This window comes from Cricetulus griseus (genome assembly GCF_003668045.3).
Source record: "Cricetulus griseus strain 17A/GY chromosome 1 unlocalized genomic scaffold, alternate assembly CriGri-PICRH-1.0 chr1_1, whole genome shotgun sequence".
NCBI classification, from domain to species: domain Eukaryota; kingdom Metazoa; phylum Chordata; class Mammalia; order Rodentia; family Cricetidae; genus Cricetulus; species Cricetulus griseus.
The window spans coordinates 136431690-136575868 of NW_023276807.1; the positions used below are offsets into that span (position 1 = coordinate 136431690).

General features: G+C 36.9%; 3 protein-coding genes and 1 pseudogene across 8 annotated transcripts; 1 reads left to right on the forward strand and 3 right to left on the reverse strand.

Annotated features, from left to right (window-relative positions):
* Positions 1–18866: 18866 nt before the first annotated feature.
* Positions 18867–55674, reverse strand: LOC100752198 (protein YIPF7). The gene is made up of 6 exons (XM_035453039.1): positions 55547–55674; positions 32355–32370; positions 32075–32243; positions 25178–25323; positions 21331–21512; positions 18867–19341 (listed from the first exon to the last, which is right to left on the reverse strand). Exons 1-6 carry the CDS (start codon positions 55672–55674, stop codon positions 19179–19181), a joined length of 804 nt encoding a protein of 267 aa, XP_035308930.1. The 3' UTR covers positions 18867–19178.
* Positions 46454–46522, reverse strand: LOC113831870 (annotated as a pseudogene).
* On the forward strand, positions 55590–71575 carry Guf1 (GUF1 homolog, GTPase). 3 transcript variants are annotated; one of them, XM_027390829.2, is made up of 17 exons: positions 55590–55807; positions 56727–56838; positions 57005–57153; positions 57414–57494; positions 58511–58588; positions 59324–59407; positions 60882–60946; positions 61547–61750; positions 63309–63448; positions 64505–64628; positions 65285–65417; positions 66245–66388; positions 66907–67040; positions 68297–68398; positions 69212–69331; positions 70807–70843; positions 71422–71575. In XM_027390829.2, exons 1-17 carry the CDS (start codon positions 55673–55675, stop codon positions 71557–71559), a joined length of 1980 nt encoding a protein of 659 aa, XP_027246630.1. In that variant the 5' UTR covers positions 55590–55672; the 3' UTR covers positions 71560–71575. The 3 variants fall into 3 exon arrangements, with proteins under 3 accessions (XP_027246630.1, XP_035308738.1, XP_027246631.1); XM_035452847.1 differs by lacking the exon at positions 58511–58588; XM_027390830.2 differs by lacking the exons at positions 55590–55807; positions 56727–56838; positions 57005–57153; positions 57414–57494; positions 58511–58588 and adding an exon at positions 58848–58924.
* Positions 71576–76781: 5206 nt separating this feature from the next.
* On the reverse strand, positions 76782–96433 carry Gnpda2 (glucosamine-6-phosphate deaminase 2). Of its 4 annotated transcripts, none has more exons than XM_027390833.2 (7): positions 96299–96433; positions 93617–93753; positions 90759–90860; positions 89228–89410; positions 84178–84362; positions 82144–82318; positions 76782–77649 (listed from the first exon to the last, which is right to left on the reverse strand). In XM_027390833.2, the coding sequence occupies exons 2-7, from the start codon at positions 93687–93689 to the stop codon at positions 77588–77590; spliced, it is 780 nt and encodes a 259-aa protein (XP_027246634.1). In that variant the 5' UTR covers positions 93690–93753; positions 96299–96433; the 3' UTR covers positions 76782–77587. The 4 variants fall into 4 exon arrangements, with proteins under 4 accessions (XP_027246634.1, XP_027246633.1, XP_027246632.1 ...); XM_027390832.2 differs by having other exon boundaries at positions 84178–84356; positions 93591–93753; XM_027390831.2 differs by having other exon boundaries at positions 93591–93753.
* Between the last annotated feature and the right edge of the window lie 47746 nt (positions 96434–144179).

Genomic DNA, 144179 nt, shown 5'->3' on the forward strand with positions numbered 1-144179 from the left:
ATGCTTTGGTTCTAAGTTTATCCATCAACTTTCATTTTGCATTAATTGTCATGTGAGACATTATTTTATATTCCATAACATCCAGGATGTCTTTTACCTGCTGAAAATAATAAAATCACTATTTCACTAAAAAGACAAGAACCCCTTTCAGAGAAAGGCACTGAAGAACATGATGATATCGAGCCTTCTCCTTGCTTCTTTGGAATGTGAGAAGAGAATTTCACGCAGCAGCAGCAGCCTTGGAGAATATTGAAAAGGTGGGAACCAACTGTGTATTTCATAATCAGTATGCTAAGAGCCTGTCAATCGATCTTAAATAAGAAAAAAAAAAACACTGAGAAGAAAGAGAATATAAGATTTCTAATAATTAGGTTCAGACATTGCAGAATTGGCCTCAATGTCATCCCCTTCATCGAGGACTGAAACTATGATGAATGCACTGTCCCCTATTAATGGTCTTCTGAGGACCAGGGAAACTTTTCATAGAGAAGAATGATTGACACTGATTCCAAGCTGAGAAACTCCAAATTGAGCACACCAAATCCAAACGTTGTTATTGTCCATAAGGAGGCCTATGTCATTAAAATGTGTTTACCAACTATGGGAGGAGTTCCCATGTATGCATTCTTCATAATTTGCAGGTAGAGATATCTTGCCAGCTCACAAGAATTAGATCTCTAAAAAGTAGACTTAGCAATGAAGATTCTTCGGTGTTCATTAAGGCATCAGAAAGTTCCATAACATTCAAGGTATAAACTTGAGCACATAGACAGAGCTTCTGAGGGCAGAGGTAATTCACATGACACCAACATAGCCTAAAAGTGTGAGAATGACATTGAAAGAAAGAGGCCAGGAACTGCTCTCTTTTCAGAGATGTAAGTAAGGTGTCTTCCACTGTGGTGTGATATAAAGTGTGTATGAGTTGGAGATGATGTTCAGTGGTAGAACTCATGCCCATGGACGTAGGAAATTCTAGGCTGTAGACCACTCCTTGTTCTTTTCACAATGACCAGAAGGGAGAGGGAGAGAAAAAAAGAGGATGGATCACTTGATTGTCAACTAAATAGGATCTGAAATCAACTGAGAGACAGGACTTTGGGTGCGTCTTTGAGGGCATTCCTGGAAAGAGTACCTTAGGGAAGAGGAATCTTCCCCAGAATGCCCCCTTCTGCTGGACTACACAGATACAAAGAGACACAAGGAAAAATCAGTGTCTTCATACTTTCTGCCTCCTCTTCTTGCTGGTTAGTGTGTCTATCCACTTTCCAAATTTGTTATTTTACTTATTTTTTGCTGCAACTGCTACTTCCATAGTTTTAGTCTCAGCATACAACTTCTTGTAATTCTGAAATGGATTAAAGGCTGGTGACTCTGATGCTATTCCAAGCCTTCAGCACTGGTTTGAGACTTGCTGTTAAATCCAGCTTCGTGAACTATGTAGCTATGGAATTCTCACAGCCTCTCCAACGTGAAAATGCTCATTGTTGGACTATTGATCCCATATTGATTGTAAGCCAGTCTAGTAAATCCAATTGGTTTGATTTTCTATAGAGAGATTGTGGGAAGAATAGAGAAATTTAAGGAAGAAGAGAAAGGGGGGAATGTTTGTTGTCTGTTCCATAAAAGTACATCATGCCTATTGCACAGGGTCTCCTCAACTCTTATGATCTCATTAAATTTGCTTCCATCTTAAATATTCTATCTCCAAATGCAGACATGTTGAAAATGAATTTGGAAGCAACACAGTTAAGGACATAATAAAGTATTAACTTAAAACTCATGAGGTCAGTAATGGTGCGTCTGACATCCTACATGTCTAAATCTGACCTTTCCTTCTTTTTTTTTTTGTTTTGTAATGATGTCTTCATTGTGTATATGTTGTGAGGGTTTGTTTACACAGGCATATATACTATGGTTGTGTTTAATATCAACTTGTCACAAATTAAAATTTGAGTGGGGAGCCTCAGCTAACATACTGTCCCAGTTGCCTTGACTGACATTGAAAATCAACCCCACTTCTGGGCAGCACCTCCGGCTATATATGGTAAGTCATAAGAAAGGTGTTATCTTTTGCTCACCTGGTTTATTCTCTTGCTGAGAAGTTGTTTTTCTCTGTTGCTTCTACTACTGCAATTCCATCACTGATAGCAGAGAAACAGCAGCTCCAAGCTTTCAGCTACTCTACAGGAAACTTCCAGGCCTCTGTTGTCTGATTGGGACTACTGAAGCACCCAGCCTTATGGACTGAATAACTACCAGTTGTTGATTCCCAGTGAATGATAGATATTCTGGACTTGCTCCCACTGTTGAGGCACCCAGTTTTAAGGACTAAGTACCTTGCTGGTTCTCTGATTCTCAGGTGTAATTTAGCTGTTGTTACTATTTGAAAGCTGATTATATATATATATATATATATATATATTATATATATATATATATTATATATATATTCCTTATTCTTCTCACATGTTCTTCACACTGTGACAAGGAGGAAGGGGAGAGAGAAAAAGAGGATGGTTCAATTCCATTGTGAACTGGACAGGATTTGAAATCCACTGAGAGGTAGGACTCTGGGTGAGTATTTGAGTGAATTCCTAGGAAAGATTGCCTGAAGGAAGAGGATATGCATATGAAGTATTATCTTCTGTTGACAGACTTTTCTTTGGGCTGTCATCTCACACAAAAAAATGACATGGAGACTTGCTATTTATTATAAAAGCTCAGCTGACAGCTTAGGCTTGTTTCTAACAGACTCTTACAACTTAGATTAACCTATTTATTTTTGTGTATGTATTGCCACATAACTCATGGCTTTTACCTCTCCTCCTTCAGGTCTGTTCCCTCTGCATCAACTGGCAACTCCACCTTCTCCTTCCCAGAGTTTTCTCTCTGCCTTGAAATCTCATCTATACCTCTTCCTGCCTAGGTATTGGCCATTCTTGTCTTTATTAAACCAATCAAGTGACACATCTCCACACACTGTAAAGAAATATTTAATAACAATCTTCCCTCAGGAAATTCTTATTCATATATAATATTTTCATTCATTAATATATAAAGTATTATATAATTCATGTTTTTGACAGGAAGTCACCAAATTATCTCCAAGAATTCATGGACTATATTTCAGAAAGCTGTTAACTGGGATGAATGTCTTCAAATAGTTAAGGAATTTTTTATTTTTTTTAACAGACTCTCTACAGGAAAACGAAACAAAACCAAACAACAACAACAAATACACTGCAAATTATCTTTAAGACCAAGCCCAAAGTCCTTTTTTCTCCTCCTGGCTACTGCCATATTCTAAGTATATTCTCTCCCCATGCCATCTTCTACAAGCAAACCACATGCACCTGACCACTATTACACACACACACACACACACACACACACACACACACACACACACACACACAATCTTCCTTTTCTTTTCTTTGTATGAAGCTCCCCATGTTCTCCTGGCAGTATTGCCTAAGTCCACCCTCCCTTTCTATTTCTCTCTGCTCTGCATTCTCCAGCTTCTAGCAAGCAAGCTTTCTCTTCCATTCAGCCTTCAACAATTCTTCCTTATTGTCTTATTTCTGAGCCAAGATTACCACTTTCTGTTTGAATCTGAAAGCCCTTCTTCCCATAGCTCATGTTGGCAGCTGCTTGTTTTGACACACATAACCTCCAGGACCTGGGACTTGGCTAGCAGGGGTGGGTCAATGAAGGCCAAACTTTGAAGGTTATAGCTGTCCCTGTCTTAGATACAGTCTCCTTCTGGTCTGTTATGATCTGACATGCTCTTGGCACACATCCCTTTGCCATGGACTGAACAGCTTCGCATGGCATACCTTTTATGCCATGATGGAACAAAGTCTTTCTAGAACTAAAACAAGCTATACTTCTCATTCCTTAAATTGTTCTATTAAATGGTTTGACAACTGCAATGAAAACTAGCACTACATATGCCTGGAAAATACTGGACTCTAGACTGGATGTAGTGAATTTCTCTACTTCCTCATAACTTCATGAGCTTACTCCAGACTTAAAACACTTACAATTATCTCCCCATTTCTGTCTTCCAACTAAAACATTAATTCCTAGAAGATGAAACCAAGTGTTATTATCTTATGTTTTCTTTAATAACATGATGTCAGTGGTGATGTGGTTCCAGGTGTGTCAACAATATGCTTAAAGGAACAAAACATTTGGTAAATGAATGAAAGAATGATTAATCTTGATCAAAAAATAATACATTTCCTTAATAAATTAGAAGACAATGAAAAAATAAGAATGTTGGTCAGTAAAGCCATAATAGAAAAGTTATGCATCTCTAGATACTTGCAGTTGAGAGAACGTAATCCCTGGGTATAGGTTCTAGGGGAGCCAAGGTCATTGGTGCAGCAATTAGGCAATGAGATGAATCATTAGAGAAACTCAAATTAGATATGACAACTCAAGGTTTTATTGTCTGCACTAGAGGAAACAATAGAGAAAAGGGCTATGCAGGGCAGGAGAATGCAACATGTGTGGCAAAGACCCAGTTACTGCCTAGTTAGTGTAAAGATTTTGCCTTGTGTATCTGTAAACTGAAAGGGTGGCTGGGAACAGTACTGCATCAAAACAGAGAAGAGTGCCTTAGGCATGACTTCTAGTTAAAGTTTCTGAGGAGCTTTGGGTTGTGCTGGAGAACCTCACAGTCAAATAAAGAAGGTCCCATAGGAATGTGGGTCCCATGAGAGTGTGGGTGTAAGTCAGTCTAATAAGTTTTAATTCTTTCCAGAAAATCATATTGCGTAGGCTATTCCACAAGGCTAATCTAGGGAGGGTAGCTGCCCTCTAGAAAGCCTTCTCTACCTTTACAACTGACTGTGGTCCACTCAGAAAGATCACATGGAGAGTTCAGAAGTGGAGTGGAATTCCTCACAAAGAACCTTGCCCCATTCAAGACACCAAATATTGCACTATTCATCTAAAAATCTACTAGTGACAGTCTCAGCTTCTGTCAAGTCATTTGATTTAGCTACTTGTACTCAGAAAGAAAGTATATCAACTTCTGCTTCTTTTTAACCTGATGCATCTTGCATGACACAATTACTGGAATCTTAATTAAAAATCATTAGTGGAGTTTTAGTAAATATTATTTCCAGAGTAACAGTCTTTCCCTCATCTTCCCTCTGCTCCTTCCCACCCCTGAACACACCATTTTTGTTCACATGAAGACATTTGTCTGCTGTCATAACTGCTGTATGTGCTAAGCAGTGTGCCCAGAACAGGATAAAGCAGTTTCTATTCTTGTTATTAGTGTAGTTTCTCCACTTTTCTCAAAGTCTACCTGCTAAATTTCAGCAAGAAACTTTAAGCTATTACTGTTCTGTCTTTAGGAATTTATTCTTCACAAAGAGTGACACTTGTTATCAGCAACACTATAAACACACATCACTAAGGGAAAGTTAGACATAAATCAGATGCATCTGAAAGCAGACATGATATAGAATAGTTAAAATGAGACATCAGAGAGAAATCCTTAACCAATTGTGTTTTATAATATTGAGGGTGTTTTGTGAAGTAATGTGTCCATTACTTCTATATCTACAGAAACACAATTAGAAGAACAAGGCTCCAAATGGCAATACATTTTTCTACATAATGGTATTACTAGGCACATTTCCTCACTCCATTTTACTTCCATTTAAATTTTTATGTATTTATTTTTATTTTTTACAAATCTCTGTGATCGGTAGACTCTATTTTCATAAAAAATTGGGTGATAAATTTTCTGTTCTGGTTTATAGATTTAAAATAAAACTTCTCTATGTTGTTAAATGATTCTCTAGCTTTCTAACAGATTTCATCAAACCAAGCCAGGAGAAATGAAACCAGGTACAGATATTCATCTCAATTTGTGTGCAGCTTAGTAGAACAAGAGGACAACAGGCTTAGGGTGATGAGAGTGTAAGACACCTTTACACATGACCTGCAGAGGAACAAAAGTTACATGTGTTGGAGTGGGAGAAGAATGCACAATTAAAAGGAAGAAACTGAGGAGCTAAGAATGCTAAATGTCAGGATCCTGATTTCATTCCAAGATGGGAAAATATGAAAAAGAACAAAGTCCAGAGTGTACCTATGGTGGTTAGGTGTTAAATGGAAGACAATAGAATTCTATGCAACAAATCTGAGTGGATGAGGTACAGAAATGCTGCCCACAGGCACATACAGATACTTTCTGATGGTTTATACATTTGAAAGAGGGGCAGGGCAGGACACAGTTCAGGTTACAAGTCTGCCATGAATGCAGAGAACTGATCCAGAGTTGGGAGCAGCAAGAAAAAAAATCTAACAGCAAGGCCTAGGGAACATTTGAAGAGTCACAAAGGGAAGAGAATTGCTGGGAGTTATCCAAACTGGAATTCTTAGGTTGCTTCAGTTTTGAACAACAACACTCACCTTTGATTTCAAACATTTTTCATTATCATCATTTCTTAAAAACACATGTACATATATAATGAATTTTCTGCAGTGTCTTTATGATTACTTAGCTTCTGGAGGCAAACAGTGTATAGTGTCAGTTAATTTGCTTCCCAACTATCTTTACAATGATTAATGACTGGCCATACAGAAAAATCTGCTTTTAATTTTTTTGCTCATTAAAATCACACAAGAAATGTTGACAGTACCAATTGCACCTTAACAAGTTTTTTGGTTCAAGAATATTTAAGAACCATTTTACATATGCTTGCTCCAGTGAATATATTCTAAACTGTATGAAATAGAATTCACAGTAAAAGTATAAGTTTACTAAAAGTTCATTAATTTATTAAATTACTAGAGGCATGGGATTTCCTCTCGACTGAACCAGGACATCCTGAAGAAGAACAGAAGACAAGGGTACTATGTGGCCTATTATGTATTCTGAGATACTGAAAAACTATTCTGTTGGGTTATGATGGTATATCTTCAGGTGATAAAATGCCTGGAGGGGATTCACTATTGCCCAATAATCACAGAAGTTGTTGTGATGTCAAGGGGGAAGGAACAAGGGATAGATGTCTCTTGTAGTTAGAGTACCCAACAATGCTCAAGGTAGAAATCATGTGGTCAAAATAGCTTTGTCTACTCCCTAAAATAATCATATGCCAACACAAACCCTAGTATACCGGCACCAGAAACCTCATATCCAATGATTAGTCAAAGTATCCAAGTGACCCCCCAAAAATTATAGACTATTGTTTTAGTCCTTGGTTTTAACTCAAAGGGGGAAGGTATGTCTCTACTGTTGAAAGAGTTTCACACTTGGGACACAAGACAAGGACCATTCAAACTGGAGCTAACTTGAAAGTCTCCTTCCTATAACCTGGCTTCCACCAGAAAATACTGTGAAAACTGCCAAGGGAATGAAGCAGTTAATAGCCCTGCTCATTTGTGACACCTATGAAGCACAACAGGGATCAGTATGGAAAGATATCTCTAAAAGTGCAATAAGGTGTACTCACATGTTTGTTGTAACCAATTTTTGTCTAATTGGACATAAGGCTCACTCAGCAAGAAAGACATCATGCCTGGTACTAAAAACCTAGCCAACATCCTGGAGCCACTCATGGATCTTAGATGAGAATCCACATTTTTAGGCCAGTATAATTTCTAACTGTATTTTTTCATCTTATCCTCTGTCCACATATAAGTGTAAATATCACATTCATCAAAGGATTTTCTCTTTGTAGCAAATGGAGACCATCAGAGAACCACAATTGGACACAGTATACAGATCAATCAATGGATCATCAGGAGCCCAGCCACAAAGACTACCTACATCACAACTTCCGCATCTTTAGCTCAGTAAAAAATCATTGATGAAGGGTCAGAAAGATTTAAGAGTCTAAGGAACAGGAAGTCTGTTGTTAAACAGTTTGTCCTAGAAATAGCTGCATAAAAAAACCAGTACAATAATATTATCAATAGACATGCTAATGTAGGAGCATGGATATCTCATGTAGACCCATCCATAGACAAAGAACTACAGAACACTAATGACTATTAGGGAGAATTAGGCTCTCTCAATGATAAAACACCTAATTAGTTATCCTACAAAATGGTCAGTTTATGAAACATATAGTAAAATATAAAATGAACTCAGTGGGTTATAATTATGTATATGTGCAAGCATATATATGTGTATATATATGTAACAATAAAAAGGTACTATTAAATTGAAAGAGGGCATAGAAGTAGTTGGAGGAGGGGGTATTTCAGAGGGGCTGAAGGGAGGAAATAGAAGGGGCAAGTGACATAAATTTTAATTAAAATATTATAAAAGCCAGAGGAAAATGTTTTGCTATAAGACTGTGTCTTCTGGAAATGTCAGAAGCTATGCCCATGAAGTCTTACCAGCATGACTTTCAGAACATGATCTGAGCAAGAACCACACGAACAGACATGCTAACATAGAAGAGGAAAATTAAGGAGGCCTCAGCCCTAGACAAAGAGCTACACACAACTAAGGAATAGTGAGTGCAGGTGAACTATTCTTCTCCAGGAAAGAGCATGCTAGTTAATTATCCAAAATCAAATGGTCAGCCCTGAAAAGATATACATACAAGTAACAAGTGTGGAGAGAGAGAGAGAGAGAGAGAGAGAGAGAGAGAGAGAGAGAGAGAGAGAGAGAATATTGGTTTGAATAATAATGCTCCCCATAGGCTCATACATTCGGATGCTTGGTCACTTGAGAATGGTACTGATTAGAAGGATTAGGAGGTGTGGCCTTCTTGGGAGAAGTATGTCACTGGGAGTTGCCTTTGAGGTTTCAGAAGCCCAAGCCAGGCCCAGTGGCTCTCTGTTTTCCTGCTATCTACAGATGAAGAAGTCTCAGCTACTTCTCCAGAACGATGCCATGATCATAATAGACTAAATCTCTCAAATGGTAAGCAAGTCCCAATTAAATGTTTTATTTAATAAAGTTGCCAAGGCCATGGGATCTCTTCACAGCAATAGAACAGTGACTAAGACAGTGAGAATATATTCATGTATGTAACAAAAATTAAGAAAAAGGAAGCCACAAATTAGAAGTAGAGAAAGGGACAGTACATGGAGGAGGGCTGGATGCAAGAAAGGGAAATGATGTAATTATATTATAATCACAAAAAATAAAAAATACTTAAACCATATATAAATATAACAACATATACATGGTGACACAATTTTATAGTTTTGCCTTTCTCAGTAATATTTGTAGTAACTCAGGGCTCTCTGTATGTTATCTTATTCTAGTCCATAGTTTTGAACTTCCCCAGCAGTTCAATGTTTCAGAAGCCATGAAGAAGAAACAGCCAGCTCTTTAAGGCTTAATCTTATTATCTATAGAGTATCACTCTGCTGATCTATAGGGCAAACCAGTGAAGACTATTCCAGCTTATAGAAGGGTAACTGCACTTATGTACAACGAGAAAAAGAACTGGTAGATATGTCAAACTTTCCTGTTAGAGTCCCTGGAGATTTTCTCAACATGGTATTACATTAAACCTATTTAAAAGTATTAGAAATTTACTTGGGTAATAAGTGATAGCTAAGCATAATTTATGGCACCAGCCTTCTCTCTTTGAATTATAGTCAACATATTCCAGACATAGACAATGTTATAGGCTGGATTGCATACTTTCCCTTCTTGAAGTTTGTATGTTGAAACCCTAAGTCCCCATAACTCAGAAGGTAATGATAGAAAGTGAGTTCATATGGTGTCCTTGATCCATGGGACTGCTGACAAGCAAAGGAATACAACATGCAGATACCTAGGCTGAGGAAAGAACATAAGATGGCACAGCAATAAGATGACGCAATTCACACTCTGAAATATGGGCCCAGGGAAGAAACTGCAGTGGACCAGTGGAATCTCCATAAAGATTCTATCCATATGCAAACACCAGCAGGTAATGGAGGCAAACATGCCCACAAACAGTCCTGCCTTGTACAGAGAAAGAAAACAGTTTCTGGTCTTAAAATGTTGTGTTTGTTCACTTACGTGCTTGGCAGCCTATGAACAAAATTCATTGTCTGAAATACTCAAAAACATATTTTTTAAAAGGAACACACACACACACACACACACACACACACACACACACACACACACTTGCATACATAAATGTGGCAAATTCCTAACACAAAGCTGGGCTGTGGTGGTGCACGCCTTTAATCCCAGCACTCGGGAGGCAGAGGCAGGTGGGTCTCTATGAGTCTGAGACCAGCCTGGTCTACAAGAGCTAGTTCCAGGACATCCCCCAAAGCCACAGAGAAACCCTGTCTCAAAAAAATTCCTAACACAAATTCTTAACAGCGTTGGGTTCAGTAGTGCTTACATTTGCTCCATTAATGTCAACTTTAGAGTTGATCTTGGTGGCCCATGGCTGTAATTCCAGGTACCCCAACAGCAGAAGGAATAAATGCTCAAGGAAAGTTTATGCTACAGAGTGAGTTCATGGGCATTCTACACAACTTGGTGAGGTCTGTTTTCAAAGAGGAAAAAGAGGACTAGGGATATAGCTCAGGAATATTGACTTGCCTAGCATGCATGAAGCTGTGGGTTCAGTCCTAGCACTTCAAACAAACAAACAAATAAATAAATAAGCAATATCTGCCAAAAAAGAAGGAAGGGGGGATGACATCTTTGGCCATGTGGGAGAACAAACTTGAAGATTCCTTAAGCATGAACTTTCAACCTTAATATCTATGAGTACATTTCTACTAATTAGACCTCCCAGTCTATAGACTTTTCCAGGAAGCCCTAGGTAATTCGTATGGTTAATATTCTCCAGACACTTAAGCCACATTGAAGGTGTAGCCAAATTAATAGGCATAATAACAACTGCAACAGGGTAAGACACAGGATGCTAACGAAATATATAAAAATAGTATGATATTTTCTTGGCTTAGACTTCTCCTATAATATTGCTTCCTTTCTGATGGAGAAATGAGACTATAAAAAACACTATCCTGTGTAAACACAAGTTAGTCATTCAGTTTCTTCATATGTCTTCAATGCGCACACAGTGTTTATCTGTCCTCTTTTTACCCATTGATGCAACTGAAAGTAGAAGCTCATATAGAAGAGTGTGAAAAATAATGCTGAGAAAAATCTAGCACAACTAGGGATGAAGAGGAGGCCTGGTGTCAGCAGCACTCAGTCACTTAATGTCTCACAACCAAATGTCTGGCAATTCTGAAATGCTGAGACCATATGTGAGCAATTAAGTGTGGGTCAGATGAGCATTTAAAAATATTCTAGTGAGTTCATTCGCTCAAATGAAGAGGAATTTCCTCAAGATTGGCCCAACCTATGATTGAAAGAAAATATTAGTAAATAGGATTTCTTATTATGCTTAACATAACTATCTGTGAAAATGTATGGTTTAAGCAAATATTAATGGCTACATAAAGGGTCTATTTCATCTAAATTTATAAATGGCAAGAGGCTTATTGAAACAAATTTATGCCAAAGGGAATTTGACTTGGGAAATCTTGCTGGAATTGGATCCTAACAAGATAGACTTGGCATTAATGGGTACCATTCATCAAGCACAAGTTATTCATGTTTCTGAATTACTGATTTCCTTAAGGAGTGTTTCTTAACAGTAGCCAGGACCTATTACAGATAGAGTACAGCTTCTCTGAAGACTGATTCCTTAGAGAGATAGGTCTAGGGTCATATACAATATAGATGAAATTAATACTTTTTAATCATTAGGAATCAGAATTTTTGCTCACTCTGTATGATTTTCTAGAACTTGCTCGATCAAACTCCCTATGCTAATGAGGAAGATCAAATTTGAGGTCCTCTACAAATAACTACATTCCAAAAAAATATGCCAGTAATAAAAAAGATTTTGTGTATCTTTTTCCCTACAAGCTCCCAGCCCAGGAACAACCTTGCTTATCATTGTTGTATTAGCTTTTCTCACCCCTGTCTGCTCAATAAACAACCCAAGCAAGAGAAAATCAGCCTGGTTGTTTATCTACAAGGTGCACACTTTTTATTAAATAAGCAGGAGTCCCTGGTTTGCACACTTTTAATGAAATTGAGATTTCGGTGCCTTCGAATGATGATCTTGCTGTATCCTGGGTGACAGGTGATGACTGAAGTCTGCATACTTTTTGCTCTTAGTTGGAGGACCCTCAGACACTTGTGGCTTTCACAAATGTTCTTTACTGCGCCTTCTCTTGACCTTGATTATCCTCTATGAAATATTTAACATTCTCTTTTTTTGCACTCCTCCTTTCTTCTATTTTGTATTACTCATCTCTGTGTACACAATAGACAATATTTAAAATCTCCAAAGAACTGCTTTGGGGACAGATAATACCCAGATTCATAATCTATCTACAGAGTCTGGGAATCGACTGTAGTTACCTGAAATCTCTCCCTTAATTGAATTCAGTTTCCAGTACCAATTTTCTGCACTGCCTTTGTGATAACAATTCTTCTACAGTGACAGTTCCAGGTCTAAATGCTCTGTTTATGAATGCTACATAATATGAGATATTGGTATTCTCTCAGACAATGCAAAGGACATTACTTCAACATGGTATGCCTATCTTGATATTCTGATTTGTAGTACAAATTGCTACCAAAACTATTGGATGTTCAATATTTTACCAGTAGCATAAGAGTTCTTACAAACACACAGAAATAATTGGCCACAGTTAATATAAAAAGAAATACTATTTTAAAATATTGCATTGGTAGGGATGGTAATTTTTAGAAAAGGTCTGGAAGACAACACACAATAGGAATGGTGAGACAGAGAATCAACTTTCAGGTTAGATGATAGATATATAGGTATATAGTTTACCAATAGATAAATTGATAGATAGATAGATACATGATAGATATGTAGATAGAGGTAAGATGATAGAAACATGACACATAATGATAGAGATAAATGACAGATAAGTAGATAGATTGATTAACTGATAATAGATAAATCTAGCCTGATTTTGTCTCTTTGCTTTTATATACATTTCTATTCTTTTGCTTGTTTTATTTTATCATTTATTTTGCAGTGCTGAAATATATCTTTTGGAATATTTGAATTCATCAGTCTCTACCTCTAGATAACAAAAAGAGCCACCTCCTTTAGGGCATATGGAAAAGCTTCACTATAGGAAGGATGTTCAGATATTTTTTGACAAGGAATAAAATGTCAATAAAACCATTTCTTTCAAACTCATAAGCTAAAAGAAGTTAGTTTGGCCTTGACATAATCTCACTCAGCAATTGTACATAATGTCAAAATAATTTAATTTCAGGAAATATGTGTATCATAATAATATAGGGGAGATGGCCTTTACTAAAATCTCATCCCAAAGAATTTCTCAAAAGTGTGGCAGATTTCCATTTCCTAAGAAATTACTATGTGCTGAACTCTGAGTTAGGTCATTCACAAGCAATGTCTTACTCAGTCCTCAACAAAGCCTTGCAAATTTTGAATCATTCATTTAGTTTTCTGTGTAATGAAAACAAGATTAATATATACATAATATATACATATATATATATTACACGTAATATATAAATAGTACGTATATGTGTCTCAGAGAACCAAACTGTTTCCATTTTATTGCAGTCAAAATATACCTGCTACTATTCCTTCTTTCGTTCCTCTTCTTTACTTCTTTCTCTCCCCTTCAAGTCTACATCTGTGACTACTAATTCACTATTTCTAACATTGCATGTTCTCCTTTGCATTGTAGCAACGTAAAAGCTCATGAATCTTACCTACATGAAAAAAACTGGTTTACACTCATTCTTACAAGCACATGCAAACATTCACCACCATTGTCCATTGTCTATACTTTGTGGCAGCCTACTTATTCAATTCCAGAGTACCATTCAAGAATGGAAACTAATGTAGCAAGCTGCAGACATGACTGAATAGAAGCAGAGTGGAGCCTGCCGCCTGCTCACAAAAAGAGAAGCAGTGTGCTGTTAAAGGGCCTTTGGTGTTGGCATTACTCACCCAGAGAGAGAGAAAGTAGCAGCACATCTGCCATCAGCCATTTCAAAGGCCACTGCCCTAGTTAAGCTGTGTGAACTGGGGCACTTGAGTCTGAGTAATTCAGGGCTCTTATTTTCAGCACATGTCCCCAATCATTCTTGTCAAAATGGAGGCCATCTCTTGACTCTGAATGTGTCATTTATCTTTTGGAAAATAATCTGTAACTTTCATCCAGCCAGTAAAACAGAAAGTCAAAGGGAAGGAGAACAAGTTACATTTCCAGATTTAAAAAGACTGAACACATTTGATGAAAAGAGAAAGGAAAAAAACACTCCTGGGAGGCATTTCTATTCTGTGCCCAAGTGAGCTTCCACTCACTGCATCATTTGTGACTTCATACATACTACCAGCCACAAATAAATTCCAGATGTTACGAGTTAGTAAAGAGAATACCTACATTCTATGATTCTATGTAATGAACACTTTTCTTGGAGTAGGGTACAGAACTAAACTTTGTGAAGATGTTGTATTCAAATGCCAGCTAGATCTGAATTGGCATCATTGATTCCAGCTAGAGTTCAACAGTAGGCCCTGGAGTCTTTCAAGCACCATTTTACTCCTGCCAGGTATCCTGCTACTCCTACTTTCTTCCTATAACTCAGTTACTGTCTTCAGCAGCTCATGCCAATGGTCCCTTTGTAGCATGCACCAAGTAGAGGAGAGGCTGTGGCCAGACTACCCAAGTGACAATCTCCATATCCCAGTGCCAAGGCCAGCCCGTATGAGCATGCATATGGGGCAGTCACTTCCTCCCTCAGTCAAGCTGCCAAACGCAGAAGCTGCTGATAGACACCTGATTGGGAGACACCAATAAGATGGGGACTGCACAGCAGAGTCACCCGCTTGAATTAATAGGACCTTGGGAGGGAGTATAAAGGAGGGTCTAACTACTTAAAAAAAATGAGTGTGCAGTATGCTCTGCTACTCACTGACTCCCAGGGCCTGAGTTGTTGGTGATGCATCTTCTCATCCTCTCCCCCCAAGGGGTGTTCAAGCAGGGTAACCAGCAACAACCAGAGTCAAGAGTAAAGCCTAATCTAAATAGAGCAAATGGAAGACGTGTCATTGCCTGAGCACAGGAATTGCTATGCTGTGATTATGGGTTGTGAAATCAAGCTTCTGTTTCCATATTCTTGTCACTGGTGGAGGAGACTTGGGCAAGTGATTGAGCCCTCTGTCACAGGCACCTTCAGTTGTCAGATCGAGGCAATGACAACAGCACTTCGTCGTTACTGCAATAATCAAATGTGCTAATACATCTGCAATAATCAAATGTGCTAGTACATGTATGAAACATTTAGGCCAGCCAATAGTAAGTCTTTATTAAATAGCAGCATTCGGAAACTGAGCTTGTGAGGGCAAAGTGCTCCTGCATTCAGAAAGTTGAAGCAGGTGTATTGAAATTTTTCAGCCACTTGAATGACATGGTAAATTCAAGACCAGCCAGGACTACATAGTAGGATGCTACCTAAGGGGAAAAATGCACAAAAAGTAAAAACTTACTTGCATGCATTGTTTCATGCAATTATTCTCAAAAAACATTTCAATTTACTTAGCATTCAGTCATGGAAGTGAACTATTTATTTAAAATAAATTTACAGACTGTTTGCTTGACGCTTTTGACACATATATCAACTTTAGAATCACCTTGTTAATGTCCAAATTCTTGGAATTTTTTTAGTAAAATTTTATTAAGCATACATATTTATCCAGGGGAATTTTTAATGAATTCAATTTTATCATCTATATATATAGTTTATCTGTCTACATAACTAAGTTTCCTTGAAATATGCCTTTAATATTTTATAAATTTTATATTCATATAGAGAATGTTTCCTATTATACTAATTTAATTCTTAGCTATTTCACAATTCTGTCCTTTATTATTAAATAAAATGCAATCTTATTTTCTACTAAATGAAAATCCTTAGCATTTGTTTTTTCACAGAGATGTCAAAAATTTCAGAGTAAATATAAAACATTTCCTGCATGCTTAGTTTTATAGAAAAATTCAAGCCACATTGTGAATTTAAAGAAAATTTATCTATAAATATTCTAAGCAAAAGTCTTTTTCAAAGGATACAATTTTTAGTCTGGAATATATCTCTATGCAACAGGATATTTTTGTAGAAAAAAGTATACAGTGGATGGTGTATTTGCTTCACCTGCTTTATATAAAGCATAAAAGTAGAACCATCACATTCCAAACAGAAAGGTTAAGAACTTAAGAGAACTCTACACTTAATTAATGTTTATTAATGTAATATTAAACCACAGAATTCAAACACCTGCTGCACACCTGACTTCTTTTCTACATGCATGCACATTAGCAGTCTCATACTTTAATAATTATCTCACTTGATTACTGTTATTGGCTTTTGGTCTATTTTTGCCCCACACTCATGGGTCAGAGCTTAAATTGTGCTACTCATCACAGGTATTAATATCCAATTCACCCCATAAGTAGGAATAGAAAATTTCAAATAGCAAATATAAACATTCTTTCTTTTCTTTCTTTTGTTTTTTTTTTTTTTTTTTATTTTTGGTTTTTTTCGAGGCAGGATTTCTCTGTAGCTTTTGGAGGCTGTCCTGGAACTAGTTCTTGTAGACCAGGCTGGTCTCAAACTCACAGAGATTCTCCTGCCTCTGCCTCCTGAGTGGTGGGATTAAAGGCATGTGCCACCAATACCTGGCTGCAAATATAAACATTCTCAAATATAGAAACAAAAATAATTTCAAGAATGCTGTTTCAAGAAAAGAATTTGAGTCACAGTGTTTATCTTCTGAATGAAGAGAAAGAAAAAATAAAGAAATTAAAGTATAGTAAGATGAAATACACATAGATAATTAGCCTAGTATATAACAGGAGAATGAACAGGGTGGAAGGTATACTGTTAGAAAAGTAACTACAAAAAGAGGCCTCAGCCTCTGGTAGTAGATCAGTATTTTTCCCTGGTGTAAGAAGGGACTTTGAGAGCCCATCCCACATGAAGGGATGCTCTCTAGGCCTGGACACATGGGGGAGGGCCTAGGTTGGCCCAGGATGATGTTGTGGAATTTGGGGAGTCCCTGTGGAGGGCCCTACCCTCTATGGGGAGCAGAGGGGGGAGGGGAGGAGACTGGTGGGGAGTTGGCGGGGGAGAGAGAGAAGGGATTGACATGTGAAATTATAATTTTGTAAAAATAAAAAAAGGAGGCCTCAGATGAGGAGGGGGCATGAACACAGAGCCGAATCATATGAAAGTTCTGAAGGAAGAATTAGGCAGGTAAACAAAATAAATAGTAAGATTCAGAAGGGATAAACTTTGCATTGTGGAAGCAACAGTAAGGTTAGTTAGTGAGCAGGGTGAAGAAATTGGGGTATGAAGTTAGGAAAGTAAGGCATGACACATGGCCACATCATTCAGGCAAGCACTTTAAAAATTTATTGTGCTTCTAATTCATCTGGGGTCTGGTTAAAATGCAAACTGCAGTTCAGAAGTTCTGGGGCTGGGCCAGGGTTTTACAGCTCTTTTGAGGGTTCCAGAGAATGCTATCTGTTATTCCAAGGGCCAGCCTTTGACTAGAAAGCTTCTGAGCTGTGCAAAGGAGGCTGAGGTTTCTTGTACATATGAATGAAAACCATAAAAGGGTCTTGAGTGGGTATGACCATAAATAAATATGCGCATGCATAGGCTTTCACCTACTGTGTCTATAAATAACCTGGTTGCAGAGAGTGCATGGGAGCAAGTCAGTGAGTAGACTACTTTCTTTAGCCAGCAGTTAAAGGGACCTGTGTGATGTTGGCTGGGAAGGAGTTGTTTAACTGAATGAGCACAGATAATAGCTTAATATTAGATTTGTGATTGAAAGGTAGAAGAAAGGCCAGTCAAGGGGACAGAGCTAAGATAGTTGCCTATTGCAAATCCTTGTGAAGAACTCAATAATTCAATACAGGAGCCAAACCAGAGACTGACAAGAAGTCCAAGCCAATACTACTGAGAAAATCTGAAAATTCATAGATGGATGCAAAAGGATATGGTATCACCAATTTGACAAATGTGGTCATATTAACAGGACAAAGACTTCTTGAGTTGATGGCCAGGAAGAGCAACGAGGAAATTATAAGGTAGATGCAGAGATAAGACAACCCTTTCAAGACTTTTTTTTCTATAAAGAAATGTTTATATGTTTATTGGAATGAAAGCTGAGAGAAAATACTAGTGAAGGAGGGAAGAGTGCTGTGAAGAGAAGAAAGCAGTAAAAGGGAAGCAGAATAGACATAAGTAGAATCTCATGTTATTGGATAGATGTGTAGGAAGATGAAATAATTATCTAGGCACTCACAGCTTTAAATAAAATAGGATCAAATAACTAGTGAGGAAGAAAGATTAGAGAGTTGAGCAGTAAAATACTGGTGTTATTTGGTCATCTTAGTATGAAAACAAATTTCAAACAAAAATGTAGTACAGGATTATAGAACAGTGCTGAGCAACCATTTAGGAAACTTCAATAGCATTGCTACAAATAGGTGGACTTTTCTGTAGCAGCATTTATCTACTTAGAGAGATTATGGTATGATTATGTGGGTATATGCAAGGAAAAGCTGTAGTGATAGCCTATAGCATTTAGAGCAGATGAGAGAGAAGAGAGAACCTGAAAATGTGGTGAGTCAATACATTATCCAAATGAGACCAAATAACAGTTGGTAAGTAAGTGAAGGTGTTTCTTTGACTCTGGGTAGATAAAACCCCTGAATGATCCAAAGGTGCTGAACTGTGTAATTTTTAACCACACATACAGAGCCATGGAAGTTTTTGAAAAACATTTATTATAGAGTTAATAGGATGGCATTTTACTTTCAGTTTCTCAGAAACATGTCTATTGAGATGAGAAAAAGCAGCATCTATCAGCACAGAGACTGTATCTCTTAATATTTCAAAATATTTTAAGTGTTTTAATGCTCCAAGCTGAAAACTCAAAACATCATCCCCACCAAACAGGCTATTAGAGCACTATCCTTGAGTGCTGTTTTGTCTCTCTGCTTAATATTCACTCAACAGCAATAAAACAGAAGTTATCGTGCTGAATTTGAGTGCTAATGCACTTCCAGAAAAATCTGAATAGCAAGCAAGTGGGATGTAGCAAAGCCACATCAGACAGTCTTCAGAAAACTGTCAAAAGGGCAAACAGTCCGTAAAATAAGGCACAGGGGTAAGCAACAAGAAGCTGTTGTCCTTCCATGGCCAAGGCTGAAATGAAGATCTTAGAAGCTGAGAGACTGCACCAGGTGATGATGAGCAGGGCTGTCACAGTTCCAAGGGTGCCCCTGTAGCAGAGACAAAGATGACAGCTGCCTTATGCCCTGAAGAGAGGGGGGAGACTGAGTCAGACCTGCCTCTGAAATACCAGCGGTGCCTCTATTCAGAGCATCGGCCTCCATTTGCAAAGATGAATGAATACCTGGATGAGCTCACCAGACCTCAGCCAGTCAGAAAATAAAAAATTAAAATCTACTGCTTAGGACTGATATTTTTTTATATTTTTAGTAAATCTAGAACAAGCAGAAGCAGAAACCACTGTTATAATCAGTCTCATTCATCAACATCCCATTTTATTCCCATTTCATGTAATGTGATTCTAAATTGTCTGTTCTGGTTTGGATTTGTAACAAAGTTTATTTGCTAAACATTTGGTTGCTAGCTACAGCTGGAAGTGGGAGAGCTAACTTTGGGGTAGAATCTAGTAGGAGGAAGTTTGGTCAACCAACACCTGCTTCTCATTCTCTTTTCTCCAGGGAACTAAGATGAGCATCTCTGTCCCACCAGTTTCCTCATCATCATTTCTGCCTCTCCACAGAAGAAAGATAACAACCATGTACTGACACCAAGAGCCATAGGAAATCTCTGCTCTTCATAAGATTATTTTCTCAGGTATTTCATCACAGTCATGAGAGTCTAACACATACATTATCCCTTAGAATTTCAGGGCAAAAACGTCAAATTCTGGTAATTTCCAAATCTAAATTTTATGAATAGTTTTCTCTATGTCTTTTAGCATCCAGTCAATTAAGATGTTCTAAATAAATACATAAATAAATCACTGAAAATATCCTTTGACACTTGGAATTTTAAAATGGCACATCATAGTATTATTTTGCAAAAACATCAAGGTTGTAGAACCAAACTACAAGGATCTGTCAAAGTTCTGTACAATACAGCCCTGTAAACAGAACAATGTGCTAGAGGCAGCAGTTACACAACAGTGGTATGTTTCTGTGGATAAAACACAAGTATAACTTGTTCTACTTATACATTCATAGTGCCCATTTCCTGCCAAATTCTTTTGGTAACTGGAGTACTCATTGATAAAACAATATTTGGCTCCAGGAATTCTCAAGAATGTTACAATAAAAAAGACCATATCTGAAGAAAATGAGCAACCAGTCTCAGTAATTTCATAATAATAACTATTTGTGATGACAAAAATATCTTAAGCTTTTGCTTCTTAAACCTGACTATCCTCATAATGATAAACTCTCTATATGATAACATCCCTTCCAATGTAGCATTAATAACCTAAGACCTACATTATCCAAGAAGAAAATGCAAGTCATATCTCCTTTGGACATAAAAGAATGAGCAAAAGGTTGTTTATTTCCAAGTGTTTTGTACACATGACAGGCAGCTATAGAGATGTTTGCTTGTTGTCACTGAGTGCTAGTGTTGTGCATGAGACTTGGGAAGGTGCTGTGGGAAGCACATCTACGGTATCCTTATGAATAGTTTAGAATTGCAAATGCCAGATGTCTAAGTGAAGAAAGAAAAAGGGAAAAATTGTATTGAGTGAGCATGTATGCCATAAGTTCTCCAGAATTAATGTCCTCATCAGGGTTTCTGGAAATTCTCGACAGTGAGGAGTCCAGCTGAGAAATAACAGTTGATTCTTTTTAGAAGGAGGATGCCTGGGCACTGAAGTAACTTGTCAGAATTCAGCAGGTATTTACTCTTCCAAAATCAAATAAGTGAATTTTCTGCAGTTACTATATTACCCATGCCAATCATTTAGAATGAAGAATGAGACAACTTAAAAGTACCAGTTTTAAATATTACATGGCTGGATTTCTTTTTAAACCAGTTTAAAAAGAGCAGCACCACAGCCAAACTGACTTTTCCTTGCTGAATCTATGTGTAGCTTTTTAATAAGCATGATTTTTCTCAATTATATTGAAAAATGTGAAGAAACCATCATGACTGCCCTGGTCTAGCAGGCCTGGGCAAAGATCATGCATGTGTGGTCAATTAGCACAGACACTTACTGCAATGAAAAGAAGATGGCACAGCTGGACAAGATGACCATGGGCAGCAAACAATATCCCAGCACACTGGCCACACAGCCATATGACACCCCTGCAGAACTCATCAAGTTTAGTAAGGTGTGAATCACAAGACAGCCAATGGCACTCATGCCATATACATAACCAAACTGGGCTTTTCCTGCCTGAAACAAAAAAAATAGAAAACAATTAGAAATCACAATAGACGTGAGGAGAAATCAAAATAACAACAATACAGAGAGTACTCAAGAGTCTACTCAATGCTGCTAAATATTATGGTAGGTACTATCTATCTATCACCAGGTACTGAAGATTCTGGTTAAAATGAAAAAAAAAAAAAAACACTACCTGTGTCATGAACTCCAAACAAGCAACCTGAATGTATACATTTATGTATGTATATATGATATTTTGGATGGGCTAGGCATGCTACAGAAAAGACAAAATATTGCCAGCATGATTTTTTATTATACATTTTTGATAGAGAGTACAAGGAGTGAAATATGTATATTTCTGCCCTATGCATACTGAATAGCTGAGTGATTAAGCAAAAGAATAAAACATCTAATGTGGTCTAGACATTTATAAGTAGTATCAGAAATACCGTTAGATTTTATTTCAAATTTTAACAAAATGTTTAATATTGAAATAGAAAATAAATTATCTGGGTTTTTACATCAAATGTCTAGGATCGTCCCTAGAAAATTTACCCGCATTATCACATCTTAATCTAAAACACTTAATGTTCTATCAAATACTTAATTTTTTTTTTCTTGCCAGGAGGTTGTAGAGCACACTTTTATTCCCAGCTCTCAGGAGGCAGAGGCAGTTGGATCTCTGTGAGTTCAAGGGCAGCCTGGTCTATAGAGTAAGTTCCAGGATAGGTTCCAAAGCTACACAGAGAAACACTCTCTAAGAAAAACAAAAGCTCCAAGCCTTGTAGATTTTGGACAAGTGCTCTACCATTGAGCTACATCACCAGCCTGGTTTTATGAGATAGGATGTATGTATGTATGTATGTATGTATGTATGTATGTATGTATGCATGCATGTATGTCTTGTACCTCCATCTCCTGAATTCTGGAATGACACACATGTAGCACAATACCCAGCCCTAATTGTAATTTTGTATTGCTTAAGAACATTGATTTTCAGACCATACTGTTAGCCCTACAGGAACAGAATGTGAGAATGTCTTTAAATTGTATGTTGATGTTGGGGAATGAAAAACATTGGTGTTGCTGTGGTTTGTGTGTTTCCTTAATGTCTATGTATTAAGGACTTGGATGTCTGTAGTGCTTTGGGAAGTTGTGGATCCTCTAAAAATTGGCTCTAGTAGGAAGAAGTGATGTCACTAGGGGCATATATCTGTGGAGGATAATGGGACCTCAGGTCCTTCTTATCTCTATCTCTTACTTCTTGGCTGCAAGAGGTAAGCACACTCCTATAGATGATTATGAGTCTTACATGTCCGGAAGCACTTCATGAACTTAAATATTTTTTTCTGAATTTAGCTTTACTTTTACTAATGTAATGGATGTAATGGTCTATGAAATGAACATTTAATTATAGAGGCAGAGTAGAGAAGTGTTAACTTGGCAGCAAATAAATTCATACTGAAGTCTGAGTTCAGGTAATATCTAGTTGAAGTGTTTGGAATGTTATTGTTGGTCCATATCTATCAACATTAATTCTAAAGTTATAAGTATTAATGAAAATAATCTAAGGGCTAATGCTTATACAAAATCTAAATGACAAGCATGGTATGTACTCACTCATATATGGATATTAGACATAGAGCAAAGGACTACCAGCCTACAATCCACAGCACCAGAGAAACTAGGAAACAAGAAGGACCCTAAAAGAGACATACATGGTCCCCCAAAGAAGGGGAAAGGGACAAGAACTCCTGAGCCAATTGGGAGCATGAGGGAGAGGGAAGGGAGGTAGGAAAGAGAGAAGGGGAGAATAGGAGGGAGGAGAACAAGAGAGATAAAGAAGACTGAGACGGGGAAGAATAGAGGAGAGCAAGAAAAGAGATACCTTAACAGATGGAGTCAGTATAGGTTTAAAGAGAAATCTGGCACTAAGGAAATGTTCAGAGATCCACAAAGATGACCCAAACTAAGAATCTAGGCAATAGTGCAGAGGCCACCTTTGATGCCTGTCTTCTATAATGAAACTGATGACTATCTTAATTGCCACCCTAGAGCCTTCATCCAGTAACTTATGGAAGCAGAAGCAGACACCCACAGCTAAGCACTGAGCCACACTCCTGGAATCCAGTTGTAGAAAGGGAGGAGGGATGAGCAAAAGAGTCAAGACTGTGCTGGAGAAACCTACATAACTAGCTGACCTGACCTAGTGAGAGCACAGGTACACCATTTGTAAAGCTGGGGAACCAGCATTGGACTGAACCAAACCCACTGAATGTGGGTGCCAGTTAGGAGGCTGGGGCAGTCTATGGGACCTCTAACAGTGGAACCAGTACTTATTCCTAGTGCACAAATGGACTGCGGGAGCCCATTCCCTATGGAGGGATATTATTTCAGCCCAGATACACGGAGTAGGGCCTAGGACCTCCCCAAAATGATGTGACAGACTTTGATGATTTCCCCCCATGGAAGGCCTCACTGTCCTTGAGGAGAAGGTGGGGGTGGGATGGGAGGGTTGGTACTGGGCATGGGAGGCTGGGAGGGAGAGGGAATGGGGGGGCTTGATATGTAAAATGATTGTTTTAAAATAAAAAAGAAAAAGATATTAATGATATCTATTTTCACATATTCCATATAATTGTAGAACTACCAGAAACCTTAATTTCTTGTAAACTTGGAAAAGAAAGTAAACCCTTTTGTCTTGAAGTGAAGAAATGGAGTCATAAAAATCTGCAGACAACATATTAAGATCATAGTTGTTGGGAGTTATAGGTTGAATTCATTTTATCACCTCCAGTTAAGATTAACTTATTTATAATGCTTTGTATCTAAACACAAGAGAAAATATTTAAATAATTTGTATTAGCATTATGTATCCAAGAGTGATCTTGATGATGGAATTAACACTGTCTTTTAAGAGATGATAATCATAATACATTCTCCAGAAAAACAAACAGCTGTTATATTACAAATGACTTGCGAGGGAAAGATGAATTAATAAATTGATTGTTTCTGACTATTTGATTAATTGGCATGGCCTTGCATAGCAGTTTAATCCAAGCTTACCACTTTACTGTGAAAAGGAGAAGAAGGGAGCCATAAGAATAAGTGGGAACTCTCGCTGACTATGTTTGAGTCACAGAGTATTCACATTTTAGAAGCTGCAAGGAAGGAGGTTATTGTGACTGTGTTGTTGCACTGGATGAAAAGGATTTGATCATTGACCTCACAGAAACCAGATTTCATTCAGTATCTTGGATGGCTTGTATTATAAATTCAGTAAAGGAGAAGATAGCATGTATGTAGTCACACATACTTTTAAGAACATGTTTGATAGTTATAGCTGCATTAAAAGAAACTGTTTTTGTATGTATGTGTGTAAGGGGTGCTGCATATGTTCATGTATGTGTATTCATGTGTGTGCAGGCCACCTTTTTTCTGAGACAGAGTGCCTCACTGAGCCTGTGGCTCACACACCTGCTAGACTACTGACACATGAGCATCATGGTCCCCAGTGCTAAGGTTATTATCATGCATCTCTAAACCCAGTTTTTATACACTGGGATCCAAGTTCATTTCCTAATGCTTGTTAGAAAGAAATTTTCTTCTTTTCTAAAAGAAATCACTTCAAAATTAGCACTGGTGAAGACAAAGCCTGAAATGTTGGAAGCTACCATAAGCATCGTGGCTCCCAGGGCCACACAGAAAAGAATGGGTCCTGTGAGATCTGTTTCGTTCATGATGCTGCCATCTGCTGGCTTCATCGGGTTTAGCACTGTCAACGTTTTCTGCCATATATGATCAAAATTAATTCCAAGTTCTGCAAAAAGAAAATAAACAGTCCAAGGTAAATACAGGAAACAGAAGAGCTCTATTATTTCATGTTAGTATATCTATTCTTTTGCATGGTATCTTAAGATGAGTTCTCTATTTTGTTCTCATAATCCAAATCTAAAATTTGAGGTAGTATACTTTGAGCAAACACACCCAATGAAATGGTTTACAAAACAAAAAACAACAACAACAAAAACAAAACAAAACAAAAAACTCTGTTGAGGAAGTTTTTATCTGGTTCATGAAACAAAACCTTAATACTATTTAAAAATAACATAGGAATTGACAGATAGTAAAAATCTACCATTGAAGTTAAGAGACTAAATGTATCTCAATTACTCCTTCAGATATTTCCTCCACCTCCATTTCTGACTTCTAGTACTTCTGGAATCATGCCATACCACCCATGGCATAACTGGTTAATGGCACTCAGTTTAGGTCTAGAGTTTTCCTTCAGTCTGCCTAATAAGAACATTGACCAAGGGGGAGGGGAGGCAGCATGAGAACAAGAGATAATGAGATGGCAGAGGTGGGGAGGGATGCAGTGGAAGAGCAATGAAACAGACATCTTAACAGACAGAGCCACTATGGGCTTATGGAGAAACCTGGTGCTAGAATAACTCCCAAGAATACACAATAGCACTGGTGGAGAGGATGTCCTAACGGGCCTTCTCCTGTAGTCAGACTGGTGAAAAACCCAATTATCATCAGAGAGCCTTCATCCAGTAATTGATGGAACCAGATGCAGAGAAGAACCAAGCTGAATTTCGGGAATCTAGTGAAAAGAGGGATGGTGGAATATATGAGCAAGGGAGGTCAAGATCATGATGGAGAAATCTACAGAGACAGCTGAACCAAGCTTGTGAAAACTCATGAACTCAAGACCTACAACTGTGGAGACCCCAGGGAACTGAACTAGGTCCTCTGTCTGTGGGAAACAGCCCCTGGCAGTAGGACCACAACAAAAACCTGGTACATGAGTTAGCTTGTTGGAACCCACTCTATATGATGGGATGCCATGCTCGGCCTTAATGCATGGGAGAGGGGCCTGGCCCTGCCCCAACTTATTGTGACAGACTCTGTTGACACCTCATGGGAGCTCGTACTCATGATGAGTAGTGGACTGGTGTAAGGGGGCTGAGGAGGAGGTGAGGGGTGTGGGAGGATGCGAGGGGTTGTGAGGAGGTGTGGGAGGGAGAATTATGGTTGAAATGTAAAATGAAATTAAAAATAAAAATGGCAATAAAAGAACAATAACCTTGCTCTAAAATGATAAAATTCCACAAAGAGAGAGAAGGACTCTTTGTGCAGAGAGCAGTGCCCATGATATACATGCAGATGTTCATAAATCAATTGTAAGATTGAATCAATATACTCAAAGATTAAATACTAAGGACAAGTTAATCTTTTTTCTTTTAATGAGTGAGGGTATTAGAATAAAGTTATCTCACTAAAGTAAGCTCTGATTGATTGCTCAGGATTTACTGGCCTCTCAAAATCTACAATCATTGGTCTCACATACATATGATAATGGTAGTGTCAATTCATTCCTATTTTATGCATCAGATGTCTTGGATTTTGAGAGGTTAAGTAACTTTCAGAGTCTAAAAGCATGTAATAGAAAATCTAGTTTCCACATTGGCCAATCTCCTGTAAAGCATTGAGAAGTCAGGTCCACATGCAGCTAAAATATCTATCTGCCTGTCATCTATCTATCTATCTATCTATCTATCTATCTATCTATCTATCTATCTAACATCTATTTATCTAATTTATTACATCTTTCCTATAAGGCTACCTTCCTAAACTCAATTGTACATCTATCTATCTATCATCCATTCTATCTATCTATCTATCTATCTATCTATCTATCATCTATCTATCTATCATCTATCTACTTATCTATTATCTATCATTGTCATCTACCTATCTGTCACCTGTCTGATTTATTCCATCTTTCCTATGAGAAAGGCTACCCTTCCTAAATTCAGCCGTACTTCCAAGCATGTACAAATATCTCTGGTCAGATGATCAGAACACTTCAGCTATTTATTTTTGTAGAGATACTAAGTACTAGGCAAACTATCTCCCACTGAGATACATCTCCATCCTCAGATTTTTTTAATGGTGGCAAGTACCACTTAAATATTTTCCAAAGTTCACACTTTGCACAAGATGGATTTTTAATAATCCTCATGTCATGGAGGGGCCTTTCAACAATTGAGAAACTGTCAGAGAGTCAGAGAGCACCTGGATAAGCTAGCATGGGGAGGTGAACATTTTACACATACAATCACCTGGTTGAAATTTGTCATCCTAAACATGCAGCAGGGAACTACCTAATCTACTAGGGACATAGGTTAGAGTTAAAGCAGTTGCTTCACATGTGTGAAGGCCTATATTTTCCCACCAGCAGAAGGTTAGGAAAGAAAGATAAAAAAGATTGAGAAAAATAAACATTACTAAATAGTGAGCAAATAAAAGCATACATTCAGGTAACATTATACACACTGAACAATTTGTATTTAGGATTATCTGAAATTAATGACAAAGGAGGCCATGAATTTGAAAGAGATCAAAGCGAGGTACATTAGAGGGTTTGGAGAACGGAAAGGGGGAAATAATATAACTATACTATATTCTCAAACAATAAAAAGAAATAACTTGAAAAGAGTGAGTATCTTGAGTACATTTCTGTCTTCACATTTTTATTCACTTAGAGTGTATTGTATCTTATGATCATGCACACTTAGAGGAAACAGGTGATTCAGCAAGCTTAAAGTGGGTCAAGATTTTACAGGAATTTTTCCTCTCATTTATTACATTCTAACGCACTTTCCTCTCCCACATTGCAATAAGACTGCACACTACCACTCCTATTAAGGCTTGATGAGGCAGCCCACTAGGAGCAAAAGGGTTCCAAAAGCAGGTTAGAGAGTCAGAGACAGCTCCAGCTTCCACTGTTAGGAGTCCCACAAGAAGACCAAGCTGTACAACCATAGCATATATGCAAAGTATCTAAGTCAGATCCTTGCAGGCTCACTGATTGTCTGTGCAGTCTCTGTGATCCCCTACAAGCCTAGGTTAATTGATTCTATGAATTTTCTTTGGGGTCCTTGACCCTTTCGTTCCTATAATTCTTCCTCTCCTTCTTTGGCAGGATTCCCCAAGCTCTGGCAAATGTTTGACTGTGGGTCTCCACATTTATTTCCATCAGTTGCTGGATGAAGCCTCTCTGGTGATGATGGTGCTAGGCTCCGGTCTATGAGTGTAGCAGAGCATCATCAGAGATCATTTCATTGATTCTTTCTTTGGTCCTGTTTGGTTCTGTCCTGGGTCTCTGGGCTATCCAGCCTCTGGGCCCTGACCCTCTAGGTAGTGTCATGGATGGGCTCACCCTAGAGGCATGGGTCTCAGCCTGGACCAGTATTGGTAGGCCACTCCCATAATTTCTGTGCCACCTTTAACCCCAGTGCATCTTGTAGGAAGCACAAACTGTTGGTCAAACCTTTGTGACTGGGTTGGTGAAGGCTTTCCTGGTTACAGGAGATGGCCAGCTCAGGATCTGTAATCCCCACTGCTAGGACACTTATCTGAGGTCACCCTATTAGATTCCTAGGAGTTTCTATTGCACTAGGTTTTTCAAATAGCAGAAGACCATAAAAATTGAGAAATATCACAGGTTAAATTAATTTCATGCCAGGCGCATATTACTTTCAAATTTCATTTTCAGTGTTTAGCACAATTAAGTGCCTTGGGTACAAAATGCTCCCTTTTTTCCTTAAAAGTAAAGTACTGGTTATTTCTTAAAGAAAATTCAGAGAAAAGATGATTTATGCAATATCATTACAGATTTCTACCTTTTATTTTTGTGGCATAATTAAGGTCTGCACAAATTTCAATACTGAATCATTAAGTTGTGAATGGATGAAGGGTGTTCTAAATATTTTCATGAGAAAAAAATATGTTTGCCACTGAATATATATGTCCAAAATAATTTCTTTTCAAATATATTACAACACATTTATTGTAGGGGCCCCAACATAGCATCTTATTGTGTAAAACAGAAGATATAGCCACTATAAAACTTGAATGTAAAATTTATTATTTTGCTGTCATCTAGTGGTAGTAAAGTATATGACATGAAGTGTAAAAGTGAATTAAGATCTTTATTTTTACATAAATGATGACACTGACCTTTCAGATGTAAGTATCAGCCTGTGTTACAAGGAGAAAACAACAAATACCTGTATCTTTTCTAGTTTGACACACTTAAGGTTGACCATTATTCTAAAATGTTTACTTCATATTATATGTATCATTTATGAAAATGTGAAACAAAAATATTACTGTAGTGATATCTTATTTATACTCTAACAAATAAAGCTTGCCTGAAGATCACGGGTAGAACTAGCCACTTGTTAACCTAGAGGTCTGGAGGTGTACACCAACAGATAGAAAGTGATACAGGAGGTGTACACGAACAGACAGAAAGTGATACAGTTGGGTGGAGAGAGGAAGTGATGAAGTAAAGAATACAGGAACTCAGTCTCTTTGGCTGGAAAGTTGGTGAGGTAAGGTGTAGCTGTGGCTCGCTCCTTCATCACTCTGATCTTTCAGCATTTTCCCCTGTGTCTGACTGCAGGCTTTCATTATTAAAACCTATATTGTGCGAGACATATTACTTTAAACTTGTGCTATATATTACTTTAAAATCTTAGTTTCTTGAGGAAATTGATATAAATGCTGTGTTGATCTAGGGAAACTGATTCTAAACAAAATTGAAATTGGAAAAAAGTCTCCAAGCAATGTCATTCTTAATTTTAATATATAAACACTAAAATTTCCATGTGTTCCCAATGACTGATGAGGAAATTAGATTGGAAATAAGTAAGAAATTTTTTTCAAATGAATATTCTAGAGTGTTATTAATATATTGCTATCTAAACATATCTTAAACTAAGGAAAGGAAAATAATTTAAGGTGACAAAAAGCACAAAGAATGGGAAAAAGTAAACACAATCAATAGACATGAAAACCTCTCAGACTTCTAGTAATACTATCTAACTGACAGAGATAGTGCATATTTGACTATAATGACACAATAGAAAATTCACTTTGTCAGGGTGGCATGTTCCAAGTGCCTTCTGACCAAATTTTCCCACTGTTAGAGACACATCTCAAAGAATGCACAGGCCAAAAGATTTTAACTCTGAGGTGCATCAAAATATTACTATTGTAGGCTTCAACCTTTAAGGTATATTTAAATTGTGGCACTTGAGTTTTAGAAGACCATTATATATCATGTTTTCCAACATTTACTGACTTTAAAAGAACTCATACATAGAAATGATCATGTTACAATTACTGAAAATAAGACAATATATGAATGTATGAGGCAACTGTAAAATACACAAAACAAGTACTTTCATTGAAAAAATAGTATTTACTTTGGGAATAACTAGATGTGTACACATGTAATATGTGCATGCATAAAAAATAGGATAATAGCTGGAATGAAACATTCAAATGTTTCATGGTAGTTAATCTTAGAGACAAGATTTTAACTATTTCTTATAGTAATTCATATATTTCCATGTTTTCCTATATGTATAGAATGCACTTAGGCAATTGGTGGTTCTTTTAAGGCAAATATGCTGGAAAAGTCAAAAACGCATAGTGAAAATAGTGTATAAGCTTCAGTTGTTTAGTAATTGCAAAGGAGAAATAGAATAAGCTGATTAGACATAACTGATCACAAAACTTGGTAGCTTCTAATGTACTAACACTATCACCTAATTTCTGTATTATTATTATTCTGTATTATTCTCTAGTTTACATTTTTAGACAAAGAAGGAAGACTGTGTTAACTCTGGGCAGTTATTGAATGCAAATGAGGTAAACAGTATGGAATATTTTATGGAAAATTTGGTAATTATAATCTTTATTTTCACCTCATTCCACTTAGAGACTGTGTGGGTACAAAGGACTTGGGGGAATTTATGACTGAACATTTATGCTTCATTCTCTAATGTAAATCCAGTAGAATTTTAAGTTCTTTCTTTGGGTTGTTGCTTCCAGCATTAACTCTTAACGGAGATTTAGAATACCTTGGTATGAATAGAAACTTCCTGAAATCTATATGGACTTTCAACTCCAAGAGTCCTGAGTATCCTTCCTAAGAATATTGTTGTCATCTGGAATGTATTCTCCTTCACCTAGCTTTGCCAAAATGAGGAGAGAGAGAAAGAGCTCATAAGAGTCAAAGAAGTAAGAGTTTGGCTTGCCTCCATGTCAACCATAAAGAAACATAATTAATTTGAGAAACTGTCTCCTTTGCTCCCTGTCAAACAGCAAAGAATAAAATAATGCTGTTTTGATGTGCATACTTAGATGGTTGAGAAGTAATGTTACTTTGATATAAATATCTTTCCATAACATGTCTTTCCTGTTTATGCAAGGCCAGAGTCCAAATCTAAGAGACACTGAAGGAACATTCAGTAATAGCAACAATCTCACAGCAATAGAACAAGCATACTTAGAAACTTCACCTAATAATGCAACAAATTTGCAGTGGTTTAGCTGTATGTGTCATGGTTTGACAGACTCTTGCTAACTGTGTAGTGATTACACACAAAGCTCTGTATGCAGCATTGTGGTAGAACCTGGTAAGCCTTGATTATTGCTGTAGTTCTCTGAGTGGTGCACACCTTAAGAACAACACTTCCTCAACTTGCCTTCTAGCAAAGGAGGCTCTTCATCAAAACTGTCATCTGAAGAAGAGTGTAGATAATAGCCAGAGTTAGATGCTGGCTGGAAGAGCTGTCCTGCATAACTTGCTGGCAGGAACGTGTCTGGAGGAACAGAAGAGGAAGGATGCTGCTGCTCGGTGGCTTGTGTTCTAGAAAATTAAAAATGCCTATATTTTATATAAAAGAAAGGAATATCCTGACAAATCAAGGAAGAGAAACACAATTTTCCTCTTAGGAAATTCATCTAATTTTAAAAGTTACGTACCCACAAAATGATGAACCTGTTTAAAAGTTAAATTTAACTTAAAAAATTGAAGTATGGAGTCGTGAAAAAGCTTCTCTGATAATGATCTACAGGATGTCAGTTCATGTTTGTCTTTCTGGCTCCAGTAACTGATGGAAGCAGATGCAGTGACCCACAGCTGAACAATGGGATGAGCTCCTGGAATTCAGTTGAAGAGTGGGAGGAGATATCATTTGAATACAGTGGGTCAAGACCATGATGGAGGAACCACAAAGATAGCTCACCAGAGCCAGTGGAAGCTCGTGGACTATGGACTGAGAGCTGGGAACCTGCATGGGACCAAACTAACCCCTCTGAATGTGGTTGACAGTTATGTGACTTATCTGTTTGTGGGGGCTCTGGCAGTGGCATCAGGACCTAACCCAGGGGTATGAACTTGCTTTTTGGACCCCATTCCCTATGACGGGATACCTTGTTTAGCCTTGACACAGAGGGTGGGGGTGCTCCTACCTCAACTTTTTATGCCAGACTTTGTTGACTCCCTAAGGAAGGCCTTACTCCCTATGAGGAGTAGATGGAGGAGGTAGGAAGGGGGGCATTAGGGAGGTTGGTGGGAGAAGGGGAGGGAAAGGAACTGGAGTTAGTAAAATGAAAAAATTATTTAAATAAAAAAATAATGACATACAGTAACAATATTAATCAAACATATGCAATGTGCTGGGCACTGTCCCCTCTTTCTCACTTAAAACTCTGTATTGTCAAAACTGCACATTAACTACCATTTTACAGAAGAATAAATAGTGTTTCAAAATTAAATGCTGCACATAGCCTCATCCTTGGGTTCTGGACAGAAGTTTTATGAGTAGGGCTTTGCCTCCTCTTTAGGAAGTCTTCATCTCTGTTCTTCATGAGGGAATTATCAATATTAAAGTTTCTAGAAGTCTTCAGAAGTAACTAATAAAAATCATAACTTAATAGTATCATCAACTATAATCAAAACCTATAAAATCCTCTGTTCACAGAGAAATCTACACTCCACTATTGACTGACTATTCCCAGAAAAATCACTGTTCATCAAATTATCCATGAATGCCTACAGCACCATGAGAAGTATGTGAGTTGCTAACTTCTGAAACTCTTTTTACAATGAGCAATGTGCTTTTTGCCAAGGCAAAAGCATATCCATGAATGTGTATTTGTTTATCACATGCATGAGAAACTTGGAAATAATGGATCCTTGTAAATGACTCTTGGAGCTAAAGGTCCAGATACATTCCAGGAACCTTCTATTCATTTATTTCTATTCTTACCCAGGCATTCTATGACTGCATTAAGAGTTTTTTCTGGGAGAAATAAAAGAAGGGAATCTATTAAATTAGTTCATTTTTCATAGTTTAGTTGCTGTAATGGAAAGAAAAGTCAATAACTGTCTATCACATATACTTTTTTATCTTTTGTTTTACTTTGTTTTAAACAAAGACCCATAGACTAGGATAAATATCAAGTTGAAGATACTGAAATTCAGAATTCTTGAGACCTCTTTATACTAAAATATTGTAAAAATATTAATCCCAGCACTCGGGAGGCTGAGGCAGGCGGATCTCAGTGAGTTTGAGGCCAGCCTGGTATCCAGAGTGAGTACCAGGATAGGCTCCAAAGCTACACAGAGAAACCCTGTCTCGAAAAAAAAAAACAAAAAAACAAAAAATTTCTTTTATGATTAATCTTAATATAAATTAGAGATATATAGATATATAACGTATTATAAAAAAATATAAAAATTATAATCTTAATATAAATTAAAAATATAAAATAAATTAATATAAAAATACCAAATTTTTACGTATTTGTCTTTGACCAAAAAATGATCTATCTTGGCAAGTGAAACAATTGAGGTAGAGGTAAAAGTCATTAACCCAATACCGGCTCATTAAAGGTAGAGATGTGATTTAATACCTTGGAATCCCTACAGCACTCTATTGACTACTATAGCTATCCCAGTCAAATGAAATGTTTCTCATTTTTTCAATGTGGGCTGGAACCAGGGCTTATAATTGGGCCAAGTTCAGCCATACCGATTCAGTGTAATCATGAACTTTTCTCATTCAGTTGAATTTACATATATAGCACTTTGTCATTTTGATTTCTGAGAAATGTTGATATGAATAATCAAATGGGGAAAGAATGTTCAGTTGGGTGGAATGGAAGAGCTTAAGAATAATGCTTTAGCTTCATCCTACAGAACTTTATTTTAGTCAAGAACATAGGTAATACACAATTAGAAAAGCCATTTGGAAAAGAGAATGGATAAAAAGAATAGTGATTTCAAGGCAATGTGCTTCTTTCTATGAACCAGGGCATCTGAGATGAAAAGCCTATCACAATTTCTCATTGTGCATTGTTACACTAACCATTCTGAAATAGCATCATACTCAATATACTTACTCATTCTCAAGCACTCCTCCGCTGCTGCTTCATCTCTCAAAGTATAAATGATAAATGGTGTAATGGGATAAGTATCATATACACAGCATTTGAGAGAGTAGAAACATTATACAACAGTACCTTTCCTTTCAGTTAGAGCACTGTTCAGTAATGAGTGCAGCATCTACTCCTCATGTGTGTAGGATGATCAGTAAGAATATGGTTCACATTTCCCTAGACAGAGACAAACTGAACACCTTCCATTCACCCTCACATAGAACAATCAACCTTAGACCAAGCCTTAAGCCTGTTTCTTATTTGCTAACTGTGATGGTTAACATTTACTGTCAGTAAAGTTGGATTCAGAATCAGCTAAGAGACAAACATCTGAGCATATGTGTAAGGGAGGGAGATCCTAGGTTGAATTCATGGAGATGGAAATACACACCCTAACTTAGGGCTGCAGTTCTCTGTGGGCTATGGTACCATGTCTGAACAAAAGGATACAGTGATATGAACACCAGCATTCGTCTATACTTTTGTTTCCTGACTGTGACACAATGTGACCTGTAATCTCAAACTACTGCCTCTATGAGTTCCCTCCTCCTCCATGAAGGACTACAGCCTCAAGTCATGAGTGAAAGAAAAACAAACATACAAAAAAACCAAAATAAAGCCTTCTGTCCTTCTGTTGCTAATGTGATATTTTTGTCAGAGCAACAATAAAAACAACTGATTAATAGCCTTTAAAAATTATCAACTTATCTTTGCCACTGGCTTCTCAAAAGTAGTATTTATCTCATAGGGTTGCTCAGGGTTCCAGTAACATCCTTAATAAAGCTCAAGGAAGTTCATAACATACAAAGAAACAAGGAAGTCACTCTGTATACTGAGCTGGCCTCAAACTCACAGAGATCCACCTACCTCTACCTCCCAAGTTCTGGAATTAAATGTGTGTACCACCACCACCTTGCCAAACCATTATTTTTTAAAGAATAACTAAAATATTAACTTGGCATAAGCACCAAGTGAAAAAGTATTCACAGAGAATCAGGGTAATTTATTTGTCCTTCCTTGTCATTTAATGGGGGATACGTCATTGACAACTGCTCAGTAACTTCGTCTTCCCTCAATAGAAACTATGTATCAGAAATTGACTGACTGAAGACTGACATTTCTAAAAACAGCAGTATGTTTACTCACTGTAAAATACTCACTCTCTTGATCCATAAAGATTTCCATAAGCATTAGAGTCATTACAGCTCTGCTCCTGATTATCAATGATATAATTAGATTGGTAAAAGTCCATGTCATACTCTCTGAGGTTTGACATCCTGAAAAAATAAGAGTTTGTTCTTTGCTTAGCTCACTAGCCAACTAAACTTTTTGAACTATATACAAAGATTAACTGATGGTGTGGTTATAGTTATCTTCCTATCAAATGAGATATTATTTGGAATAATAAATTAACTATTAGGGGAAAAGCAGGGCATATATGCTGGAAAGTCACTTACAGAACCTGTCATCTTCAGCTACTTTATTAAGTTTTCACATTTTGCATTGTGACTGCAAGTTGACTGCAATTTTTTTTCTAAAAGAAACCATCAACATTCTTCTCCCATGTACCTCATTCTTAGCAGTTTAGAGGAATGTTTTAAACTTGCTGTGGTACATATTTACAAAATTATCCTAAGCAATGCAAGTTTCTCACTTAAGTAATGATGCACAAATACACAGACATGTACACACATACTATATATACACACACACACACACACACACACACACACACACACACACACACACATCACAAAGAAGGCAAAAAGTAACGGCTGATACTACTAATATTTTTTTTTAATTTTCCCAGAGACATAAATTTTACTAAACATCTTCTTAACTCATCTAAACAAAAAATAAACCTTTACAAAATGTTTCATAATTCTACTTGAGAATTCCTATTAACAATCTGGAACATTTTCTTCCTTTTGCCCAGGATGTTACCCATGGTTTCTGGATGAGTCAGAGAGGAAAAGACTCTGTATTACTAGGCTAAGGACACAGTCCTTTCACTACTTAGTTTCTAGTCACTTTTGGTAATTCAGAGTACATGACCTTGACTCGTACTAAAGCCAGAAACACCAGATGGAAAAACAACAAAATGAGATAAAGAGATGACAGAAGAAGATATTAGAAAGGCAAGATCACTATTTGGATAAAAATTCCAAAAGAGAGCAGAAAATTTTGGATTTTTAATCTTGTGTTTTTGACAGCCATTTTTATTTTAAAAGAGTGAATTTAGAAACTATGGGGAGTAATCCATATAATTACAGTCATCTGTGGAATACTGCCAACAATGAATTTTAAATTTTAAATTCATAAAAATCAGCCTTAACTCTGAAAGCTCCATTAATCAGAAATATTCAACTCACAATTGCTAAATACATCAATTCAATAAAATATAAAGAGCTTTGCTAAAGGTGGATGTAGCAATTCAAAAAGCTACTTTTATAAATAAGGACGTTTCACTAGAGATGTGCATAAAGTAGCTATGAGTTATAAAAACTAAAATCAAGACTTAGTAATGAGTCTTTTAACAAACTATAATATAAATTAAATATAAAATAAATACTAAAACTTAATATTGTAAGTTTCTCGGCCCCCCCAAAATACATTACTATGAAATATAGAGAGGGATTTCTCTTGAGAATACACTAAGTTTCAGTAACATGCCAAGCTTTCTTTATGCAACAGCTATTTGTGTTCTTACATAATCCCCTTTCACATTTTATTTAAATACTAAGTGTTTAAAAAGGATTAGATAGGCCAGACACATACCTGCCTTTATGTATTCTATGAGGAAAGATCCTCCAACAAATGTAGCTGTACTTGGGAAGTGTAAACAAATCAGTGGGTGAAGATGACACACTGACTATGCATAAAAGTTTCTAAATTTGTACTCTGACACAGTGGACAGTGACACAGCCAAGAAAGCAAGGCTGCCAACAACCAAATGCAGTATCTTATAACACTTTTTATGGTTTGAAAACACAACAGACATAAATCTGATAATGTGGAGAAATAAACCCAGTATCCTTGTGTGCATGTCTACTAAAGTTTGCAACAAGAATATATATTGGAAGTAAGGTGGGAAAAGCAAGGGCTTTGATTTATCTTCTTCTACTCTGCTTTTCAGCCTACTAGGATTTACTGATAATCTGTGATAAAAATAAATATATAGTACTTGATCTTAACAAGATCTCAGCACACAAATAAAATGAGATGAGTTCAGTTTACCTGAATTTGAGCATTTTTAGGGAGACAATTATGACCTGACCTTGACTTTACCTGCTATTAAGTTTTACAGGTGATTAAGATATTTTAGTCCAATCTAGTTTTTGTATGTTTGTTTTGGCATGTGTGTTGTGTGTATGTGTGGAATGTCATATGTGGCCAGCAGTTGACCCCAGGTGTCTTCTTTCATCATTCTCCATGATTTTTTATGAGTCAGAATTTACTGAACCTGGCTAGCTGATTGTCTAGGCTGGCAGGCCAACAAGCCCCCAGGATCCTGCTGTGTCTCCTTGTTTTAGTTCTGGGATTAGAGGTGTGCCATCAAGCTGGGCTTTTTACATAGGTACCACGTATCCAAACTTAGGTCCCTGTGCTGATGCAGCAAGCACTTTTTAGCCATGTGCTACCTTCTCACCCTGATTCAGGGTTTTCATATGCAGAGTGCATTCTGTCCCATTTTAAGCCAATCCCAGACACTGATGGCTTTTTAACTCATCTTTGCACTTGGAAGGCATACAGTTGGCTCTCTGTGTTGTATCATTGAGTCACTACCAAGAAACTTTACTGTAGCTCTGGCCCAGGTAAGCCATTTTAGATAGTAGTCTCCATTCTTCCTGCACCAGATGATTTGGGGGCCATTTACCCTATGGCATACTTTCTTCTGAGTCTTTTTTCTGGGATTCCTTACATATTCATATATATGGTAATGGATACTGGTGGGGGAGCTGGTAGACAGAAGGAGAAAGAAACAGGGAACAAATTGGTGATTATTGTAGCTATTTTCAGAAACTTAGGAAGTAAAAGCTGAGGGCAAAACTGGTGTTCTTACAAATTATTGGAACTGTAATAAAGACAGCACAGAATATCCAGGGCCACTTGCCTGAACAAAAATAGGTAGTCACAATTGCTTCATAGTGCCAACTCCACACATTTATCCCAGGTCCACAAACCCATCTGGAGCAAGGCTTACAGCAATCCAGGATAATGTTAGAAATTAAGTATGTAAAATGAAGAGTAGTGAAGGAAGAGGATCTTGATGATCTGTGAAAAGCGTCAACTGAACACAAATTGTTTAATGGGAAATTGGGCCCTCAGGAGGCTGTATGAAGTGCATTATGAGAAAAGGCTATACGTTGTCAAGGAGCTTGGCAATTTTGGCTTTAAACATAAAGCCAATCTGAGTAGTAACTTTGAACTAGGGGGAGGTTTCAGGAGAGAATCCTGAGATGTAGACCAGATCACAAAAGAGTTGTAGGTCATGGCAAGTGATCCATCTATTGTTGTAATTAAAATGAGGCATTATTTGGGGTTTTAAGAAATAAAAAGATGTGATCAGCTTTATGCAGAAATTGGAAAGAGACACTAGCTAAGTGGAGGCCATTGCAGTGACACAGTATGAGATGCAAATGACTTAAAAGGGTAAAGCAGCAGGGGCACAGCTGCCACCAAGGTAATGACAGCTAAAGGATGAATTGAAGGCTCATGGCTAGAGCAGGAGTGTCACTAAAGGTTCAGATGAGGAAAATGATGAGGGACACCCATGAAAATAGAGAGGAGTGAACAAGTACATTGTACAAAATAATAACTTTCATGATGGAAGTTTTATAAACATGAATTATTTATTTTGGTCAAACAATAGGTTTAGTTTGTATTAGACAAGAACAGACTTTGAAGATGATTTCTAGAATTGGGAGAATTTTTTTTGTGTTCATAGTATAGCTATGAGAAAAGGTCAAATTTATGCATAGGAGCCACAATGAGGTCATCATTTCTCATCCCCATTCAATATTCTTTTATTCTATTATCTTATTTTTAATAACATTTTAGCTTTATTCATTAATGGGGTCCAGTCTGGTAAACACACACATATAATTTGCACTGATCAAGTCAGGGTAACTAGCACTCAAGTTTCTTCTGAAAGAATGTAGGTCTTTCCTTAACAGCAGGAAATAGGAAACAAAGGAACATTTTTTTTCTGACGTGTAAATTAACTGGAAAATTTACCAAAGATATTTTAAATTTTATGCCACTTAGATAAATGTAAAACTTTTGTGACTATATATTTTAAAACACATTTTCCTTCATGAAAGCCTTGTTTGATTAAATGAATTACAAAAATACATCAACCAAAAACAGTATATAAAAATGAAATTAATCGAAGCCTCAAGTGTACTGTAAGCCATGAAACATTGAAGACCAAATGACTTCAATTTCCTGAGAAGTGCATTAACGGATCATTAATACAGATGCTAGAGTACTTTAAAGCTACTCTTATAAATGTAATGCTTTACATGTACAAAATGAATTTAAATGTTTTTCCCCATTAACAAATCATCTGATTGCTTTAGTGTGTCTTAAAGGACAGAGTTTAGATCAATCACAAATATAGTCACAGAGTCATCATCACTGATGATTCTAGTTTATCTATTTAAATAACCATTTCTTCATTCTAATGACCAAAAATGAATCTGAACAAAATTCTCATCTGATGAGAACATGATCTTTTTTCAACCCCTTCCTTTCCCCCTTTTCACAACCCATTTCCTTTACTATTTTCTTTCACTAGTTTTTTTCCTTTGTTTGATCTTACTCTCATGGCTGTGTAAAATATATATTTATATACATGGGCCTTTCTTCTCAGTTCCAGATAATCTACCTGATACATATTTCACACACAAGTTAATCCAAAATTATTTCTTTTTGGCCTCTCATTATCTTAAGAAATGATCCCATATTAAGAAATGTTACCAAACTGTAATCATTGACACAAATGTTAAAAATAATCTAATTTTCAGGAAGCTCTGTTAACTCTGATTCTAAGCTCTTATCTCTCATTAATTCCATTTGTTTCTACTACTATCTGACTGATTGAAGCCATTACCTTCTCTTATTATTCTATTTGTGATTATTCAACACTATGAAACAGAGACAATAAGCTGTACAATGGTGGGAAGTAATGAAGCCCAACACAGGCAAACTAAAATACAACCTGTGCTGCTACACTTACTAAAACCAGAAATGGCCTCTCTCTGGTTGCTAGCTTCAGTGTAAATCAACACTAAGAATTTCTATCTATAATTTATATTTATCTGATTTCATTTTTATTACAGATGACTAAAAAACAAACCCTCAGCCTTTAAGATTAAGAACATAGTTCCCCTTGTATTTTTTTTTAATGATGCCACTTTTTCAAATGGCATTTTCATGTGTTTTAATAGTCTTTGCTAATTTCATATATGTACACAAAGCATATAGACAATGTCTACTTTGTCCTTTTGGAAAGGAAAGTCAGTTTTCTTCATAAATGTCATCCAAGATATGTTGCCCCTACTCCAGTGGATTGCCCTACACCCATGTGAATACTGGGTGTACTAATCAGACACAATGTGGAGGAGGAGGAGGAGGAGGAGGAGGAGGAGGAGGAGGAGGAAGAGGAGGGGGAGAGGGAGGAAAGAAAAAGAGGAGGAGGAGGAAAATGAGTTGTAAGAGGATGTGGTGGGGGCATCTGTAATATCTTTGCATCTTTTATGTGAACTATCAAGTACTGAAGAGACACTAAGCTGTGAAACATCTGTAACTGCAACAAAGCACTCTTTGTACCTCACAGTTATGGACAGTTATGCAGACATATCATATTCAATTAAATGACTGATAATTAAAGGGATTCTGCACACTCAGAACAAATATGTAAATTGATGAAACTTCGTGTTAATTGATAATTTTAATTTAATTTAATATCAATTTTAATTGATATTATTACAAACCATTTAAAATATAGTAGTTAAATATCAGAGAAGCTTGCTCCTGCAGTAGATGGAAACAAATAAAGAGACCCACAGACAGGCACTAAGGAGAGACAGATAGACAGACAGACAGACAGACAGACAGACAGACAGACAGACAGACAGAGAATGAGGATGAAGGGAGAGAGAAAGAGACAGATGGAGGGAGGGAGAGAGAGAGAGAGAGAGAGAGAGAGAGAGAGAGAGAGAGAGAGAGAGAGAAAGAGAGAGAGCGCTTGGAACTTAGGTCCAAATGGCACGTCCCCATCAAATCCCTCCCCTCAGATATCAGAACCCTGCAGAAGAGAAGGCAGAATTTAAGAGCCATAGATTATGAGGATACCAGGCAAACAAACGCTCTCTAGATCAACTGATCAGAACTTATATGAACTCATAGGGACTGAAGCAGCAAGAATAGGGCCTGCACAGGTCTGCACTAGGCCCTCTGTGTATACATCAGGGCTTTCAGGTGAGTGTTTTTATGGGACTCCCCTGCCCCCTTGAGTGAACTAGTGGGTCTCTGAATCTTGTGCCTGCTCTTGGGTTCCTTTCCTTCGGTTGGTTTGTGATATGCAACTTCAATGTGATTGTGTTTGTTTTATCATATTATATTTTGTTTTGTTACCTTTTAGAAGCCTGTTCTTTTCTATTGAAAGACAGTAAGGGAGTCTAGATGGGAGGAGAGGTGGGGAGGAACTGAGAGGAGTAGGGGGAGGGGAATCTATAATCATGACATACTGTATGAGAAAAAAAACCTATTTTCAAAAAGGGGGGATATTGTTCTGTTCCCTGATGGCTATGGCCTCAACAGAGATAAATAAATAATAGAATAAATAAATAATAAATAATAATAATAAATAAATAATAGAATATTATTTTCAGGTGTGTGACTTTTGTTTATGCTGCATTTGTTTAACTCTATGAAGCTGTGTTACTGTGCCGTCTAAAACACTTAGTGGTCCTAATAAAGAGCTGAGCAGCCAATTATTGCGTGGGAATCAAGATTCACTAGACTCAGTACAGGTTAAGTGAAGTTTAATTTGGGGAAAATGCACTTACACAAGACGCGGGTGACTGCTGCAGATTCCAGCTCCAAGGATCCACCTAGGCTGTTCTCTATATTCTGACCAGAAGCCAGAAGGCTCTCAGGTCTGGGAACCCAGATCTAGTCCTCTCCTCCATCACATCCTCACCTGTAACCATGCCCAAATGTGTGTGGTCAGTGCTACAGTTGTGGGTGGGGTGGCTGTCTCACTACAATTCTCCCCTTAGATTAAAGAAAAAATATTTAGGCTTGATAAGAAACTATATACAAAGATAGCAACTATCAAGTATGCTATTGGAGAAGGAAAAATAAGAACAAACACACTTAGGACCTATTGCCAGTGACACAACTAGAGAAAGTGGCAAGAACTACATATTCAGTACTAAGGTAAAGCCATAACAGAGATTGCTATAGAGTTATCCTAACCTGGAAAGTTTGTCTTGTATCTAATATTTCTACCTAGGAAAAGAGAACAATAATTTTGACAGTCTAATCTTCACCTCATCAAAGACCTGAGAAGGAGGATAACAATAGTAGGGTAGGCAGAAAGTGCAGGCAAGCAACTTTCAAAAGGTGCAGCAAAGACAGAAACAGCAGGCTATCTGGACAGTCACCCAAAGTCTCAACAGCATCATAGGGACAACCAGCTTTGGCTAAGGTGTAGAGTAACTGACTGACCAACACAGAAGGAGAAAGATAAGAAAGGCTGTCTTACTCTGACTTGGCAAGGTTCAGCAATCTTCTAAGTTTATCTCCTGCAAACACAGAAGGACAGAATGTCCAAAGTCATCAGTCAAGATAGGGGGAAGTTCTTTGCCCAAGAGGTCATTAGCTGAGGAGAGAATGGACTCCAGAAGGAGTGTCAACAATGCCCAACATTTTATCAGGAAAGCTCGGTGCTGTCAGGAGCAACTGTGTCTCATGTCAATGGAGTACTAATATTAAAATATTTAAATACCATATTCTGCAGGTCTATGAAGTATTTGAAGATCAAATATCTATGTCTGACTAATCTCATAGATAAGAAACATTGGTGATAATAGTCTGTAATTCTCAGAAACATAGTTGTACAATGGCTGAAGCTTCCCAAAATAATTTAACCAGGACAATGATTTCAAAATACGTAACTATGTACATATATATAATTCTCAATAACAAAGATAGAACTGAAATGTGTTAACTAGAGGAAGAACTGTAAAGGGCAATATGATAAAATATCCTAAGTTGTATCAGTATACAAAATGTATATACATCAAGATAGTTTTATATTTGTGTGCAAAACATCATAAACAGAAAGAAGACCCTAAACAGTCAACATACAATAATCTAAGAATTTATCTATAGCTAACAGTTACTAAAGCTAGTTCACTAGAAAATATGTTAATCTACCTGTATCCCATCCTAACCATACCTTTCCCATCCATACCCTTAAAATTATCTGGAAGAGATACCTGAGTCTGAGCACCACCTTCCATACTCAACCCTAAACAACTAAAGTCAACCCTATGGTAGTGAATACTGTTCCTTAAAGCCAACAGTAGTGGAAGGGGTATTGCTTTCTTTGGATTACTTCCTGCTGAAATGGGACAATGAACTCCATGGGATCCTGTAGGAAAAAAAAATAGCTGGAGGACTAGCTGTAATATTTGTAGCTCGTCTCTGTGTAGCAGGAAATGCTTGACTGAAGTTCTTATCTGAAACTCTGGCCAGAGTGTAATAAGAAGGTGTACTGTTTCAGCTAGTTAGTCTGGAGTTGTTTCAAGCCTTATAGTCCCAAACTGGTTTTAGGGTGGTGTTTGTTAGTTCAGAGGCATCAAGTTGAATCAAGTGGAATCGATGAAGTGGGGCCCCATCTTCTTTCTGGAGAGTTCAAAGATTGCTGTTAGAAAATTTTTGTTTGCTGTGGAGGACTTAAGCATTAATAACAGCACAGAAAGTTTAACTTCCATAAGTAAACATACAGGGAAAGGTAACAATAAGGATGGAATTAAGAATGAGGAAAATTAGGATTTGAGAGAATACAGAGTTAAGACAATAGTCCTACATTTTGTTTTCTTCTGTCTTACACCAACAGCCTTTTGATATGAGACAGAAACTCTGAATTTTATTTAAACAACATTTTGAATTTGGAGAAGGAGGACCAAGTCCAACTTCAAAGCCAGGTTTGATTTTTACATGAATAGGGACTATGATAGTGTTGAGAAACAGGGAAACAAAAGACAAAAGTTTAGTATAAACATTTTACCATACATCAGATTTTTCTTTGTATGATGGTTCTTTGTGGATAGCTATTCTCTCTTCTTTAGACATCTACATGTTTGACATTTTTTTGCTTTTTGGCAATGGTTTTTCCTGTAAAGACAAGAACAAAACATTCCCCCTACCTTTGTGAGGACTCCATACAACTCGTGGGATATATCTTGGTGGATGACCTACCATTTATCCCCATCAAGAGGTTTCTCCTGTTGGTACTGGATCTTAATCCATTTTGATTGTATCCAAAGCTTTTCTTCTCTTGTAGAAACAAAGGTGAAACCCCTACCTCAACATAACACATATCCTGGTTTCCATACTGAGGTCAATTCATCCTTGAAGTGCACTGGCTGGTTTAGTTCAGAAGATGTTTTCTATTGTCTAGTGTCTTTCTGAGGCTGTTTTCCTTTCTTATTAGCATTAAGAACAGTTTTATGTTAGTAAAGCATCATGTAATCTGTGTTTGGGGGGTCTTTGTTTGCCCTGCCTGTTTATAGAGCATTTCCATTAAAGTGCAATTAGATCTCTCAACCACTGCTTGTACTGTAGGATTGTTTGTGTGGTATATCAGTTATATGCTTTATGTTATAATATTTAAAAAAACGTTTTCAGTTTGGTGGTGACATATGCTGGGGCATAGTCAGTTTTTATTTGTGCAGCTATACGCATTATAGCCATTATCTCTAATAGGTGTGTAAAAACAGAATCAGCGTTTTCAGAGCTCAGAGGAGTGGCCCATTGAAACCCTGAAAGTGTGTCTATTGTATTGTACACATATTTTAATTTTCCAAATTCTGCAAAGTGAAACACATCCATTTGCCAGATTTCATTTCTATGTATACCTTTAGGGTTACTACCTGCTGGTAAAGGAGTTTGGTTATAGAAGGAACAAGTAGGATATATTTTTACTATTTTTTTGTTGCCAAGTGATGGAAAAATCCTTTTTAAACCTTTGATTTTCACATGTTTTTTTTTAATGAAATTCTGGTGGCTCCAGCACACTTCCTATTAATAAAAGATCAATTTCATCATTGCCTTGTGCTAGAGGATCTGGCAGACCTGTATGGTATCTGATGAGTGTTACATATATAGGATGAGTCATATTCCTTGTTGTTTCTTATAATTGTATAAACAATGAAGTTAATTCTGTATTATCAGGAATAAACTCAGCAGTTTCTATGTGTAAGATGGCTCTCTCTGAATACTGAGATTTGGCGACTGTATTGAGAGGTTCTGTAAAATCCTTAAGTACAATGAGAAGGGTATACAATTCTGCCTTTTGTACAGAGTTATAAGGACTTTGAAGTATTTTATTTATATTTCTTAAAAATATGGAACGCTTCACGAATTTGTGTGCCATCCTTGCACAGGGACCATGCTAATCTTCTCTGCAAGGACAGGCAGGGCTAGTAGGCAGAGAGTATAAATACAAGGAGAAAGGAAGATTAAAGAGCAGCAAGAAAACAGAGAGTAGGTCTTCAGGGGCCAGCCCCAGCCACCCAGACATCCAGCCCACAGCAATCCACAAAATAAGAGTAAGATTTACAATAGTAAGACAACAGGAAAAGCCCAGAGGCAAAAGACAGACAGGATAATTTACGTTAACAAAAACTGGCTAGAAACAAGCCAAGTTAAGGCCAGGCATTAATAAGCTTCCAGTTGTGTGTTTATTTTGGGTGCTGGGTGGTAGGCCCCACAAAAAACGACAACACTCGAGACTTAAACAACCATGGCATATCTTTGTCTTTTTGCTGTCTCCACTGGGGACCCTCTACATAGGCTCTTCCATCATCACAAGCTCAATATTGGAAGTCTTATTAAATGGGAGTTACTTTTCCAATCAAGTGCTCCAAGTAACCCAAGCAAACATTAAATGATTTATTAGTGTGCATTAAAAGCATGACTGCCATTATGGGTTTAGGAAGAAATCCAGTGCTAGGGAAATTCCCAGGAATTCCACAAGGATGACCCCAGCTAAGACTCCTGGCAATATTTGAGAGGGTACCTGTGTTTAGTAGTTACCTGTAGTTAGATTAGTACCTACTCTAATTGTCATCATCGAACGTCCATCAAGTGATGGAAACAGATGCAGAGATCCACAGTGAAGCACTGGGCCAAGCTCCTGGAATCCAGTTGAAGGGAGGGAGGAGGGATTATATGAGCAAGGGCGGGTGATCAAGATCATGATAGGGAAACCCCACAGAGACCCCTGACCTGAGTTAGTGGGAGCTCATGGACCCTGGACTGTCAGTTGGGGAACCTGCATGGGAGCGAACTAGGCCCTATGAATGTGGGCGACAGTTGTATGCCTTGGTCTGTTTGTAGGACACCTGGTAATGGGACCAGGATTTATCGCTGTTGCATGAATTAGCCTTTTACAGGCCATTCCCTACGGTGAGATAACTTACTCAGCCTTGATGCAGGGGGGGGGGGGGGGGGGGGGATGGACTTGGTCCTGCCTCAACTGCATGTGCCAGGTTTAGTTGACTCCCCATGGGAGGCCTTAACCTCTCTGAGGAGTAAATATGAGGTGCAGGGGAGTTGTAAGGAAAAGGAGGAGGGGAGAGAGGGGGAACTGTGGTTGGTATGTAAAATAATTAAAAAATTAAAATAAAAACTTGGCTGCATTACTTCCACTGCACTTAATTATTAGGCAAGTAGCTAAGGACAGTACAGATTCAATGGAAGGTATCATAATCCACAGGTTGGAAGATTGTTGAAGCAAATGACAATATTTAATCCACCTCCAATTGGATAGTGCTTATCTGTAGATTTGTAGTCTAAGATTCAGGTCCCAATTTCCATTCATTACTCCATATCTCTAAAAATACCACCTACATTTGTGCTACATTCTGGCTATGTGAAGGTACCTTTTTGAAAATTCTACGTGATATCCATTTATATACCAGTAGACTATTTCTTAGCTGCCATTGAACCAAAGAGGGGAAAGTAATCTTTTTTAATTCCCAGTAGACAAATGGGTGGGATACCTCCCTCGGAATTGTTGGCCCCAAAGGCCCTCAAAATAATGTGCATGGACAGGGAACTCAGAAATCTCTGTCTTTTCCTAACACAGAGAAACATATAATTAACAAGTGTGTGTCACAAAGAAATGCAATAAGTAATATAATAATCCTCTCAGGAATTTAATCATTTAAATATTATATAAGTCTATCAACTGATTTAATTTTAATAGTTAATTGTGCAAAAACATCCTTAAAAGTATCATGTTAAAATTATATAACTCCCAGTTTCTGGAAAAGCCTTAGAGTTTACTTGGCAAGCCAAACCAATAACCACTATGCCCTTTTCTTTGATGTATGATGATCATATGTTTTCTCTCAAAATCCTCTGTTCTCAGAAGAAAGAAGGGAGAGATTCCATTTATTCCCCTATTCATGTTTTCTCTCCAAATCATCAGTTCTCAGAACAGGGATGGGAGAGATTCCATGCATTGCCCTATTCATTACTTATGTAATACAGAGGTTCCCTTGGCTTTCCTCTTCCTCAAGTTCTCAATGCTGACAAACAATGTTTTGTCCCAGAGGTTCCCAAATCATTGATTTCTAGAAACATGCAAGATGACATTTTCCTTCTGCCATGAGCTCTCCTCACTGTTCCTGTGTGACCTTAGGAAATTAACTTATCCCCTTGGTGCTATATTTCCCCCCATCAAAACAATGATAAATTTGAACTATAGGACCTTAAAACACACCTTCTATAACTACTGAAATACTGTAAACAATGAGATCTAAAAATCACTGCATTGCTAATATGGCCACAGCAGAAATTATAAAAGAGACCTATAATGGAAGGCTATTTGAGGACTATCTCAATATACCAAATACAATAAATTAAAAAATATGCTAACACCTTTTCGTGAAAACTTAAATTTTCTCTTATCTGAAGAGTCCCTTTGCAAGAAATTTTCAATGCATTTTTGACAGTTGTTTTCCTCATGTACCTAGAACAGCTTTAAAATTCAGTGTTTATTTCTCATGTTCTTTACTCAAGATGTGGCAATTCCCTTCCTTAGGAGCAAAAATAAATAAAAGTTTTACATCTGTCACAGAGAAATAAACACACTGGGAAAAGACTGTCCTGAGGTTACTTGCTTTTAAATAAATGAATACTGATGTGAGGTGTTTAATGACAAATCAGAGGAATCAGGGAAGGAAAATTAACCAGAATTATATAAATAATTATGTACTTGAAAGAATAAAATAAGTGAAAGAATTAAAAAGCAAAGTAAGAAGTAAGAACTAAAGGTTATTTTCTTTCTTTGAGTTTTACTTCGAATGGGTCATCAATCTTAGGGCCTCCTGTATGTTACTCAAGTGCTCCACAACTGAGGCACAATTCCAACATTTACAGTAACTTTTTAAAGGTAAATAAAATTGCATAAAATCACTTCTCTTAAGAGCCTTCACCTTTACATTCTATTCTCTCTGGCATGAGCCGGTACTCTGGAGGCTACGAAAAGAGAAATCTGGACAACAACCCTGCCACAAAACCATCCACTACCTACAATCTGTCCTGCCTGCAAGATGCTCTGGGGCAATAGGGACACAGAACTTGTGGGAGTGGCCAACCAATGTTTTGTTAAATTTGAGGTCCACACCACAAAAGAGAGCCCATAGTGACAACTCTGCTTGGATGGCCAGGAACCAGAAACTGGATAGTCAAAAGATCTAGGATAGAACCAAACATGACTGCCCCCCCAAAAAATCAATGAAATGATTCTTAATGACATTCTGCTATACTCATAGATTGGTTTCTTATCCAGTCATCATCAGAAAGTCTTCCTGCAGCAGATGGGAGTGGGTACAGAGACCCACATTCAAACATCATTTGTTCATAGATAAGAGTCTAAATTGTAGATCTCCATTGGGTCCCTCTCCTTCGAGATCAGGTAGCCCCGTGGAAGTGGGGGAGGAAAGACAGTAGGACTAAGAGGGTGGAGGATACCAGGAGTACATAGTCCACCAAATCACCCATATAAGCAGGCTCACATGGGCTCACAGGGACTGAAGCAGCAAGCATTGGGGCTGAAGGGCTCTGCCCCAGTTCTCTGTGTATATGTTATCACTGTTAACTTAGTCTTCTTATGGGACACCTAACATGGGGAGTGGGTATATCTCAGACTTTTATTGGATTGACTTGTCCAGTCTCAATATAAGGGCTTTTGTCTTGTCTTGTTAGCTTTTGCCCTGTTTGGCTGTTGTCTCTTGAGGGTCTGCACTTTTCAGAAGAAGAACTGGATCTGAGGAAGAGGGCAGGTAGGGGGAGTGGAAGGGGATGAGAGGAAGGAAACTTGTTGGGATGTATTGTATGAGAGAAGAATCTATTTTCATCAAAAAAGGTGTAATTCTTGTATGAAACACAGTTGTTTTCTGGCATTGCTTCATGAGATCATAACTTAAGTGCTTGTGTTTATGAAAAGAGTTACCCTCAAGCTAAGCATGTTAGCTCACAGCTTTAATCTCAGCAGTTCTGAGGCTGAGGAGAGAATTGCCAAGTCTTTGAAGCCAGAAGGGTTACTGTGTGACACACACCTCAAAAACCATCAATTACAATAGCAACAAAAGAAGTGTATTTCTCAACAAATGAGCAACAAAAGAATAGAGTTACTGCTCTCTGGGCACTGCCTTGGCCGTGTTGAGCATTTCTGATCCACAGGGCAAAGAAAAAGCACATGGGTGTCACTTCATTTTTACACGTCAAAGACTTTAATCTGGGATGCCAGACAGAAAAAAGTCAATCCACTCATAAATAAGGATCTGAAAAGTAGCTCAGAAAGTAAAGCACTTGTTTTGCAATCACAATGTCCCTAGATTGAGACCCCAAACCCATATATAAAAGCCAGGTGTGGAGGTGTCCACATGTAATCCATGCACTGGGATGGTAGAGACAAGCAGCCCTTGGTAATCACTGGCCAATCAATCTGAGCCAATTGATGATCTCTAGGTCAGTGAGAGATTCTTCCTCAAAATAAGTGGGTATCTCCTGAAGATGATATCTGAGATGTCACAAGACATGGAGCAAGTGTTTAAAACCCAAACATTGTCTCCACAAGCACATGAATATTGTATGCACATGCATAAAATTAATTTAATAAAAATGGTTAGTATTCTTCCTTTCAGTTGCTTCTGCATGGGATAATGGTGAAATACTAACTAGTAAGCCTATTTTCAAAGCCATTCATGGACTGGCTCTGTCTATTCTTTCCACATATATCTCATGCCAGTTTTCTGTTCCTCTTTCCAAAGCACTGTCTCTTTATGGCATAAAAGTACTTTAGAGCCCTCAATTTATGTTAAAATTTTGAAAAAATGTTTTAAAGTATTATTAGAAGAATTTTAAAATAGTAAATTTTAGGCTGTAGTTTGCAATGTAGATACAAGAGGGCAACATTTTAGCTTCATAACAGCAATGCTACATTCTTTCAACATTGCATGGGTGTTCTATAAAATTGCATAAATGTTTGTAAATGACAATTGCAAACATGATTTCATGGCATTACTAGAGCTAAAAATGTTCCACAATGTCAATAATCTTGATACAGAATTTAGACTTTGTGAAGTATTATGATGTCCTCATCATTCAGTCCAGGCTGAACTGTGTTTCTCATTCTAAGATTCATAAGTTGAAACCTGAATGTTCAGTACCTAAGAATGTGACTCTATCTAAAGATGCAGTGTGTGTGTGTGTATGTGTGTGTGAGAGAGAATATTTATTGTCAAGTTGACTGGGTTTGGAATCCACTAGAAAACACATACCTGAACATGTCTGTGAGGATGTTTACAAAATTTGAATGACAAAGGAAGACAAACCCTGAATCCCCTGGAATAGGATCACAGGATAAAATAAAAGGCATAGAAAGATGAAGAGATCTGAGTATCAGGATTCATCTTTTATTTCCTGGCTTTGGACAAAATGTGACCAAAGGTCCTCTGTCCACAGCAATAAAGGTAACTAATGGGAAAAATGGTCCCAAAAACTGTGTTCCTGCTGTCATAAAGCTGACCACATGACTCTTAAACCATTTAAAACTGGTTTGTAAGAGGAATGCAGAAAAGTTTTATGCCAAAAGCAAGAAAGATCCTGGAATGTTGTAATCATCTCCTAATGGGTCATTCTGATGTTGGTGAGGAAAGCTAGAAGTCTGACATAAAGATAATGAAGATTATGTTCACAAAGTTTCAGAAGGAAATAAGGACCCCATGCACAAGTGGGCTAGAGGCTGAATCTAAATGTAATGGATTAAGTTGTTTGGCAGAAGAAACATCAAGGCAGCACAATGCCCAACTGTGGCATCGTGTCCTAGTTATGGTTACTATTGATATGATGAAACACTATGAACAAAAGCAAATTGGAGAGGAATGAGTTTATTTAGTTACACTTCCATATTGTAGTCCATTATCTAGGGAAGTCATGGCAGGAACGCAACAGGGCAGTAACCTGGAGGCAGGGGTTTGTTCAGAGGCCATGGAGTAGTGCTCTTTATCTGCATGTTATCAGTCTGTTTTCTCTCAGAACCAAAGACCGAAAGCCCAGGAGTTGGCATCACCCACATTGTGCTGGGCCTTTTCCCTTCAATCACTAATTAAGAAAATTCCCTACAGGCTTACCTACAACCTAATTGTTGTGGATTAATTTTTTGCACAGTGTGAATATGTGTCTTTGCCAAGGCATCTGGTTGGTTTAATAAAGAGCAGATGGCCAATAGCTAGGCAGGGGTTATAGGTAACACTTCTAGGCATAGAGAAGACTCTGGGAAGAAGAAAGTCAGGCAAGCCATCCAAATGCAGAACAAGAAGGACACACAAAATAAAATAGAGGTAAAAGCCACTTGGTAGAACATAGATTATTAAACAAGCCTAAGCTATAGGTCAAACTTTCCTAGTTAATATAGGTCTCTGTGTCATTATTTGTGAGCTGGCTGGTGGAATAGAAAAACACTCATCACACCATATTTTATGGGGCATTTCCTCAAGTGTGGTTCCATCTTCAGATCCTACAAGCTATTTTGCATCAAGTTGACATAAGTCTATACAGTACAAATGGTTAGTCTGATTTATGATGAGAAACTAGAGAAAATGGCATAAGTGAGTTCATGTGGAGAAAGTAGCTATACTTTTTTAAGAGTGAAAAGTTTCTGTACCCCAATAAGCCTCTCTGCTGATGAAGCAATCCAAATCAAACCAAATCAATCCAAATTAGAAAAAGCCCACATTTAAAGGATACAGAGTTCCCGGAATGCTTTCAAGCTCCCCAGAAAGGAGATAGAAAAGAAAGACTAGAAAACCACGAGTCTATTTTAAGAGGCAGTTTAAATAACCTGTAGGAGTGGTCTTGAGCATCTCTGGGGGAGGGGTCATCATTTGGCTGGCTTTCTGAGATACAGCAGGGTTTGGAGAGACAGGGGAAGGAACTTGGGTGGAACTTCTACCATAACATTCTAGACTCTTTGGGTATATGAATGCCAGGGGCTGTGGTGAAGCTTCCACCATAACAAAGAGATTAATAGCATCAATGTGAAACTTCTCTCTCTCCAGTGGGACAAAGGAAAGGTAGCCTGAGGGCAACATTTATACTCACCAGCACCTCCAACTCATGAAAATGAAAATTCTTTGGACAGAGAGAACCTAAAGTATTAATCCCCCTGAAGGGATTCTGGTATGGGCAATTAGCTTTTATTGTCAACTTAACAAAGGCTAGGGTCATCTGAGGAGGAAGTCTTAGTGAAGGGATAATCCAAGTCAGATTGGCCTGTGGTACCTCTGTGTATTTTGTGTTGATTGATAATTGATGTAGGAGGAGCCAGCTTCACTGTGGGCTATACTATTCTCTGGGCAAGTGGTTCCAGGCTGTGGAAAGTCCTTAGTGGATGTGTATTGTTAACATGAGCATGGTCAGGCCACTGCTGTCAATGCCTCAGACCTCTGGGAATGACAAGACCTTCCTCTCTGTCAGACAATGGATGTGGACAGTGTGTGCAGAAAGTATCAAACACAGCTTCTTCCTCCTGGATGACTACAGCAGAGAGTGTCACACTACAGAGACACCCTACCAAGATCAGCTAACCTGCCTCCTTCTTCAACCATATATAAGCCTTCTTAGTTTCCAGGCTTCTGGTATGTTATCAGAACACACAGCACACCCAGACCTAACTTTTCTGTGCATGTGACTTTGTTTCTTCATTCTCCAGTACACCAGTCAGGTCAATCCTAAAGCTGTGGAGGTCAGAGAACATGGCACCTAAACAGGGTTCTTGACTACCAAGCACTTGAATTGGTTAGGCAAGGGAATAACTACTCCTGTGAGAGGCCTACAATAAAGTCAGGTGTAAGACGGGATAAGCAGAATGGAGATATAGGCAGTTGTTAGTACCTTGAAGGAGATTTTTGAGGAACTCTAGAAGTAAGGTAAAAACATCAATTTTTAGACTATGCTTAGGAGACCTGCATTGCATAAGATGGGATAGTAAATTTGACTACTTGGAAAACACCTGGTAGAAAAACTAAGGGAATCACAGTTGGAGGACAAGAAGGTATTCACCCTGTGGCTAGCAGATAAAGGGGACCTACCATCTTGACACAGATTAAAGCCAACTAAATCTATTCACTAAGTCTAGTTCTACCAATCACAGACGCTAAGAATGCTCTCAGATAGCATCTGAGGTTTACGGTCATGATTTCTAAGCTGTGCTGCAACAATGTTTTATTGACGTATTTGAAAAATACTTTAAAATTAAGGCTCTCTTTGTTCTGCCACTATAAAAAGTTCATAAGATCACTATTTCATTGGAACATAGAATTATGGCTTATCTTACACCTGTGTTGGTGTGTCTGTGAGGGACATGTCTGTTTGGCTCCAGAATAAATTCTCTTACCAATTTTGAGGTAAGAATTACTTTTGCATAGGCACAGAGATGCTCACATTCTTGCCTTCCGATGTGCTTGTTTGTTCCCTGTTTGTTTTTTATTTGTATTAATAATTCTATGCTTCATACTGTCTAAGTCTGAAATAATTACCTTCGTAGAAGCCATGAACTCCAGTTTTTCCAATGAGTATCTCAAAAGAACCATCAACCGTGGCTGTGTCCAGAGTGGAAGGGGGTGGGGTCAATCTGTATCCTCAAGCAGCAGTCTACAGATACTGCACTCCATATGGAGATCTGTGGACTCCCTGACCCTGTGGGAACCCGCTGGGAGTAGGCCTAGGGTGTGTCTCTGCAACAGTACTCGCCTGAGCAAGTGCGGGCACTGATGGCACATAGGGTGCATTGCCTACACATAAGCTGCTGCAGGGCGAGCACCACAGAGCATGAACTATGGTGACTGAGGTAACCCAAGGTCTCCCCACACCTTCCAACCGCTGACCTTTCCACCCCTACGGAAACGCGCTTACGTCACAAGCGGCGCGACAAGCACGCAGCGCGCCTTATTTGCGTCAGGCCTGGCTCACGCTGGCGCTTGTGGCCGGAACCTCGGCCCTGGGATGGGGTGGCCTCTCCGGCCTTGGTGCTGAGCCGCCCGGACATGTGGACACTCGCCGGGCGGGCATTGGCGCCATGGGCTGCCGGGGCCGCGCGCTTGCTGCCTCCCTGCTCCCGGCACGTGGCTGCCTTGGAACCCGGGGCCACCCGCAGGCCCTTCAGCACTGCGGAGCTCAAGGTGACAGGCTCACCCCGAGGAAGGCGCTGGGCTTCCGCGTGTGCACCGAGGGCGAGCGAGCCCTTGGACCCTGGCTGCTCGCTAGCCTGGCTTAGGGATAGGGTTGATCATGTGCATGTGTTATTTATGTTTTCTTGGGCAACTTGCTTGATTTGTATCCGATTCTGCAGCTTCATTATTGAGTGGGATAATAATCAAACTTGGAGGTTTGTGGGACGCAAAAGCACGGAACTTTTTAGCCCCGTGCAAGGATGTGGCTCCAGCAGATAGCCTTTTTGTGGTTAGAAAAATGGATTTGTGTTCGTCGCAACGCAACTCAGGGTTTTTGAAAGTGATGCGCTTCTGCAGAACTTTGACCTGAATGCGATGGGGGAAAAAAAAAAAAAAAGACTACAGTGCTGTTACAGTTTTGTTTAAAGAATTCCTCTATACCTTTATCTGCCTATATTGAGTAACTAGAAGAAGCTGAAGTAAGTGTTACAGTCATTACAATTTCATCTTGTTTCCTGATGATGAAATATCAGCTGCGGCAAAATGCCTAACAAGAACACACACTCCCCTGTTTCTCTTGACTACCGATTTCCAGCAGATTGTGGTGTGTCTCACTATGTTAAAGATTTTCTAAGAGTTTTCTGTGCTTCTCATACTCTTGAAGAGTTCTGTCTCGCATTAATGAAAATAAATTTGCTGTTGGCTAAATACGTGATGGAAGTTTGTTTATGCAATCGATATATTTGGTGAGTCTCTTGTAATTTGTTCTTTGTGTAGGCTTAGTCATACATCTTTATTGTAGGAAAAATGAGGTAAAGTAAGTGCAACAAGTGAAATTGTCCAAAGATTAAAAGAATTTTCTTTAAATTTACAATTTGTTTCATGCAAACTTTATACCCCTAAATGTGATATCCCCTTCCCATTTTAGGAGAAACCTGACATGTCTAGATTTCCTGCTGAAGATATTAGAAATTTCAGTATCATTGCACATGTGGATCATGGCAAAAGCACTTTAGCTGACAGGCTTCTCGAACTAACAGGTATTTTCATTTTATATCATATGCTTGTGATTACCTCGAGTAATTGGGGATTTAGTTTTACCATGATGGCTTACATTTTGGTATTATATCTTTAATGTTTTCTGTTAATTATGTTTAATTTTTTTTGAATCCCAGAAAAATCAATAAAAGCTTCTTGTATTTCTAGGAACAATTGATAAGACAAAGAAAAATCAGCAGGTTCTTGATAAATTACAAGTGGAACGAGAAAGAGGCATCACCGTGAAAGCACAAACAGCAACTTTGTTTTATAGTTTTAAAGGAAAGCAGTACCTTTTAAACCTCATTGACACACCAGTAAGTTTCATATTGACCTCTCAAAGATTGCTAAGTTAGTTTTATTGATATTACAAACAAAATTCTGTCCTTTGGGGGCTGAATTTTGTAGTCTACCATTGATGTTTGTTTTCTAATTTTTGATAGTATAACTGGTTTCAAATGTTTTCACAAATCCCCCACATTTTCCAAATTTTTGTCATATCAGTAGATTAGCCATGATATCTGTTCCTTTAAAAAATATAATTGATATTTAAAGGTACTATTATTTTGCTTTTTAGGGCCATGTTGATTTTAGTTATGAAGTGTCCAGGTCACTATCTGCTTGCCAAGGTGTTTTACTGGTGGTCGATGCAAATGAGGTAAGATCTTTCACTATACATAATGTGACATGACTAATTGTTTGTTTTTAAAGTTCTCCTTGAAATGCATTTTGGAAATAGAACTTTTGCATTGGAATAACAGGTTTGTTATATTACTCATTCTAAACCATGTACTTTAATATTGTTAAGTAGAGGTGCTGATTCACCCTGCTTTGTTTGGCTCTTTCTTTACCAGTGGTAATCTTGGTTTTGAACCCTGAAACATAAATGGTACATTTTTGTAGGAGGTGATGAGTTTCAGATTTCTGTCACTATATTAAAATGTGAGAAATTACTGTAAAGGCAAGTTTATTTTGGCTAACAGTTTTGAAAGTTGTAGTCCGTGATCCATGTGACCTCATTGCTTTTGGCTTGTAGCAAGGCCGGGTGTGTGGGGGGGGGGCAAGCTGCTCACTATTCAGGAAGCATAAGTGAGATCTTAGGTCTTAGGGCATGGCTCTGGCTGGCTGATGGTGTCGATATTTGTCCACCTTGCAGGTAAGTCATGACCTGGGACTGAAACGAATGGGGCAACCAGAGCTAAGGCTACTGACTAAATTTATTCAGGAGAACTAGCTCCTCTTATAACAGGTTACAGGAAGAAAGGTTACAGGAGGGCAAGGAACACCTGTTCCTGAAAATATGCCACAGAAATCAGCAAAACAGAGTCATTAAAAACACTTAACAATGCCCCATTTGTGCTCCAACAAGAATAAACATGTCTTATAAAGTGAATGCAAATGTTTAATATAGGAAATATGAAATCACATCCAAGAACAATCCAGGGAACAAAATGCACTTAGTGGTAAAGGCCCTCTGATCATTTCCTGCAGCCTCTCTCACAGTTCCCCAAGGCATTGTTCACCATGTGACATTGTTTTGGCCACATTCCAACAGATGGCATATTATATCATTTTTTTAGCATGATCTAAAGGTCTCAATTTGATGATGATATATGGAATGGTATGGATTTACTCATTTTGTGGTACATTTAGTCTCTCTTGTCTTGCTTCCAGGGTATTCAAGCTCAGACTGTAGCAAATTTCTTTCTTGCCTTTGAAGCACAATTGTCAGTAATTCCAGTTATAAACAAGGTAATTGAAATGAGACACCAAAGCCATTAATTATTGTACCTAGGGTTTAATGGTGACTTTTTTTTTTTTTTTTTTTTTTTTTTTGTAAGGGATCTGTAGTTACTATTCGTTTACATTATGGGTGGAATTTACTCTCCCCCCTCCACCCAATTTCTAGTGATAGAATTGCAGGTCAAAGATTCCTTTTGGAGAATTGAAAAGGATCATCTGAATTGCATGTGCTGAGAAAAGGCCTTTTTTATAGGAAAGGAGTGCAAGTCAGACAAGACAAAGCTGCCAGCTCCATGGCCGTGGAGAGAGGCTTAGAGCTAAGAATCAGTGCACTTCATGAAACAGGTCAATGCTAACTCCATCCATATGAATCTGTCCAGTGCTATAGAGTTAAGAATCCTAGTTTAAAAATTCAGACTGCATTAAGTTATTTCTCTGTATTGGTGCTAAATGTAAAATAGGGTTGCCCATAAGTAAAAGAACTTGAATCTGACTTCATTTTAAATGTATGTTCTCATGCTGTTAATTATATACTCCATCCTGCTTACATTTTTTGTCTGTTTTGTTGCTTGAATTTTGTTTTCAGTAGTCATGCTTGTTAAAATCACGTTGATAATGTATAGATTATTTTAAATATTCTTTTGTAAAATTCATAGAGAGGTCAGTTAGGTTAACTCACAGTGGGTTTTATTGCTCTCCAAATATTATTATTATGGACTAATTTTATTTTTGCAATGCTTATAGATTGATCTGAAGAATGCTGATCCTGAAAGGGTTGAAAAACAGATTGAAAAAGTATTTGATATCCCTAGTGATGAATGTATTAAGGTAAATGCCTTCTTAAAAAAGGTGATTGTCTTAGTTATTCTATTGCCCTGATGGAACACCATGACCAATGTGGAGGAAAATGTTTATTTACCTTACACTTATACATTGTGGGCCATAATTGAAGGAAGTCAGGTCAGAAACTTGAAGGCAAGAGCTGTTGCAGAGGCCATGGAGGGGTGCTGCTTACTGGCTTCCTTTCCCTGGCTCACTCAGCCTGCTTTCTTATAGAATCCAGGACCACTAGTCGAGAGATGGCACCACCTACAATGTGTTGAACCCCTCCCATCCATCACTAATTAAGAAAATACCATCTAGGCTGGCCTATAGCCTGATCTTATGGAGTATTTTCTCAGTTGATATTCCCAACTCTCAAATGACCATGGTCTGTGTCAAGTTGACATAAAACTAATCAACACAACTATTTATTATTCTTAGAAAAATCTCATGTGATTGAACTAACTGAAATGTCATGGTGTTTGATTACCTCACACTTTTGTAGTTTTAGAGTGTTTTTAATTATTATTCCATTAGATCCAGGTGAGAAAATTCCCTCTATATTGTGAGAATATACTGATTGTTGCTACATTATTTTTGAGTGAACTAAGGCTCAAAGATTTTATCACTTTCCCAAGATCACAGATTTAGTATGTCAGGACTAAAACAGCCTTTTGGAGCCAGGCGTTGGTGGCACACACCTTCAATCCCAGCACTCGGGAGGCAGAGGCAGGTGAATTTCTGTGAGTTTGAGGCCAGCCTGGTCTACAGAGTGAGTGCCAGGACAGGTTCCAAAGCTACACAGAGAAACCCTGTCTCAAAACAAAACAAACAAAAATCAAACAAACAAACAAAAAAGCCTTTTGAAGCCCAGCGTAGCATTAATCCTTTTTTTTGTTTTTTAAAGAATGCATTTACTTAATTTCAGTTATGTGTACATGTGTGTGAAAACACAAGACTGTGCACCATGTACAGGAGCCCAAGGAGGCCAGAAGTGGGAGCTGGATCCCCTGTAAATTGAGGTACAGGAGTTGTGAGCCCCCTGCTGTTGGTGCTGGAAAGTAACTGGTGTATTCTATGAAGCAGCAAGTGTTCTCAAATCTCTCATGCCCTTAGCATTACTTCTGGTAAGTTATTTTGTCTGTATAGTTATTTTGTTTTTGAAGAGCAGGTAGTTTTGGACTTGATAGGTATTGGTTAAAGTGATGTACCTCATTAAAAGACAGTTTTTAATCATCAAAATTTTTGTTTTAATTCTCATTCCATTGCTTTATGAATATACTAAGAATGTTCTTATAGTTTAGTCCTGAAACCGTAGGGTCAGTAACACCAAATAATGGTTAGAAATCTGTATCCTTTTCCTTTTTCTGTATTCAAACAAATGAATAAGAGAATTCTTCCTCCCTATCATAAATGACAACGCCCCAGGAAGATGATTGCAGCCTTAAATCTCACTGCTTTTGTTTCTATGTGGTTTCAGATTTCTGCAAAACTTGGGACAAATGTTGACAGTGTTCTTCAGGCAGTCATTGAAAGAATACCTCCGTAAGCAGTTTGTTATTATGCTATTCACACATGCCTACTAGTTTAAATTTAGAGTTTAATAATTTATAGGCATTTATAATTTAATAGTTTAAATTAATCGACCACCAACTTGTTCTGTTATTTTAAGCTAGTGAATATGTCAAGTGATCTTGTAGGAGGGTAGAATAAATTTTTTGCTTTTAGTTATGTAAAGAAAGTAAGGATAATGGCAGTCTCTAGTAATTGTAGTATAGGGACTTCAGTACATTGGTAATTGGTCTTTGCTATATAATGAGCATATGTCTATAATATTTTCAAATATATATTTTTAAATGTATACCAAAAAGTAATATTTCAGATATATATTATTTTGAAATAATAATTTCAAAATTTAAAGCTGATGGTTGAATTAAATCTAACATTTTATAGAAAGGCCTTTTTGCTTTGGTCATTGAATCTTTGAAAAACTAAAATGAACATGCTTCCTAAGTTGAAAATAGGTATTCTTCCTTTCTTTTTTCCTTCCTTCCTTCCTTTCTTTCTTTCCTTCTTTCTTTCTTTCTTTCTTTTTTTTTTTTTTGGCATTTTCTTATATATACTTAAATTTATCTTTTATAACAGTCCAAAAGTACATCGTGAAAACCCACTGAGAGCATTGGTATTTGATTCCACCTTTGACCAGTATAGAGGTGTGATAGCCAACATAGCACTGTTTGATGGAGTGGTTTCTAAAGGAGATAAAATTGTATCTGCACACACTAAGAAGACATATGAAGTTAATGAAGTAGGCATTTTGAATCCTAATGAGCAGCCAACTCATAAATTGTAAGTAACCTGTTTTTGCATCAGTTTATATATGCGTTTCTCCCAGTGTGCTTCAGAATGGTTATAATGGAGCATTAAACAGATGATGATGGAGTGCAAATATACTTCTAGACACTCCGTAAAAGGATTTCATGTGTTTGTAGTAGGCAGTTCTATGGGTATAAAAATGATTAGGTTTTATTAATTAGTAGAAATAATTTAGTGATCTAGTGTAGGTTTGGTTCCTATGTTACTGTATTTGAGGCTTCAACTCATTCCTTTTACATTTAGCCTCATGACAACTATATTTTGCAATATAAGGTGCTACAGAAACAAAGCACACCTTTCTTCACTGTGGAATTCAGGGTTAAGCCTAGATTAATTAAAATTTATAGGGGAGTGGGATTAAAAATTTTGTATGCAGTGAAAAATAAGATCTGAGTTAGCTGTGGAACAGCTGCTGAGTGGCTACTCTGATAATGAGAAGCCATGACATCAGGTACATAGTTTTGCTTCTCAGTTTGTCTCAGAAAATTAAAGTGTCAAATGTGTGAGTTCATGGATCATTGCAGTTTCATGCTGTATCTGAAAAACCTTATGTGAATCATGACACTTTTCAAATCAGTCCATTTTAATTTTAATGACGTATTTCTGAAGTAAGGTCATGTGTTCTAATATGTGTATTGTAGAATATGTATATATGTAATATATGTATTGACCATTACTGCCTCTTCATTGGAGGCTCCTGTGCTGCAACCTACATGTAAATGAGTTTGTTATTATGTATTTTTTTTTTTGTTTTTAAGCCTAAAACTGAACTCTTGGAATCTGCTCTTTTCATGTGAAAGTCAGATATGTAATAGACTGTTACGTGTTTACTTTTTTCTGTTTGCTTAAAATTTCATTGTGGACAGAAGCTTCTGTCCCTCCCAGCCGTTTAATCCCAAGAAACATACAGAGGCTTATATTAATTATAACCTGCTTGGCCTATGGCTCAGGCGTCTTATTGGCTAGCTCTCAATTATTAACCCATTTCTATTCAATCTGTATATCTCCACATGGTCTTGGCTTACCGGAGAATGCCCAGGCATCCTATCTCAATACTTTGTGGCTACATGGCATCTCCCTGACTCAGCCTACTACCTGATTTCCTGCCTGGCTAAATCTTGCCTGTCCATTGGCGAAAATAGCTTTATTCATCAACAAATAAGAGAAACATATTCACAGCTTACAGAAAGATATCCCCTGACAATTCATCTTTTCCCCTTGTTAATGAACCTTTATAACATAATAATAGACATGATAGTCTCCTGAATTTTTCTACAGTGATATTAGAATTACAATAGATGTTAGAACCTGGTATTTAATTTGTGAAAGGTGGGCAGAATTACAAAGTAGTTTTCACTATGTGTAGAAATTTAGGGCAATGGATAAGACACAGTATTGTTTTTCTGATGAGCTTCAGAGGTGGAAAATTGGTGTGTGCCACTTGTTTGGAAGGTATGTGACAGAAGGTACTTGTGAGTATGCACCTACAACAGAAAAGCAGTAAATATTTGCATATGCTAATTTCATTTAGATATGCAGGACAGGTGGGCTTTCTGATTGCTGGGATGAAAGATGTCACTGAAGCACAAATAGGAGATACATTATATTTACATAATCATCCAGTGGAGCCCTTGCCTGGGTTTAAATCAGCGAAACCAATGGTATTTGCAGGTGAGGAGCTCACAAATTCAACACCAAAGGCCAAAATATTTTTTAATTAAAAATCTGTTACTGTGGTGGAAAAAAAAATGTACTAGAAGACAGTAAACATTCTTATAGATGTTTGTAATTTATATATGATGACATTTCATTTGTCTATGTGTATATATATGTTCTATCTCTGTATCACTTTATAGCTTCATTTACTTGGTGACATTTTATATGAGAGATCATTTTGGATTTCTTAAGAAATAAGTAAATATGTAGGAGATCTTGGGTGAATTTTCTTGTTATTCTGAGAAGTTAGTTGATTATATTTGGATTTATTAGGGTATTTTAATTACAATTCTCAGTAGAATTAATTAATCCCTCCTCTTAGTGGAATTCTCTTTAATTAGATTGTGCTCCATGGATGCAGTGGACAGCAGTGTTTCTTCAAGTGTGTGACATCAGAACACGTATTACTGTGAACATTGCAGCCATTTAGATAATGAAGACCCAATTGAGGGTCATTTGGATATTCTAATCTGGGTGCTTAGTGCTTGGTCTCTCCTCATATTCCCCTCTCTTCAGAGATCATGAAGTTTGTTACTGCTGTGCTTAGGTAGAGGCAGTCATTTGGATTTCAGAGGATTTGTAAAGTGAAGTCATCATAGGCATGAGATGAAGAGAATCCTAGGAATCAGCAATAGCTTTCATAGTTTAAGCAGTAAGTTTTTTAAAGCCAAATTTATGTCTTAATGACCTGTCTAGGAACGAAATCTTGTGTCCCACCTACTAATATTTTCCCTCACAGTGGTTTACCATCTTATGCTTTTAATTTTTGAAAAGAATATAATTTGCCTAATTGTGAGTAGGTTTAACTCCCTGGGTTGTTCACATTTTTCCCCCCTTTTTGTATTTCTCCAAAAGCATAAAACCACTGTTTGGCATGTTAACACAATTGTATGTTTATCAAAGCTAATGGATTCCAAGATAACTTGCAAATAATTTAATAAATAAAAGTAATTTAATTGCCAAATGGTGAATTTGAATTTGCAGCACTTCATATTATGTTTATGTCCCCAGGAGTGTACCCTGTAGACCAATCTGAATATAATAACCTGAAGAGTGCTATAGAGAAACTGACCTTAAATGACTCCAGTGTGACAGTGCATCGGGATAGTAGTCTGGCCCTGGGTGCTGGCTGGAGGTAAGGAGGTTTCACACCATAGATTCACATTTTTATGGGAAAATAAGTTCTAATGGATGGGTTGCTTATAAACATTTCTGAGGATCAGTTTACATTATTTTTTTCTAGTCTTCATGTGTATGTGTGCACATGTACATGCAGTGTGCATAACCAGATGTTCATGCTCAAGGGTCTGAGATCAACCTGAGTCTCCACTTTATTTTGAGACACTGTCTATCCCTGATCCTGGAGGTCACTCTGGCACTTTGCTGTCTGCTTCCAGCACTGGGGTCACAGGTGCATTCTGCAGCTCCTGCCTTTCTCATGTGCATATTGGGGATCCAAATTTGGGTCCTTATGTTTGCACAATGAGCACAGTACCACTCAGCCATCTTCCCAGGCCCTGAGGATCAGATATATGAGTAAAATATCTAAAATTCTCAATGTCTGTTCATTTCTCAAGTGGTTTCCTGTTTTGTGGATAATTTTTATAGTAATTTAAAAATTGTAGAAAATTTGGGTCTCGTTTTATAAAATTATATATAATAGATGCAAATTTCTGGAATGAGTTGATTTCCGCCCTTTCCTACAAAGTAGCAGTGTGTTCAACAACAGAAAACAGGCCAGTGGGAAATGGACATTTGGAGGGTTTTTGGTGTTTGCCTCCTTTTCTCCAGGTTGGGATTTCTGGGACTTTTGCACATGGAAGTTTTCAACCAGCGGCTAGAGCAGGAGTATAATGCTTCTGTTATTTTGACGACCCCCACTGTTCCATACAAAGCTGTTCTATCATCTGCAAAATTGATAAAGGTACCACATTTACTTCTAGTTTGTATAAGCCTGAAAGGGAAAATTTCACAAAGAAGTGTACATCTATATACTAAATGCAGGAGAAAAGTTTTAGTTATTGGTAAGTGAATCTCTATTAAAAGTAATTTATTATTGGTTAGTAATAATAAAATTTTATTACCTTATTACCTTTTAAAAACTAATTCATGCATTATTTTTCTTAGCTTGATTCCTTCATTATCAAAATTAGTTTGGTACTAACAGTAAAAAGAACTAGTAATGAGAGGACTTTTGTAAATTCAGCACAGAATATGAAAGATAATTTTGGTTATAAATAATTGCTGTTATAAAAACTAAAACCTTCATTCTTGCGGGACATTTTTAAGTTTTAAGTTAATGATAGAAGCAGTACTGTAGTCCATTTAAGTGGCAATTTATTTATTGAAACCACTGCTACCTTGAGCACAAATAAATCAGTTTTATACACTAATTATAGTAGCTGAAACTGTCGAGTTAAAATGTAGCTTTTTGTCACATTTTTTTCTAGATGGTTCATGAAGTGTGTTTTGTAAATTTTAATAACCAGAATACATTAATATATTTAGATGGATATTACTAACAAAGTTAAAAGGTGGTAATTGGAAGGGTTTTATGCTACCTAAAAGAAAAGTTGTATTATGTAATAGTCTAATCTTTAGTGGTTTTATTTGTTGTTTTTATTGCTGCTGCTTTGTTGATTACAGTAAGTTCAATAACTGTGTTCTAAAATATACTGTATGATAAGAGCAAACCTTTAAGAAATACATTAGTGTTTGTTTTTAAATACTATTCCCTTTTCTCATTTTTAGGAATATAAAGAAAAAGAAATCACAATCATCAACCCTGCACAGTTCCCTGATAAGTCAAAAGTAACAGAATATTTGGAACCAGTTGTTTTGGGCACTGTTGTCACACCAACTGAATACACTGGAAAAATAATGGCACTTTGCCAGGTAGAAACACCAAGTGGGTTTCAGGCCTTCGGAGCAGTGCCTACCTAAGCTTATATTTTACAGGACTCCTGCTGAGAAATTGGCTTCAATAACTAAATAACGATTTCTTGTTTCACAGTCCTATATCCACAAACAGTACTGATCCACTGGCTTGATTTCACATACTAGTTTTTAGTCTGATTGTCGGTATTAGCCTAATATTTTAGTCAGAGGAATGAAAAAGCTACATACTTATCCCACAGGGACTTCCAGTGTGATTTAGTCTAATTGTTTACTTGAAAGTGAATATAGTATGATTTTGAAAATAAAACTGTTATGACATAGATTAAAAGCTTTGGTTTAAAAGTAATTTTGTTCCTCTATTAAAACTCTTGCTTGTAAATTTTTGGTAGACCATTAAATAATATTTCTTCATTCTGTTTAATTTTGTTTATAGAAATCCTAGTTTCAAAATTAAAAACTTATCTGTTTGCATCAGTATTTGTGTGGATTATCTTTGAACTTTTTTCTTTCTTTAGGCAAGAAGAGCAACTCAGGAAAATATGATTTTCATTGATGAAAATAGAGTTATGCTTAAATATCTCTTCCCTTTGAATGAAATTGTGGTAGATTTTTATGACTCTTTGAAGTCTCTGTCTTCTGGATATGCAAGGTGAGAAAATAATGGTGAGAAAATAATGGCAATCACAGACATCCCAAGGGAGCTTTTGAAAATGCTGATAAGACTTTACTCTTCTATCCTTAGTCATTGCCAATGTCTTGAAGGCAGTTGAGAATCATATGGTTAGGAAGCTTGACATTACAGATATTATAGAGTACTTGACATTTACTTATAGGAGGAAAAATTCTTTTGATTACTCTTAATCTCTGAAAAAGTAAGCAGCCTCTTAAGAGTTTTATATCCCCTTGTCTTAAGAGTTGGACATAATTTCAAACATCTGTGTCTGTGACACTTAAAATATATGTGTATGTTTTTTGTTCCCTGGAGCATCTACTTATATTTGGAATATGGAGGTAAACATTAAGTATGAAAACTGCTAAATATGCACTGTACTTACCAATGATGTAGTCAAGAACTAGGTGTTCCCAGGAATGTGTTGTCTATCTAATAAAAAAAGTCCATATATTTTTTTAAGGGAGTGCTTGAAACCCAGCCAAAATAAAAGTACAAGGGTTGACTGTTAAATAAGCAAGAAAGCTTTTATATTGCTTTCTGGCAGTTTGTTTTATTGCAAAAGCTTTGTGAATTAAACTTTTTGACTGGTACTGTTAACTTTGACCATATTGATGAAAATAGTAGACAACGAGTGCTTGTTTGTGACTAGCTGAGCTTTGTTGTAACTACTTGGTATATATTAGGTCCACTTGTACTCTTATATGTATTAGCTTGTTCAGGCCTGACAGAGTCTTTGAATGTTGAAACTACATATCTATATAGGAAATCCAAATGTCCTTTCTTAATGGCATTTCATTAGTGCATTATCTATGTACTGTCTAAACTGCCTAAATAATTGTTTTATTTTTGTTCCTATTTGTTTGTTTTTATTGTCAATATTGTTATTGGTAGTAGTGACCCTTTAAAATTATGTTAGCCCAAGACCACCAGATGGTGGCAGCATTAGAAAGGAGCTGACATTGGTTTTTAGTGGTTGATTTTCTTAGTTTGCACTAACCAGGTCCTTTTCCTTCTCTCTAGGGATTTATAGTTCCTATACTTAGGGCCTTGATTTCATAAATGAAGGTTGATATATTTGGTTCTTTACTATGGACATATACATCATTAAATGAAACTTTATGTCTGGTAGCAATTTGAGTTTTCATAAGGTGAAGGCAGGTAATGAATGTTTTAGGAAAAAGGAATTTGTTGAGTGTCAACATATTTATCATTGTTCTTTTTGTCCTCATTAGTTTTGATTATGAAGATGCAGGTTACCAGACTGCAGAACTTATAAAAATGGATATTTTACTGAATGGAAACATCGTGGAAGAGCTAGTGACTGTGGTACATAAGTAAGTAGACTAGAAAAAGATCACCAACTGTGAACACGATCACTTTGGGTGTTTTTCCTATAGTTGATGGTTCTTCATTCTTAATGGAGCAGATACATTTTCTTTTTCTTTTTCTTTTTCTTTTTTTGTTTTTCAAGACAGGGTTTCTCTGTGTAGCTTTGGAGCCTATCCTTGGAGACCAGGCTGGCCTCGAACTCACAGAGATCCACCTGCCTCTGCCTCTGCCTCCCGAGTGCTAGGATTAAAGGCATGCGCCACCAACACCGGCGCAAGCAGATACATTTCTTAAAACTTTAAAAGATAATTAAAATGATTTTAGACTACTAAATTTTCCTACTGTCTTTACATTGTACTTTTCCTACTACTAAATCTAGACATTAAAATTATCATAACCAAAGTAGTAGTACCATGGAAATAATTTTTCCCTTACTGTGGTAATGTACAAGAACATGTTTTTTAACTGTATAATGATGGTTTTAGGATTGAGAACAAAAAGATCTTCATATTTGTAAAAGTCATTCATGATAATCAAAAGCCAAGTATACATGTTCACAAACTGATAGACTGTTAGTTTCTATGCCATTTCAATGCAATTTTTTTATCTTTTGTTTTATTTTATCAATGTAATTATAAGTCACAATATAGATTATCACCAAGTTACCAAAAAATGCCTATTAAGTAAAAAGTGTTGAGTTCTATTTGACTCTCTTAAATCTTAATTAACTTTTATTACTGTTAATTACTGCACATGGACTATAAAGATAATTTAAATATTTATATTTAGAATAGCTGTATTTTTTTTTTCTTTCTCAGAGAGAAAGCATACACTGTTGGCAAAACCATATGTGAGCGTCTAAAGGATTCTCTTCCCAGACAGCTGTTTGAGATAGTAATCCAAGCTGCTGTTGGAAGCAAAGTAATTGCAAGAGAAACGTGAGTTGAAATTCATTTTGTTCGAGGCTGGCTTTAGAAACAGTATATGCAGAAAACAGGATGAAACTTTAACTTGGCCTCCACGTCATTCTTGTGGAGCATGAGATGATGGAGTGCTCTGGCCTTCCATTGATGTCAGTTACTTTGCATTACTTACACTGAGTGATGCTGCTTACAATTGATACAGTTAATAAAGGTTCAAAGAATTTCTGCGTATTTCTATTGAATTTTTGGGTTAAGCGATTTCTGTGAGGTTTCATTCAATGGCTTATAATCTGTTCAGGTAGATTGTAAGTGATAGGAACAGAACTTAAGGCAATGATAAAATGTTTTATCTGCAGCACTACATCAAGAAAGATTATAAATAACATGTTGGGTTTTGTTTTCTAGATCATGGAAAATTGGTTCCTTTCTGTAGGACTCTGGCTTTGGGGGTGAAGTCAGACTCTGTGGCAGCAAGTCAAGTCTCTGGCAGCACTTGCCCTTGCCAAGCCGTTAGGGATCTTAATACCCTGGCAGTTAGAAATACCTCTTCAGTTATGACAAATTGGGAATTGCTGTTTAATTTTAGTTTAACCTAAACCTAATGCATCAGTACTGGTGAAATAAAGCCATCAATTTTCTATAGGTTATAAAAATGTATGCCCATTATGGGAAGAATTTCAGTTTGAACACTGTTTTGTTTCACTTACTCAGTATTCAATAAAATCCAGAAATGAGGCAGAGTTCCAGGCAGCATCCTTAAAAAAAATATTAAAAATAAAAAAATAGAGGAGTTAGCACATGATTATTTTCACATAAATTATATTGAAAATATAAATGTTCATCTGTCGTAGTAATACTGTTATATAATTGATGGTTGGCTTTATTAACAGGAGCTTGTTTTGAGAATGGTTGTGTAAAATCTACATTTACTAATAAACCCATTACTATTCACTCTATCCACTTGCAGTCAGGTCAAGCAGTTTGATGATTTAATTTATTTAAAAGGTGCTATTCAGAGTATTTCCAGGCTGAGCTTGGAATAATGTAATTCTTTTATTAAAATCACAAATGCTCATATCTCTAGTCATAACTACCACAAACCTGGACCTTTCTTAACAATGGATATGATGACATTAAAGTGGATGTTTTGCATCTTAAAATTAGTATATGAAAATAAATACAAGAACATTTGAGCTAATTACATAAAGCAATTTTGTCTAAAGAACACTTCATGAAAGTATTTTATTAAAAATACATGGGGGGCTATATATACCTTTAATAGCAACACTGAGGAGGCAGAGGTAGACAGTTTGAGGCTAGATGGGATCTACAAAGCAAGTTCCAGGACAGCCAGAGACACACAAAGGAACCCTATGTCTTGAAAAAAAACAAACAAAAAAAATAACCAAAATGGAGAGTTGTGTATAGAAATCAAATACTTTTCGACTGTTTAATAAATTTTTAACCTAAACAAAATTCTTCTTTTACAGTGTGAAAGCCTACAGGAAAAATGTTTTGGCAAAATGTGTATGTATCTAGCTATTTTTTTCTACTTTGTTATATTTAATGAGTTTAAAATCAATGGGGTCATAAATTTGTTTCTATTTTAATTTTTATGTACCATGTATGTCATTTCCAAGTTTTATTTTAAATAGTAAATTTCTTCTTAACCATGTTAGCATCATTTTACATTTAGAAATGCTTGTCTTCTCATGTAATACCATATAAAAGAATTTTATGTTACTACCATCATTTTATACATAATGAAGGATTCAAAGTGACTCTTCCTTACATTTGGAAGAGAGTGGGAATTAAAATCGAACTTTCTACACTGATTTTTGAATTGCTTTTATTTTTAGTAAAAATCTCCATTCTTGTGAAAACAAATGCTGCCTCTTCTAAATGCCTGGTAAAGTTTCTGGCCTAGGTCTGCCTTTGAGAGCCTCTCTATTAGGCTGTTGCTATATAATATGTTGATCCTAAATAAACAAAAACATCGATTTGTGGCGAGGGGTCAAATAAAGTCACAATGGTATGGTTATGGTGTTCCTTGGTGTAATTATATAATCATTTCCTTTGAACCAATTTAGATTCTTATTTTTCAGTATGGTGGTGACATTACCCGAAAAATGAAACTTCTGAAGAGACAAGCAGAAGGGAAAAAAAAGCTGAGGAAGATTGGCAACATTGAAATTCCAAAAGATACTTTTATAAAAGTTCTGAAAACGCAGCCTAATAAATGATTCATGGAAAGCTGGAGTTTTATCTTTTTCATCTAATTTATAATGACAACAAAATGAAAACTGTGAAATGCTGATTACTCTTAGGGTTTTTAACTCTGACCTCCTAGTAGAAAAAAAGGTAGACTGTGTTGCTTAGACTCTTCTGTTGCACTACTCACTAGTACTCTTCATCTTTAATATAAAATTGAGGTTATGTTATTACTACCTCCACAAGTAGCTGGGAAAAATCATGGTGAATTTTAAACTTTTTTCATGCCTTTTTTTTTCCTTAGATTTTGTTATTGCCTTTTTTTTTTTTTTTAAAGTTTTTAGTTTTTAGTGTTTTGAGACATGATCTTGCTATGTAGACCTGGCTAGCCCAGGATTCATTATGTAGGCCAGGTTGACCTCCAAATTGTGACAGGCATGTGCTACTTGTCCAGCTTATGCATTTTTTTAACAGATACTAAAAGGATCCCTAATTCTATGTAGTTCAGTTAAAAGATTTCCAAAATCATCATTGTATCACAATTTTTAGCTCAAACACCATCTGCTATATATGAAAACCAGTTATTAAGAAAGAACCTGTTAGCAGCCATTTGTTCTAGCATTTCATGTTTATATATTTAATCAAGCATTTCTGAAACTAAATGGTTTGTTATACATCTAAGTTAAGCTTAGGGTAGAGCCCTGTCTTGTTTCTGACATTCAAAACACATTCATGCCAATCAATGGACATTGGGTATTAGCACTAGCTGTTAGTAAGTTATGGCCTAAATGTTATCCTTAAAATGAGACAGCTAGTAAATCGGTTAATTTCATGTTCAGGCACACCAAGCCAACATTACACTATTACTACAAGAATCTTCATGTTGAATTTTATTTTCTTCTGTCTTGAGCTTGGCACATATCTTGTAGTAAAAAGGTTATTAATGAATCCTAGCATTTTGATTGAAGTTTAAAGTGAGTATTTATTAGTTAGGTAGTCTTAGCTTATTAGATAAATCATCTCATACATATCCCATCTAGATTTGGTAAGTATAAAATACCAAATTCCTACAGCAGTATTTTTTAAATAAATTTTTATTTAAATTAAGAACAATCTTGTTTTACCAATCCCAGTTCTCTCTCCCTCTTGTCCTCCCATGCCCCCCACCCACTCCCCATCCCACCCCCTCCATCCACTCGCCAAGGAGGGTGAGGTTTCCATGGGGATCATCAAAGTCTGTCACATTATTTGGAGCAGGTTCTAGGCCCTCCTATGTTTCTAGGCTGAGAGTATCCTTCCATAGGGAATGGACTCCCAAAGTCTATTCATGCACTAGGGATAAAATACAGATTCCGCTGCCAGAGGCCCCACAGACTGGCCAGGCCTCCCAACTGGCATCCACGTTCAGGGGGCCTGGTTTAGTACTATGCTGATTTCCCCAGCTGTCAGACTGGGGTCCTTGAACTTCCACTTGCTCAGGTCAGCTGTTTCTGTGGGTTTCCCCAGCGTGGTCTTGACCCCTTTGCTCATTCCTTCCTCTGTACAAGTGGATTCCAGGAGTTTGGCTCAGTGCTTAGCTGTGGATCTCTACTTCTGCTTCCATCAGCTACAGAATTAAGGCTCTAGGATGTCATTTAAGGCAGTCAATCAGTCTCATCGGGAAGGGCATTTAAGGTAACCTCTCCACTATTGCTTAGATTCTTAGCTGGGGTCATCCTTGTGGATCCCTGGAAATTTCCCTAGTGCCAGATTTCTCTTTAAATCTATTGGCTCACTCTATTAAAGTATATCTTTTCTTGTTCTATCAAAAACTCAAAAAGTCCAGCTACTGAAGTTTTTGCTCATGGTTCAAAAACAAAGGAACTACAAATAAGGGAACTAAAATCTGAGAGAAGGGTTGACTCACACAATTGCTCCTCTGGATGCTCTTTATTCTTTTTTTCTTTTTTTTTCTTTCTTTTTTTTTCCTCTTTCCTGTTCTGTTTCTCTGTTTCTGTCTCACCATTTCCTGTCTCTCCAATTCTCTGTTTCTTTTTCTCTCTAACTTTCTTGTGTTTCTTTGCCTCTCTATATCTCACTAGTACTTGGGGGTACAGGTATACATTTGCAACAGTAATTCTATTTAGAATACAATGTGAGGCTTGAGTTTCTCAGGGTCAGCAGGGATGATAAGATTTACACATAGAGCAATAAACTAAAAACTGCCAGGAGAAAGTTTTAGCATCAATTACTTAAGTTGGGAGGTCAAAGAGAAGGTACAAGAAGCAAAAACAGGGTGTCTTCCAGTGCTCTAGCCTCAGTGGCAGCACAGGCCTTCAAGAATGATTACTTTCCCTGAGGAAGAGCAAATGAGCTGATTACCTCTGTCTTTATCTTCTCAGGGGAAATGGGAGAAAGCAGTAAATCTCCGATCTAAAATCTTGAATTAATACAAGAAGTTTGAGAAACTTTTAGTGCAGGTTTAGTTTAGATTATTGCTTCTCTATCTGCCAGTGAGGTAAAACCAGGGCATGCTTATTTTTTCTATCCATTTAGGTAACTAGAATCAACAACTTTGGACATGTAGTAATTCTGTGTCCTTGGCTATTTGGGAATGTCTTAGATGAGATGCTTTTGTGTGGGCCTTTTCACTGACCAGATAAATGTCTGTCAATAAAGGTAATTGCAGGAAGGCAGATCTTCGAAATTAACAATGTAAAGGGGAACAAAGACCCGATAGTGGGAAACAGGTCTCATATATAGCTAAGGAATATATCAGTAAATTAGGACCTGTTAATGGAGAACAGGTATTTAGACATAGCTAGAAAGTGTAATCAGTAAAACTATAAATACATGGAAGAAATTTGTCCCCAGAAAATGATCTGATGGTACTGAACTGTGGGAAGTAAATCCCAAGTTTGTTACAGAAAGGAATAAGCTACAGGAAGAATCTACAGTAAGACACAGCCAATTCACTCACTAGATTATAACACCAGGTACAGCTTTGTACTGGTTTAATCCATCAGAAGAATCCTTAATTCTTCTGAGTTACCTTGTGATATGAAGGCCATATAATTACTGTGAGGTTTTGTGGCTTGTAGCACTTTCCTTCTCCATTCTTCCCTCAACGCAATTCTCCTGATCCCTCATGTTCTCCTCTCTCCCCTTCTTCCCTCCTCTTTCTTCTACCTCCTTCCCCACATGCTCCCAATTTGCTCAGGGGATCTTGTCACTTTCTCCTTCTCTGGGAGACCATGTCTGTCTCTCTTAGGGTCCTTGTTTCCTAGCTTCTCTGGTGTTATGCTGGTAATCCTTTGCTCTATGTCTAATATCCACTTATGAGTGCATACCATGTTGGTTTTTCTGTGTCTGGGTTACCTCACTCAGGATGATTTCTTCTAGTTTCATCCATTTGCCTTCAAATTTCAAGATTTCATCCCCCGCCCCCACTCTTGAGTAGTACTCCATTGTGTAAATGTACCACATTTCCTTTACCCATTATTCCATTGAGAGGCATCTAAGTTGCCTCCAGGTTCTGGCTATTACAAATAATGCTGTTATGAACATAGTTGAACAGATGTCCTTGCGGTATGAAAGTACATCCATTGGGTATCTGCCTTAGAGTAATACTGCAATAGCAGTATTTTTACTACTGCCAGTGTATTTGAAACTAACGTGATACAGTTGTGAAAACGTTCTGTTCCAACATTGCTAAAGGAAAGTCAAGTGTCCTAATATACAATATCTGCCATGTAACACTGGAGCTTTTTTGATTTGGTCTGTTTATTCCCCTTTAACTCATAACTTCTTAGCAATTAGCCTTATTTGTAACATGTAGAAAATGTGTTCTAGACTATTTTTTTGCATAAGGTTAACTGTTCTCCCAACACTATTTCCCAATGTTAATTTTGAGTCATATGCCTTGAATATATTTCCCTGGGTCCTAGTATCACAAAAAAATGTGTGTAGTTGTATGACTAAATATTGTCACATTAAGTTTGGTATGGGTTGGCCACTGTGCTGAGTTCTATATATTTTTGTAGTCAATGCAATCGTAGAGGGTAGGGTATTGCCATTTATATGCCCAGGTGACAGAATTCAAGTAATGAATGTTTGCTTTGAAGATTTTTGCTTTATATGAAATGTTAATAGTACCTTTAATAGTATCACACATTGAGTTAGGAAGCTACAGTGGCTGGAGAAGTGCTGAGGGGCTTGAGGTCATGGCTGTACTAAACAACACCAGTCCTATAATGTTTAAGATTCTTTTTAGGTCTTTGGAGCATGGAAGTACTGAATAATATATTGAAAGAGACCTTCATATTTTCACAGTGATGCTATGCAGCCAGAGGTAGTCCTGAGTTATTGCCAGAATCATTAGTATCAATGCTACTGATTGACTAACTAAAGTATGTTAAGGACATATTGAGCATGTTTCTACCAGGTATTTTGTACAAGCACTGAGAAGGTAACAGTGCACTGACTAAAAAATATATGATAGAAGGAATGGGGCAGGAGAGTGATACTGGAGAAAGAACACTATTAAGACTAACGTCTACATGGTGGAGCACCAGTCTGAATGATGCTGTAAGCAGATGTAACAGCCTAAGGGATTTAGAACTCAGCTTGATTTTTAGTGTAGTCTGTAATACTCTTTTGTGTTCTTCAGAAGGCTATTTAAAACATGAATTTGAAGGTCAGAAGACAGATCATAATGCTAAGAATCTGAAGAGGTTCCAGAATATTTAAGTGCTCTGGAATCACGAGAAACAACGTTGTATAGGGCTTCCTAGCTTTCAGCAATTTGTGTAACACCTTTGTATTCCCATGACTCAGTGTCTCCCAGATATGTATTTTTCTTTAGATTGACTTACTTTTGTATGTAACAACATAGCTGTTAATACACCATGGGGAACTAAAGCGCCATTGTTTTGTGAGTGTCTTCATGTTTTGAGTCAATGTATTTCTGTGCCATTTCTGTGCCTGGTGCCCTGAGGGGCTACAGGATGGCATTAGAGATCCCTTGGAACTTGAACTACAGTGGGTTTCTATGCCTCCAAGTGGGTGCTGGGAACTGAACCCTGGTCCTATGCAAGAGCAGCAACTGTTCTCCATTGCTTGAGCCATCTCTCCAGCCCCGATTTTCCTAACTACACAATGGCAAATTAGAAGCAAATGCAGTGTCATAAGTACCGTTAACTGATTAAATCTCCCAGTGAATGCTATTTCACTTTTGGAAACAAAATTAGATACTTGCTTTATTGTAAACTTTGAGTTAAAGATAGAAAACAATATATTTATTTGCAACTTAATTATACAAGTTTTTGCAATTTAAACATTTACAGTAATCCCTTTAAACATATATAAGGATGATTTATAAAATTTAATAATCAGAAAATGTTCTTCAAAAGGATTTTCTTTAATTTACAGCTAAGTATAAAGCTTATCATTGCCAATATACTTCTTTATTAAGGGCCCTGACCCAGGTCATTAAATAAAAATAAGCATATCTGTAAAAAAAGTACTACATAAGAAGGTGCATAGAAGCGTGCACTTACAGATACTTTCTGAAACGATGTAAACTACTTTGGGGCACTGTCATCTCTTCAGATTTCCTTGGTAATGAATAGCAGGACCTCTGGTGTCCTGATGCTACTGCAGAAAGATGACTAAGGCAACTACAGGCAAAATGCATGTGGGTGATGCACAAAAGAATATACATTCCAAAAGTGAAGGCTTCTATGGAAAGGGCTGGAGTGTCTTCTTGAGAATAAGTCAAAGAGATTAAGTCACTGACAGTACCTGATGTGTAGAATCTCTTAAAATGCAGACATTTCACTGCTATGCTGCTTAAACATTGTTATGTAGCTTCTACACTTTATAACAGCCAACCAATTTGGGGATCCACTTAGTTCTGGGCCTTAGAGTAAATAGGCACATTCTAACTATGGAATGTTTAACACACACTGTTCTTTTAAGGGAGTCTGTATATGTCCCCAACTTTTTCATCTTGCATAAGCTGAAAACTCATCTAGTAAGAAAGGTTCTTTTTTTCCAAGCAGAACTTTGCTGCAGGCTCCTTCAGTTTCCTTCTTTCATACTGTACAGTGGCTCCACGAGTTTATTGTTCACATGCATTAAACCTTAAAAGGAAAAAAGCACAATGCTAGTTGTATTTTATTAATTTTGAACTTTTACTTAACATTTATGATACAATATTTCATTCTTATATGATTACAAGGTCTACTGAAACTTTAAGAAATACAATTAATAAATTAGTGCAGATTTATTTTGGAGTTCCAATGTTGTTGCATTTCTTGTCTAGAGGAGCATTGAATGGCAGGCTGGTGAACTTGAATATGACTTTCATTTATCTAAAAGTATGTTTTGATTTTATGGGAGTTCTTCTAGTTGATGACAATAAGGGACACAGAATTATCATAAGACAGGCCTGTCTTTCAAAATACCACCCTATCCATCTCTTTTGGGGGATGGGGTGCTGCATGTGTTAACATATTTGCATATGCATATGGGTGCCAAATGTCAGTGTAGGGTGTCTTCCCTTTATCACTGCACCTCACTTTTGGGGATGGTTTCTCACTGATTACAAAAATCATTAACTGGAAGAACGGGCTGCTCATCAAGAATCGGCTGCTCATCAAGTACAGATCTTGGATCTGACTCCCAGGCCTAGGATAAAAGGCATGTACCACCATGCTTTGCCTTTGAATGTAGGGACTGGGGGATCTGTACTTGGTTCTTCATGATTGTGAAGCAGGTTCTTGTCCTACTAAGCCATGCCCCCAGCCTCTAGATAGACTTTGGGATGCATTTACAAAACTTCTTGATTATAAGCTTACCCATAACCTACTGAGGACACTTAACAATGGAGGTACATGTTTTAAATGATTTGGGGATGGAAACTTGGATTCTAAATTTAAATAGACTGTAATAATCATTTTATAATTAGTATGCATACTTTAGAAGAGAAATAAAAAATTTGAATATAAGCACATTTAAAATGTTATTTTCTAATGGGTATCTGCTTATGAATCATATTAAAACTTCTCTTCCAGTTATAAGTCTCTTAACAATATTGTCCTTGTCAGAATCAGTGAACTAAATAACTTCTTTGCTTGGAAAGCAAAGAAGTGAAATTTTCCAGGTCATTAAAAACTTATATATATAAAATAAATAAAAAAAAAACTGTATGGGAGGTATTTAGTTTCTTCAGAAAATTAGGTATTGAATTTGAGAGGAAGGTATTAGAAATGCACATTCCTTGTTAAGGAGGGAACAAAAAACATTCTAAAGGTCCAGACAGTGAGGAAGAGCACTTCCAGGGTCCTAGCAGTGATCCAGTAAGAGAAAAACCCTAAGAGGCATCTTCAAATAAGGGAAGGAAGAAGCATTCCATTCCCTAGAGCAACTGCAAATGAGAAGGCTGAGGTCTCTCATAGCTCACTTCAAACTTTAGTCAGCACTGCAGATATCACAAGGCTCAGTAGTAGAGGGGACATCACAGGTAAAGGTACTTTAAGCTATGTGATTCCTCTACTGCTTTGTAGAACATCTAGAATAGTGGTGCTCAACTGTCCTAATGTTCTGACCGTTTAATACAGTTCACATTGTGGTACCCAATCATAAAATTATTTTTGTTGTGACTTCATAATTGAAATTTTGCTACTGATATGAATTGTAAAGTAAATATTTTTGGAGATGGGGGTCATGATCCACAGATTGAGAACCTCTGACCTAGCATTCTACTTGATTCAATACTATCATTTGCTAATAACTTTAAAGCTTTAAAATACACACAGGAATATTAAGCAGTAAAGTTGTTAAAAATTATACATTGAATATAGCTTTTACACATAGGATAAGTTACTTCTAAACAAAATATTTTAGGTAGAAAAGTGTTTACTATAACATTAGGTAAAAACTACTTTAAAAAGTGTAAATAATTGGTATGGAAGTCATAAAGAGAACAAGAAAGTATCTCTTGTGATAAAAATGCACTGGTTTTCCGACATTTCATGTAGAGAAGCTACAATGATACAGGTTCTAAATTCCAGTTTGTTAACAAAAGATTTGGGATCTACCTAAAATCTATTGCTGAAGTCACTGGGGGCAAGCAATGAAACAAACCTAGTTTAAATGACAGCAACATTCCGAATGCACACTAACAAAAAAAGACATAAGTTCCATTTTAAAGGAAAAATTAGCTAGGATGAATGAAACAAATTCTCAAGTATTCAATCTTATCTTTTGAGAGGTAATTGGTGAAATAAGTTTCCATTCACTAACAATTACTATTGTTATACATCTTATTAACCTAGATCTCTAGAAATAGAACTTTTAAAAAGATTCTTATGACTAAAAGGGTACTAATATAAATGGAATTCAAATATTATAGCAAGTTAAACAGATTACTTTGTATAGATTATATCTCATCCATGTTCTCTTGTGACATAATCATATGCCTATATGTAAAACTATATTTGAAATATACATATAATCATGTAATTTACTCTCTACTAATACACTTTACTGCAAAAAGGTTTATGATATACACTCAGTTTTTTATCAATTCCATTTTTTGGACAGTTGCTGATATCCTGAAATCTCTTCAGAATGTCTATAACTCCAAGATATGAGAAATGGAACCCTCCTTCAGGCCATAGAGCAATCCTCACATCAACAGTCTGTTCTTCAAAATGTCTTAGAATAGCTAAGACTTGGAATATATCTAACAGTTACTTTCTTTCCAGTTTAAATTACCTAACATATTTTAATTAGAAACAATGGTCATATATATGTAAACAGATAATCATATAGGTAAACAGGTATGGTTTTGTTACAGATGCCCCACAGGTGGATAAAGCCCAAATTGCAGATGAGCTCTACTTCAGTTATCCACCTCTGCCCGTAGGATCTCTATGACTGGCTAAGTGATTTGTCTTAAAAGCAAGGTAAAGAGAACTTACTGCATAGGGCAGTTGTGAGAATTAAGTAATTCAATCAGGAAGATGTATTTAGAAGACTGCCTTATAATGCAAGTTTAGAATCTTATTAGACAAATTATAAAAAAACAAAACAAAACAAAAACTAATCATGACAAATACGTTAGCATACATTTAATTTAGGAATGCTGGTACTGGACAGTAAATATGTTAGACATTTTAAAAGTGGCATTAAATCTTCTGGATGACAGCTTATATTAACTCCATGGCGTCTAAGAGGTGTGATGCAAAGTAGACTACATGGGAATACACAAGTGAATTGCTTCAGAAATCATCACCAAATGCATTCTGCTTCTATTTGTCAAATATCTTAAGCTGCCATTTTAAGATGTGATTTACAAGAAATATTTAATTGAATTTGAAGCATATACTAAGCTATGTACCTTCATCTAAATGTTTCTCATAAATATTTAAAGAACAGCAATAGAAAATGAAGATGCAAATACCACAAAACCACATACATAGTATGGTCAAACATTGCTTTAAGTAAGATTATTTTCAGGGCTTACTCAGCTTAAATCATCTGTATACTACCTCTAGGGTTTTCCCAGGCACAAACATTTACATGAACCCTAACTTACTGATTTCCTCAAGTTGAATTATAGTGTTTACATTTATATAGTTCCTAAGTGTTTAAGCTTATATAGTTTTTAATATAACTGCTATATGTTGGCAAGGATATTTTAAGTGCCACCATGAAAAAAGATACTACATAAGCAATGACATCCATTTTAAGACACATCCAGTACCAATTTCAGTCAGGTCTTACAGTCAATAAAATACAGCAATTTTAACCTTTCCTTCAGCAACATTAATGAAATATAGGTTCAATTTGTCATTACATTCTCCAACACTTGTTAAAGTTACAATAAAAATATCCATCCATGTCCCAGAATTGTCATGTATACTATACATTTTATGAGCCACTAACTTAAATATTCCATACCCAACACTACCACTCTAACCAAGACCTCTATACTTTATATGCTAGAACACGCATTTAAGTTCACTCATAATCAGGAAACACTAAGCTTAGTGTAGTCTAAATGCTCTTGGAAGTCTTCTAAAGTGTCCATTATACCAAGCATATTTTTTCTGTGCAAAGTCCAGTACAACTAAAGTTTAAAAATAACTAGACTGCAAGAAAAAGGAAAATCAATGAGTAGAAGTTTAAGCAACCAAACTGCTGATTTGCTACTTATACCATTTTAAAGTATACCCACTATAATACCAACTGTAACATACTGGAATGGATGTGTGTGGTGTGAGAAAGCTTAGATGGGATAGCTGGTGATGCTTCTTCACCACGGATTAGGTTACAGTTAGAAGGATGAGTCAGAACTCCCAAATTGTTACCAAACAAATAAACCCTCAAAGGACACTACTGAGTTATTTAATCTTATATATTCAATGTGAAGTTAAAATACTTCTGAATTTTAGATTTCAAAGAAGAACTGTCAGGAAAGTTCTGAAAACTATTATCATGAAAAAACTAGATGGTGTGTTAGTACAATGCCGGTTTTCAACGGGACAAACTGTAAGATTAATATCCACAATCATTAAGTTTTGACATCGACTACAAGCATCTCATACGCATACTAATTCAATGCTCACCTTTAAAGTATTTCACAGTTTTAACTTTTAATTCTAAAGTAGCATCTTCATCACATACAAAAATTGTTCGGGGATGCTGCTGAAAAGCTGAAACGGTCCACATGTGATTAATTCCTTCCTCAATGGCTTTATACAGGGCAAATGCCTTGTGTGCACCTGTTATGAGGATCATCACCTGCAGGATCAAGAGTGTCATTTGTCAATTAAAGGGAGTAGGAAGCTCTATGATAACACATAAGTGAGGACCGGAGATAACCTTTTGGTACTGATGTGTAAATGAGATGGCTGGGAAAGTAAAAAGCAGTGCTTCCTGGGGTAAAAAAAAAAAAAAAAAAAAAAATTATGTGTCATCAACAAATTTATATAATGTGGGCTAAACCCCAAATCTCCTCCAGTCCAGTTAAGAAATATATCCTACATTGGAAAAGCAAGTGCTCTACACAACAGCTATTTGAAAGATAACTAGGGAAGCCTGAACTTTCACCCAATGGATAGATTGGAACAACTTTAGAGATCATCCTAACACAAATACTGAAACACAAGCACTAATTTTGAAGCACATGGGTAAGATACTCTTGGAAATTACAGGAACTGCAAGTTCCTGGTTTTAAATTGCTCAACACTTGTGAAACAATTCAAGAAATATGTGAGTACATGTCAGAAAGGATCTTACAATGTTTCAGCTATCTTTCCACAAGTAAGAATACATACCTACGTTAACATAGTGTTATAGTTTATTGTTCTCTTTTATTAGCACTAACCTAAAACATAATGGGTTTCATTATTATACTTTCATAAATGCCATACTTAAATCACTCTTAACTTTCCTTCCTTTCCACTCTGGCACAACTGAACCCCTTCTTTGCAAATATTCTTCCTATCTTAAATCTTGATCATGATTTATTTCTCTTTCTCTTTGGATTATTTTACTTATTGTTCTCATTACAAATATAAAAAATCATGTTATGAGAACATGATTTATTTCTCTTTCTCTTTGGATTATTTTACTTATTGTTCTCATTACAAATATAAAAAATTAAAATGATTGCAGTTCAAGAATATTTAAAACAAAAAAATACATTTATGTATGCATATTTTAGGAGTAGGTATTCTAAAAGTATAGAAAATGAAAGAGGAATAAATAGAGGAACTGTGTTTTTAAAATCATAATTCAAATTGATTTTCACTGTGAAATTGAATCAATTGAATATTAACTAAAGTTGTATGTATCACACCTTAATTAAAATTATCTGTCTTTTAAAACAAAAATTAATTAATCTGATGTAAGATGATCAAAAAATAAATGATTTTGTAAGTTAATTTTCCTTGCTGGACATTGTTAGCAAGAGTATTGTCTTAAGAATGAAGTATTTGTTTCAGAAACAACCAAAATGAAATGTGTGTTTACCACAAATACAAAGATACACATTACTGGTTATTTCAGGCCTTCTCTAATATTTGGAGTGCTGGTGCAGTAACGAAAGTTCCTTAGGTCATTAGCATGCCAACAATGTCACAGGAAGTCCTTAGGAGGCAGCTGAATCTCCATAATGCTTCTTCAAATAATATTAGATAGCCTTGTACTTATATGTGTGTGTGTTCACAGCCATCAATCAGATCTCTCCAAGTATATGGACCTCTCCAAGTATGTGGGCCTCAGGGATTGAAAAGCTAGTCCTCCTAAATATAGTCATGAAACACTTTGTATTAATCAATCCCATGTGGTCCAAAACTATGTAGGATATTCGCTCTGCACCACTGCCCCACCTTCTCTTTCACAAGACTATTCAAATAACAATAAAACCATGTAGTTACTACAATTTTAAGCAGGCATGGGCAGATGAAGTAGTAGCTCAATGGTAGCTCCTGGTGCCTGGTTTGTAACTGCAGTCTTAAGTTGATTCTTAGCAAGTCAATGAGAATAACAAAAGTTAGACAATGGAAAGTAAGCATTTTTATGGAAAATCAGATGCATCTAAAATATTTAGCATCATAATCAATATCATAGAAAAATTATCAAAGAACATTTCTTACCTCCCTAGCATCCATCACTGTCCCCACACCAACAGTTAGAGCCATGGTTGGCACTTTTGATAAGTCTCCATCAAAATATTTAGCATTTGCCAAAATGGTGTCCATAGCTAGAGTCTTTAATCTTGTTCTTGATACTAAACTGGATCCTGGCTCATTGAAAGCAATATGACCATCTGGACCTATTCCTTTCAAAACAGATATGCTCACTCATATAAACATGAAATAAGCAAGGTTTCCAACATACAGTAAACATTTTCTCAAATGTCCACATAGTTACAAAGGCAAAGAAATAACCATAAACACATTTACCTTATTTTAGAGCTGAATTCATTCAATATTTCCATATGTTCTGTATACACAGCATGAAATGATATAGTTCTAGCAATAGCAGGGGAGCATCACATATAAAAAATGCTTTAGGCTTAGAAAGCATTTTCACAACTTATAATAGTAGGCAATTTTGTGACCTAGTAAGATCAAACATGGCTACTTCCCTCATTGCCAACTTTTTACTAACACATAAACTGATGTGCATGAAAAACAAATGGCCCTTCGGGACCACAGTATAGTAAACACCAAGATACACTCATATCTTAGCCTGGCGAGTACTAGCTCCGTGATCTTCATACTCTCACTTTGCTTTGTTTAATTCCCATTCAGGTTAGGTGGTTACTGTGCCCCTTTAATTTTGTTTCTTCTAAAGTAATATATATTATATAAGATAATACCTAGGATACCAGTTTTGTTTTTCATGCTTTTTGATTTTTCATTATAACCTCACACACACACACACACACACACACACAGCATCCAGCACACACACAACTACGATACCTAAAAAAGCTAAAATCAAACAAACAAAATGCATGAAACCCCCTTAGTCTTACTGTCAGCCATAAAATGTCTTTTCTGTTACGCTCCATTTCCTTAACAGTGCCAGAAGGGAATGCTGGATGTTACTGGCTGTACTGATTTCATGACATATAAGGAACAACCACAGTGACCTATACACATCTGCTATATTCTAAGATGCCCTTTAGAATACAGAGAAGAATGCAGTATTCCTTATTTGATGACAACTGCAGATAATTCCTTTCATAAAGTAAAAAACCTTGAAAATATCAACTTACAGTACATTTGTATTAGTTGTTCGACTTACAGAAACTTCAATAAAAACAAGTAATTAAAATATCTTTTACATTTATACTCCACATGTTTACTTTAATGAGACAGCAGGTGTATTTCACTGATACTTGCTATACAACTCTTAAGTTTCCCAAGCCATGAAAAATATAGCAAGTTACAATCTAGTTTTGAAGGATTAAAAAAAATGAATACACTATGAAGCAAAATGTTCTAAAGCACAACAATTCAGCAATGACTAATGGGTGGAAATATATTTAATAAGGACTTACATATGGTTAATATTCAAGGATTCTTTCCACTCCTAAGTATAGACCTGTTTCAAGTAAGTTTTATTTACACTTAAAACTTCTTCCCTATATTTTACAAATTATTGTTTTACTCTTGTGGATATAAATTCACTTTCCTCTTTTTATGAGACGAGTAGAAAGGATAGAAGCTTCAGAAAACAAAACAAAACAAAAACAAATCAGAAGTCTCCTAAAACTCATGTTAATGTTTGTAGTAGTGACATGAGCCAATGAGAAGCTTATGGCTGACTTGAAATTCTGCTCAATGGCACTGACAGAGGAGGAGGAGCACATTTGCTTCCTGCCACAACTAACACAGAGACAGTGATTCTGATAATGTTTTAAGGTCTGTTAACTCTTTTGGCCTTTAAATCTAAATCAGAATATCAGCATCATCTCAAAAACTCACTGGTAGGACTACGTTATATATTCTTCCTTTGTTCCTACAGTTTTGTGGGCAGTTTGTAAACTTTCTTTGAGTAAGGCTTTTGTGTGCCTCTACCACCCAGAACCTAACATTTCACACACAAGGTATTCAATAAAGCACAGCTGAGTAAATTAATGCATGTTACTTTTTTACATCTCTTCTGCCCAATCCTCACTACAGGTTGCACGGGTGGTGGAGGAGAGATGGGTCTCAAAGGTAGTCCTTATGTCCCTGTTCTACTGAGTGTGAGTGACCTACAAAAAAGGACTAAAGGGAAAGCAAGGGGCATCACTCTCTAGAGCTGATTATAACCTGGTGAACACAAAGGACTAATTGACAGCTATCAGTTAATGGGCTCTTGCTTCTGAGAGCTGAGGCCTTTGGTTTGTTTCTAAACAGTGTTTTGATCCCTTCCATAGGTGTTTTTGAATACTACAGAAGCAATCTAATTAACATACTACTGGTCCCCTTCCACTAGTTACCCCATTATTGCCAAACCAAGACGTCAACAACTACAAAAATGTGGAAGCTTTTTCCACTGGTCTTGTTATTGTTTTTAAGCAAACAAAATATCAAAATTTTAAATTACAGTTGGGTTTTATGTACAAAATGCCACTGTGATGTACCTTACTGCTGAGTGGTCCTCAGAACCTTAGGATCCACCTTAACTTTCTCATCATTTCTGCCACTGGAGAAGAATGAGAGCTCTTAGAGCATTTATTTCCTCCTTTCTCTGCTCTGCCAAGGGAAAGGGGTGAACAGTAGCCCTAGTCCAGTTCACAGTGTAGGGGAAAAAAAATACTGGCTTCAAGCCCAACCTACAATCTCTATTCCAACTTTACCTTTAATAAAGCTGATATTTTGATCCCATTTGGCAGTTCTTAGTGTTTTTATTAACCAAACCCTGGAACAAAAGAAGGGTAAGTGGTAAGATCCAAATACCAAGCCTCATCTTAAAAATTCCAAAGATAATTACCTAGATGAAGAAATGCAAAGAATCAAATGAGATTCTTTCATGAACAAGTACATGTTCAGCAATGGTAACTCCAAACAGGAAAGCAAAGCTAATTCCTCTCTCTGCATAGAAATCACATTCTCTAGATGGTACACACAACATATCAGGCCCTGGATCAGCAGACTCTAGTGATGATGTTAATGAATGAGGTAAAGAATTTTATTCAAAATGGTTTCTGTTTTGGGAGGGAATAGGGAAATAACTATAGGAAGCTTAAGATAAAGGTAGTTAAAAAACAAAGTGACAGTAAGTCAGTGACAAGTGTAGTTATAGCTAATATCCCATTCACTTAGAAGGGAGGGGTGGTATTTATCATTTTGAGGAAACAGACCAAACACATCAATGAAAAAGAAATGAGAAATGGCTTAAAGCAGTGGGAAATGAGTTTCTACCAGAAATACAGGGTAAGGAGTTGCAGCCCTAAACTCAAGAGTGCTTCCTAAAAGGTAGACAAAAGAACAGTAGTCTTCATTCCCTGCCCAGTAAATTCTTTTTCCTTGCACTCAATCTATAAGGGTTTTGTTACATGGGTCCTTCTGTAAAGTCAACAGATTAACAGGGAAAAATAAATGTCTACGAATGAAAACATTTTATACAGCTATTTTGATTTTTAATCTCTAATATCCAGCATGTGTTTTGAACATTAACAGTAAATTAGTGAAAACATTTCTTGAAAAAGAAAAGAGAAAAAAAAAACTATGATAAACCATTTAGGAATAGTATAGTCCAGATAAGGAAATCACAAAAAAAACTGTTGAAACATTCCCAAAACATCTAGTATCTCAGCCTTAATACTAACAGATAAAAATGGTAATTATCTCAAAGCTGCACCATATGTACAAAGCTAGACTATGACAGTACTCTATAGGATTACTAAAGTGAATATTAGCAAGATTTTTACTTAAAATGGATGACTTTCTATTTAAAATGCAAAATAGTAAACATATATTCATGATCAGATAAACAGCAATTCTATCTATACAAGAAAATGAACAGAACTGGCTCTGATACACATAGACAAAAATTTCTTCAGAGAACAGTTAAGTCTCTCTTGGTCATCCATACAAATAATTCTATAAGAACCTCAGGAAATTCAATGAACTCAAGGACAACACTACATTAACCTCTATAGCTCATGGAAAACAACACCAAGTAGCCCTGAGTCAGCCAAGTACCATTCTAAGGCATTTAAACATGTTACAATGCATCGAATTTTCACAAATGTTGAGCAAGTTAGAACTAATCCTGTCTTGCATGTGATCTAGTTACAATGAACTTCACTAAACTTACCGGGCATATAGAAAGACTGAAGATGCAAATCTAAAATTTACTGTAAATCAAACCAGCAACCAAGCACTGCAATCATACTCAGCCACTTCAACCATGAATCCACTTTCATATAACCCTGGTGCATACAGTTCTGGGCAATTTTCTCATTAATTAGTTATAAAATATATAAATGTAGTTTAGAGCACTGGTATTTTAGTTGAATGTGAAAGATCGGCATAAAAAATTATTTTGACTTTAGTGTAGTTGGTTTATATATTTCTGATGCAACAGCTTTCTGGAGCTGTTTCATTCCGTTAATAGTGAGCCACAGATATTACAAAGGAACAATAAACAGATGAATTTGGTTAACCAAACATTCATTCCCTTTGGAATGTACTAAGGCACTTAGAGAATTTAACTTGTGTAAAGGTGGGTAACTAACAGTCTTACATCACTCTTAACTGACTTGAATGAGCTCAGCATAACTGGAGTTATCCAACCTAATCCATTTCTCACAAGCTCTAATCTGTTACATAGCCTGTGGTGGAGCTAAAGAAAAATAATCAAACATAGGCTTTCACTCAGGACAATGACCCAGCAGTGCATTTCCAGGATGTGGTGAACTGTTGGCCTTAGTGATAGTCAAAGGAGTTTAACAGGGATGGGGTAACTATTTCTCAAGGCATAATTTAAACAATGTGTTAATAGTTCCAATTTTAAGTTTACTTTTACTTTATCTGTACATTTTTTAATGAAAATAAAGTAAAATTGGAATCACTCTATTTCTATTATTGGCTATTAACAGTCAATGACAGGTGTTCTTTGCATTATGCAATGGTGACTTTTTAAAACACTATTTCAGATATAAGCAGACAAAATGATTGCTAACAATATCTTCTTTCGTACCTCCAACAAAAAGGTCTATTCCTCCAGCTTCTTTTATTTTTTCCTCAAATGCATCGCATTCTGCCTGCAAATCTTCAGCGTTCCCATCAAGGATGTGAGCATTGTTAGGATCTATATCAACATGCTTAAAAAAGTTATTCCACATATAAGAATGGTAGCTTTCAGGATGATTTCTTGGAAGTCCTAAATATGAAGTTAATAATAAAGATATAACTCTTTCCCAGAAAAACCTTTTCTATACTACATTAATTCTAAATGTCTGGCATAAAACATAAGCTTGGAATGTACCTGTGTCATTTTAAGCATGTATACTAACATAATTAGTTATGTAAACATACATGAAAATATTATCATTTTCATTTTATAGATGAGCACATGAAACACAAAGCTTTCCCCTAATTCATATAGTCAATAGAGGGCTTTATGATGCAAACACCAAAGTCTAGTTCATTCTCCTTAGTCACTATACACCTCAAGAGACACACGTTATCCAGTAATACTGATTTTTGTATTTTTAATAGTTTTTTTGTGATTACAATACAATTATATATTTCTCATTTTTCTCCCTCCAAAACGTTCCAGATACTCTGCCCTGCTCTTCTATTCTTGGCCTCTTTTACTTTAATTGTTGTTACGTGCATGTGTGCATGCGTGCGTGTACATTTATATATTCCTAAATGCATAATGACAACCTGTTTAGTCTGTATATCATGTTAGCTGTATGTGTATGTTTTCAGGGCTTACCATTGGGTATTGAGTAACTAATTGTTATTAGAAGGTACCTGACTATTTGGCCCACTCCCAGCCTTTCTTACTTGCCTGTAGTTCTTTGTCTAAGATTGAGGCCTCTTAAAATTTCACTTTGCACATTAGCATGTATATTCATGACATCTTTGTTAAGGTCATGTTTAGACTTCAGCTACACCCATAATTATAAATTTTTAGAGAATTAACTAGTGATCATATTTCTCTTGTATGTTGAGCCATAAGAGCTATTTGGCTACTGCTTATACAGACATTGAAAACATACTATTATATTTTTGCTTTAACAAAGTTTCTAAGCACGGTCATAGATCCTTCCAACTTCCAACTTTGTGTAAGTTAATAATTACATAAGATTTCTGGGCGCTAACACAAATAGTCAATTTGTGAAAAAAAAAACCTATTAGGAATTTCTTTTACATATGTACCACTTAATGTTCTAGAATTGTATTTATACCTTAAGGAAAGAAGGGGAGATGAAGAAGCAGAAGGGGAAGAGAAAGAAAGGGAAAACAGAGAAAGGGGGGACAGAATGGATATGAATGACTTGTGAACAGACTGATGCTCACAGTTACATCATATGTAAATGGCAAAATGAATGGAGATTTTTCAGATCTCAACTCTTATATTCTTTCCATTGAACTATGCAATAATCAATTTGACCAACAAAGCAGTATAAAAGGGGTCAGAAATTACATATTCTAAAGTTTCATGATATTCAAAATGTAATATATAATATATTCAAATAGCATATTCAAATGTATCTTACCTACATACTCATCCATGTTAAAAGTCTTCACATACTTAAATGAAAGGTCTCCCCTTTTGTGGTACTCTATTAATTTTTTATAACATCCTAATGGTGTGCTCCCTAAAAGAGAAAAAGTTTTCATTTTCTGAAATAACTTGAAAATCTATTTATAAAATATCTATACTTAAATTTTTATGAGTAAATTCTACATTTTGAAACAGGCAAACAACTTAAATACAGATTTAATGTTCATCATAAGTCGTTCCTTTCCACAATGCACTGAAGTTTCATTAAACCACAATTTGCTTAGTAAATCTGGAAACGCATAAACAAAAATGGAAGTTGCTGTTTTTCTGGGATTTTGTTTACTTTTTTTTTTTTTTTTTTTTTTTTTTTTTAAATGGAGAGTGCTGGATGTCTCTACAATTTTGTTCAAATGACTGCAGAACCTGGAAAAGCTGTTGCTGCTATTGATGCATAACATACTGCCATTATACACACACACACACACACACACACACACACACACACACATATAATTTGAATTTTTGGAAATTTTAACCGTGCTGTCAACTTTGGAAAAAAGTATCCTAGTTTACCGTGTTGAGTTGGCATTGTACAAAAATTAACAGCCATATTGGTCTAAAAATGTTGAACTTAATTTTTTTCCCATTTGTACAGAGGTAACGCACTGTATTAAATATGTAAGGTCTTAAAAAAAGGGATTTTGAGAGCCTATCCCTTGTGAAGGGATGCTCTCTTGACCTGGACACATGGGGTAGGGCCTAGGCCTGGCCCAGGATAATGTTGTAGACTTTGGGGAGCCCCTTTTGAGGGCCTTACCCTGCCTGGAGAGTAGAGACGGGATGGCTAGGGGCAGGTGGGATGTTGGATGGGGAGGGGAGGGAGAGGGAGAAGGGATTGACATCTGAAGCAAGCTTGTTCCTAATTTGAACTAATAAAATAAAAAAGTATACCATCTAGAACAATACCATCTGACTTTAAATTGTGCTTCTACACAATAGAATTAGAAATTATTTAATTCCTTTGAAATATCCAGACTTCATTTTTAAGAGGGAAGTTGCATATTTATTAATAAGGATTTTGTTATCATCTTTCTAAACAATGCATGGCACATAGCAGTTATTTTAAAATTTTATTGATTAACTGCAGAGAATAGGTGAATAATGGACTTTAAGGCTAAGCATATTTAACTTATAAGTAATAATATAAAAGCCAAGCCATAAAATAAAGTTTCACGGTCCACACTCAAAGATCTCCAAGAAAATTGTCTTAATGATGCATACATATGCTTCTGTTTTTCACTTCTAGAAGTACATCAATTGCTTCCTGTTAGAAAGCCAGGAGTCACTCGCCTAAGGTTATCTGAATTTCCCTCACGTGAGCTATTGCCACAATGGTAGTGCTAAGGAACACATTTACTTTCTGACTTTTAATCAATGTGGTTTAAAAAAAAAAAAAGAAAGAAAGAAATGAAAGAACTGATAAGAGTAAATCTGTTAGAAAGATTTCATTTTATTATTTGCTTTGTGATAGTCCTTAACTGGTAAGTCATGTGGAATAGGTGCCTTCTGGGAATCAAAGCTTGTCAAGGTGTTTTCTGTTTGAGAAGAACTCACGATACAGATACCAAGTACAGAGCCATGATATAAAGAAAAACCTCAGGGAATTTTAGCATTGAAGAATAAAAGGCTACAATCTTGCTTGTCAAATAATGAGATAAGAGATCATTTCAACTGAGTCATGAAGGACTGGAACCCTGATAGCCACACAGCAATCTGCAATTAAACAGACAAAAGATGGAGAAAAAAGGTCCAAGGATAGTATCTACATGCCCGGTCCATGGCTACATGTCTTGCATGTGTTTCTACACATTTCCTAATGCAAATCTCAAAACCTGGAAAACCGACAGGATCCTTCTTATTGGGAATTTAAAAAATGGATTGAAAAGATGAATCTATTTTCCAAGTACCAAATGGCAAAGAAACCAGGGATATAAAAGCAGTTGTGTTTGTTCCAAAACATACACAGATATAGCAGGACAGCAATATGAGTGAAAAGAAAAACATACACAGATATAACATGGCAGCAATATGAGGGAAAAATAGTAAGCCAGAAAGTTCAGGCTTATCCTCCGAACCACAAGCAATCCAGTTTACTTCCCACCCAATTAAGGGTAGGGCAATGGTGAAAATAAGGTTCCCAGGCAAGTCAGACCCATAATATGCAGATCTTTAAATCAATTCACTTAAAACACACATGCCCCAGAAATTGTACTTGGCTGGAGAGTCAGTGATGCACAGGCTGAGTACTTTAATCTCAGATGTGCATGTTCCCATTTCAGAACCAGGGTGGAAGTCGAGAACACAAACAACATCAATACTCAACAAAGAGAAGACATAAAATGTCAGCAAAGGTTTTTCACTTTGGCAGGTGCACTGGTAGTAAATTTAAACACATAAGAAGCAGCAGTACACACTTTAGTTTTCACCTGTTAGTAATGAAAGACCTAAGACACAAGAAATTATATGAATAATGAAAGCATTGCTCTAGAAACTCAAATACTAGAAAAGGTAGGGAAATATTAATATCATCATTTAACTTAGGATACTTTCTAACATTGCAAATTTTGGAGTAGTAGATAGAACATAGTTTTAATATAAATAGAATCACTATACAGATACTGCAATAGACTGCATATTTTTGGCTTTATATAGTAGTATGTTCAGCAATACAGAAAATTATAAAAAGTATTTCACTAAGAAAAGCTCTATTACTTCCACAATGTTATGTAATGAGAGTATACTAAATAAAAAGCATGGTTTATACCTGTTGGTAAGCCCAGTGAAAAATACCTGTCTTTTCCAGGTTTGAACTTAACGATACAATTGCAGATGTACTTGGCTGCCCATTCACTGGCCAAGTCATAGTTATCAAGAATTACAAGCCTCATTGTTGGTGATGCACAGCTCTTAGCACAAGAGGTTCAAACCTGTGAAAATCCCATTATACAGTACTTTAGACATTTTTTTTCAGACACCCAGAGTATATTGATTTTTAAAAGGACAGTACTTAAGGAGGACATGCACACATAAAAATACAATCCATACTTACAAAATAGTAGTAACAGCATTCTCTTTTGTCAAACAGAACCTTGGCTTTTGGCAGGGGGCAAGGTCATTTGGAGGCATTTATTAATCTTTATAACAATCTTGTGAAGTAACACAATGCTTACTTGCACAGGAGGAAATGGGCTCACACAATTTGCCCGTGGTCACGCAGGTAAGTGACACAGCAGAATTCAAATGAAAACATCAGACTACACTATGTACAAGTATATGTACCCTCTTACAAAAGCAACCATCCCTGAAGAAAGAAAGCCATACTTGTTAAAACTGCAAGTTAACTACTGTAATGACTTGGCAAGTTTGAAATACTTTCCACAATCCAGAATGGTCCCTATAAATACCATAATGATCAAATTTCCTGTTTTGTTAAACAGTCTTTAAATCCCGCCAGAGATAACATGCATTATCATTAGTTACTCATGCACACATTTTAATATTTTAGGATTTTAACGAGATCATACTTGAATGAAAGTGCTGACCGCTGGGGGACAAATTCTTCAAAAAAGAATACAACTTTAGTTCTGAATTGCCTACTCCCTTTTTTTAACCTAAAAAATATTTTTTAAAACTTGTATGTTCTGCTGGGTGTTGGTGGCGCACCCCTTTAATCCCAGCACCCGGGAGGCAGAAGCAGGCGGATCTCTGTGAGTTCGAGTCCAGCCTGGTCTCCAGAGCCAGTGCCAGGATAGGCTCCAAAGCTACACAGCAAAACCCTGTCTCGAAAAACCAAAAGAAAAAAAAACTTGTACGTTCTATATCCGAAAGCCACTATTATCAGATTTAAATCTCTAGTTTTACCTTTAAATGTGTCAATCACCACCAACAACCCTTTTATGACATGGTGGCTTCAGCATTCCTGTTTGGTAACTAACTGCACACTGCACAATGCACACAGAATACTCAATCAAATGCTTAAATTAGGGACAGACAAATATATATGAACCAAACGATATTCTCAAGAGCATGACTTAGAATTCTAAAACAAAAAGTCTGATCACTATAATCTAGAATCCTGGGACAGGAGAGATTAAACAGCATTTGTAGAAAAGAAATCACAAAGTTTTTAAAAATTCAGTCTAACAATGGAGCCCCATCTCCATCTATGTATATCAATAATCTAACAACAAAAATAACTCCAGAGTTACATCAAAAATCCCAAACCGCTGGCTGTTATAGCCATCAAAGGCATCTATTTGCTTCTAACATGATGACTCGTCAAACAACCAGAAGGAAAAGGAACTGTAAGGAGCGGCATTAGATCTTCCGGTGCTTTGTTATCCCTTAGTTTAGTACACTTGCCAGGGTGTACTCTGTATGGAACACTGCGAGGCTCCACAGAAAAATTTGGTAAGGATCCTGTTGGTAAAGGGCATTCGATCAACTTAATACTTCGTCAATTTGCGATTACTCTCAATTTTCAATTTAGAAACTAACTCAAATTCTGAAGAAGTTAGAAAGCCATTGTGGAGGGAGCTAGACTTTAAGTGTATCTGACACAAATACCCATGTATTAAATGTTTTATCCAGTTGCAATCATGAATAAACTTGTCAAAAGACTCTGGGCTCCTCTCCTTAGCTACAACAGATCACAAACGGAGTTCAAAAGCCTGTCATGTATCACAGGCGATTCTCGGACTTCAGTGAAAATGAGAAAAGTTTCAAGCAAGTCATTCTGACCAAAAGCTCACGCAAGTTGTTTGTGGTTTTTACTCCAAGAAAGCAGAGTTCGCCTTCAAAACCCTCTCCTCAAGATAAATTCTTCTTTACATTTATTCACATTTTTAAGACGCTCCTTTCCAAGATTTTACAGTCATCAGAAACCGAAACTCTCAATGCTTTACGACTCTGACATCATGAGCATATAGCATTTAAAAAACAAAAAAAACCAAAACAACAACAAAAACAAGCCAATTGGGTTGTAAGGGCTTCCTGCAGGTGCTGATTCATTTGGGCAGAGCATCCCCAAATGCTGAACTTTCTATGGGGTGGGAACTTCCACACTACTGAACTTTGACAGCACTCTAACTGGTGGGCCAGTCCAAGAATCTACACACCTGGTGTGCTGGTGTGCCAAACTCTTGCAGCACCCTCCCCTGGACCCCAGCAGGTGTGATGTCCCTTTCACCGCAGATGTCCAGGCTGTCCGCCCCGCCTGCGCAAGCGGGGACCGTTCAGGACTAGAAATGCCCTGCCCTGAGCATCCCGGGGCCGTGTGAGGACTGGGTGCTAGCAGGCGCTGGAAGTCTCTGGTGGCCTGAGGTCGGCAGCACCCTGGGGCTCAGAGGCACCGAGCATTGTCGCCCCAGCCGCGCCCCACTCCGCACCGTGCCCAGAAGGCCGGCGGCAAAGAGCCCCGACCAAGCCCCGCATTCGAGCTGTGTTGTGTCTCCTCCACCCCCGCAAACTCACCTGTAAATCTACAGCCTCCAACTACACCAGAACGAGGGTAGCTAACGCACCCGGCAACCCGCCAACGACTCCAGCCCGTGAACAGTTATGAAGCCTGAGAACCCGGATGCAGACACAAACACAGGAAGAGACCCGGGAGGAAGCTGCGCAAGCGCACTGCCTACAGAGGTGCAAGAAAGATTCATCTGGAACCTGTAGCAGAAACACCTTTGCCCCTGGGCAAGGGGCCTGTGGGAGAGTTTTACCCACCTGCTATTACTCTTTTCCGTTAAGCCTTTCAGAGGTTGAGCTGCAAGTAGATTCCTGGTAGGCATTTAATGTCCAGGCATGATAATGTGAACTACTGGATTACTTTTTTTTTTTTTTTCAACATTGTAAAGTAGCTCTCAACTTAAAGGAACTAAGACAAGTTTATTCTGGAGCCAAGCAGGGATGCCTAGATCTTGGGAACATAATTCCAGTTAACCAAAATACTGTGTTCCAAGCGGGCAACAATTTAATTGAGGTTTTTTGTTTGTTTTTTTTCTTTCCTTTCTTTCTTTCTTCCTTCCTTCCTTCCTTCCTTCCTTCCTTCCTTCCTTCCTTTCTTTCTTTCTTTTTTCTGTAAAAGAACAAAAGCAAAATCATAAATCAATATGCCTTTCAAAGACGTTGGTGGAAACATGAGATAGACAGTTAAGCAAAATGGGAAATCTCTGCTGTGTACGCCAAATGCTTCCTGGTGACATCCCTAGCCTAGGAGTTTCTATCAGTTTGTTCCAAGAGCATTTCCCTCTAGCCAGGAGGATGCTAGGTTACAAGCAAAGTGGGCAGTAAGTGGATAGGATTGAGACCCCCAAAATAATTTGCCTCTGGACCTGCAACATTTCTGCTTCCAACAATGACTGAGTTATAACCAGTCCCCGAAGTTTGTTCTGAGAACTGAGTTCATACCTTTGAAAACAAAGTGACACTTTGAATCCTGAGATCCCATCAGTTAGGTCTGCAGAGAGGAAACCTGAAACCTCTAGGAAGGAAACTCAGGAGGCTCTCAGAAAGGGGGTACCCTAGGAGATTATATCATTGTGTGACTTGTGATGAATGATTTTAAGTACTGGAAGTCTACCAAAACTTTGAATGGATGTTAAGTTCATTGTAAAGGAAGAAAATCTCTCTCTCTCTCTCTCTCTCTCTCTCTCTCTCTCCTCTCTCTCTCTCTCTCTCTCTCTCTCACACACACACACACACACACACACACACAGCAAAAATTTTAAGAACTGTTTTGTCTTCAGAATATTTGACTAAAAAACATTGAATGTTCCACTAGGAGCAACACATTCACTACCAGCATTGTGTGGCAAGCTGATTCAGGAACCTGTTTCCCTGGACACTACAAACTTAAGACAAATAGAGTATGCTATTTCTTTAAACTTATGAAGTTAGGTACCATCACACAAATCCAGACTGGGTCAAATACCAGTCTTGGTAAATCCTTCAGGCAAACCAAGATGTTCTGGTCTTTCTTAGGAGGACTCAAAGAACAGTTATAATATGTTGCCAATATATAATGTTTCTTGTGATCTCATTGGTTTAAGCTAATTTTAAAAAGCAATTGTTAGTTTTTTTCAGTACTATCAGCTTTTATCAAAAGAATATTTATTGTGTAGTATTGCAATTTTACTGGTGCAGGAATAGCATTTTTTAAATTAGGTATTTTTCCTAAATATTTCCAACATTCTAACATAAAACTTGTTGTAAGAACCTACTACAATTATACCTAGTTTTTTTCAGTTTATCTAAACATCAGAATAAACAGCTTTTTCTCAAAGTACTTTGACCTTAAAGAAATCATTGTGGAAAACAGTGATTGGTTTCTGTTATCTGTAGAGCTGTTTTTCTGAAGGAACTTTACAAGTCTTTGCCTGACTTCAGTCACTAAACTATCCTGGCATACCTGCAGCTTTTCAATTGCAAAGTACTGAAAACACTACACAATGTGGACTAAAGTGGCCAGGGTGTGATGCTTTTCTTCAAAAACCGTACAGGCTAGATCACTGACTTTGGTTTGCTTGTTTACCCCAAACCCAGCTTTGTGTAACAATCAACAAACACACCTTCATACAGCTGTTTGAGGTTCAGTTCATAGAAACAGTTCTTCTCTGCTTCCAGAGACCTAAACAAAACACTTGATATTTATCGCCCAATATTTTGGGCTCAAAGAAAGAGGGATTCAGACAGGCCAGGACTCAAGGTAATTTGCTTACAGTCATCAAGATTCCAGGAACATAGGAAATTTTCCATCTCATGAGCAACAAAATGTATAAATAGGAAGACACTTGAAACAAAGATTAAGCAAGGAAAAATGCCCTTCCTGGAGGAAAATGGGTAATACATGTTTAATCCAGAACAAAGGGATCTCCCTGGAAGAAAAATGAAAAGGTTTATGTTCAGATTAGTTGGAAACCTACTGATATGACTGATCTGAAGCAATTTAAAGAACCAGTGATGGCACATGAAATGCATTCATCCTATATAAGACAGAATTTTAATAACTGGGCTACTCAGGATAAAATTATTCCAAAAAACTGGGAAAAACAACATCAGCTAGAGCTCAGAACTCTCTGGTTGCACTAGGCCCTTAGCTCTTTCAGCTAAGGGCCTGCCATCGAACAGTGGTGACAACTCAACAATGAGAGGCTCAATGCCACAACTGTAGCATGAGCTAACACAGCTGGCCCAAAACTTATAATTTCCTTCTTGTTTGTTGTTTGCTTGATTTTGTTTAAATGTTTTTTTCCCTTCATAGCAGGAATAACTGAATATTAAAGGTAAGTTACTGGGAAATGGTTTTGTTGTTGTTGTTTTGTGGTTTTCCTTAATAGCCTGAACAACTCAGTATCAATGGTGCCTTCACCACTAGGGCATAAAGTACTGAACCAATGCTGTTTTAACTTCCAGAGGCATTGGTCACTTATTATATGGAAGATGTTCTCTTCTCTTGATCATCTAACTGGTGCTTAAATGAATGTTTAATTTCTCATGGTAAATAAACTAAAAGAACAAAATTTATAATATCATTGGGTACATTCTCATCTGCTTAACAATACTGAGGATTTAGCTCTTCTCTGTAAGCTACTTTCTGGAAATTCTTGTTTAAATGCAACAAAAAATGTAACACCTGAAACAGAGCAGGTTATTAGCTTACTAAATAATGTGGCTGCTAAAACAGTAGCTCATAGAAATAATGTCTTACTGATAAACAGCCTCCAAGAATTGTTTTATGCTAAGAGATAAATTTTGTCCCCTGGAGAACGGGAAAGGGTCACCATCCCCTGAGCAAATTGAGAACATGAGAAGAGGGGGGAGGGAGCTATGAGAATGAGGAGGGAAGAAAAGGAAGAATGCAGAGGTCATGAGGGAGCAAAAAGGTTGAGTCAGGTGTAGATTAGAAGAAAGGATATGTGATAGGTAGAGTTTTAGTTGGGGGAGTGGTAGGGGAGGAAGGGAGGGAGAAGGGAACTGGGATTGTCATGTAATTCAATCTTGTTTGTAATTAAAATAAAAAAGTAAAAAAAAGAATAGAAAAAAGAATTGTTTTATGCTAAATAAAATGCAGGTAAATTGTTTGTTCCACAATGTTAATAATTTGAAAGTTGCGTTAAAATATTACTTGGGATCTACAAAAACAGAATCCTCTTTTTAAGATTTTAAAATACTTCATGGGTATCACCAAAAGTAACATCTTAAAATCCTATACAAGTTGCTTTTAATGCTTTTATAGACGGCTATTGAAGAAGAAAAAAGCATGTTTACACACAAATACCACATGCTTTACAAAAAGATTATACTCATTCTAGGTTGTACAGCTTAAAGTCTGAACTGGCTTTAGTCAATCAGTTCTTAGATTTTTCTCAGTCATTGGATATTTTAACTGACTCCTGCTTATTTAAATTTGGGTGATGGTTTATTGCATGAAGTAAGAAAAACCAGTCATACAATCATAATGGATAACTTAGGAAAATGTACTGGCTGGTTTGGTGTGTCAACTTGATCCAAGAAGTCATCAGCAAAGGAGGAGCCTCAGTTGAGGAAATGCCTCCATGAGATCCAGTTGTAAAACATTTTCTCAATTAGTGATCAATGAGGAAGGACCAGCCCATGGTGGGTGGTGCCATTCCTGGGCTAATAGTCTTGGGTTCTATAAGAAGGTGTGTTGAGCAAGTCAGGGGAAACAAGCCAGTAAGCAGCTCCCCTCTATGGTCTCTGCATCAGCTCCTGTCTCCAGGATCCTTCCCTGTTTGAGTTTCTGTGCTGACTTCCTTCAGTGAGGAATAGTAATGTGGAAGTGTAAGCCAATAAACCCTTTCCTCCCTACTTGCTTTTGGACATAGAGCTTCAGTGAAGCAATAGAAACCCCAATTAAGACAGAACCCCTGTTTAAAAATGTATTCTTAAAGAAGACTGAAGGTCAACATTACCTGACCTCATATGTAATTAGCACATGAAGGGTAGACATTCTCTGAGAATGGAAAGGGACCCTAACAAGAGAAAAAGAATCTTGAAAAGAATTGTAAATGTAGAAATGATGTAATAAAGGAAAACATTTTAAGTGGGGTACTTGAGAATGGAGTTTTGATACCAGTTTCTCTAAAGACTGTTGATGTTTGAGCATTCTTTTCTGCCATTATTGGCTATTTCTACATCTGCTTCAAAAACTATTTGCTAAAATCTTATGCTACTTAAAATTATGGAATTTTCTCTATTTTGGGGTTGTAAAAGGGTTTCGTTTATTTGCTTAAAACAGGGTCTCCTTATGTATTCCTGGATAGTTTGAATGTGCATTATGGAACAGACCAGCATCAAACTCAGAAAGATGATTCTGCCTTCCATATACTGATATTGCAAGCTTGTGGTACCACCCCCAGCAAGTGTTTTTTTTGTTTATTTTAAAAATACACCATCCACACTAGACCCTTATCAGATGCTGAATATGTAAATATTATATCCCATTCTAAAGTATATCTTCACTTTCTTGGTTGTAGGCATCTGGTCTGTGGACCTGAAACAGAGGTCACGCCCCTTTGGGTGTGGCTTCAGGTAGACAGAAGCAGAAAGAGAGGTGCTTGAGGCCTGGCTTTCCTTTGTGTGCTCTTTCTGTTGGGTCAGCGAATCCGGTAGGGAGAGCAGGGAAACACTCCAGTGGTTCTTTGTATTTTCTGTGTAATTGTTACCAATAAACAGCCATTTACCATTTATCTTGGGTATAGTGATATAATTACATCCTCTCGCCTTCACTTGGTAATATCCTATGTGGCAGAAAACATTTTTAGAATTAGATGGAATAAAATGTATTGATAACTGTCTTTTTTTCATTGTCTAAGATGTTGGCATGCTAAGTAGACTGTCTAATTCATGGGCAAGGAGATTTACATTTGTATTTCATTCTCAAAGTGATAGTTTTATCCATTTACATTGAGATCTTTGAGATAATGGCTAAAGATCATATGTGGCAAGGGTACAACCAGTTTCCTCCTTTTACAGCTTACTTGCCTCACACCTGCACTTAAAAGATGATCCTTTCTCCATTAAATGGTCATGATGTACTGTTGGGAAAATCTCTTGGCCATAGATGATAAGGTTCTCAATTCTATTCTATTGATCTGTGTATCTATCTTTGTATCAGAATAACAATATGTTGTTTATGATAGTTTTGTAGTAAGGATTAAAATATGGAAATGAGGATCTTCCCATGTTTGTTCTCTTTGAAGACTGTTTTGACTAAACTATTTAGGATGACTTGTATTTCCATATGTATCTCAGGAGCAGCTGTGCGCCTTTCTGGAAAAAAAAATGTCACAGAGATTTTACAGTAATTGCTTAGAATGTGCAGATCAGTGTAGAAAGCAATGCCATCTCACTGTGCTGCCTGCCTTTTTGGCTTGGATATGAAGTACCTCTCTAGCTGGTGGGACTGTCTTATGAAGTTCTGGAAACACAGGAGGTGGGATTTCACTTGATGAAGTAGGTCATTGGGTAATTTCCTCAGGGCTATCTCATCCCCTTCTCATCACTGTCCCTCTTCTCATCTACAAAAGCCTTGGTATATCTTCCTGCCGTCATGATACCAGATCTCTTGAGCCAAAATAAACCTTTGTAATGTCATTTATTCTCTCAGATATTTCATCATGGCAATGGAATAATAGGTAGCATTTCTTCAAATCATGAACACAAAGCATTCATTCTGCTTACCTAGTTTCTCCTAAAATTTTAGCAATCTATGATGTTCTCAGCTCATTTTCCAGCACCATAGCAGCCTTCATGGTACCATGCTTCTCACCCATAATGGTAATAGATTAAAACCTTGAGACTGTAAGGCAGCCCCAATGAAATATTTTCTTTTGCAACAGTTGCCATGGTTATTTTGTCTCTTCACAGTAATAGAAACCCTAACTAAGATATGGGAGGCAGGCATTGATGTCTCAAATGCCCAATCTCAGCCAAATTGTCTCAGCCTCTCCTTGCTGCCTATATGTAAATCCAGATGTAGAACTCTCACCTACCTCTCCAGCACCATGTCTGCCTGCATGCCACCATGCTTCCTGCCATGACAACAATGCACTAATCCTATGAACTATAAGCCAGCCCCAATTAAATGTTTTCCTTTATATGAGTTGCTATGGTCATGGTGCCTCTTCACAGCAATAAAACCCTAAGACATATATGTATGAGTGTGTAATTTTTCTTCTTAAACTGAGTGACTGTCATTTATTTTATTCCTTTCTTGTCTATTGTTCCAAAATTATCCACAACCATGTTATGTAGTATTGAAAGAACAGAGATTCTTATTTTGTTCATAGTCTTGGAAGTAAACTGTCAGCCTTTCATAGATTAATATGATATTAGATGTGTGTCCCCAAGATGTCCTATATCAGCATAAGAAACTACACCCCTCATCTTAGTTTTTCACATTGTGTTTTCCTTTTGTGAAGGAGTTCTGGGTTTTGCTTGGTGCTCTTCTAGGTCAATTTAATCAGCTGTCTGATCTTTTGTTCTATTCTATGAAATGTAGTTTATATTGATTGTATACTTGGGATAAATCCTGTTTGGCAATTAAGAGCTTTTTTTATAGGCAAGTGAATTTAGTATTTTATGAGGGATATTTTGTAGTTATACTTGTAACTGTCAATCTGTAGTTCTAATACCTTGTACTATATTTGGCTTGCTGTACAACAGGATGGTATTGGCTTTATAGAACTAGTTAAGGAGTATGCTTTCCTCTTCTATGGCTATTAGAAAAGAATTTGAAAAGGACTGTAGTTGATTCTTCATAAAACATAATCACTATATTTTGTAGGTTTTTGATTACTAACTAAATCTCTGCATTACTATACATTTTTTAGGTTTTATAGTGTGTAATTTTTTCAAAGCCTTAATGATTTTTAATTCAATTTTCTATCATTTAAAAAAATTGTATTTAAAATTTAAATTCATCATTTTTTGCTATTTGATTTCTGCCTTCTAATATCCTGTCATCTATATAAATGTTTGTAAATTATGTTGGCTTGAAGGGTTGAAAAAGGATCTTATTTACATTCATATTGATATTCATCGTTTTGAGATCTAATATCACCAGTCCAATTTTCTTTTGATTAGTGTTCATATATTTCCATTGTTTTTTTCCTGTATCCTATTCATGAGGGTGTGTGTGGATCTGTTCATGGAAACGTTGTGTAGTTGATATCTTGTTCCATTTTATTCTTTTTTCTTTCACAATATAGCCACTGCTAGGCACTCTCTATGGAAAATGCTTGAAGCTCACAGTTTTTAGGATGAAAACAAATGCCCTTGGCACCACCATCTGCTTATCTTTTGCCTAGAAGCTTGCACTGAATCATATCATGGCAAAGAAACCAAAGCAAGAAACAGGCATGTGCAGAAGATAGTGTGTGATAGAGAGGCAAAAGTGCCAAGTTTGTTTTTATCACAGTCACTTCTTATAATGAACAGTAAGATTCCATGAGGATAAGAACTCACACCCATGGGGGAAGCACTAGTCCATCTTAAATGTTCCAATATTTCTCAACATTGTTGCATTAAAAGAAAAGTCACAACAGAGCAGCACACGGTTATGGATTTTCTGTGTAGTCTAGTTGTAGACTAGATATATTTAATGTGCTATAATCCTGGTTAATTTTTAATTTTAATTTAATTTCTGCTGTGTATATAGGAGTGTGAGGTAGTATATCTGTGTGTTTTTTGTGAACCTGTTTGGGGAGGGAGAGGGATGGTGGCTGTGGTATTTTCCTTTATTCCTCTGAGACAGGGTTTCTTACTGAGCTTGGAGCTAAGATGGCAGCCAGTAAGCCTCAGAGACCCCCTTGTCTCTGCCCCACCACAGTCCTGAAGTTACATATGTTCAAGTGACCAAGCCATGTTTTTTATGCGGATGATAGAATTTAAACTCAGTTCCGAATACTTCCGAATCAAGCATTCTGACTCACTGAGCCATCTCCCTGCTTCCCTTGTCCAATTTTTTTATACAGCAATTAAATGACAGAGTCACCGAGTCTGTCTCAGATGGATTGGAAGAATATCACTGTAGTTGTTCAAAACAAATACAATTTTTCCGTTTGTTGCAACTTTTCTGTCCTCTGTAAAATATTAAATGAAAATTTCAGAGATATTGCCAATAAAAAGTTATTATTAGGAATTACTTAGTCACATTAATATAAAAATACATTTTAAGACCACTAAAGTCATGGGCCAAGTCAAAATATCTTTTAAAAAGCAAAATTATGTTATTTAGAGTCACAAAAATTAGAATTGAGTATCCTTCTTATGTGTCTTCAATTTTTTGTATGAATTATATAATATCAAGTAGTAGCACATTTTTCACTATATTGATATAGATACCTTAAAAAACCTCCAAAGATATATGTATATCTATATTTTATGTTTCATACATATGGTCATTCCCTGAATATCACAACACATTAAAAAATTTGTAAGTGTTCAAAGAAGTATACAGAACTTAGAGAACTTTTGTGTAGAATGCTAAACCCGAAAAGGCATGAACTGGCATAAGAGAGGTTATATATGATGAGACAGTGTGTTCATCATGTTTATGTGTGTTGTTTACGTAATTCAAGCAACACTGAAACCAAAATTCTTCCAGGAAACAATTTTATGTACATCTTTACTAGGCATCTTGTGGCTTACTGATTATAAAATGGTCTTAATTCTTTACTTCCTGACATTTGTTCACTTTATAATGTAACTGAGCTGTTTGGGTGGATGATTTTGCAAAGCTTTTACAGAAATTACGTATCTCTGTAGCACATTGGAGAAAGATTGTAATCATGTATGGCTTTCCTGACCCTTAAAGATTCAGCTATGGTAATGAGGTTTTCAGAGATGCTGGACATATCCAATGTTTTCACTTTTTACATCATGGAACAGTAGGATTGCTGGATCATTGCTTAACTCTTCGATAAACAAGGCAGGAAGCATATGTTACTTAAGGGTTTGATAAGGTTCCCGCCCCCTGACACAGACACACACACACATATTTTAGGGGGGGGCAGAAACTTTTTTATTTGTTCAAATTAGAAATAAGCTGGCTTCACATGTCAATCCCTTCTCCCTCTCCCTCCCCTATCCCCGACCCTCTCCCCAACACCCCACCTGCCCTCTACTCATCCCCCCTCCACTCCCCAGGGAGGGTATGGCCTTCTATGGGGGCTTCCCAAAGTCCACCACATCATTCTGGGCCGGGACTAGTCCCTCCCCCATGTGTCCAGGCCGAAAGAACATCCCTTCATGTGAGATGGGCTCTCAGAGTCACTTCTTACACCCAGGAAAAAAAATACTGATCCACTACTAGGGGCCCCATAGAGTGCCAGGGACTTCTCATTGATATCCATGTTCGGGGGTCTGGATCTGTCCTGTGCTGGCCTCCCAGACATTAGTCTGGGGTCCATGTACTTCCCTTATTCAGGCCAGCTGTTTGTGTGGGTTTCACCAGCCTGGTCCTGACTCCTTTGATCTTCATTCCTCCCTCTCTGAAACTGGGTTCCAGAATTCAGTTCAGTGTATATCTGTGGGTGTCTGCCTCTGCTTCCATCAGCCACTGGATGACGGCTCTAGGATGGCATATAAAGAAGTCATCAGTCTCATTATAAGGGAAGGGCATTTAAGGTATCCTCTCCACCATTACCTAGATTGTCAGTTCGAGTCATCTTTGTAGATCTCTGGAAATCTCCCTAGTGCCAGATCTCTCCTCAGATCTATAATGGCTCCCTCTGATAAGGTATCTCTTATCCTGCTCTCCTCTATTCTTCCACCAACTCAACATTTCTGCTCCTCCATTTCCTCCTCCCCCTCCTCTTTTCCTCCTCTCATTCTGCCAGCTCCCTCTCCCCTACCCTCATGCTTCCAGTTAGGTCAGGAGATCCTGGCCCTTCCCATTCTCTGGGGTCCATGCATTTTTCTCTTAGAGTCCTTCATGTTTCCTAGTTTCTTTGGTGAAGAGGATTGTAGGCTGGTAATCCTTTGCTCTATGTCTAAAATTCATATATGAGTGAGTACATACAATGTTTGTCTTTTTGTGACTGGGTTACCTCACTCAGGATGGTTTCTTCTAGTTCCATCCATTTGTCTGCGAATTTCAAGATTCATTGCTTTTTTCTGCTGAGTAGTACTCCTTTGTGTGAATGTACCACAATTTCTCCATCCATTCTTCAGTTGAGGGGCATCTAGGTTACTTCCAGGTTCTGGCTATTACAAACCACGCTACTATGAACATGGTTGAACATATGTCCTTGTTGTATGAACATGCATTATTTGGGTATATGCCCAAGAGAGGAATTGCTGGATCTTGAGGTAGACTGATTCCCATACTGATTTCCAAAGTGGCTGTACAAGTCTGGGAGGGGCAGAAATTTAAAGCAACAGTCAAATGGGAGAAAACCCAGTCTACAACAATGTATAATATGCCCATATCCCCCATTTCTTTAAAAATAAAATAACATTCAGACCACACACAGTGGTTTCCATCAGTTATCCAAGAACATGACAGGCTGTAATGGTGAAAAGCCTCAAGTTGAGGACATCTTGGGATATATAGTGAGTACCAGGCCAGCCTGGGTTACAGGAAAAGACCCATTTCAAAAGAAAAACATACCAACAAGAAAAATCAGCAATATGCATACAATTTTAATGTGTCATGTGTTTGTAATGAGAGATTAGAAAAATATAATTGGAATGATCACTTGTATGGAAGGAAGTGTTAAGAGCACTCTTCCTGCCAGCTTGGTCCTACAACTGTGTCAACCCCAAATAAACACACAAAGAAATATTAATTATTAACTGTTGTTGGATGACTAGGACTTCTTATTAGCTAGCTCTGTCATAAATATTAACCCATAGCTACTAATCTATGTGTTTCTATGTGGTCTTATCTTACCGTGGAATACCTGACTTGAGACCACTCTTTCCAGGATCACATGGCGACTGCTCTTTGCCTACTCCTCCCAGATTTCTCCTCATCTCCTAGACCTGCCTACCTTGCTGCCCAATTGTCCAACAGTGTTTTATTCATCAACCAATAAGTTAAACATACAGGACAACTCCATTATCTCCTCTTTTTTATCTAAATAAAAAGAAGGGCTTTAACTTTAACACAGTAAAATTATATATAACAAAACAGTTATCAAGTAAGAACTATAGTTACAATATTTAGTCACCCAGCTTTTTTTATTATTATTATTTATTAGTTCCAGTTAGGGAACAAGCTTGTTTCACATGTAAGTCCCTTCTCCCTCTCCCTCCCCTCACGAACAGCGGAAAGAGCGAAATGGCTCTCAACGAGCGCCATCTCTGGCTGCGCCCCGACCCCGCAACGGCGCACGCGACCGCAGCTTCTCATCCATCCACCACTCCCCAGGCAGGGTAGGGCCCTCAACAGGGGCTCTGCAAAGTCCACCAAATCTTCCTGTGCTGGTCCTGGGCCCTTCCCCATTGTCACCCAGCTTTGATGTGAGTGTTTGTGCTTGGTCTACAAGTAGCTGGGAGGAGTGGAGGGAAGGGAATCTGCTGTTGGAATATATTGCTTAAGAGAATAATAATAAAAAGTGTAGTGGAGCCTTTGAAAGGTAGGATCTGGTCAGCAGGATGTCATTGAGAGTACTATCCCCTAGGTTCATTCTAGGGGTAGCACTCTCCTGGAGTGTTGATTTCCTGGAGTGAGTTACATTGTTGAGAGAAAAATGATTGATATAAAAGAGAAAGCAAGGGGTCTGTCCCTCTGACTTCCTGCTCACCCTGTGATCCTTCTGACACATGCCAGAATGCTTAACAATTGGAGCCACCTGATTTTGGACCTTTGGCCTGCAAAGGATTTGGGCTTTTCATATATTATCTGCCATAAGGTACTTTTTAATAGCACTGAAAAACTTGTCAATGTGACCTCTTCCTGCAAAAGCTGAAATATAATAATGTCTTGCCAAGTTAAGACCCATAAAGAGTAGATATTTGATTAAATGAGCAGTGCATCCCGGAATTCAGACTCTTAAATGAAGGAACCATGTCCCAAGTCAGAGAAATGATGCTCTAACTTTCAATAGAGATGTAGCAGTTGTTTTATAATCAAGGGCTACAGTAAGTTTCTATTGATTTAAGTGTTTCATTAAAATATAATTCTACCAAATCTCCCTACTGTGGCTTACATTTTAGTGTATCCATATTCATTATGGGAAGCTTCATTTTGGGCCATGTGATAAACATTTATACTCAGGCATCATAATAGAGTTTCTGTTCCTTTAAATTAAGACAAGAACTTTTGTTTGGAAAACCCACAAAATCAGATAGTAAAATTTGGGGAATTTACATCAGTGCTGAGACTTCATGAAAATGTCTTTAGACAACAATCATAAAAATGCAGATGGTAAGAATATATAATGAGATTTGGGGAACTTCAATTTTAATAACAGAATAAAACACTGTCTCCTGTTGGTAATTTAATAAGGAGAGTTTGCCTGAAGTTATAAAATGTGAAATTATAGCCTGAGGTTTCTCTGTGACATCTAAGATTAAATAAGGCTTTGGAATGAAACAGTACATGTTTTTATGGTAAAGAGTGTAGTTTTGTAAATAACGCCCATAAACTAAGTCAGTGTACCCTAAATATTTTACCACTAGATGCTAAAGAGAAGTTGGAGGCAAACGGAATCAATAATTGAATATTGTGCACTAAAGAAATTATTGATGATATTTACTTTCCATTGATGCAACTATTTGTACTTCGTGATGAACTCCGATCGTCCAACGAAGGAATTTTGAATTGAATTTAGACTTTGAGCATGAGTAAAGGAAGTTCTAAGTAATTTTCATGTTGATAAGGGGTCCTCTAATGTTATCCTTGGCACCCAGAATAAAACCTACATTTTAAAGGAGCCCAGTTTGCAAATGATTTCAATTTAAAACGAGAATTGCTGTGCTACACTTCCACACAAGAGGGCAGGATTGAGATAGGCAGAGTACTGGCCTGACAGCTCTGTTTTTCTTTAGAGATAGAAACCTTGTGCATACAAGCAGTAATTAAAATAAAAAATATTGAGAAAAGAAAAGAATGTGAGCTTGTTCTTCTTCATCTTCATGACAGCATGTCAACAGGGAAGAATTTCCATACAACAGTACTACCAGGCAACAAAAACCATACAATGCATACTACACTGAAACTTTACTACAATAGAAAACATTATATCCATTTCCATTTTTAGCATTTAAAGGATTTATTAGTGGGAATGAAGAGAAATCATAAGTCAGAGATCTTTCCCTTTCCTGAGGTGTGTGTGGTTTTTGTTTTGTTTTGTTTGTTTATTTTTATACTAGGTTTCATGTATCCCAGGTTAGCCTTGAACTCATTAAGTAGATGAGGATGACCTTGAAATTTTGATCTTCCTATTCTGGAGGATCTTCTCAGTTTTGGATTGTAGGCATGAGCCTTAATACCTGATTTAAGAAGGCTTGTCTCCTTAACATTTAAAATTAATCTTGCACAAATAACCTGATTTAAGCCAGGGAATTATTACATAATATCAAATAAATCAGGCCCCAATCAATGCCTTATTTATATAATATTGGGATTCTAACATCATGCCAGTATGCCAGCATTCTATCAACTACCCCATTAGCATATGTTTCTTTAACATTAGCTTCCTCATAAATTCAGCCTCTATCTCAGATCATTTTGCTCAGAAATTGTATGTTATTTTTTTCGTAGCACATTCCTTACATTTCCTTTTTTCCTATTTTGATGAATAGTGAACAAATTAATGGCAAACGTTAATTTTGATATGAGAAATGCATTCTTCACAGAATGGCCAATGACAAATAAGGAAAATGTGGATGTTGAGAAGTGACCTGTACAACTTTATAGTTGGGGAGAAGGGGAGAGCTTTCTTGATCATCAGAGACCCTAGGTTGATGGCTGCACTGGCTCTGTAAAGATTTAAGGAAGGCATTGCTGCTTCCTGACAACTGTAAATTAAAATTTGTAACCACTTAGATTACCTTATTGCTCTGTCTTCCACCTTCTTCCATGGGAACTCAGATCATCTCCTATCATAAATTATTAGCATAATAACAAAAAACCCAAAATCTTTCCAGAATTACTTTACTAAGGATTTTTCCCCATCAGCCATTGTAATCATGAAGTTTTATTACTGATGTTTTAGGAAATTTGCTATCTTATTTGATATTCAGGAAGCATTTAATTCCACTTGATCTCTTTTCCACTTACAAATATCATTTTGGGCTGGGGAGGATGACTCAGTGGATAAAGCACTTGCTGGGCAAACACAGAATCCAGAATTTGTACCCCGATATTCCATGTAAAAACTAGGCAGGTGAAGTAGCCACCTCTAATCCCAGCAAGCAAAAAGCATAGACGGAAAAGAGCCTAGGGATGAGCTGGCCCTGTAGACTTTCTGGAATGGGTGAGTCCTTGCTCAATAAATAAAGCAGAGAGTGTTTGGAAAAGACACCCAATATAAATTTCAGGTTTCCAAACGTGCAGGAGTACTCCCCCAACACACACACACACACACACACACACACACACACACACACACACACACACACACACACACACACACACGTGTTCCAACACACATCATATGAATGTTCATTCCCAGGGCTTATACACAATACACAAACATAATTAACAAGATGTTTGGAAAAGAATGTAGCAACTATGCTATGATGGCTAACTTTGTATCTGCTAGAATGGACATGGATTTCAATATAGGTTGTTAACACTACTTGTGGGTATGACTGTGAAACTATTTCTGGGAGTGATTAGCACTTGAGTTAGTACACTGAATGAGGAACCTCACAAATGTGTATAGGCACTATATGATCCACTGTGGATCTGAATGGAGTAAATGGACAGACAAAATGCTATTACTCCTCTGGTCTTGAGCTGGGTCGAACACTTCTGCATGGTTGGCTCTTGAGCCTTTAGGCATGGGCTGGGACTTACCTCATTGGTTCTCGTGACTCTCAGGAGATTAGTTATGAATTGAAAGATATGAATTTTGTGACTATTCAGACTCCCATATGTGAATGAATCTCTTTCCTAACTCAATTTGCCTGTCTGACATTTGTGTCAAGTATTTTGAAGACTTTGATGAAATTGCTAAAAGTGAGATACACCCTCACTCCCCCACCACTGCACACTTATTATTGGAATGTCAAATGTTTCTTCATTTCCTGTCATTGCCTGTTTTTAAAGCAGAGATCACATCATGGCAAACAGAAGGCTTGTCTCCTTAACATTTAAAATTAATCTTGCACAAATTTCATGGGCTATTTTTAGATTTTAAAATATATTTTGCTCCTAAATTGGTATTTAAGCTGTCATTAATTAAAATAACTGTATAATCATGGCTTAAAGATACATGAAGTCTAATAATGTCTATCTTAGTAAGAAGATATTAAATCTTCTTACAAAGAAATCTATTAAAAAGCTTCCCTTAAGTCAAATTGCAATGTTTATCTTACAAATAAATATTGTCTGGGAATTAGTGTCATGGCTGAAAAAGAATAATTGTCTGCTATAGATAGAAGGTACAGCTGCTGTGGAAGGTTAGATTAATTTTAGTGGGTGCATTAATGTCCTATTGCTACTGTAAAATACAATTATCAAGAAGCTGGTAGATTAAAACATGTACTGTCTTACATGTTGAGTGTCAAAAAATCTAAGTTCATTTTATTAAATTACACTCAAGGTATTTACTGAGCTGAACACCCTCATTGAGCCTGGAAGAAATCCACATATGTTGGCTGTTGTAGAATATTAAAGATGAGTTACATTTGTTTATGCTGTGCAACACTAGTTTGATGATGCAAAGATATGTTGTATTCTTCTATGCTGCATTTGTTTAACTCTGTGAAGCTGTGTTACCCTACCTGCCTAAAACACTTGATTGGTCTAACGGAGAGCTGAATGGCCAATAGCAAGGAAGGAGAAAGAAATAGGTGGGGCTGGCAGGCAGATAGAATAAATAAGAGGTGAAATCTGGGGAGAGATAGATCTAGCGTGAGAGAAAGAAGAAGGCTCCAGGGGCCACCCAGCCATCTACATAGCACGCCATGGAATAAGAAGTAAAAACAAGGTATATAGGAGAACAATGAAAGCTTAGAGGCAAAAGGTAGATGGGATAATTTAAGAAAAACTGGCTAGAAATAAGCCAAACTAAGACTGATATTCATAAGAACAAATAAGACTTTGTGTGTCTGTATTTATTTGGGAGCTGGGTCGTGGTCCCTCCAAAGAAGAAAGAACAAAGAGTGGAAAAATAATCAACTACAGTATCCTTTCCATCTTCTAGAAATTTTCCTGGTGTTTTTGTCTTAGTATTTCCTGCAAATTCTTAGAGGTGTGTATATTTCTCACAGAAATGTGCCTCTGGTTTGACTCTTCTACTTCTTTCTTTCACATTAAAGGGCCTTTTGATTATACTGAGCTACCTGGATGAGCCAATATAAACTCTTTATTTTAACTTCCATTGGTTCAGAGATTCAATCCCAACTGTAACCTTAATCCTCCCTTCTCTACATAATATAACATATTTAAAGGCCATAGGGATTAAGATGTTACATCATGAAGAGGATTATTATTTTGCCAACTACAAGAGGATTAATGGCCAAGATGGGGAAGTAGAGATAGGGCCTACCTGTGAAGTAGGTCACTTGGATAGGACTTGCATTTACAGCCATACTTTTACTTCAGCTGCTCTTGTGTCCTGGTCCACTGTGACATGGGCAGGTACTGACTTCTGTTCTTTTTTCCACTCCCCCCTGTATTTTTATATTATTTGTTAATATTATATATGAACACAATGCTTTTAATTATATCTACTAACTATGCTTCCTGTTCTTGTTGCCACGGATGGATCTGTTCCAATATGGTTTTTCTACTATGATGCACTGAAATTCTTTGAAACAATGAGCCACAATAAATGCCCCCCCTTTTGGTCACATAAATAGAAAAGTAAATAACTAATGGAGTATACTTATGAAATTAATGATAATATGAAGGTTTCCTTTGTTCTAAGCAAAGAAGGCATGCTTATCAACTATGACAACTAGTTTGTTTTTAGTTCTATCATACAGTGATGTGCCCCAAATCAAGTCTCACCTCCATTTTCTGTTACTGATCTACTCTGCTCTTTTACTGTTATAGTACTATTAAATTTTTCCATTCCTTAGGGGACATTTAACTTGATTTGAACATAGCAAAACACAACAAATATAAATTCTATTTGTATAGCATCCTTGACAATTGTTTAATCTTAATGATTTTTTTAATAAGAGAGTATACTTGACAATGTGAGAATGGACTTTATGTAGCTTCAGACATCAAAGGAAGAAAATCAGGGCACATTTCTACACATTATGCAAGTATTTGTTGTAAAAATGTAGTAGATTGTGCTGTTTCACCAAACACCAGATGGGTTTTAATTAAAAGCTTAATAAAAATGAGTTCTCAAGTTCTTATAGTTAATTTTTGTGTATCCTATGGGTACGTTTGTTTTTCGGATTACCAGAAGTGTGCATGGAACTTACTTATTTTCTGGAAAATAAAATGCATGATGACCTATTGGTGGTTGGAGCCATCATCTATACATATCATCTACCTGGATTCTTAGGCAAGAAATTACCTTGAGCCTTCACTCTACTTTTGTAATGAAGTTATATGAATGCCTTTATTTCCTTCAGCATTCAGTATGTGTGGGACTCTGACATGACATAAAAACAAATGCAATGAATGGAATATAAATAATTTTGAATTTTTTCAAATATTTAACATTAAATTTACAGGATTTATGCCACTGTGAAGTATAATCGCTGTTTTTGCAAATCTATTACTCCAAGGGTACTAACATTCCTTATTGTATTCATCCTAAGAAGTATTTAGTTATTACCATACTTATATATAATTCATATGCCACAAAATTAACTCAATTAAAATGCCCAATTAAGTGCTCTTGTATTTATTCATAAACTCATACACCTGTCATTTCAACCAAGTTATAGCAGTTCTGACTCCTGAAATTAACCCTTAACATCAATAATTACCCAATAGTTTTCTACTCATCCTAACACAAGGAAAACAAATTTAACTTTTGCCTCTAAAGATGCATGTATTAGTGGAAGTTCATATAAATGAAATCATACACAATTTTTTACTTTATGTCTGATTCTATTTCTTGGCATAATGTTTGCTAGACTCCTTCCATTTGTAGTATGTGTATATACTTCATTGCTTTCTATTGCCAAATAACTATACCATTGGACATGCCACATTTTACTTACCTATTTGACAGCTGATAGAAATTAAGGTAATTTCTTCCTTTTTTCTATGATGATGAATTCAGATATGAACATTCAACAACACTTTTTTACATAGACACATGCATGCATATCTTCTATGGTCTATTTGTAGGAGTGGTTATCCAGGTTATACAGAAGCTCCAGGTTTCTAAAGAACTCTCAACAGTGCTCTACATTTCTGCCAGCTATGTATGTAAGTTCAATTTCTTACATCCTTAACAACTGTCCTAGTTTGTTTACCTTTTACTGTAAGAAAATATTCTGATCAAAAGCAACTCAGGGAGGAAAGGGTCAATCATCTTCCATCAGGGCAGAAACCTGGAGGTAGGAACTGAAGCAGAACCATGGAGAAACACTATTGATTGCCTTGCTCTTCCTAACTTTTTAAGTGAGTTTTCTATACAGCCAGCACCACCTGCCCAGGGATGCTATCACCATCTGAGGTCTGGGCCACTGGTGATTCCCCTGCAAGTTTTACATCAGGCAGGGAAAAAAAATACATAAAAGAGCCAAGAAGGAAACTCGGCTCAGCCCAATTTTATTGTAACAGATGCTAGACCAGAACTTCTAGGGTCTGGTCCAAATCATTTTACTTTAGCCATATTGAAGCACAGCACACAATTTTTGAATAAAAAGTATTCAGATAACAATTAGCTCAGTCCCAAGTGCACAACAATTTACAACATGTTTAAGTTGAGATGCCTTATAAAGTTCATCTGGGCTTTCACAAGAATGGGTCATATTGACTCAAATATAGTGCCCAAGGTTTATTGTCTAGGGATCTTGACTGAGGTAAACAATATACCTATGGGTGGCAGGATTAGCCTGGCTCTAAGATAACATAGAAGTCATTTAGGTTGTTGTAAAACACAGGTGACCTCATTCATAAGAGTGTGGTTTATGGTCTAAAAACAATGCTCAAAATTTAGGAGTAAAAATCAAAGTCTAGGAGATACAGCTGACTCTGTCTCAGACAGCAAAGGATCACCAGGTTGAAAAACTGCATCATTCTGGCATTCCAGGCAGAGCATCTACACACCTCATTCCATTGAAGAGGTGAGTTGTGTGTTTAACTTTCCTGGCTTCTCCAGTGCTTATCATATTCATAAGGCTTTTTGCTTTCTACATGGTCCCTCTCTGATCAACTATTAATCAAGATTAATGCACATGCTTATCTTCAGGCAATCAAATCGAGATACGTTCTCAGTTGAGGTCCCTCCTCTCGGATGACTCTAACTTGAGTAAAGTTGGTAAAAACATAACCGACACAAAACTTGTTAGAAGTTATCAACATGTATTTATATTTCATATTTCTACAAACAAATATTTCTTTATCTTAAATTCTCACCAAACCAACTTGGCACAATGCTATTTCTTTTAATATGCAAGGTCTTTAGAAATGTTATTAATACACTCTTGGGCCCACATTTTAAAGTCTTTAATATTCTGGCAACATTGATCTCTCAAAATTATTTGTTTCTGTTAGGTCCAGTTTCCCACTTTTTTTGTTCTTAGCTGTCTCAGTATTTGATAACTTTGTTCATTTGTTTGTTTTCACCTTATAATTTTCTCCTGAAAACCAAAACTCAAATTGAAATACTCCTGAATATTTTTTCCTAATTCACATCAGTAAATATTGCATTTATCTTTGTGTGAATGCATTTTAAATCTGTATTTAAGATCATACATACTTGTTTTATCTCTTCAATTAGACTAGAAATGTGGAGAATAAGCACTATGTTGGAAACATTTTTGTTAGTTTCCATTATCCAGGGGATGCTTAGTGAATAGTTACAACACATACATTTTAAGATGGGAGTAGAGTCTGGATGTATCCCTAAATGATGCAGCACTTGACTAGTGAAGCATTGAGCTTGATTTCTGCACTGGCAGGCACTAGGAACAGTATTTGGTTAAAAAAAAATGGGATTGTTATTGTTATAAAATGTGTAATAATCTACAGATTTGCCTACTTCTTTCACAAACTGGAAGAAGTTCCATACAACTATCTACTACAAAAATATTTTAGAGTATATATTATATAATATACTACTGACTAGAAACTGCTGTTTGGAAAAGCAATTTTTAGCAGCTTAGAGAAAATGAAAGTGTATGTTTTCCTCCCATGGGAGTCTGAGGTAAGCCTTCTGGGCTGGCAGACAGCCCTGCTCCAGGCTATGCTTTAGGAACTGGCTTTCCAAGTCTGTTTCTGGGTTATACCTTAGAGATTTGTCCTCCTGTGCTTGCGTGGAGAAAGACTCCTGACACTTCTTTCTTCCAGGTTGTGAAAAGGAAGTGGGAACACAAAGGCTATAGGAAGGTTTGAAAGGCTAAGCCTGGAAGTGATGTCACTTTTGTTGACATCAATGATAAGAACTCAGTTAATTAGTGCCATGAGCTCACAAGTGGCACTGGGAAGTACAAGTGCTTGCTAGGCAATTTTATCAGTAATAACCTTCTGAGTATCCAGGAAAAGACGGAATTGATTGTGGGAAACTATCAATGTCTTCCTCTACATGTATCCTGACCAAACCTTTCAAAGTACCAAGGAGAACACTGAGGCTGCAGAGACTATCATGGCCACCTAGGTAACCTCGGATTCATAATACTAATGGGGCCTTACATTTTTAAGTTCCTTCACCTTCTCCCTGTACTGGCTGAGGATTTTTACCTATATTAAAGTATCTACTCGCATAATCAACCCATTAATCATCATTGTTGAGGTGTCAAACAAAAACCTCTGCTATAGACAATTACTCCCCATCTGTCTAACTTTGAACACCCATCTGACAAAGAAATAACTGGTAAATTTTGGGTGTTCAAAGGTACATAGTGAGTGGTTGAGAAGTAGAAAATGCAGGGACTTAAAAATTTAAGATCATGGTAGTATTGTGGTAAGACTTAGGAATCCAAACTTTCAGAGTGGTTAGTGGTATCTCTGCAGCCTCCAAGTTCTCATTAATACATTGAAGTGTTGGTCGGGATACATATGGAAGAAGACATTGGTAATTGCCTGAAAATCAATTCCATCTTTTCCAGGATGCTCGGAAAGTTACTGCTGATATGATTGCCTAACTACCAGCTATTTCTTTGACATAAAGAATACCCACTCTATATCACTTTGTCATTGAGAATTCCCTTCTCTAGATCACTTATTAACCTTTGACTCATGACCTCTACCATTCAATGCTTATGAGGTGTTGGAGACAATAGTATTTGACACTGTTTTCTATTAATTGTGGTCAATAATCTGAATCACTTAAAAAAATATGACTTTGACCACAGAACCTCACTAAACATACATTTTCTCCAACTGTATACAACCTCATAGAGTTAGTCCAATACAATAAATATAAACATATTAAAATAATTAGTGACACCTAGTGCTTCAAAAATTTAAGCTTCTCCTGCTATTTCTGTTATGGCTCCCCATAATCTTACTGAATTTGTTATCTAGACAACAGAAAACCACTTAGTCATTGTAATTAACATTTCATTAAAACATGAATTTTTCTTTTTCTTTTTCTTTTCTATTCTTTTTTTTGAGACAGAGTTTCTCTGTATTGCTTTGGTGTTTGTCCTAGAACTCAATCTGTAGACCAGGATGGCCTCAAACTTACAGAGATCCTCCTGCCTCTGCCTCCCAAGTGCTGGGATTAAAGGCATGCACCACCAACACCCAGCTAATATTTCTTATTTTTAAGCATAGATGTCCTCTTGAATAAAAGTTATGGTTAGTACATGACCAGGATAAGCATTTAATTTAGACATTTCTATACTCTGTAGTAGTTATAATCTCAGAATAAAGGGAACACTGCCAGACTTATGTACTCTGGTAATATTTGTCAGCTAAGTAATTCTGTGACTTGCTAATTTAATATCTTTGTTGGAAATTCAGAACAGCATTGCCATGATTTATTTGGATTACACTCTTAGACTTAAACTGAGTTTGTTAACTTCACCTATTACTTTGTTATGTTAACATCTCAGGAAGACTAAGTATACAAATACTTTTTTACTTGATAAATAAATCATTTAGTTTGAAACAAGTCCAGTACCTGAAACACTTATATAGCACATTACTAGTGTTTCCTATCCTTTTGTAAACAAGTTCTTCATGGAAATTCTTTGTCTGTTTTCTTACACAGCAAAATAACAAGGACAGCTGAAGAGTCCTTGTCTCCCAGGCAGAGCAAACAAGTGACTACGAAAGGCAGAGTTAGTTTTTGCTATGTCTTAAGAAGAGCAGTAGTAGCAATTCTAAACGTTTAGCTCTGTCAATGCTGTGGTTTCCCTCTTCTCTTTCTGAAATAAGACATGTCCATGCACATACAGCTAGCTTTGAATGCACTCTGAATTTAGAAAAGGAGAGATTCAGTGTGGTTGGAATCAAAAGTGGGGGGAGCTGAGAATAACTGGAAGAGAGGGGATAGAGAAATAGATTTAAAAAATATTGTACTCATGCATGAAACTATTGAAATGTTTATGTTTTATTGCCAATAATTCTTTTCACAATATATCATACCTCATTTTATCGAGAGTTTATATTGCTACTGACCTCATAAAAGTATGATTTTCAGATAGAATAATGCTCTATAAATGTGTGCTCTGTAATTAATTGTGCTTTAGAAGCAATTATAATAAAAATTTGAAGGTACTTCATATGGTAGCATACAACATGACAGTAACATATGTACACACATGAGTTTAATGGATTTTGTGGTTTATAATCACTATGTGTGTGATAGAGGATTTTTTTGTTGAACATTGACTTGAGAAGAAAAAAATGCTACTAATATGGATTGAGCTAATGAGAAATGAAGAGATCTTATGAAATGACCTTTTAGAAAGTGTCACTTGGGCTAAATTAAGACTTAGCTGTCAAATCCATCATTGATGTGCCTTTATGCCATGAGTAAAGCAACCATGTTTTTAATACAAAGTAAAAATATGAATCATAAAATTATTTCAGTGGATATTCCAAGAAAGATTGAATGTTTACAGGTTTATAAAGGCAAAATGTGCAGTTATATCCTAAAATCAACAAGAATTGAAAACCCAAAGCTATTCTGTTTATGAGATAAATTATACTGGATAGTGTTGTGGATTTTTCTCACTTTCAGTATAAACCTCCTGAGATAGAAACACTTACTTTAGAAAGCAAATAACCATTGCTCTGCTCTCTCACTAAATTCATGAGTCGATCTGAAACCTTATTCAAATGATTGAGTTCTGAATATTGATGAAATCCACTAACATAAAGATGCAGTATTAAAATCCTTAATTGTGCTCATGCATGTTCTTTTTGAAAATTGTATTTTACAGTAATGTGGAATGATATCATCACTATTTAAAATTGAACAATATTGAATTGCACCTGAGAAGATAAGTTTCCACTTCTTAATTTTGTAAATAATACATTTATGAAAAATTTTAATACTAAACATAAGAAAGTCATTGTGCTTATTTTTATATTAGCAACACATTTATATATCCATAATATTTTCCCGATGGTCAGAATACTGTCTTGACATCATTTCTTTTTAATCTTTGTAGTTTCAGGGATACTAACAAACTCTGCCACTAGAGGTCAGGAGTGAACTATATTTTACTAGACAGCTGTTTAAAAATGATGTAATTGGATAACTTACAATGTGTGGTTTCTGGGTTAAAAAAAAAAAAAGCATTGCTACAGTAAAAGTCTAAATTTAGAAAGAAGCACTTAAAAGTATAAAATATCATCCTTGAGAAGATAAGTGATTCTACAGAGATAAATAAGTAGTGAATATGTTCATGTATACATGGAGTTTTAGTGAGTTTTATTAATTAATTAATTTATTAATTAATTTGAGATAGTCAGTGGAATGGATGTCCTTCAAGGCAACCATGGAACGAGATCAATTTCAATGAAATGTATGGAATGTGGCTGAGAACTCAGCTCAGTAAGAACAGCTGGGTTGCACTCACACTCTGCCTCTCTGGCTCCCGGGTTAGAGGTTGGATTCAGCCTCTCCTGTCCAGGTTTTCCACTTGTTAAGTGAAGGTATCATGGCCCATGATTCCAATAACCTTGCCTAGGCTTATCTTTCCAAGAGTGTCTGTCAGATCCCTAAGTTTTGTTGGAAGAGAATGTAACTACTTTTACTGTTAAATCTCATTGATAGTTACATATAGAAAAGTCAACAACAGAGGTATACTTTATGATTGCACTTGACATGTACAAGAGGAGAAACAACTAACCGTTGCTGGTAATAACGCCTTACAGGAGACATCAGGCAAAGGTAGAAACCATGCCTTCAATGCCTTATGACATTTTATATCAAGAGTATCTGTTTTTCAGTTATTTGTTTTATGAATCAGTGGCCTCTCATTTACTTATTGGACACTGATTGATCTATAAATATTCCTGCCGAACATTTTACTACCCATTTATCAGTTGATGGGCATCTAGGCTGTTTCCAATCTCTGCCTGTTGTGAATACAGAAACAGTGAACATGGATGTACAATTATCTCTGTAGTAAAACATTGACTCCTTTGTGTATATGCCCAAGAATGGTATATATGAATATTTGTAGAAAAATTCTTAAATTCCTGAGGAATTGCTGTACTGTTTTCCATAATGTCTATACAAGTTTACATTCCCACCAGCAATGAATAAACTTTCCTATTTCCCCACATCTTTGCCAGTGTGTTTTGTTATTCATTTTATTGATCTTGGCCATTTTTATTGGGGAAAGATGAAATTTCAAAATAGTTTTAATATGCATTTCCCTGATGACTAAGAAGCTGAACATTCTTCTAAGATTTCTCAGCAATGTGTGCTTCATCTTTTAAGGAATCTGTCTCTGTCTGTACCCAAATTTTTAATTGGCTGTTTATTTTCTTGATGTTCAGTATTTTTAGTACTGCATACATTCTAGATCCTAACCCTATAACTGATATGTAATTGGTAAGTATCTTTTCCCGTTCTTTAGGCTCCTCCTTTGTCCAAATGATGGTATACTTTGCTGTACAGAAGCGTTTCAGCTTCTTGAGGTTCCAGTTTTTCATTGTTTATCTTAAGGCCTGTGATTTTAATGTCTTCTTCAAAAAAGCCCTTTCTGGTGCCAATAAGTTTAAGCCTACTCCCCTCTTTCTCTTCTGTTAGATTCAGGGTATATGGTCTTATGCTGAGGTCCTTGATGCATTTGGAGTTGAGGGTTGTGCAGGGTGATAGAAAGTCACATATTTTTGTTCTTCAACATGCAGTCATCCAGTTTGACCAGAAGCATTGGTTAAAGGTACTGCCTTTCTCCAGTATATATGTTGACTTCTTTGTAAAATTCCAGGTATCTTTAGGTGTGTGGAATTATGCCAGGGTCTTCAATTTGATTCTGATGATCAATGTATCTGTTTCTAATGCTAGTACCCCACTGTTTATTACTATAGCTCTGTAATAAACCTTGAAATGTGGCACAATGATAACTCTAGCTGTTATTTTATTATTCAGGATTGTTTTAGCTAGCTTGTTTTTCCTCTCCTGGATTCTGCTCTTTGAACTATGCTAGTTTGGAAGTAAGTAAAAATCATTTTCAAATGACAGATTTTGCTAACAGGTTCCGTACTGTTTTGGCACATTGCACTAAATATAAGTCAGATGAGCCTGGTCTTAACATTCATATCTATCACTAAAAAAGTAACTAGTTTGGAATTTTTTGTGTGTGTATGTGATGCAAGGTATAAAACTGAAGCAGAAACCCATAGTTATAACAATTTAAGCCTTTAAATTCACTGTTCAAGACTCCCAGATAACCTGAAATCAAGAGGGTATCTTTTTAAAAGAGGCAAGGCTCCAAATCTGCAAAAACATTTCTCTAACATCCATAGATAAACTGGAACTTCTCATGCACAGGGAGAGAGTCCAAGGAACATCCAGGAGTAATTGAGTTTGCAGTCTAAAATGCTAAGCTGTGAGGATTTCTTGCACACCACAAAGATGACATAATTAACATTTAAATCTTTCTAACAAGGACACTTAATAGAAACCTCAGATGTACTCTGACATGTAAATAATGATAATATCCTCAGGAATAAACATTCATCCTAAGATAACGGTTAATTTGAATCTCCATCTAGAAAATTATAAAATTAGAAACATGCAAGTTCAAGATACAACATAAATATTTTATCTACTGAACCAAATCATTACCTGTAGTGCAGCTATTTGTTGGAAAGTTAAGCATTCTTTCCTGGTAGGACAAGGAGATGCGGTGGTCTTGGGAAGTTACACAGATTGTACAAGGTGGGGGGGGTCTAAAAATCACAAGACAGTAAGACTCCTCCTCAAAGTTATAAAAGAACAGTGAGTACCTAAGTTGCTAAGAGATGAGTCTGACTGGCTGGGTAGCCTCAAACTCATGCAGAGAACACCAGGATAGAGACTTGATGAGTCAGCACTAATATTGAGCTAGGCTATTTGATGAGATATTTGTCTTCGTGTGACCTGTATATCTGTAAGCAACCCTTCAATATAGTGTCCACTGGTTAACTAATCTAGGCTTGGTTACAACTGTTGATTTAGTTTCCAACCAGGTTGCTGTCTGGGGTAAATAAACATGTGTTTACATCTCACCAGAGAGGCCACATAACACAAACCTGTAAAAAGATTCTATAGCCCATAGTTTTATTGTACATAACTGACAGTGTGTGAATGTTAACTAAAGTTACTAAAATAATAAAGGAAAACCCTACCCATGGACAACAGCAAAAGTAGACAACAGAAATAATTCTTAAGATGACTCAAGTGTTAGTATCAAAGACTGGATTTTAGCCAGGCAGTGGTGGTACACACCTTTGATCCCAGCACTGGGCATGCAGAGGCAGGCCCATATCTCTGAGTTCAAGGCTAGCCTGGTCTACAAGGGGAGTTATAGGACAGACTCCAAAGCTACACAGAGAAACCCTGTCTGGGAAAACCTTAAAAAAAGACTGGGTTTTAAATTGACTCCTGTATACATTTTGAAGGACTTACATTAAGTGATGATGAACAGATAAATAATCTAGGAAGAAAACCCAGTAGTATTGTGCTGTCTAGTTTTTCTTTCTTTGTTCATATATTTAATTTTATTTTTAAAATATGTTTTCATTTTACATCCTAACCCAAGTTTCTCCTCCCTCCCCTTCTTCCACTTCCCGACTCCCTCCTTCCCACCCCTTCTATTCCTTAGAGGGTGTAAGGCCTTCCTTGGGGCATCAACAAAGTCTGGTTTACCAATTTGAGGTAAGACCAAGTCCCTCCCCCTGTATTAAGGTTGAGCATGGTGTCCTACCAAAGGGAATGGGCTCCAAAAAGGCAATTCATGCACCTAGAATAGGTCCTGGTACCACTGCCAGCCCCACCCCAACAGATCAAGTCACATAACTGTCACCTACATTCAAAGGATTCATTCCCATGCCTTTTCCTTTAATCAAATTATTGACTACCCTATTTGTCATCATAGAACCTACATTTAATAACTAATGGAAGTAGATGCTATGACCCACAGCCAAGCACTGGGCTAAGTTCCTAGAGTTCAGTTGAAGAGAGGGAGGAGGGATCAAATGAGCAAGGTGGTGGGGACCAAGAACAGGATGGAAACAAACACAGAGACAACTGACCTGATGTAGTGAGGGCTCATGGACTATGGACTTACAGTAAAGGTCTTGTCTGAATGTCCAGAGCCAATAAGGGCTCAGTTTCCTGACTCTGGGTCAGTAGCTTCCCCATTTTCATCAACTTGACACAAACTAGAATCATTTGGAAAGACAGTGTCCCCCTCAGATACTTTGAACAAGTCAGTAAATTTACATGAAGTTGATTCTAAACCCCAATCTGTAGATGCATTTCCACCCTACTATTATTAGATCTCAGCCAACAGCAGATAAACTTTAATTAAGGGAGGATTTATGGATTACATACATGGGTTGTGAAGATTATGACATACATAGATGTAAAACCCTTAAATTATAGTTTCGCAGCAGCAAAACAACCGAGAGGGTGACATAGTCATGTATTGGCAAAGCTCTAATTTTTCATAAAGTGGAAACGTTAAGAGTAAAAAGGATGTCATCAGAATTAACCTTTGCAATCGCTCATGCAACTACCAAACTATAGCAAATTTGAATAATTATATGCTCAGTGTTAATTATTCTATTTAAAGAAAATAGACCTTAAAATTCAGATTTCAAAGTAGAGATTGTGCTACTCATTAAAAAAAAAAGTCTCAACAATGTTGTTTATAAGAAATTCGCTTATTTTTAAAAAAGTGATGTAAGTAGGTGAAAGTATAAGGGTAAGAAAATCTACACTATGCAAGCAATAAGAATTGATAGCTGATGGATGTGACTATATTAAAATAATCCAAAATATATCTCAAGGCAACTAGCACTACCAGAAAAAAATAGGATCCTTTTTTTGTGATTTCCTCAAGATAAAAGGATTAAATTAACCAAGAAGTCATATCAATTATGAATAATACATACCTAATAATGGAGTGTGAAACACATATATCATGAACAAGCAGGTCTAATAGGAACAATTGACATGCAAATATGATAAGTGTTTGGCATTTTTCTATCAGTACTTGATAAAGCAATTAGTTGTATTATTGAAAAATATATACATTTTTATTCTTGGCCAGATTGCTAATCAAAGCACATTGTCCTATGGTTGTGAAATGTATTGTTTTCAAGGGATCATCATTTCAAAAGATAAGGCATCAATAGGTCAGTAAATACCTCTCACTGTTTTTCTTTTCTTTTCTTTTTTTTGATTTTTTTTTTTTTTTGAGACAGGGTTTCTCTGTGGCTTTGGAGCCTGTCCTGGAACTAGCTCTTGTAGACCAGGCTGGTCTCGAACTCACAGAGATCCGCCTGCCTCTGCCTTCTGAGTGCTGGGATTAAAGGCGTGCGCCACCACCGCCTGGCCCTCTCACTGTTTTTCAAAGACTGCACCTACAGAGTATTATTATACCATAAAGTATATAACAATGGTTATCTATGAAATATCATGTATTTAGAAATTAAGTTAATGCTTATATACAAATAAATGACTTTTCAAAGCCAGAAGCAGAAGCATGATCAAAACTTGTCTTAAAAAAAAACAAACCAAAGACCAGTTGGAGATCTCCTGAAGAACTTCTAAGGTTCACCTCTGGCCTCCACATTCATGTGCATATATGTTTATACGTACTCATACCTTAACATGCACTTCCACACAAGGACATGCACACATAACCACCACATTGTGCTTCACTATTATACACAAAGGTTTTAGGTTGATAAGTTAATAAAATATATTAGTTAAAAATATCTAGGCAAGAAGGTAATTTTCCATGTAGCTATCAACACCAAAATGAACTCAATAATATTTTGTGGGGTTTTTGGTGTTTGTCTCACAATACTTTATCTGGACTTTTTATCTCCTATAGATCTTTTGCTCATATATTATATTGTTTTGTTTTGTTTGTATGGGATATTCTCTCTGTGTAAATGTGTGTGTATGTCTCAAAGTCTCCATGTATTTCTTGTGCTTTTTCTTTGGCTCTTTTTTTTTCTGTTTGTTTGATTTGTCCTATTCTTGTTTGCTTGTTTTTATTTTAGGGAATTCTATTTTACTATTATTGCAAATTTTTAGATGACTATTCTAATGGGAGAGAAAAAGAAGGTATGTATCTGGGAGGGTGGGAAGGTGGGGAGGACTTGGAGGAGTCAGGTGAGGTGAAATCATAATGAGAATATAGTGTATAAAAATCTTTTTTCAATAAAAATACTTTTCTTCAGAAACATTTACATTTCGAAGAGAAAATAGACATTTTTATATCACTGCCAACACAGTAACTTACAATTCAGTTTTTAGTGTGTGATTTGTGAACATCTACTCTTAAGATTTATGATGTTCCCCTGGTTGTATGTGGCACTTGACATCTTCTGACATAAAGGCATTGGGACAAGAGGGTGTTAAATATCCAGGATCTGTCTTTCTGTCCTACCTTGTGCCTCTCTAACTGAATCTCCTGTGGGGACTGTCATAGGAATTGGATAGCTTTCTTTTACTTCTGGAAGGATCTCCAGTGAAAATGGTCTAAAAGAAGCATTGGAAGTCTACCATAGCACCAGCCAGGCTGGTGGACCTAGCCTTCATGGCAGCCTGACATACTTTACCCATGATGTTTTTACTACTGTTTTCTCCTCTGCTGCTTCAGGGTTTCTTCCATTACATGACAGCTCCTTCCTCTTATCCAAATGATCTTATAAACAAACAAACAAAAAACCCCAAAACAAATAAGCAAACAAAGGAACAAAAAACCCTCCTTTTTGCTGAAGAATATTAAATTATAGATTGGAAACCTAGAACTAACTGGATCCGGATTATCTAATACACATTCAGATTTGTTGCCATCAGGAATTTGCTAGATTTAAGGATAGTCTTTGTCTCTTAGCATGCATCTCCCTCTTTCCCTCCTTTCTTTTCTCTCCCCTCCTTCAGTCTAGAAATCTTTTTTTGATACCACATTTCTAAGGAAAAAGGGTACAGACGTGAAAAATTTAATTCTCCATTTAAATGGCAGGACTTAGGAAATAAAACCTCTACTGTGGCCCACCATGTGTATTGTAAAGGTGAGCAAATCTCTGGCAGAGGTATGTGGGTAGGTGATGCTCTCTTGAAAAGCATTCTCAGGGGTGTCCAAAACTGGAGTAAACCGGGGAATGAGTCACAAAACACCCCCTAAAGCTGGAGTCACTTGGGAAGAAGATACCTCAATTGAGAAAATATCCCTATCAGATTATCCTGGGGGCAAGCCTGTGGGGAATTTTCTTGATTGATGATTTTTGAGGGATGGTCTAACTACTGCAGACAGAGATACCCCTGGAAAGGTGGTCCTGGATGCTAAAAGAAATGTTGATCAAGCTTTGAGTAGTGAGCCAGTAATCAGTGTTCTTCCATAGCCTGTTTCAGTTGCTGATTCCAGTTTCCTGCCTTGAGTTCCTGCTCTAATTTCCCTTAGTGATGATGTGTAACCTGAGAAGTGTAAGATGAAATAAATCTTTTCTTCTCTCCGACTTGCTTTTGGTCATGGTATTCATCAACAAAAGAAAAACCTTTAGACAGCCAGGGAGTCTGAAGAAAGGAGAAAAGGCAAGTGTTCTTGGTGAAGGGGTTGCCTTGCTATGTTAGAAGCACCTCCCTGGAGCCTGTGAGCCCCAGGAAGATGACTGAGGTCACAGTAGTTGTCCTAACATATGAGAAATGTCATGGATTTTAGGTAATGGATTTGAAATTTTACTCAAATACAATGTGAAACCTCGGGAAATTCCTCCCTTTCCCCAAATGTCTTATTCTTAGAGGAAGCCTTCATGCCTCACCTCTACATTCTTAGGGTTTTAAAGTGTATTCTTTGTAAAGACAACAGCTTGTCTCTACAAAGGGTTCTAGGTCTCTAGGTTCACAGTGTTGTTTATAACTGGAAAAAATTGTAAATGTAAACTGTCAAATCTTACAAAAAGAAATAAGAACATGGAATAAGTCTCATGAGCTAAAACCGCAGGTGACTGAAGTAAATGCTGCATCTACGAATGTGATTGTTACTACTTCACTGTGCACAGGAGCCTATCTTCAGATGACTTCAAAGCAATTTGAATGAGCACCTTCCTTCCTGAATAATGGCTATTACCTCAGTTATCTTTGAAAATGGGGCAGAAGAGGCAATGTAGGGGAGACATAATCACCTAGATCCTTAAGCCACCACAGGTGATTTGGATTGGGAGACTCTCAGTAGAATTGCATGCTTTCTGCCTAATACCCATTCTGTGAATATTCTTGTGTTTGCTTGAATGTATCTTCTGAGAAAAGATGATTTCCTGTCCACTGCCCACACATTCCTCCTTCTGATTATAGCCCCTAGAGGAATGATTTCTTGGTTATGCCACTGGGTTTCTGTACACAGCTGTGACCTACCCTTAGACAGAGAACACCACACCAGTTACACACAGCTATTGCTCAAATGTTCTGTGAACAACAGTGATAGGACACATTTCCAACACTCCTACCAAATGTTGGGTTCCTCATCTCCCCTTTCTGGTTTGCTTTCCAGCCATCCCTCTTCTGTTTGCTTGTGTTGATAAATCTCCTACTGTTTATGTCCCCTTGAAATCAATTTCTCTGGCTCACCAAAGCAGTAGTTATAACAAGACATGATGCTTCTTGTCAGTTGGTTCTCCATAATTAGTGCATTCCTACTGATGAGTGGTCAAATGCTTTGAAATTTAAAGATTTAAAACATTAACATTCCTGTTTTGCAGCTTTTTGAGTGTAATCTCGCTCCCATGTATTTAAAGAAAACAATTTTTCCCTCGTAAACTCCAATTTGTAATTTGGACTTGAAAGCATCCCCTTTACATAAGCTAAACTAAAGTGACCTTCATGTAGTCTGCTTCATGAAAATCACACAAATCAGCAGTTAAACAAGTTCTTTTTCCTTTTTTCTAGTTTTCTTTTTTATTAGAAACAAGCTTCTTTTACATTTCAATCTCAGTTCCCACTCCTGCCCCTCCTCCCTTGCCCCCCCCATCTCCCATCCCAATCCCTTTCTGCTCCCTAGGGAGGCCAAAGCCTTTCACGGGGGATCTTTAAATTCTGTCATATCATTTGGGGCAGGGCCTATACATGTGTCTAGGCTGGGAGAGTATCCCTTCATGTGGAGAGGCTCCCAAAGTCCATTTGTATACTAGGGATAAATAATGATCCACTACCAGAGGCCCCATAGATTGCCCAGACCTCCAACTGACATCCTCGCCCAGGGAGTCTGGAACAGTCCTATGCTGGTTTCCCAGCTATCAGTCTGGGGTCCATGAGCAACCCAATGTTCAGGTCAGCTATCCCTAGATAAATAAGTTCTTTATAGTGACTATGTCCAACACAACTATCTGGTCACCACTTGTCTTATTTTAATTTACTGGTTTTTTTTTTTTTTGAAAAACAGATAATGAAGAAAGAAAGGGAGGGAGGAGAAAGAATAAAAATCCTGTACTCAGTGTTCAGAGAGATAGGACCAAAATGACTCCAGCTACTGTGTTCTGTCCCACATGAACAAAGGTGGCATAGTCTCAGACTGGGAACAATTTGTCCCCTTGACTTTTGGAGACTCTTTTGCTGTCACTAAAGGAGAATGGGGAGTGACATTATCTATTCCAAATGCTACTGGGCATAGTTACAAAGTGAGGATTAAACAAATCTAAGTATATACACACTACCACTCTGCATTTCGTATATTAAAGAAAGAGAAAACCAACATGGGTGGTCGCTACTATTTCACATGCCTCTCCTCTTTGCCAATGCAATGGCTCTGAGATGAGACTATTTTTAGACACAAACTATCACAGATCTGACATGTTTTCTGAGGATAGGTGAACCTTTAATCCTTTATGATATGCCTGGGAATTTGCTTAAGGCATGGCTTTTATGCAGGTAGGCTAAAAGTACACCAGAAACTATGAAAATATAAACATCTTCTCCCTCTCTCCAAACTGTATGACTGGCATACAATCTTTGGGAAAACAACCATAATATAGAAGTCATTTCCAAGTAGCAATCTAATGTGCTGCTAAATAAATAATTATGCTTATTTGGGAAATAGCTAATGTAATTACTTTTAGAGATATCTTTTAAAAATATGAGCAGACATCTTACTGATATGTTTATAAACACACACATATATCCACACACAAATATATGTATATATATAATAATAAAAATCACTTAATTAGCTGAAGAGCATTTGGATTCTTCTCACCTTCTGACTGAATAATGCTTGTATGTTATATGTACATTAGTGGTTTTGCCTTTCAATTTGGGGCTATATTTCTAGAATTGAAATTGCTGGACAAGAGATAATTCTCTTTTCTTACCAATCAAATACAAGTATTGTTACGATAAATCTTTCTGCCAACAGCTGCAGAGCCCCACCACCACCTGTGCGGTCTATACCCGCCTGAGTTAGGGCCCAAACTAATACACAGAGAGACTTGTGTTAGGTACAATGCTGCTTGGCCAATGACTAGGATTCTCATCTGCTAGCTCAGTCTTAATTATCGTAAGTCAATATATTTTATAAGACTTATCTTATCGGGCATGCCTTATTGGCGTCCCTCCTTGCCAGTGGATCACATTGTGCTGCTGGAGCAAGAGCGGAGGGGAAAAGGGGCACTTCCTGTTTCTTCTTGCTAAATATATGAGTCTCCTTGCTATGTCACTTCTGGCTATGTCACCACTTCTCTACTACATTTCCCAGAATCCTCTTTGACTCCTAGTCCTGTCTAACTTGCTGTTTCATTGGCCAAACAGAACTTTATTTAACAATCAATAAGATAAACATACACAGAAGTACTTCCCCCATCAAAGTATCTTAACTTCATATAGATATTTGCTTTTTAATATTCTGTGTTTGCTTGTAGGCACACACATGTATGTGATAATGAGTTACTGAACATTTATTATTGACAAGATGTCAGCAAGACAAATAAAATGTCAGATTTTCTGTCTCCTTCCTTCCTTCCTTTCTTTCTTTCTTTCTTTCTCTTCTTTCTTTCTTTCTTTCTTTCTTTCTTTCTTTCTTTCTTTCTTTCTTTCCTTCTTTCTTCCTTTTTTTCAGGAGGGTCCTTGTGTATCCTGGCTGACTGAACCCACCAGGCTGACCTGAAGTTCATTTACCTTATATATTGTCTACCAGACTTAATTATTTACATTTATTGTATTTAAATTTTTATGGACCTTTGCATATTATTAGAATACATAAATGCAAGAAACGTTTGAGTATATTACCAAATATTAATTTTTCCTAGAGGCTGCAAAAATGAAACACTGTATTTTCTCTTAATATGCTCAAAATATAATAGCACTATGAACAGATAAAACAAATAAAATTATTACAGCCACTATCTTTTTAATGCTTACTAAGTGATTAAAACTGGATTGTGTGCTTAACATGCACCATCTATGAAATAGAAAATATTATGCTTATATTAGAAATAAAGACTTTGTACTGACTGAGCTGCATATCCCATGTATTAGCTGTTGTATCTTGCTATGCCTTCATATGGCCACATGATGTGACCTCAGTGTTAGTTCTTTTGCCACACAACTTACTCTCAGTATCCTCTCCTCAATTTGTTGATGAACATACAGGTTTTTTTTTTTGTTTTTTTTTTTTTTGTGAACTTGCCATAAGCCAGAATCCTCCATCAGCTTAGTCTATACCCATGTCCATTAAGCAATTTTCTTGATTACTGGCTGATGTAGGTAAATACCACCTGTGGGGAAGCTTGTAGAAGAATCAGGGTGAGCAAGCCATGAAAATAAGCCAGTAAGCAGCTTTCCCTCATGGTTACTATTTCAGTTCCTGTATCCAGGCTCCTGCTTGAGTTCTTGCTCTGACTTCCCTTTGTAATTTACTGTGAAATGTAAGTATAACCCAAGTAGATTCTTCTTTCCAAGTTCGTTTTGGTCAGTGTTTAATCATAACAACAGAAAGTAACGGATACATTGTCTGATGCATATTTATATATAATCTATTAATACTTACCTTAGACAAAAATAAAATTTCATCAGCCTCACATATAAAATCATATGTTTATAAAATTGATCAGTTTTGATTAGAACACTTGAATTGAAATACATAAATTCATAAATTTTCATTTCTATAATTTACAGTTTCAAAAATTAAGAAGAATCCATGGCTTCAAAAGATATATGAGCTTATTTTCAGTGAAATGAGGAATTTATCCCTTTCATGAAGCCTTCCAGAGAGGGCACCACATAGAGTCAACATTAACTTTGCCTGGCTTCATCCTGAATACAACTATAGAAGTGAACTCTGAAATGATTAAGGAATTAAATTCCAAGTTGAGGATCATGTGTTCAGTTCATGCCTTTATGCATTGGCTGAGCAATCCTGAGGAAATCATAATTTCTTTATTAGTTGGTTCCCTACTATTATAATAAACAAATGGTGCCTACCCCACATGTCTGTGAGGACACAAAATGTGAGTAGTAATCAATCATTAACATTAGAAACTACAGTTTGGATAATAACATTACCTCATAAATGTGAGAGAGTGCCATCTAATCGACTGACATCCAATAAGAAGAAATGTTGGAAGTATAAATTTACCTTGTTTGAGGTGAAACATCCATGGATGTCCATGTAGCCTGGTTTCAGGTGCTCTGGCACAACCTAAGATGGTACCATTGTTTTCCTTGGGCCTCCAACTTGCAAATAGTACATTGTTGTTAAATTTCTCCATAATGACATGATATAATCCCTTAAAATCCTCTTATGAGTATGTATGTATAACCAGTATTGGTTCTATTTCTCTAGAGAACTCTAATATACTAGAAGACAGATTAGGATGCTGTGGCTGACTACGTAAGATATGTATGATTTAAGAGAAATCCAAACTCAAGGATTTATGAAAGTGACAGACAACCTGCTAATCTATCCTTAATTATTGTTCCCATCCCAGTGTTCAGCTAATTAATTCAATGAATATGGAAATCAAAAGATCATTAAAAATATTATCTTGAAAATGGATGTGGGTCTTGACAGATGTATTAGGCATCTAGATGTGTGTCAAGACAAACCATATTCTGCTAGACAGAGGAGTGTCCCCCTGTATTGGATGCACGTAAGAAGGGCCAAATTACTCAGTTTTTCTCTTCTTCTTCTTCTTCTTCTTCTTCTTCTTCTTCTTCTTCTTCTTCTTCTTCTTTTTCTTCCTGTTTTCTTCTTCTTTTTTTTGCTTTTCTTTTCTCTGAAGCTGAAAGCATAGTTTTCTATAAAACAATGCGAGTGGATTGATGGCCCTTTGCAATCCAAGACTCTTTCTGGAAAATATCAGAAGAAAAGCAATCCAGCCCATAAAAGACATGTTCCAGGGATTTAGCATGCTATATTTAGGAAATTCACACATCCACAAATTGCCCATCTGAAACTGTTAAAAGAGATTGTCATTGTAAAATATTTTGTAACAGTTTTTGAGATAGGTTCTCACTGTATGCCTGGCTGACCCAAATCTCTCTATGTAGACCAGGGTAGCTTCAAACTCACAACGATCTACATGCCTATGCTTCATGGGTTCTAGGATTAAAGGCATGAGCCACCATTCCTGGTTTGTGAAAATTTTTAAATACTTATGTATTCATATGTGCAAAAACATTTATTTCAAATCTAGAAGTTAAATAACTTCTAGAACTAGGAGGGTGCTGAGAATATGTTCAATTTGAAAACTAGCAAGTGAGCTTTCTATAGAACCTCAGGTACTGGCAGAAGATATGGACTGCTGATTCTCAGACAGGGGATTTTATTTCCCCGAGCTCAACATGAACAATGGTTTCATATTTTGTCTCATCTCCTTGACTTACCACCCACTGAGCCCCATAACAATACTGTGAATGTGTACCAAAATGAATGCTGTGCACACAAGTTAGATTCTGTGTTGGTGGTGACAAACAACATGCTCAGGAAGCCCAACGATTTTAAGAGATGTCCCCAAGAAAACCTGCCTAGTCTTCATTCTGAAGGAGCACATATTTTTAATCACATAAAATTAGAAGTAAGTAAGTCTTTTGCTGGCCTATGTGAAGACCTAATGTTGTAGTCAAGCAGACAAATCACTTAGCTAAAGGACCACTCTTCAGGAAGGCAACACCATTCCTAGGAAGATGTAATTACCTTAAGCTATTCTAAAGAGATAGTGGAGGTAATTAGCCCTTTAAAGAGAATGTGTACTTTTGTTCCCAGAATTCCTATGCCCTAAGCCCATAGGTTTCAGAGCCACAGTTGGCTGCAAGTCTGCCTGCTTTTCTGAGTTACTCAGGATGATCTGTTTTCCTTCCAGGGCTATGATGACTGACGAGCTGCCCAATCCATGCTGCATTGTATGTGGATTTCTGAGCATCAGAGTTCTGGTTCTTACCTTCAGTAGCACATGCTTTAATCACTCTGCCATCTTCCCAGCCTGAGAGAGTTATTTTAAAGAAGATGTCAAGATGCCAAACAGCCATAACCTAGGGACCAAATATCACAGTGGAATGATTCAATTTGTTGCATGCAAGAAATGGAAAACTGGGGCATTCAGGAAAGGAAAAACCCTCGCCTGAGATTACTTGCCTTTACTTGGAATTTTCTTAGCTCAGAGCCCTGCAGCCCCAAGAGACTGTAACTCCTCTTAACCCTATGAGTTACCAGGGAGTTCTGAAACCATCCTAGTGGAGTTGTCCAAAGAAGTAGTGGAAACATTGGAGCTTGTGATGCTAAGAAGCACAAAGGCCAAGGAACTGAGACAGGTGGACATCGACATTTCTGAGACTTGTGATGCTCCTTTCTCTTTTGCTGTCACTTCTTGCACTCTTTTCTTATTCCTGGATGTCTGGACTCAGGTATTGCTTTAAATTCTGACTCTAGGGAGAATTTGTCAATATCAACCTTCTATCCCTCTAGTGGAAGTTAACTTAGAACAAATACCGATTAACTCTGTTTGTGCTAATATATTGACAATATATACTTGTGGATTCCATTCTTCAATATAAATACATCTTCATAAGACAGAATATAAAAGTGCCTCCTGTCCCCTTTAGTCTGACTCTTTATAAACTTCTTGTTCTTATCTGAAAACTTTTTGACATGGTCATTAATATCTGCTTCTCTGTTGTCTTCTTGTCCCCACAAATCCCAGCAGAATCGCCATAAGCAAATCTGACTGTATTCTCGTTTTTTTTTCTACCATACATCTCCAAACTTTTCCACATTATCCTAATAAATATGTTCTAAAGGCCTATGAACCACGTTTAGGTTTAATCATAAAAATTATCCTACTTTTCAGTGCAAATTTTTTGTACTAGTTACTTTTTTCTGGTTATTCTGGCAGAATAACCAAGAGAACAATTCATCAGGGGGGAGAATTATTTTAGTTTACCAATTCCAGTCCATAATTTTCTAGACACAACATCATGGAAGTATGTGAAATGTTTCCATAGTATCAGGCAGGAAACAAGGGCTGTCTGGAAAAAAGGGAGGGTGTAAACTTCAAAGACCACTACTATGAATTGCTTCTGCCTGCCAAGTCTCTCTTCTGTAGGGTTCACAGCCTTCATAGTGGCACCCATGCCAAAGATGGACACTCAAATATGCCTCCTCTGAGAGGCATTTCAGATTTAAACAAACACATGTCATTCCTTCCTTCCTTCCTTCTTTCTTTCTTTCTTTCTTTCTTTCTTTCTTTCTTTCTTTCTTTCTTTTTTCCTTTCTCTCTCTCTTTCTTTTTTTTTGAGACAGGTTTTCTCTGTATTGCTTTGGAGGTTGTCCTGGAACTCACTCTGAAGACCAGGCTGACCTCAAACTCACAGAGATATGCCTGCCTCTGCCTCCTGAGTACTGGGATTAAAGGTGTGCACCACCAATGCCTGGTTATTATTTTTCAGTTCATTATTTAGTTGTGTTTCCTTCCTGTATTTTAGGAATTATTTTTTATTCATTGCCTTGAGTAATATAAATAATTGCATAATCATCTTGCTGTCTGGATAAATTTACAAAATTATATTTAAAAATTATTTTTAGCTTTTGATAAATTTCATATGTATATATTATATGTTTATATTGTATTTTGTTTACTCTCATTCTATCCATTCTATCCATCCCATTTACACCCTATTTGTCTCTTTCCCAGAATCATAATTTTAGGTTAATCAGGCTCATCTATGTAACTGATGGTCTAGTCATTAGATCCAGGAGGGGTCACAGTATATACACAACTGAAAGTAATAAGCTTCCCTTCCTTGAATCTATCAGTGGGAAGTAGTTCAGCAGTGAGAAGTAGGGTTGCCTGAGAACTTCATCCTATTTGACACTATCTAGTCATCCATAGTTGAGTTTTTGATTGTGATGACTGTGTCTCTCAAATGATGACATTTCATAGAACTTTCTGCTCTTACAACTTTTCTATTTCTTTTTCTGAGCCTTGGGTGGTAGGGGATGGAATAAATATCTTGTTTAATGTTGACTTTTCAACTCTCACTTATTCTTAGTGTCTCATGTAACTGTAAGTCTCTGCCTTCAGTGCAGTTTACATGTTTCTCTGACTAAGGCTGAATGTGTTAGTTGTATATAGGTATAAACACATATATGTGTAAGGTGGTTCAACACCATGTCAATTTAGGTGAACAATAAAATTAAGTCCCTTAACTGGGCCTATGACACCCCCTCCATGCATGGGCTTTGTAATCAGTTTGCAATAGCAGACATAGTTTTTTTTTTTTTTTTCCTGTGGAAAGGGACATAAATCCACTCAGTTTTGGTTAGTATAGAGATGATGAAAGATTATACAAAGATTTCCTTACATATATTTACATAACCCAATAGTATATGAGATACATGTTCTCCAGAATTTTTTTCTTCTTTTACCTTTTTTCTCTCCATTTTTTATTTAAATTAGAAACAAGATTATTTTATATGTCAATCACAGTTCCCTCTGCCTCCTCTCCTCCCCTGCCCCCCATAGACCCCAATTAACACCCTACCTATCCCATACCCTTTCTGCTCCCCAAGGAGGGTGAGGCCTTCCATAGGGGTTCTTTAGAGTCTGTCATATCATTTGGGAAAGGGCCTACCTAGGACCACCCCCTTGTTTCTAGGCTCAGGGAGTATCCCTCTCTGTGATATGGACTCCCAAAGTCTATTCCTATGCTAGGGATAAGTACTGATCTACTACAAAAGGCTCCATAGATTTCTGAGGTCTCTTCATTGACACCTGCATTCATGGGGTTTTGATCAGTCCCATGCTGGTTTCCCAGCTATCATTCTGGGAAACAAGAGTTCCCCTTGTTTAGGTCAGCTGTTTGTGTGTGTTTCACCAGCCTGGTCTTGACCCCTTTGCTCATCACTCCTCCTTCTCTGCAATTGGATACCATGCCCTCCCCTAATAATGAGATTGATGACTAACTTATATGCCATCCTATAGCCTTCACCCAGCAGCTGGTAGAAGTGGAAGAAGACACCCACAGTTCTCTAGAATTTGTAAGAGTAGCATATGCCTACTCACATACATGGGTATTTTTATTTGTAAAATTGTAACTAGCCGTACATGATCAACTATGGTGTTTTAGGGTTGTTTCTGTGCATATCCACAGATCACAGCATTCTAGACACCTAGATATGTGGTTTCCAAAGAATGCTTTATTCCCATTTTCCTTGCATTTTTAGAGCTCCAAAATTACAACTTAATAATTCGTTTTTTATTTGTCCCAACAGATATTGTTGCCTAACAGCTGTGATATAGTTACTACCATTTGTCTTTGAAAATACCCTGGAGTTAGTTCTTATACCATGGAGTGATGTTGGTTTATGAAAAACAAAGATGATAAAGTCAGTTAACATTCCAGAGACTTCAGTAATTTAACTTAGTGGGTAATAAATGAAAAGAGAGGACATGAATATCGTGCAGAGGGACATATTGGGAGGAATCCAGAGAAAGTGGTAAAAATTGAGGGCAGATATTATCAAGATATATTATTTACATGTATCAAATTACCAAAGAATAAATAAAAGTTGTTACAAACATCCACCCCCAATGAAAAACCAAATAAGAGATAAATTCTTAGATGGAGCCTCTTCATGGAGATGCTAAGGGGTTCAGCTTTTTAAAGTTATATATTTGGGGAGCTCTAGCTGTTTTTGTTATAGCTGCTAGATGGATGGTTTTTTTATTCCTTATTATTAGTAAAATTCAGTTTTAAAGGACAGTATAAAGCTATGGTAGAGTGGGAAAGTTTTAATTTAACAGACAGTTTTATAAAGATTCAGCTCTCCTTCTTCTTCTTCTTCTTCTTCTTCTTCTTCTTCTTCTTCTTCTTCTTCTTCTTCTTCTTCTTCTTCTTCTTTGTCTTCTTCTTCTTCTTCTTCTTCTTCTTCTTCTTCTTCTTCTTCTTCTTCTTCTTCTTCTTCTTCTTCTATTGCTATTTAAAATGCTCTAAGCTTTTGGCTAATTTCTAGACTTCTTATGGCACTGCTGTTACACAAAAATTATCTGATAGGTCACTTAGATAGAATTCCTGTCATTTCTTTTTCACCTCACAGTATAGTTTATACAAAGAAGATTAAGAGAGATTCTAAAGGTGTAAATCTCATCATACTACCTCACTAATTAGAACTTTTAGTTGTATATCATAATATTTGGAATAAGTTTTGTACTCATGAGTATAGCTGGCAAAACATTGTGGTTCAAGAATCCTCACATTAGTGAGATTCACAAGCAGCAATTAGGTATGCAGCATCACTGTGAAGTTAGTACCCATATCAAACACATTGTTTTTATTGGGAGAAGGTTTAGTTGTTTGATTTAATTGTGACAGTTGTAGTCATAGTTCTTCTGACTTTTCTATTGCTGTAATCCTTCTCTAGACATTTACATGCTGCTTTCCTGTGGGAAGCTACAACTTTGTGTTTCTGAATCCCCAGAGCATCAGGACCCATTTCCAGTCACATCTGAATTTTAGTCTATTGTTATAGTCAAGGGGCTTGGAATACTAAATCCTTTCAATGAAGAAACTGTTGCCTACATGTGAAGAATTCAATAATCAAACAATTCAATGTTCAGTTCCTTTGGCCACAGGGAATAAATATCACTGAGGTGGTGTGTTATTTTAGTAGAACCAACATAGCAGTGGATAAAGCATAGGTATAAGGTTCATGTTAAGAAGGTATGACAGGCAATTTTCCCCAGAGCTCTTTGTTGTATTGGTTAAGGCTTTGTGAACTTGCATGATCATTTTACTTTATTGTCTTTTGAGTCATGTTTTTCTATTCTTTCTCTTCACAGCTGTTGGTCCCTAATAAACATTTTGAGTTTCTAAGCTGTAGTTATATCTCAGAAATAGAGTCAGTTTCCAAGAAAACTTAACCTTTCACCATTGACATTATTGGTATTTTGAGAATCTAACAGCTAAGATGTGGAGAATTCATAAAATTCTCTAGTGGTGCACTGAGAAGGTTTTCCAAAAGTTAATATATCAGGTGTTTGAGAAACATGAATAGCAGCTTTAGAGGTAATGAGCATTTATAGATAAATCTAAGTTTTATTGATATACACTAAATAAAGGAGGAAAAATATCAGGTAAAAGATAATCAACATAAATTACTTTCTGGTCACACACAAAAGCTCTTAATCCATCTAGGAAAAGAGATAAGTCATGTAGGAGAAAGGGCTGCCTTTCAAAAGTGACTAAAAACCCACTGAGAGAAATTCTACTACATCATTTGCATCTATTATACCCAGACTAGGGCATTAAGAAAACAGAGACCCTGATATATAGAATGGGAAATATCTAGGTAAATTTTCTAATTTTTCCAGACTCCTTTGAATATGTTAAGACTGCAGATAGGGTCTACTTCTGTCTATTGGGACCTTGATTGGATTGTTTTGCAAACCTATGGGCAGGACAGTCCATATCACCAACCTCCAAAGTCTGCCTAAGAATTCTCCTAGTAATTCATTTTTCAGGCTTGTACAAAGTGAAATCCACTAGCATATGAATAGAATATATGTGGTAAGAGATGAAAATAAGTATACACTAAATTAATCACAAGACACAGAATGCGGGACTGGCAGATAGCATGAAGATGGAGAACTGGGTTCTGAATGTGAGTGATCATTGTATTCTTCCAAAACACTATGTAAAGAAGTATGTATTGATTTTGGACTTTTCTCTCAAAATATAAAGCTTAATTATAGAAAGTCTCAAGCTCTGTGCAAACTGCTACTGAGATTGCTCAGGCAAGTGCAGGAAAACTGATGTAATATACTAAATTAAATTGAAAAGTCAGACTTGTGAGGGAAGATAGAGAAAAATGCTCAGGGAAGTGGCCATACTTGCATGGTGTATTATGCATGGCCCCCAAATTCTTCAGATGTTGTGATCCATAACAAAGATCAATGATGTAAAGTATCAATCCCTCCCAAAATTTTGGTTGTATTACTAGGGTAGAACATAGCAAGCAGGGTATTATCAACTGTGCTGTTTACACTAATAGTAATCAGATGACTCTCAACATGTGCAGGGTTGATGACCATGCTTCACCTTAGAAGTTGAAGAATCTCATTGTGGTACACAATGGGATGGCAGATAAAGGGGGTCACCTATAAACTAGGATTATTATTTTAACACGGTGTCTCAAAAATAAAAAAAAATGGGTATCTGACATTGCTGAAAAAGTATGAAACTAAAAGAGAAGGGGAGAAGAGGAGCAGGCAAGAGAATATGAGGGATCAGGAAGACTTAGTTGGGGGAAGAATAGAGGAGAGCAAGAAAAGAGATACCTAAACAGAGGGAGCCATTATAGGTTTAAAGAGAAATCTGGCACTAGGAAATGTCAGAGATCCACAGGGATGATCCCAACTAAGAATCTAAGCCATAGTTGAGAGGCTACCTTTGGCTAAATGTCCTTCCCCTGTAATGAGATTGATGACTACCTTAATTGCCATCCTAGATCCTTCATCTAGTAGCTGATGGAAGCAGAAGCAGATACCCACAGCTAAGAGATGAGCCATACTCCTGGAATCCAGCTGCAGAGAGGAAGGAGGGATGAGTAAAGGAGCCAAGACTGCTGGAGAAACCCACAGAAACAGCTGAGCTGACCAAGTGATAGCACACAGACCCCAGTCATAAAGCTGGGGAACCAGCATTGGACTGAACCAAGCCCTCTGAATGTGGGTGCCAGTTGGGAGGCCTGGGCAGTCTATAGGGCCTCTAGCAGTGGAATCAGTATTTATCCCTAGTGCACAAATGGACTTTGGGATCCCATTCCCCATGAAGGGATACTCTCTCAGCCCAGATACATGGAGGAGGGCCTAGGCCCTACCTAAAATTTTGTGACAGACATTGATGATTCCCCATGGAAAGCCTCACCCTCCATGGAGCATGGATTTGGGGGTTGGTGAGGTGTATGGGAGGATGGGAGGGAGAGGGAACTGAGCTTGATATTTAAAATAAGATTGATTCTAAATTAAATTTAAAAAAGACTAAATAAGAATAGTTAGATAGGGTCAAACTAAGTAGAGTTAGATAATGACAGAATAAGAATGGTTAGATAGGAGGCCAAGAGTAGCAACCTAAGAAGAAACCTACATTTTCAAACAACAATTCCATAGTCTCAGCAGATAATGTGGACAAAACAAAATAACATGATTTAAGCCTTAAAATCCTATTAAACCATTAATATCAAATTCCAAAAATAATTCATTATAAATCAGTAGAGTTGAATCCAAAATTGAGCAAAACATGTTTGGAGGAAAAATGAAATTTGACATAGTGGGTAGTCATAGTTCCTATGGCAAGCACTAGAAAAAGCACAAGCACCTTTCTATTCAGCTCATTTTACTGTCATATCCTTAGCAGAAGAAAGAAGTAGATTCTAGTATTTAGTTTACACATGTGTCAGATTGATTTTAGGACAGCAACTATACTATGACTTAACTGGAGGATTGGAACAAGCATAGGTGAAGGTTCAGGAATGAATAAATAGTGAGGATTGTGTGTTGCACATAATACCAATCAGTGAATATCCACAAATGAAGGAACATCAAACAATCAAGTAGACAAAAATGACCTATCCAAGTGTTTTCAGTCAAGGCTCTCTTCTTAAGCACCAAAATACTGAGAAAAACATCTTCATGAATAAAAAAGTTAACAGTTGTAGGAAGAGGAAGTATACCTATGTCCCAAATTATGCAATTTCCCTTATAAAGATTGCTGTAGCTACTGTAGCCTCAGCAATTTTATGTCTCCTAGCAATCATTTACTAGTAATAGTGACTAACTCTGAATCCCTAATAGAAAATGTTCACAGAAAATAACAGCCTGCCACTTAGTGAAAGCTGACTTCATAGAAGTCTCCATCCTGGAACGTATAACACTTTGTTCATACAAAGCCATGTTCTGGTTATTAATGTTAAACAGCATACAGTCCAAAGTCCTAGAGAATATTTTATTTACTGACATAGGATTGTAAATAACATTTTATCAGATTAAGTAATTCACTCTGCAGTAAAGGAGGTAGGGGAAGGGGGCCATTGCTACATGACCCTCTGGCATGTCTCATACCTCATCACTTAGAAATTGTGTTGCAACTGGGAGATGATCAGAACAGCTAATTGAAAATGTAGTTATGTGGGAAGTTGTCAGTTTTGTAGGAAAAATACTATCATCCTCTACAATGCATTGTGCACATTTTAACAAAGTGATGCCTAATATCTACTTGTTTTAAATAAAAAGGTAACATGTCTTCTATGGAAGGAACGTAGGAGTCCTCAATCCAAAGAACAAAAAGAAGAATGGTGTCTCCTGACATCATTTTCAATGACTGCATCATGGTATTTGTATTTTCTCTTTTGACATTTCTGGGTTCTGCACAAGTTGCACAACCAATTTATTGAAGGAAGACATTTCCATAATAAAGTACCACTTTGACATTACACAACAAATCAGTATGCTCTTCCCTGTGGAATACCACCTCTTCTCTCCCAGCTTTCTTTAGCTGCCAGTAGTGCTTTGTGTAGGGCTAAAACCTTATGAGCTTTTCCTCATTCACTTTGAAATGCCCATTTTTGTTATCATTGTTCAGCTCAAGCAGTTATGGTGAGATGGAAAACCATGCCTCATACTGGGAACCTAGATACTTGCTCCATTCTGGTGAAGTCATGGTTATTGGAGGAGAATCTGAAACCACTAATTTACTAAACTAGAAAATCTGTAACAGAAATCTATTCCCTATCAAGGAAATTTTACTTTGCAACATATGGAGACTGCTACAGAAAATCATAATCAACCGAAAAGCAGAGTTGTGTAGGCAAGTCACAATGGATACATCTACAAAGCATTCCCACACTAAGTCTCAGGGAAAATTGTTGAAGAGGGGGAGGAAAGTTTGTAAGAAGCTAAGGA

Coding starts and splice junctions, on each gene's coding strand:
- Guf1 (XM_027390829.2), top strand. CDS start 55,673: ATGTGGACACTCGCCGGGCGGGCATTGGCGCCATGGGCTGCCGGGGCC. Junction 64,629..65,284: donor GCCCTGGGTGCTGGCTGGAG/GTAAGGAGGTTT, acceptor CCTTTTCTCCAG/GTTGGGATTTCTGGGACTTT. Junction 66,389..66,906: donor AAATAATGGCACTTTGCCAG/GTAGAAACACCA, acceptor TTCTTTCTTTAG/GCAAGAAGAGCAACTCAGGA.
- LOC100752198 (XM_035453039.1), bottom strand. CDS start 55,674: ATGTCCGGGCGGCTCAGCACCAAGGCCGGAGAGGCCACCCCATCCCAG. Junction 25,324..32,074: donor AGAGCCTCCTTTGCTAGAAG/GCAAGTTGAGGA, acceptor TTCTTTTTGCAG/AACTTGGAATTAATTTTGAT. Junction 21,513..25,177: donor TGGGAGCCACGATGCTTATG/GTAGCTTCCAAC, acceptor TTTTTGTTTCAG/GCAGGAAAAGCCCAGTTTGG.
- Gnpda2 (XM_027390831.2), bottom strand. CDS start 93,714: ATGAGGCTTGTAATTCTTGATAACTATGACTTGGCCAGTGAATGGGCA. Junction 89,411..90,758: donor TAACATGGATGAGTATGTAG/GTAAGATACATT, acceptor CTTCATATTTAG/GACTTCCAAGAAATCATCCT. Junction 82,319..84,177: donor CAGTGATGGATGCTAGGGAG/GTAAGAAATGTT, acceptor TTGATCCTGCAG/GTGATGATCCTCATAACAGG.